This window comes from Oncorhynchus mykiss, chromosome 4 (genome assembly GCF_013265735.2).
Source record: "Oncorhynchus mykiss isolate Arlee chromosome 4, USDA_OmykA_1.1, whole genome shotgun sequence".
Classification (NCBI taxonomy): domain Eukaryota; kingdom Metazoa; phylum Chordata; class Actinopteri; order Salmoniformes; family Salmonidae; genus Oncorhynchus; species Oncorhynchus mykiss.
Genome location: NC_048568.1, coordinates 6,989,754 through 7,133,932, shown reverse-complemented (window position 1 = coordinate 7,133,932; position 144,179 = coordinate 6,989,754). Strand labels below are relative to the sequence as shown.

The following is a 144,179-nucleotide window of genomic DNA, read 5'->3' as shown; positions in this document are numbered from 1 at the left end:
TTTGTGCAGATGCATGTGGAAATTGCTCCCAAGGATGAGCCAGACTAGTGGAGGTCTACAATTTTTTTTCTGAGGTCTTTGCTGATTTCTTTTGATTTTCCCATGCTGTCAAGCAAAGAGGCACTGAGTTTGAAGGTAGGCCTTGAAATACATCCACAGGTACACTTCCAAATGACTCAAATGATGTCAATTAGCCTATGAGAAGCTTCTAAAGCCATGATGTCATTTTCTGGAATTTTCCAAGCTGTTTAAATGCACAGTCAACTTAGTGTATGTAACCTTCTGACCCACTAGAATTGTGAAACAGTGAATTATAAGTGAAATAATTTGTCTGTAAACTATTGTTGGAAAACATTACTTTTGTCATGCACAAAGTTGATGTCCTAACTGACTTGCCAAAATTATAGTTTCTTAATTAACAAGAAATTTCTGGAGTGGTTGAAAAACGAGTTTTAATGACTCCAACCATAGTGTATGTAATCTTCCGACTTCAACTGTATGTTAGTTACCAGGGAAACTGAGCCATATAAGCAACCTTTTTCTTTGTCTAGCACTGGGGTGAGTTCCTTCCTACCCATATAGTTGCATCCCAAATGGCACTATATTCCCTATATAGTGCAATGCTTTTGATCAGAGCCCTATTCTCCTTATTCTGGAACGTCACAGTGGTCACAGCGAGTTCATTGCAATTGTGTTTCTATTTCCGGCAACATTCGCGTGACGCTAGCACATGCAAAAGTGAAACTTTCCGTTGAGGACTCGATAGTTTTACACTGACAGAACCGCACAAAATCTTAAAATCTATCACCATAATAGACGTTATATATTCATTACGAGGCTGTCACAATAAGTGGATGAAGAGGAGGCAGTTTTTACAACAGCAATGTTTTGAACACCAACATCCACGTCGATCTGAATGTACCTGAGGAGCCCCATACAACCTGAAAAAAAAACCCAGAAAAATGGCTTGGCTACGATGCTCCACTCGTGAAGAAGCGTCGGGTGTTGCTCAGGCAGTAATCAGTGACAGGTAAGCCAAACGCTAGAGCAGTTTGCCTGCTCTCATTTTGTGTCTCCTTATTGCTCTTGTAGCTAAGCAGTCTCATAATAGTGCTATTTTATTTCCTTTACAACTCAATAATACAAGTCCCATTTTATAAATACTTAATTATTATGATTATTAAATATGATTAGGAGCGTCCATGTAGTACGGTGCTTTATTGCACTCTGTTGACTGCATACAGGCTTGTCTCTTGCTGCCTTTTCTACCCTGGCAGAACATCTTCTACCCATCTACAAGGGCAGCTTTCAGTTAGACCTGAAAGACCAACTCCGGATGACACTGATGAAGCTGAAGCTCAACTTGCTGCAGCAGTACCTAGCAGGAAGGTTCGGTGTTTCCCAGAGTATTGTCAGTCGAGTCATTAGTTATTGGATTGACATGATGGGAGAGAATCTGAGGGAGTACATTCCATGGCTGCCAAGGGAGACCATCCGTGCTACAATGCCATAATGTTTTAAGGACCCAGGAAAAACTACTCAGGAAAAACCTGCATTATCGACTGCTCAGAAACTGCTTTACAGAAGAACAAGAATCTGGATTCAAGGGGGGAGTCATTCAGCCATTACTACGCCCAGAACACTATCAAGTAGCTGGTGGTCATTGCACCTTGTGGTCGAGTGATGTTCAACTCCTCAGCATATGGAGGTAGATGTAGCGACAAATATATAACATTGGATTCTGGGTTCCTGGAGTACCTCTGTCCAGGTGATGAGCTCATGGCTGACCGGGGCTTCACAATCCGTGATCTGCTACATGAGAGGAAGGTCAAATTAACAATTCCAGCCTTCACAAAAAGAAGCACACAGATGTAAGAGGGGGTCACCACATGTACAAGACGGATAGCTAACGTGAGGGTTCATGTGGAACGCGTAATTCAAAGGCCCAATCAACCTCTCATCTAAAATGAACAAAATACTTAGAATCTGTGCTGCCCTGAGTAACCTGCGTGGTGATATCATTCATGGAGATGCTGAATGAACTGACCAGTCAAACGCAATTCACGGGGTTGATTTCACAATATGAATTAAAGTTGTGTAAAATATTACGTTAAATTAATTTCAATTTATTATATAACAACTAGACTAAATTATTTATTTCCATACCCATTAATATTAACAAAAAACAAAGCCATAAAAATAATTTACACAATACTGTGACTGTTGATGCATTGTCCGGCTTTTCAATTGAAAAACAATGTTAACATTAACTACAAACAGGAGAGACATCTGACTACATACGTCTATAGAGCTGCATATATTTGTCACTCGGTGACAATCTTCCTGCCTTCTGCTCTTCAACAATAAATGACAGCATGTGGGTAAAGTAGAATGCCTTCAACCTCAGGACAGCTTCTGCACAGAACTGTGCATCATAGGGAACAGGGATGACAAGTTGCTGGGATGGAGTCCAGATGAGCACCTTACTTTCTCTCAGTCCTGTGCAAAACATACCAATTTGCACCTGCATGTAGTATCCATGTGGTCCAGTGTTTTCCCATTGAAGACATCATCCAGAGATCAAAGCCCTTCCCCATGTCAGGACACTTGATCTCCAACAGCTCTTTGGAGTTCAGCACTCGGTCAGGGCTTGCTGAAAGCCATGGCTCTTCAACACTGACAACAGTGCCTCTGTGGTCCACAGAGACTCCACAGTCTTCCAGCCACTTGGAGGCCATCAGCTCATTATCTTTCCCGTAGTGTGTGGGTGCATTCCCTCGGAACCTGGGATACAGATGCTCCTGGAGAAACTTACCAGGGTTGGTGGATTATCTGACAGGGACCTTCTTGGCTGAGCTTGCAGTAACTTTAAGCTTCCTTGAGTCATGCCACAAGTGTGAGGCACTCTGACCTTTGGGGTCTGTTCCAAAGCAGTCGACTGGGTTGGGTCATGTTTCACAAATGAATTGTAAAAGGGCAGGCACTTCTGGCAGTTGTAATTGACATGCTCTCCATGTGGCTGTGAAAGAGTAGAGAATCTATATTAAGTTATTATATGGAGTTAGAAAGCATTGAACAGAAGAGACACACATCAGTTCAAATACATTAAAATAGTACAGCCACAAATAAATATTCCTTTCAGTCCAATTTTTACCTAGGATGCTACTGGCTGTGATATTACTGTTGGTTCAGCATTTACAGACTGATAGAGCAGACTCCCCACAGGCAGATTCAGGTGTCTCAGGCTCCTATTAAATTCCCCCTGTGAGTGGAATGCAGGAGTGGGTGGCAGGGGTGGACATTCATGACGCTTTTCTGCATTTGGTCAATGGCCTTATGGTGTGTGAAGTCAATGCTGTTTAACCGCTTTGGCTCAAGGTTCCTCCGAGTCCCAGCATTCCATTGTCGCTGCCCATCTGTGCAGGCTATACCAGTTAGCCCACTGGACACTGCATTCTGCACCTGTGATAGAAAGCTTGTAACAAAAAGAGATTCTGAGAAAATCCCATGATTAACAATTGTGTGACAGGACTATGTGATCAATTTAATCAAAACACATGCACGTTTCATCATAAACTTACCTTGATATTGTTCCCAATGAGATTATACCACTTATACTTACCATACATTAGGCATTACCCCCAACCACAGTGATATTTTACAAGCCTTACTCACGCAGAAAAACTATAACACTAAATAAATACATGTGATGCTGACATGTTTAAATACATTTTATACCCTACTCACCTGGCTCCATAAACCTACCTTGCTTCAGCAACATGAGATTTGACAGGATACTTAGATTCCCCACTATAATACCACAGTTCTGTTGATCCACAAATACAGTACATAACCAGTGAATCATGACATTCTCAAGTCAGCTTTCGTCCTACAAAGCGCTTGGTCTAACTGCTATGTTAAACATGACTATTTTATCATTCTGTGTCTAGATAGAGCAGTAATGTGCACTTTCATCTCTAAAAGGAATGAAGAAAATAGGCCATAAACATACAGTGGGCAAAAAAGTATTTAGTCAGCCACCAATTGTGCAAGTTCTCCCACTTAAAAAGATGAGAGGCCTGTAATTATCATAGGTACACTTTAAAACTATAACAGACAAAATGAGAAAACAAATCCAGAAAATCACATTGTAGGATTTTTAATGAATTTATTTGCAAATTATGGTGGAAAATAAGTATTTGGTCAATAACAAAAGTTTATCTCAATACTTTGTTATATACCCTTTGTTGGCTATGACAGAGGTCAAACGTTTTCTGTAAGTCTTCACAAGGTTTTCACACACTGTTGCTGGTATTTTGGCCCATTCCTCCATGCAGATCTCCTCTAGAGCAGTGATGTTTTGGGGCTGTTGCTGGGCAACACGGACTTTCAACTCCCTCCAAAGATTTTCTATAGGGTTAAGATCTGGAGACTGGCTAGGCCACTCCAGGACCTTGAAATGCTTCTTACGAAGCCACTCCTTCGTTGCCAGGGTGGTGTGTTTGGGATCATTGTCATGCTGAAAGACCCAGCCACGTTTCATCTTCAATGCCCTTGCTGATGGAAGGAGGTTTTCACTCAAAATCTCACGATACATGGCCCCATTCAGTCTTTCCTTTACACGGATCAGTCGTCCTGGTCCCTTTGCAGAAAAACAGCCCCAAAGCATGATGTTTCCACCCCCAAACTTCACAGTAGGTATGGTGTTCTTTGGATGCAACTCAGCATTCTTTGTCCTCCAAACACTTTTTACCAAAAAGTTATATTTTGGTTTCATCTGACCATATGACATTCTCCCAATCTTCTTCTGGCTCATCCAAATGCTCTCTAGCAAACTTCAGATGGGCCTGGACATGTACTGGCTTAAGCAGGGGGACACGTCTGGCACTGCAGGATTTGAGTCCCTGGCGGCGTAGTGTGTTAATGATGGTAGGCCTTGTTACTTTAGTCCCAGCTCTCTGCAGGTCATTCACTAGGTCCCCCCCGTGTGGTTCTGGGATTTTAGCTCACCGTTCTTGTGATCATTTTGACCCCACGGGGTGAGATCTTGCGTGGAGCCCCAGATCGAGGGAGATTATTAGTGGTCTTGTATGTCTACCATTTCCTAATAATTGCTCCCACAGTTGATTACTTCAAACCAAGCTGCTTACCTATTGCAGATTCAGTCTTCCCAGCCTGGTGCAGGTCTACAATTTTGTTTCTGGTGTCCTTTGACAGCTCTTTGGTCTTGGCCATAGTGGAGTTTGGAGTGTGACTGTTTGAGGTTGTGGACAGCTGTCTTTTATACTGATAACAAGTTCAAACAGGTGCCATTAATACAGGTAACGAGTGGAGGACAGAGGAGCCTCTTAAAGAAGATGTTACAGGTCTGTGAGAGCCAGAAATCTTGCTTGTTCGTAGGTGACCAAATACTTATTTCCACCATAATTTGCAAATAAATTCATAAAAAATCCTACAATGGGATTTTCTTGATTTTTTCCCCTCATCTTGTCTGTCATAGTTGAAGTGTACCTATGATGAAAATTACAGGCCTCTCTCATCTTTTTAAGTGGGAGAACTTGCACAATTGGTGGCTGACTAAATACTTTTTTTGCCCCACTGTAAATTACAAGAGCAAGTAATGCAGAGATTGATTAACATTAGCCTATGGATTATAGTAACTCTCACCACAACACATGTATGCTGCTTGCATGCTGTAATCGCTTATGTCAAGTCACGTTAGACATAGAAATGCAAGTGACTTTGCTTATCAACCCACCTTCCACAAAACTGAGGCGACATGGCTGCATGACTTTCCACGGCCAGAAATGCAAGTGCATCTAGCAGTCTCTACTGATCCGTTGTTTTATACAAGCAACCAAGCCGAGTAGTAAGAGCTGCTTGATTGGCTTCAAAAATCATTTCCCCTCCTCCTGGTGAAGAAGAACTTGGCCCACTTTACCACCGTGGTTGTACTGATAGGCCTCTGCACTCCTGCCATTTTTCAAGGTGGAACCATCCATTTCCAAAGAGTGCACGAAGTAATTAAAATGTCCCCATATGTAATTTCAGGCCATTTTATCATGTCATCCATCCATGTATTAATCATGGACGGATAGGGTATGTCCATGTACGGATGGGGTAAGTCCGACCTCCGAAGATCCATTCGTGTGTGTTCCCAAATGTGAGCTGTTTTGTTTATGTGTTAAGATGTGTTAATGATGCACGTTTTTGTATTATTAGCTAGCCACCGCTCGGAGGTCATTTGCTAGCGTTGCCGGAAGTTGTGAAATGGAAACAAAAACACAAATGTGTTCGTTTGGAACTGTGTCAAGTGGGCGGGGCTAAATAAGGCGAATAGTCAAAAGCAGTTCACTATATGGAATAGGTTGCTATCTGGGACAGCTTGTCACTGCTTTAGCCCTTCCCTCCCGTACGGACCCTGGTCAAAAGTAGTGCACTACATGGGGAATACGGTACTATTTGGGATGCATCCTGTCACTCCTACCTGTCACTCCAATGGGCCCTGGTCAAAAGTAGTGCACTAGGGGATAGTGTTCTATTTTCGGACACTTCCTTAGCCCTTCCCTCCCCTGTGACGGACTGAGGGCTGGTTTCCAGGGAACGGGTGGTCTGTTTGTCTCGGCTGGAACGGGACATGTGTATAGAGGTATGTGAGCAGGCTTTGTGTCATTGTGTCAGGCGAGAGGGGCCTTTGTGCTCTTAACCAGAGGGGAAGGTCCGACAGATTAAGCCTTTAGAAGTGCGACCGACCACCATGAGGGCAGGCCACAAAAGAGGGTGTGTGTTTCTCTCTCTTTGTGTGTGTGTGTGTGTGTGTGTGTGTGTGTGTGTGTGTGTGTGTGTGTGTGTGTGTGTGTGTGTGAGAAAGAGAGATTGAATATTTGAGTGTGGGTGTATTTCTGTGGGTCAGTGTGTATTTGTGAATGCATATGTGTGTGCGCTTGCGCGTTAGTGCGCTTGTTGCATGTGTGTGTTAGCAGTAGCTAGCCAGATTCTCATACAGGTCAGCAGGTCAACGGCTCTCACCCATCTGTCCCTCTGATGGCATTACTCCCACTCTCCCAGGTTGCCTGGTTGGTTGTTTGGTTGGTTGATTCTTCTCCTGTGAGTGAACTAATCTCACTCCAACACCCTGCCTGTATTCCAAAGGGCACCCCATTCCCTATGCAGTGCACTACATTTGACCTGGGCCCATAGTGATCTGGTCAAAAGTAGTGCAGTATATAAGGAACAGGGTGCCATTTGGGACGCAACCCTTTGTGATCCATAGCAGCATCCTTTGGTCTGCTCCTTTAAGCCACTGATCCCACCTACGCAACGAAACGCACAGAGCTGAGGGGAGCGGAGCAATCACAGACATACAGATGGACCGATTGGGGCAGAGGGAGGTGGAGAAAAAGAAGGATAGAAGCAGGTTGCATCGGAAGCGCCATATGTCCTTATTATCGTTCTGTGTAGCACCGTGAGCTACTCAAACAAAAGCATAATTTATACATGTATGGAACCCTAAGATCGACAAGTGTGTGTGTGTGTGTGTATGTATGTATAAACCTCTCTCTCTCTCTCGCTCACTCTCTCTGGTCTCCGTCTGTCATGACGGCCATCCTCCGTGTCTGTGTAAACAAACACACGAGCGGAGGCGAGCCAGACCTCACCGATGCGGGACTATTTGCTTTGGTTGCTCTCGAGAAAGTTTTCTTAGAGGTCCAGGGCTCCACGGAGAGCCCACAAAACCAATATTTATCCTCCTTCCTCCTAGTGACTCAGGCCCCTTTTCCTTCCCTCTTCTTCCCCAATAAGCACAATCCTTAAGGCTGGGAAGAGGAAGAAAGAGAGGGACGATGGAGAGATGGGACGGAGGTCTGTCTGTAGGGTTTTCCCTGAGCGCCAGGTTCTCATGGGAAGGGGATATGAGGTAAAACTCCTAGTAGGTGCTAATTGTGGTTTTCCATCTAGACTTAGCCCCATACCAGGGTGTTGACAGTGTTTTATGTTAATGCTCTAGTGTTATTGTTTCCATCAGGAGTGTGACACTAATGAAGAATGGTGCCAGAGGGAATGACGGACATTTTATGGGCTCCTGACCAATTGTGCTAGTTTGTATATTTTTTTTGTGCTGATCTTAACTTTTTAAGATTTTCTGCTCGCCTGAGTTAGAATACCTCATGAGCTGTAGATCATACCATGTGCAAAGTGTTTTCATCTGTATCTTTCGTAGTTGTTTATTTACCACAGCTAACGGAGGCTGGCACTAAGACCACTCTCAATGGGCTGTATATGGCCATTAGCAAACAAAAAAAAATGCTGATCCAGAAGCGGCGCTCGTAGTGGCCAGTGATTTTAAAGCATGAAAAATGAAATCCATTTGTGATTAAAATGTTCTCTTTCTGTATCAGATCGAATGTTTAGAATAATGCTGCTCTGTAATTATATCTCTTGGTTTGGTAACATGCAAGTAAATTATTGATTGTACATGGGAGAAAACCTTAATATTGCTGATATATAGCTAATATAATATTGCAATTTGGCAGTATGCCCAGAACATTGCTCTGGCAACCAAAAAGAGTATCTCAGTTTCAAGGTCTCAGCTTTGAGAGAAAAAGCCTTGTGATGTGTCAGTCAGTCACATGCAGGAACCAACGTTAATAATAAATAATGTAAATCATACTTAAATGACTTGTTTGTGTGGCAGGATATAAGGACTGAAAGAGAACGCACTTGTAAGAGTTTTCATCAAGCTTGAATTGAGTTTGTGAAACTCTCTGGCTGTGATAATAAAGATTGATTATTTTAAATTGAGTTTTAGTTATTAGTGGTGAATTTCCACGACACTTTTTACCTAACTTCCACCAGCATGACACTTGTGCTACTAGAGCAGTTGTTCCCAACCTTTTGGCTACTGTACCACCAACTGAATTTAGCTTTGCCCGGAGAACCCCTCATGTACATTTTAACAGTAGGCCTATGGTCTCAGGAGTCTTCCAAAGTACCCCTTGTGGATAGGCGAAGTACCCCCAGGAGTCCTAGTAGCCCTGGTTGGGAACCACTGAACTAGAGGGATAAAACTCCAGATCACATTTACTCCACACACAGAGATGCATACAAAGCTCTTCCCCACCCTCCATTAGGCAAATTTGACCATAACTCTATCCTCCTGATTCCTTACAAGCAAAAAGTATGATGACGCTTTCCGTAGCCAATGTGAGTAAGACCTTTAAAACAGGTTATAATTCTCAAGGCTGCCGGGCCAGATGGATTATCATAACACGTAGTCAGAGCATGCACTGACCAGCTGGCAAGTGTCGTTTTCAACAATCTCGCTGACCCAGTCTGTAATACCTACATGTTTCTAAGCAAATCAGCATTGTCCCTGTGCCTAAGAACGCCACGGTAACCTGTCTAAATGACTTCTGTCTTGTAGCAGTGGTGGTAGGCCTGTTCACCGACGATGATGAGACAGCCTATAGGGAGGAGGTTGGAGACTTGGCAGTGCAGAGACGGAACAATAACCTCTTCCTCAACGTGAGCAAGACAAAGGAGCTTATCTTGGACTACAGGAAACAGAGGGCTGAACACACTCCCATTCAAATCATCGAGGCTGTAGTGGAGCATGTCAAGAGCTTAAAGTTAATCGGTGTCCACATCACTAAGGACCTATCATGTCCCTAGCACACCAAAGCAGTCGTGAAGAGGGCACGACAACTCCTCTTCCCCCTCAGGAGGCATGGGCCCTCAGATCTTCAAAAGGTTATACAGTTGCACAATTGAGAGCATCTTAACTATCTGCATCACTGCTTAGCATGGCAACTACTTGGTTTCCGACCACAAGTCGCTACAGAGGGTAGTGTGTACGGCCCAGTACATCACTGGAGCCAAACTCTCTGCCATCCAGGACCTCTATACCAGGTGGTGTCAGAGGAAGTCCTTACAAATGTTGAAAGAGTCCAGCCACCCAAGTCATAGACTGTTCTCTCTGCTACAGCACGGTAACCGGTATAGTAGCTCCAAGTCTGGGTGTCACACCCTGATCTGTTTCACCTGTCCTCGTTATTGTCTCCACCCCCTCCAAGTGTCGCTTGTTTTCCCCAGTGTATTTATCCCTGTGTTTCCTGTCTCTCTGTGCCAGTTCGTCTTGTATGTTTCCAAGTCAACCAGCGGTTTTCCAGTTCTCCAGCTTTTTGCATTCTCCTTTTTCTAGTCCTCCCAGTTTTGACCCTTGCCAGTTTCTGGACTTTGTACCCACCTGCCTGACCATTCTGCCTGCCTTGACCACAAGCCTGTCTGCCACTCTGTACCTCCTGGACTCTGATATGGTTTTGACCTTTTTGCCTGTCCACAACCATTCTCTTGCCTACCCCTTTGGATTAATAAACATTGTAAGACTCCAACCATCTGCTTCATGTGTCGGCATCTGGGTCTCGCCTTGTGCCTTGATACTGGGACCAAAAGGCACCTGTAAAGCTTCTACCGCCAAGCCATAAGACTGCTGAACAGTTAATCAAATGGCCACCTGAACCATTTACATTGACCCATTTATTATTTATTTATTCGTCTTAATTGTTTTTGCACTGACTTTCTTGCACTGGCTGTATGCACACTCACTAGACTCTAACCACACACTCACACATACTACACTGACACCCCAACACACACACAAAACGGACACAAATGCATATTGACGCCACACACAAACACTAACAGTCACATACACTGTTCCTACTCTGTTTATTATATATCCTGATTGCCTAGTCACTTTTACTCCTACCCACATGTAAATACTGTATTACCTCAATTACCTCCATCACCTCGTACCTCTGCACATTGACTCACTACAATTTCTCCTTGTATATAGCCTCGTTATTGTTTGTGTTACTATTTCCTTTTATATGTAGCAAATATTTGTATTTCTTTTTAACTGTGCATTGTTGAGAATGGGCTCGTAAGTAAGCATTTCACTGTAAAGTCTACACCTATTGTATTCAGCGCGTGTGACCAATACAATTTGATTTGATATACTTGTGATGAGCAGAATCAACAACCTCTGCATCATTCAAGACTTGTGAGAAGGTGTCAAAGTTAACAGATAGCCATTGTTATGTTAATGAAAGCTCATAAGTACCCAGTGCCTTGCCTTGGCTCCAAGTCAGAGCAGGTCTGCCAGAGCCATGGCTCAGTGACATGGGTGGGCTCATAACAGGTCTGGGTTAAATACATTTTCAAGCACTTTCAAATACTTGAGCAGTGATTGGTTTAGGCTGGGAATCAATCCGTTTGTGCTTTGTCGACAATGCAGCTTTTAAAGGCAATGTTCCTGCATTCGCGGCGACTGCATTTGGAAATTACTTTTAAATGGCGCGATGTGGACAATGTGTGATCCTCCACTTAGTTTACGTGGTACAATGGAACCTCAAGCTGCACCTCTGTCACGCCTGTTTTCTATTTCTTTGTTGTTTTTGCCTAGTGTGGTTCCCAATCAGAAGCAGCTGTCTATCGTTGTCTCTGATTGGGGATCATTTATAAGTTGTGATTTTCCGTTTGGGTTTTGTGGGGAGTTATTTTCTGTTTTGTTGCCTGACAGAACTGTGCGCTCTTGTTTTTTCTACTTTGTTATTTTGTTGCGGTGTTCAGTTATTTAAAAATCATGAACGCCTACCACGCTGCACCTTGGTCTCCTTCAACCCGCGAGAGTCGTTACAACCTCAAATAGCCTACCTGAATGTTCCATTGTATGGGGCAAATTGAATCAATCATTGCTCAAGTATTCAAGGTGTTAGTAAAATATGTCATCCAATTGAAACTTTGAGTGTAGATCAGCAGTCAAATGTGAAATGTTTTATACATAGGACTCCAGATCATTTGTGCAACATGATTACAAAAATGATAACCTGGAATCCCACCTTTCTCTTCAAATCAAATACAAATATTTAATACAATCATGTTCATCACACTTTGTCACCCACAGGGGTAGACTAACAGTGAAATGCTTACTTTACAGGCCCTTCCCATTAACGCAGAGAGAAAGAAAATGGAGAAATAATAGAAAATGTACAACACAATAAATATAATAAAAAATACACAATGAGTAAATACAACTTGGCTATATAAACGGGGTAGCTGTACAGAGTTGATGTGCAGGGGTACGAGGTAATTGAGGTAGATGTGTACATATAACTAGGAATAAAGTGACTCGGAAACAGGATAGATAATAAACAGTAGCAGCATTGTATAAAGAACTAGGAATAAAGTGACTCGGAAACAGGATAGATAATAAACAGTAGCAGCATTGTACAAAGAACTAGGAATAAAGTGACTCGGAAACGGGATAGATAATAAACAGTAGCAGCAGTGTACATAGAACTGGGAATAAAGTGACTCGGAAACAGGATAGATAATAAACAGTAGCAGCAGTGTATGGGATGAGTCAAAAAAGTTAGTGCAAAAAGGGTCAATGCAGATAGTTAAATAGTTAACCAATAGCTAGCTACCTGGACTAATTATTTAGCAGTCTTATGGCTTGGGGGGTAGAAGCTGTTCAGGGGTCCTGTTGGCTCCAGACTTGGTGCATCAGTATTGCTTGCTGTGCGGTAGAAGAGAGAGAAGTCTATGACTTCCTTTTTCTTAACTTCCTATGACAGTATATCCCCCACTGTAGGACAGCTGTTCACCGTGGTGGGATCACGAGGTCTCTCTAGAGGGCACAAGAGGCCTGTTGGGTTTCACCACACTACGTCAATGAGGATTAGCCATTGATTTACACTACGATAATCAGTTGGTGTGTCTGTCCTTGCCATTCCTCACTTTGACCAATCAATTAATGGAATTCATTAGTGCCACACTTGGCAACAGAAGACGGAAATAATTGTATCTTATTGGACGAGTTGAGAGTGTACCTCCCCTTTTTCTTCTGTTTCGTGCCTACTGAACATTATCCAACTAATCCGGTGACCCACTGGGCTACGAAGGCCAACTGTTGCATTTAAAGTAGAAAAAAGCCCATGGTTGTCATATTTGACATCACTCAGAGTCCTGCGTTTTTGCTTCTTCTTAGAACCGCCCTTCTCTCTCCTGCGATTCTCCCTCAAAGCCTCCATGTTTAACTAATACGATTCAGCAGACATCCCTGTCCCTCCAATGCAGTCATTAGGGCCTAAACCACTGTCTGAATTTAAAGTGACTCTCTCTCGCTCTGCCCAGTCGTAAATATGCACATGATTGACTGAGAGGTCACAGAGGAAGATGGGAGCCTGGGTGGAGATATATTCACTTCCTGGAGCGAGGAGACGCAGCAGGGGGCCTCAGCAAATCGTGCGTTGGCGTTGGAACATTCTCCGACGCATGCTGCTACACCTCAGAGATGAACAATAAAGATGCAGAGAGGTGACCAGAGGGACAGGTGAGGGAAGGGGACAGGAAGTGTGTGTGTGTGTGTGCATGGCTACGTCTGTGTGCACACTGATGGAGTCATGTTCACCATGGAGATCTATTACCCTTTTCAAACTACTGTGCCGAGCTGTACTGTCCTTGGCTGGCCTGGTTACATAGCTGTCACATTTTCTGGAACAATACTGGAAAGGACGAGGCACAATGGTGTGGGAGGGGTATATGATGTGGACTGGTGAGTGGTCCATCCTAAATCCTGTCGCATGCTTCCCAGTCGAAACGTGGACTGTCAATTCACGCATATATTATGATGTTTTTTCTGTTTGCGCACACAACATTTTTTTTCTTGAGGCAAGTCGAAGTTCGGTAGTCAAAGTCTACGCCCATTCGTCTGCAAATGGTCAACAGTACTACTCATAGGAAGAGTGGGAACTACGGACAGGATTCTTCAATTAAAGATGGTACTTTGGCAGCTAGGAAAGTTTTTTTTAAACCTTCCGCTTTTGGCTGGATGTGTCTGTGTAGTGCTTACATTCAGAATCTGTGAGTAGAATTACTGTCTTGCCTCAATTAAAAGCAAAATTAGTTAATCGTTTAATAGTTTAATAGTTTCAGCAAGCAACTGTTTTCTTTAAGTTGTGCCGCACCATTTTCCTGACATTTCCCTCCACGTTGGCCAGCCCACTAGCAAATCGAGTTCTACCCAATGAGCATCAGCCCCTCGCATTTGAGTGACAGATAGCAAGAGGTCTGCCCAGCGGTATCCAATGAAGTTGACCAACGGCTCAGTGGACACAGCAGAGCGAGAGAGAAAGTAATAACGTGGTGAACGTATCTGCAGATATGTGACGTAGTACACAATTTTCGGGGGCCACTTTTGGCTAATGAGTGCTACTCTCAGAACTACTGGCTAAAAAGTATGCAAAAGTACTGGAGAATCTCTTCAAGTGTTTGTTGTCATTCAAGGAGAGTTTTAATGCAATTTTTTTCACTTGAGATATACTGCACCAAACATCGTAGATGGAAAATTGCGTGGCAAAAATGTTTACATAAGTACTCAGACTTAACTCAGTACCTTGTTGAAGCAACTTTGGCAGTGATTACAACCTTGAGTCTTCTTAGGTATGCTTGGCACACCTGTATTTGGGGAGTTTCTCCCATTCTTCTCTGCAGATCCTCTCAAGCTCTGCCAGGTTGGATTGGGAGTGTCGCTGCACAGCTGTTTTCAGGTCTCTCCAGAGATGTTCAAATCGGGTTCAATTCCGGGCTCTGGCTGGGCCACTCAAGGACAGTCAGAGACTTGTCCCGAAGCCACTCCTGGCACATCCCCGAACATCCCCTCGTTGTCTTGGCTGTGTGCTTAGGGTCGTTGTCCTGTTGGAAGTTGAACCTTCGCCCCAATCTGAGGTCCTGAGTGCTCTGGAGCAGGTTTTCATCAAGGATCTCTCTGTATTTTTCTCCGTTCATATTTTCCTCAATCTTGACTAGTCTCCCAGTCCCTGCTGCTGAAAAACATCCCCACAGCATGATGATGCCACCATCATGCTTCACCATAGGGGGGTGCCAGGTTTCTTCCGGACTTGACACAGCATGCAGGCTAAAATAGTTCAATCTTGGTTTCATTAGGCCAGATAATCTTGTTTCTCATGTTCTGAGTCCTTTAGGTGCCTTTTGGGAAACTCCAAGAGGCTGTCATGTGTCTTTTACTCAGGAGTGGTTTCCATCTAGCCACTCTACCATAAAGGCGTAATTGGTGTAGTGCTGCAAAGATGGTTGTCCTTCTGGAAGGTTTTCCCATGTCCACAGAGGAACGCTGCAGCTCTATCAGAGGGACCATCGGGTTCTTGGTCATCTCCCTGACCAAGGCCCTTCTCCCCCGATTGCTCAGTTTGGCAGCCAGCTCTAGGAAGATTCTTGGTGGTTCCAAATGTCTTGCATTTAAGAATAATGGAGGCCAGAAATGTTTTGGTACATTTCCCCATTGACACAATCCTGTATCGGAGCTTTATGGACAATTCCTCTGATTTCATGGCTTGATTTGATTTGATGTACTGTCACCTGTGGGACCTTTATACAGACAGGTGTGTGTTTTTCCAAATCATGTCCAATCAATTGAATTTACCACAGGTGGACTCCAAGTTGAAGAAACATCTCAACGATTATCAATGGAAACAGATTGCACCTGAGCTCGAATTCGAGTCTCATAGCAAAGGGTCTGAATACTTATGTAAATAAGGTATTTCTTTACACTCTGCAAAAAAATTAACATCCCTTTTTCAGGACCCTGTCTTTCAAAGATAATTCGTAAAAATCCAAATAACTTCATAGATCTTCATTGTAAAATGGCTTAACATGTTTGTTCATTGAACCATGAACAATTAATGAACATGCACCTGTGGAACGGTAGTTAAGACACTAACAGCTTACAGACGGTAGGCAATTAAGGTCACACTTATGAAAACTTAGGACACTAAAAAGGCCTTTATACTGACTCTGAAAAACTCCAAAATAACGTGCCTTAGGCATGCTGTAAACGTGCCTTAGGCATGCTGTGGCGGACTGCCATAGCATCGAATAGTCCCCACGATATGCAATTGTTCAGGGAAGTCAGGAACCAATACACGCAGTCAGTCAGGAAAGCAAAGGCTAGCTTTTTCAAGCAAAAATTTGCATCCCGTAGCTCTAACTCCCAAAAGTTTTGGGACACTGTAAAGTCCATGGAGAACAAGAGCACCTCCTCCCAGCTGCCCACTGCACTGAGGCTAGGTAACACGGTCACCACTGATAAATCCATGATAATCTAAAATTTCAATAAGCATTTCTCAACGGCTGGCCATGGCTTCCTCCTGGCTACTCCAACCCCGGCCAACAGCTCCGCCCGACCCCCCGCAGCTACTCGCCCAAGCCTTCCCAGCTTCTCCTTCACCCATATCCAGACAGCTGATGTTCTGAAAGAGCTGCAAAACCTGGACCAGTACAAATCAGCTGGGCTAAACAATCTGCACCCTCTCTTTCTAAAACAATCCGCCGCCATTGTTGCAACCCCTATTACCAACCTGTTTAACCTCTCTTTCATATTGTCCGAGATCCCTAAAGATTGGAAAGCTTCATCGGTCATCCCCCTCTTCAAAGGGGGTGACACCCTAGACCCAAACTGTTACAGACCTAGATCCATCCTGCACTGCCTATCTAAAGTCTTCGAAAGCCAAGTTAACTCTTGCGATGAGCAATCCCGGATCCGGGATCGTAATCATAGCCTCAAACGAATTAGCATAACGCAGCGGACATAAATACCCCTAGTAACTTTTCCTATTCATGAAAATCGCAAATGAAATGAAATAAATATATTCAAACACAAGCTTAGCCTTTTGTTAACAACACTGTCATCTCAGATTTTCAAAATATGCGTTACAACCAACGCTAGACAAGCATTTGTGTAAGTTTATCATGGCATAATGCTATGCTAGCTCTGCTGGCAGCAGGCAACAATCACGAAAATAAGAAAAGCAACCAAATTAAATCATTTACCTTTGAAGAACTTTGGATGCTTTCACTCAGGAGACTCCCAGTTAGATGGCAAATGTTCCTTTTTTCCAAAAATATTATTTTTGTAGGCGAAATAGCTCCCCTTTGTTCATCATGCTTGGCTGAGAAATCGACCGGAAAATGCTACCACTACAACGCTGAACTTTTTTCAAAATTAACTCCATAATATCGACAGAAACATGGCAAACGTTGTTTAGGATCCATCCTCAAGGTGTTTTTAACATATCTATTCGATAATATATCCGTTTCTCATAAGAAGCGATTGGAAAAATGGCTACCTCAGTATTTTACTCAAGATTTTCTGCGGGAGACACCATGTGACCACTTGCTATATATGGTCCCTTACGGCTATTCTTCAATGGAAATGCGTAAAAACACGTCACAATGCTGTAGACACATTGGGGAATACGTGGAAAACGTAAGCTCATTCGTAGCTCATTCACAGCCATATAAGGAGTCATTGGCATGAGGCGGTTTAAAAAAATGCGGCACTTCCGGGTTGGATTTTTATCTGGGTTTCGCCTGTAACATCAGTTCTGTGGCACTCACAGACAATATCTTTGCAGTTTTGGAAAGCTGTCAATTATATGCATAGTCGAGCATCTTTTCGTAACAAAATATCTTGTTTAACCTTTCTGATCTCCCCATCCCGGATCCGGGATCGTGAATACAGACTCAAGCTCATTACCATAACGCAACGTTAACTATTCATGAAAATCGCAAATGAAATTAAATAAATATGCCATCTCTCAAGCTTAGCCTTTTGTAAACAACACTGTCATCTCAGATTTTCAAAATATGCTTCTCAACCATAGGAAAACAATCATTTGTGTAAAAGTAGCTAGCTAGCGTAGCATTTAGCGTTAGCATTAGTGTTAGCATCCAGCACGCAACATTTCAACAAAAACATAAAAGCCTTCAAATAAAATCATTTACCTTTGAAGAACTTCTGATGTTTTCAATGAGGAGACTCAGTTAGATAGATGCTCAGTTCTTCCAAAAATATTCTTTGTGTATTAGAAATAGCTCCGTTTTGTACATCACATTTGGCTACCAAAAAAAAAACGAAAATTCAGTCCTCAAAACGTGAACTTTTTTCCAAATTAACTCCATAATATCGACTGAAAACATGGCAAACGTTGTTTAGAATCAATCCTCAAGGTGTTTTTCACATATCTCTTCGATGATATATCGTTCGTGGAAGTGTGCTTTCTCTCCTGAATCCCAGGAGAAAATGCCCGCACCTGAAGATTACGCTCAAATTTAGACAAAGGATACCGGGCGGACCCCTGGAAAATGTAGTCTCTTATGGCCAATCTTCCAATGATATGCCTACAAATACGTCACAATGCTGCCGACATCTTGGGGAAACGGCAGAAGGTCTAAGCTTATTCCTGTCGCATTCACAGCCATATAAGGAGACATTAGAAAACAGAGCTTCAGAAATTCTGCTCATTTCCTGTTTGACGTATCATCTTGGTTTCGCCTGTAGAATGAGTTCTGGGGCACTTACAGACAAAATCTTTGCAGATTCTGAAACTTCAGTGTTTTCTTTCCAAAACTGTCAAGAATATGCATAGTCGAGCATCTTTTCGTGACAAAATATCGCGCTTAAAACGGGAACGGTTTTTATCCAAAAATGAAATAGCGCCCCTAGAGATGTGGTTAAAACGGGAACGTTTTTCATCCAAAATGTTTAATAGCGCCCCCTAATGCATAGCTGGTTAATAAACAGATCACTGACCATTTCGAATCCCACCGTGTCTTCTCCACTGTGCAATCCGGCTTCCGAGCTGGTCACGGGGTGCACCTTAGCCACGCTTAAGGTACTAAACGATATCATAACCGGCATCGATAGAAGACAGTACTGTGCAGCCGTCTTCATCGACCTGGCCAAGGCTTTCGACTCTGTCAATCACCGTATTCTTATCGACAGACTCAATAGCCTTAGTTTTTCAAATGACTGCCTCGCCTGGTTCACCAACTACTTTGTAGACAGAGTTCAGTGTATCAAATCGGAGGGCATGTTGTCCGGACCTCTGGCAGTCTCTATGGGGGTACCACAGGGTTCAATTCTCGGGCCGACTCTTTTCTCTGTATATATCAATGATGTCGCTCTTGCTGCGGGCGATTCCCTGATCCACCTCTACGCAGACGACACCATTCTGTATACTTCTGGCCCTTCCTTGGACACTGTGCTAACCTCTTGAACCTATAGGGGCGCTGTGTCATTATTGGATAAAAAGACGTGCCCGTTTTAAGCGCAATATTTTGTCACGAAAAGATGCTCGACTATGCATGGAATTGACAGCCTTGGAAAGACACAACTCTGACGTCTCCAAAACGGCAAAGATATTATCTGTGCGTGCCCCAGAACTAATGCAACAGGCGAAACCAAGATGATGTTTCATACAGGAAATGCCCCGGATTCTGAAGGCGCTGTGTTCCAATGTTTCCTTATATGGCTGTGAATGCGCCAGGAATGAGGTGTCTGCAGCATTGTGACGTGTTTGTAGGCATATCATTGGAAGATTGACCATAAGAGACTACATTTACCTGTTGTCCCGCCCGGTGTCCTGTGTGCGTAATCAGTAAGTCCATGCGCGTTCCATTTCTTCAGAATTGAAAGTAAACTGCCACGATGGATTTTATCGTCGATAGATATGTGAAAAACACCTTGAGGATTGATTCTAAACATCGTTTGCCATGTTTCTGTCGATATTATGGAGTTAATTTGGAAAAAGTTTGCGTTTAATGACTTTTAAAATTTTTTTTTTTTTTACCCAAACGTGATGAACAAACGGGGTGATTAGTCGACACAAATAATATTTTTTGTAAAAACGGGAACATTTGCTATCTAACAGAGTCTCCTCATTGAAAACATCTGAAGTTCTTTAAAGGTAAATTATTTTATTTGAATGCTTTTATGTTTTTTTGTGGAAAATGTTGCATGCTGAATGCTAGGCTTAATGCAATGCTAGGCAATCAATACTCTTACACAAATGCTTGTTTAGCTATGGTTCAAAAGCATATTTTGAAAATCTGAGATGACAGTGTTGTTAACAAAAGAAATATCCAATAAATGTCGTTCCACTTCATGATTGTGTTCCACTTGTTGTTGATTCTTCACAAAAAAATACAGTTTTATATCTTTATGTTTGAAGCCTGAAATGTGGCAAAAGGTCGCAAAGTTCAAGGGGGCCGAATACTTTCGCAAGGCACTGTATCTCTCTCACATTTTACAATATAATAGGCCTATAAAATGATACACATTATGCTCTCCAGGATCATCACCAGGACCATGCTTTTGATTCAGCCCCAAATCTTTTGCAATACTACGATGGGGTAAAGAAACTAATTGTCAGGTGTGTTACATGCATGACATTATTTTTTAACCTATTTTGATATCCCTCTGTGGCATCTAAGTGTCTTCACTAAAGGTGCTGTGAATTTCGTACACTGGGTAGAGCACTGCAATATTTTCCAGCTCTTCATAGAGCCGTGGTTACGTGAAACTCCCAAAGTCATCCCATCGCTATAATAAATATATAGCAATTGCCATATGTGGTCTACTAGATGGTAATTTCAGCACCGTTTTGATAGGGACAGCACCATTAAGCTGCTTAGAGACAAGCATGGGAACTTGTCTTGATAAATCAATCAATGTCAGATCTCGGTATTGACATTTGGTTACAATTATGCTGGAAAATGTTGGTTCAGTTAAGTTGAGTGCTCATGATCATTAGTTTAGTAACTGAAAGCATTGCAGACATTCTCTACACACACACTAGGCCTATATTGCCTATACCTAATGAGCTTCCCTGATGTTTTCCTGAACTTTCCAATACTCTTGAAATTGTAGGCCACTTATTTTATTTGAAATGTTATCGTAACAGTAGGCCTACCTACGCAATGACCTCATATGGTGTTACTGTCCACAATCCATTCAAGTAATAATATGAACTGTTGATTATTTGGGCTTGGGAAGAGCACAATGCATGGAAGAAAACATAGCTGCAGAAATGGGTGCTGGAAGTGCTGTAGAATAAATTGCAATACAGTTGCCAAATGATAAAATGAAGTCAGTACAGAAATAAATGAAATCATTGAACATTCTACATCAGAGAGCATAATTTAGCAACAGAGGATCAGCAGCTTCGTTAAAAATAAAAAATGTTTTCTCACATCAGGAGCTCATATAGGCCTACAGTTGGGAAGCCTGCAATTGGGCAGCCTGCACGCAAATAACAAACAGCTTATTGTTGAGTTGTGGCAGTCAACGTGGCTGTCAATGAACAGCAGGCAGCAGCTAAAAGGCCTTCCACAATATTTCAAAATACAACAGCAGGAGAAAACTGTTTGGATGAGTGAGTGCCAGTGGAAAGTTGGTGGACTTGAATTTCCTCCTCATATTGGCCTATGATATTAGTTGCATTTAAGACTGGGCCTTTATTTTTTATAGATCTCAATACGTCAGTGTCAGAGAAGCCTGATGTTTGTGTGTTTGAATTAAATATTTATCAGACCCATAAATAAGATGATATGCACACAGTGCTATATTTTAAAGGTGAAGCCCCTGGTCTTCGGAGCTGAGCCCTGAATGTTATGAAAAGCTGGTGACGCCTCCAATGCTGTCCCTAATAATACTGCTATTCTGCTAGAAGTATTTTTATTTCAGGCGTTAATACTATTTGATCGCATTGAAGTTCTTAACCAAAACCATTTTAAGATTAGGATCTAGCGCCACCCAGTGTTTCATTATGCAATTTACACATTCTGTATTTTTTAAGACCACCAGTATTTCCCTACAGTTGTCAGTGTCTCACCATCACCACAAGATGTCTCTTCAGATTCATGCTGAAACAATTTTAACTAGGTGGTGTGGTCCTGTGTGTCTCAGTTGTGGCAAAGTTGTGGGTTCAATTCCTGTAAGGATTGCATACACAAAGGCAGATGCTTTGGACAAAAGTGTATTCTTATCATCATACATTATGACATATATATTTACTGAGAGGTCAGGGTCTAAAATTACGTCAGTTTATAGAGAGAGTCGTGGGTTTCCATGGCCGATCAGTCTCACACTAGCCTAAGATCGGAATGTGCAATGCCAAGCGTCGGCTGGAGAAGTATAATACTCACCACCATTGGACTCTGGAGCAATGGAATCCCATTCTCTGGAGTGATTAATCAGGCTTCACCATCTGGCAGTCCGATGAAACAATCTGGGTTTGGGGGATGCCAGGAGAACGCTGCCCCAAAGCTTAGTGCCAGCTGTAAAGTTTGGTGGAGGAGGGGGCTGTTTCTCATGGTTTGGGCTAGGTCCCTTTGTTCCAGTGAAGGGAAATCATAAAGCTACTGCATACAATGATATTCTAGACAATTCTGTACTTCCAACTTTGTGGCAACAGTTTGGGGAAGGCCCTTTCATGTTTCAGCATGACAATGACCCCGTGCACAAAGCGAGGTCCATACAGAAATGGTTTGTCGAGATCGGTGTGGAAGAACTTGACTGGCCTGCACTGAGCCCTGACCTCAACCCCATCAAACAACTTTGGGATGAACTGGAACACCAACGGCGAGCCAAGCCTAATCACTCAACAGTGTTCAACCTCACTAATGCTCTTGTGGCTGACAGAGGCAAGTCCCCCCAGCAATGGTACAACATCTATTGGAAATCCTTCCCAGAAGAGTGGAGGCTGTCATAGCAGCAAAAGGGGAAACAACTCCATATTATTGACCATGATTTTGGAATGATAATCTTTCCACCTCTCCCACACTAACTTTACAAAATTCAAACTTACAATGCTTTTCTTTCATTATTAGTTTTTTTTTTAATGCATGAGTACAATTCTTCATTGTTGGCCCTTTCTGCATAAGTTTGTCCACTTTGTCAATTAAGTAATCATTACAAATAATTGTCAATATCAAATGGTTTTGTAAAGCATAAGCCATCTGATTCGATGAAAGATGGAGTTGAAGTTGTCTTTCTGCCCATAATTTCATTTAAAGTACTCCAAAGTGTTTTTCAGTCATTCTTTATATCATTTAACTTGGCGTCATAATACAGTTTCTTCTTATTTTTTGTTGAGTTTAGTCACATCATTTCTCAGTTTGCAGTATGTTAAGCCAGTCAGATGTGAGTCAGACCTACTAGCCACTCCTTTTGCCCCATCTCTTTCAACCATACAGTTTTTCAATTATTCATCAATCCATGGAGCCTTAACAGTTGTAACATTCCGTTAGTGCATGTTTATCAATAATTCGATGAAGCAATTTCATAAATTCATCAAGTGCAGAGTCTGGATGATCCGTATTAATCACATCAGACAAACAAACATGTTTAAGATGATTCTTAACATCATCCACAAGAGTGTTTTGCAAGATCTCTTATACACTATTTTAGGCCCAGCTTTTGGAGATTTGGCTTTCCTGGATATAGCCACTATATTGTGATCACTGCATCAAATGGGTATGGATACAGCTTTAGAACAAAGTTCTACTATATTAGTAAAAATGTGACCAATACATGTGCATGATCTTGTTCCTGTAGTGTTTTTAAACAGCCTGGTATGTTGATTAATAACCTGAAACAGATTACAGGCACAGGCTACAGTGAGAAGCTTCCTCTTGAGCAGACAACTTAACGGAAACCAGTCAATTTTCAGGTCCAACAAAGTAGGTCCAGTCTGTTCACATCACATACACCATCAAGTGTTTCATACATATTATTTAGATACTGACTGTAAGCACTTGGTGGCCTGTGGCAACACATCAAAATATCAAAAAAGGCTTTAGGTGAACCTGCAACTACAAAACTTCAATAGCACTTGACATGAGATCTTCTCTAAGCATTACAGGGATATGCCTCTGAATATATATACACTGCTCAAAAAAATAAAGGGAACACTAAAATAACACATCCTACATCTGAATGAATGAAATATTTTTATTAAATACTTTTTTTCTTTACATAGTTGAATGTGCTGACAACAAAATCACACAAAAATTATCAATGGAAATCAAATTGATCAACCCATGGAGGTCTAGATATGGAGTCACACTCAAAATTAAAGTGGAAAACCACACTACAGGCTGATCCAAGTTTTATGTAATGTCCTTAAAACAAGTCAAAATGAGGCTCAGTAGTGTGTGTGGCCTCCACGTGCCTGTATGACCTCCCTACAACGCATGGGCATGCTCCTGATGAGTCTGTGGTGCAACGTGGCGTTGGTGGATGGAGCGAGACATGATGTCCCAGATGTGCTCAATTGGATTCAGGTCTGGGGAATGGGCAGGCCAGTCCATAGCATCAATGCCTTCCTCTTGCAGGAACTGCTGACACACTCCAGCCACATGAGGTCTAGCATTGTTTTGCATTAGGAGGAACCCAGGGCCAACCGCACCAGCACATGGTCTCACAAGGGGTCTGAGGATCTCATATCGGTACCTAATGGCAGTCAGGCTACCTCTGGCGAGCACATGGAGAAATGAAATGGAGAAATGCCACCCCACACCATGACTGACCCACCGCCAAACCGGTCATGCTGGAGGATGTTGCAGGCAGCAGAATGTTCTCCACGGCGTCTCCAGACTCTCACGTCTGTCACATGTGCTCGGTGTGAACCTGCTTTCATCTGTGAAGGGCACAGGGCGCCAGTGGCGAATTTGCCAATCTTGGTGTTCTCTGGCAAATGCCAAACGTCCTGCACGGTGTTGGGCTGTAAGCACAATCCCCACCTGTGGACGTCGGGCCCTCATACCACCCTCATGGAGTCTTTTTCTGACCGTTTGAGCAGACACATGCACATTTGTGGCCTGCTGGAGGTCATTTTGCAGGGCTCTGGCAGTGCTCCTCCTGCTCCTCCTTGCACAAAGGTGGAGGTAGCGGTCCTGCTGCTGGGTTGTTGCCCTCCTACGGCCTCCTCCACGTCTCCTGATGTACTGGCCTGTCTCCTGGTAGCGCTTCCATGCTCTGGACACCATGCTGACAGACACAGCAAACCTTCTTGCCACAGCTCGCATTGATGTGCCATCCTGGATGAGCTGCACTACCTGAGCCACTTGTGTGGGTTGTAGACTCCGTCTCATGCTACCACTAGAGTGAAAGCACCGCCAGCATTCAAAAGTGACCAAAACATCAGCCAGGAAGCATAGGAACTGAGAAGTGGTCTGTAGTCACCACCTGCAGAATCACTCTTTTATTGGGGGTGTGTTGCTAATTGCCTATAATTTCCACCTGTTGTCTATTCCATTTGCACAACAGCATGTGAAATGTATTGTCAATCAGTGTTGCTTCCTAAGTGGACAGTTTGATTTCACAGAAGTGTGATTGACTTGGAGTTACATTGTGTTGTTTATAGTTCCCTTTATTTTTTTGAGCAGTGTACATCTAGAGAGAAACACCTCCCATATAAGCGTTCTAGTATCTTCTATAGATGTCATATCCTTGTATTGCTATTGCTGAATCATCAAATGAATTATCTACGTGAGTCTCAGAAATGGCTAATATATGAATGTTATCAGATGTTAGCAAGTCATTGATATCCTTAACATTATTTTTAAGGGTACATATATTCAATTTGGGCTATTTTCAGCCCTTTCCTGGGTAGCTTATCAGAGATATACATAATATGGAAAAGCAAGAAAAAATAATATATATTCAGCAGTCCATTAATCAGTTGGTGTGTGTGCGTGTGCTGTGGGAGTTGAGGCTACGAACCCATAGGCTTGACTCTCTCATCCCTTCCAGGCTTTTGGAAGGGAGGGTGGACAATGAGCCTGTCATAGAGGATATAAGCAATGTCCCTACCCGCTCTGGAAGCTTCAGCTTCAGGATAGTCCTCGTTGAGGAAGATGAACATTCCTCTCAAGTTCTTGGCTCTGTCCACAACAGCTACCTTGTTCTTAAACCTCAGGAACTTGACACTATCGGTCTGGGTCTGTCACAAGGGCCGGTGGAGTTTTCCAGTCCTGTGGGCGTGCTCCATCTCAATCTTCAGTTTCTCAGAGATCATTTCCCTCACGCTGTCCCCAGACTCCGTCCAGGTCTCGTGGAGATTCTGCGAACAGGTTCACAGACATGTTGTTTAGCCTTGATTGTCCCTCGAGATAATCCGATTTCTCCATCAATGTTATCATGGATTTCCATACAAAACTGATGTCCTTTAGTGTTTAATCTCTCAGGTCATTAACAGCTGGATTTCATGATTGCGCCGGAGGGGATGGCTGCCATCTTATCGGCTCTTAACCAACCATGCTATTTTTTTGACGCATTGTTTGTAACTTGTTTTGTACATAATATTGCCCCTACCATCTCTTATGACCGGAAAAAGCTTCTGGACATCAGAACTGCGACTACTCACCTCAGATTAGACGAAGAGTTTTTCTTCAATGAGTCGGAGGGGACAAATATACTACAGACACCAGACCAGGCCCGATTACCGTCATTTGCTAGAGAAGGAAACAGAGATTTCACAGAAAAAGATCAGGGTGCCTTGTGAGGATCAGGCGACGATTGGCTAATCTGCCTTTGCGTTCCGTCCTGATAGCTAATGTTGAATCGCTGTCAAATAAATGGGACGAACTGAAAGCACGTATATCCTACCAATATCTTATGTTTCACCAAGTCGTGGCTGAACGATGGCATTGAGAACATACAGATGGTGGGTTATAGACTCCATTGGCAGGATAGCAGAAGCCTCTGGTAAGACACAGGACGGAGGCCTATGCATATATGTAAACGATATCTACCTTCGCCTGAGGTAGAGTATCTCATGATAAGCTGTAGTCCATACTATCTACCTGAAGAGTTTTCATCTGTATTTTTCATAGTTGTCTACATACCACCACAGACCGATGCTGGAACTAAAACTGCACTCAATGAGCTGTATACCACCATAAGCAAACAGGAAAACACTCATCCAGAGGCGGCGCTCCTAGTGGCCGGGAACTTTGACGCAGGGAAACTTAAATCACTTTTACCTCATTTCTATTAGCATGTTAAATGTGCAACCAACCCTAGCCCTCCATTTGGCAAATCTCACCATAATTTTATCCTCCTGATGCCTGCTTACATGCAAATATTAAAGCAGGAAGCAACAGTGACTCAGCCTTTAAAAATGTGGTCAGATGAAGCAGATGCTAAATTACAGGGCTGTTTTGCTAGCACAGACTGGAATATTTTCCAGGATTATTAATAAGTGCATCGAGGACGTTGTCCCCACAGGCTCTACGCACATACCCCAACCAAAAGCCATCGATTACAGGCAGGTAGAACTGTCACTTTCAAGGAGCGGGTCTCTAACCCGGAAGCTTATAAGAAATCCCACTATGCCGTCTGACGAACCATAAAAAACAGGCAAAGCTTCAATAAAGGACCAAGACGCTCGTCGGATGTGGCAGAGCTTGCAAACTACTACAGACTACAAAGGGAAGCACAGCCGAGAGATGCCAAGTGGCACAAGCCTACCAGACAAGCTAAATAACTGATAATACTCACTTCAAGGCAAGTAACACTGAAACATGCATGAGAGCATCAGCTGTCCCGGATGACTGTGATCACACTCTCCGCAGCCGATGTGAGTAAGACCTTGAAACGGGTCAACTTTCACAAGGCCACAGGGCCAGACGGATTACCGGGATGTGTACTCCAATCATGCGCTGACCAACTGGCAAGTGTCTTCACTGACATATTCAACCTCTACCTGTATATGTCTGTACTACCAAAATTTTCAAGCAGACCACCATAGTCCCTTTGCCAAGAATATGAATGTAGCCTGCCTAAATGACAACCGGCCCATAGCACTCACGTCTGCCATGAAATGCTTTGAAGGGCTGGTCAAGGCTCACATCAACACCATTATCCCAGAAACCCTAGGCCCCACTTTAATTTGCATACCGCACCAAAAATCCACCGATGATGCAATCTTTATTGCCCTCCACACTGCCCTTTCACACCTGGACAAAAGGAAGACCTACAGTATGTGAGAATGCTATTCATTGACTACAGCTCAGCGTTCAGCACCCTCAAAGCCCTCAAAGCATTGCTCACCACACTGCCCTTTCACACCTGGACAAAAGGAAGACCTACATTATGTGTGTCACACCCTGACCTTAGAGAGCCCATTTATTCTCTATTTTGGTTAGGTCAGGGTGTGACTAGGGTGGGCAAATCTATGTTTTCTATTTCTTTGTTGGCCGGGTATGGTTCCCAATCAGAGGAAGCTGTCTAGCGTTGTCTCTGACTGGGGATCATACTTAGGCAGCTTTTTCCCACCTATAGTTTATGGGATCTTGTTTTGGTACTGCGCTGTTTAGTTTGTATTTGTTGTTTTTTCGGTGTGTTTTGAATAAAGTAAGATGTAGGCCTACCACGCTGCACCTTGGTCCGATCGTCAAGCGTAACAGAAGATCCCACCACAACTGGACCAAGCAGCATGCCTGGGAGGAGATGGCATCCTGGTCTTTGGAGGAGGTCGAGGAGAGAATATCCTGGATTTGGGAGGAAGTCTTGGCAAGACACGACAGCCTGCTGGGGAAGCAGGCGGAAGCAGCGGAGGAAGCAACGACGACACCGGGGTTCGCGACCACGACGGAAGCCCGAGAGGCAGCCCCCCCAAAAAATGTATGGGGGGAGGACACGGGGTGGTTGGCGAACCTAGGGTTTGAACCAGAGCCAACTCCCTGTGCTCACTGTGAGGAGCGTGTGAAAGGTCAGGCACCATGTTTTGCGGGGATATGCACTGTGTCTCCAGTGCGCATCCACAGCCCGGTGCGTTCTGTGCCAGCTCCCCGCACTTGCCGTGCGAAAGTGGGCATCTGTCCAGGACGGGTGGTGCCAGCTTAGAACGCCTGGTCTCCAGTGCGCCTCCTCGGTCCAGGATATCCTGCGCCGGCTCTGTGCGCTGTATCTCCGGTGCACCTCCCCAGCCCAGTGCGTCCTGTGCCAGCTCCCCGCACTTGCCGTGCGAAGGTGGTCCTTTGTCTAGGACGCGTTGTGCCAGCTCTATGCTCCAGACCTCCAGTGCGCCTTCACGGCCCAGTATATCCTGCGCTGGCCATGTGTACTGTGTCTCCAGTGCGGCATTACAGCCCAGTTTGTCCTGTGCCAGCTCTCTGCACTCTGCACTTGCGAAGTGGGTCATTTGTCTAGGACACCCGGAGCCTCCAGTGATGATCCATGGCCCGGAGCCTCCAGTGATGATCCACGGTCCGGAGCCTCCCGCGACGATCCACAGTCCGGAGTCGCCGGCGACGATCTACGGTCTGGTTCCTCCGGCAACGATCCACGGTCCGGTTCCACAGAATCGGAGGGATCCACGAGCGGAGCGGGGTCTACGTCCTGAACCGGAGCCGCCACCGAGGCTACATGCCCACCCGGACCCTCCCCCATAGAGTCAGGTTTTGCGGCCTACGTCCGCACCTTTGGGTGGAGGGTACTGTCACGCCCTGATCTTAGAGAGCCCTTTTATTCTCTATTTTGGTTAGATCAGGGTGTGACTAGGGTGGGCAAATCTGTTTTATATTTCTTTGTTGGCTGGGTATGGTTCCCAATCAGAGGCAGTTGTCTAGCATTAGACAGATTTTTCCCACCTCTAGATTGTTGGATCTTGTTTTACTGCGCTGTTTAGCCCTACTAAACTTTAAGTTTAGTTTGTATTTGTTGTTTTTTCGGTGAGCATTGAATAAAGTAAGACGTACACCTACCACGCAGCACCTTGGTCCGATCCTTCCATCGACGAGCGTAACAATGTGAGAATGCTATTCATTGAGTACAGCTCAGCATTCAGCCCCCTCAAAGCTATCACTAAGCTAAGGACCCTGGGACTAAGCACCTTTCTCTGCAATTGGATCCTGGACTTCCAAATGGGCCACCCCCAGGTGGTAAGGGCAGGTAACAACACATCCACCACAATGATCCTCAACAGTTCCCCCCTGTACTCCCTGTTCACTCATGCCTGCACGGCCAGGCACGAATCCAACACCATCATTAAGTTTGCTGATGACACAACAGTGGTAGGCCTGATCACTGACAACAATGAGACAGCCTATAGGGAGGAGGTCAGGGACCTGACCACGTGGTGCAAGGACAACAACCTTGCCCTCAATGTGATCAAGACAAAGGAGATGATTGTGGACTACAGGAAAAGGAGGACCGAGCAGGCCCTCATTCTCATCGACAGGGCTGTAGTGGAGCAAGTTGAGATCTTCAAGTTCCTTGGCATCCACATCACCAACAAACTAACATGGTCCAAGCACACCAAGACAGTCATGAAGAGGGCACAACAAAACCTATTCCCCCCAGGAGACTGAAAAGATTTGGCATGGGTGCTCAGATCCTCAAAAGGTTTTACCTCTGCACCATCGAGAGCATCCTGACGGGTTGCATCACTGCCTGGTATGGCAACTGCTCGGCCTCCGACCGCAAGACATTACAGAGGGTAGTGCGTACTCCCAGTACACCCCCTGGTCCATGCTTCCTACCATCCAGGACCTCTATACCAGGCAGTTTCAGAGGAAGGCCCTAAAAATGGTCAAAGACTCCTGCCACCCGAGTCATAGACTTTCTGCTCCCGCACGGCAAGCGGTACTGTCCAAGAGGCTTCTAAACAGCTTCTACCCCCAAGCCATAAGACTCCTGAACAGCTAATAGAATGGCTATCGAGACTATTTGCATTGTGTCCCCCCCCCCCCTTCTATGCTGCTGCTACCATGTTATTATCTATGCATAGTCACTTTACTACATGTACATATTACCTCAATTACCTCGACACAGGTGTCCCCGCACATTGACTCTGTACCGGTAACCCCTCTATATAGTACCGCTATTGTCATTTATTGTCTATTGTCACTTTAATTATTTGTTATTCTTACTTGTTTTGTATTTTCTTAAAACGGCCTTGTTGGTTAAGGGCTTATAAGTAAGCATTTCACTGTAAGGTATACAGGGCATGTGACAATTAAAATTTGATATGAATGACTCACAGATTGCTGTCATCTTGATGTTCTCCTGTTTAAAGTAATCAAGCGGACCCTGGGAGAACTGCAAACTATTCTTCAGGTCCTGGACCTCTCTGGTCAGGTTGTCCATTATTTTGTAAGTTGACTCCACCAGTAATGGATACAACACTTGAAGCTATTGTCACGATCGTTGTAGTAATCACACTCGGACCAAGGCGCAGTGTACGTAGAGTTCCACATGTTTATTAAATGAAACTCACAAAACAATAAACAGCAAATGAAACGTGCAGCAAATGCAGTGCTCCCAGCCAACTACACAAAACCAAGATCCCACAAAACACAGTGGTGAAATGGCTGCCTAAATATGATCCCCAATCAGAGACAACGATAAACAGCTGCCTCTGATTGGGAACCATACCAGGCCAACATATAAATAAATGCACTAGATCCCCCACCCTAGTCACACCCCGACCTAACCAAAATAGAGAAAAAAAAGGCTCTCTATGATCAGGGCGTGACAGCTATTTTCTTGTTGATGTAACAACTGCTTGTTTAACTTTTCATTTCTCTAAAATATTATTCGCCTGTGATAGAGAGACACCACTGTCCTCAACGGTTACTTCTCGCAGTTCAGACAGGGCAGGTCAATTAATCAAATTTATTTATAAAGCCCTTTTTTTCCCAAGATGGCATAGCAGTGCATACGTGGTCTGTCATCCGCTTGTTTACTTTTTGTATTTTTTGTATATATTTAGATTTATTTTTCAATCTTTTTTCCATTTTTAAATTAAATATACCTTCTGGTAACCCGCCTAACTCAATGTGAAACAGATCCGCAATTTTCTTTACACCTTATAGCCAAAACCTCTATCAGGAGTTAGCCATCAGAAGCTAACCAGCTAATTAGCTACTTAGTCATTGTTAGCCACTGCTAGCGGCCTTTACCCTCTGCACAGGCACCAGACGTTTTTTAGTCTGGATAATACCTGCCATCCTTGGACTGTTTTTCTCCACTTAAACGCCGGATTCCTGCCGTAAACCCTGGACCATTACTCCTGATCATCACAGCTACCTGTGAGGTCAGAGCAGACGCTTCTACTAGCCCTGGCCTGCTAACTTTAAACGCCATGTCTCCCGCGTGCTAGTGTAGCACAACTACCCCGCGGCTTCCCTGTTCCATATATTGCTGTTCACTGGACCCTATGATCACTTGGCAACATAGCTGATGCCTGCTGGACTGTTCATTTATCACGGTACTCCACTTTGTTTACTTTTGTTTATTTGTCGGCCCTAGCCCCGAACTCAGGCCCTTTGTGTAGTTAACCGACCCTCTCTGCCAATTAATCGCCATTTTACCTGTTGTTGTTGTCTTAGCTGATTAGCTGTTGTCTTACCCATTGTTGTCTTAGCTAGCTCTCCCAATCAAAAACTGTGATTGCTTTATGCCTCGCTTTATATACAGTGCCTTGCGAAAGTATTCGGCCACCTTGAACTTTGCGACCTTTTGCCACATTTCAGGCTTCAAACATAAAGATATAAAACTGTATTTTTTTGTGAAGAATCAACAACAAGTGGGACACAATCATGAAGTGGAACGACATTTATTGGATATTTCAAACTTTTTTAACAAATCAAAAACTGAAAAATTGGGCGTGCAAAATTATTCAGCCCCCTCAAGTTAATACTTTGTAGCGCCACCTTTTGCTGCGATTACAGCTGTAAGTCGCTTGGGGTATGTCTCTATCAGTTTTGCACATCGAGAGACAGACATTTTTTCCCATTCCTCCTTGCAAAACAGCTCGAGCTCAGTGAGGTTGGATGGAGAGCATTTGTGAACAGCAGTTTTCAGTTCTTTCCACAGATTCTCGATTGGATTCAGGTCTGGACTTTGACTTGGCCATTCTAACACCTGTATATGTTTATTTTTGAACCATTCCATTTTAGATTTTGCTTTATGTTTTGGATCATTGTCTTGTTGGAAGACAAATCTCCGTCCCAGTCTCAGGTCTTTTGCAGACTCCATCAGGTTTTCTTCCAGAATGGTCCTGTATTTGGCTCCATCCATCTTCCCATCAATTTTAACCATCTTCCCGGTCCCTGCTGAAGAAAAGCAGGCCCAAACCATGATGCTGCCACCATGTTTGACAGTGGGGATGGTGTGTTCAGGGTGATGAGCTGTGTTGCTTTTACGCCAAACATAACGTTTTGCATTGTTGCCAAAAAGTTCAATTTTGGTTTCATCTGACCAGAGCACCTTCTTCCACATGTTTGGTGTGTCTCCCAGGTGGCTTGTGGCAAACTTTAAACAACACTTTTTATGGATATCTTTAAGAAATGGCTTTCTTCTTGCCACTCTTCCATAAAGGCCTGATTTGTGCAATATACGACTGATTGTTGTCCTATGGACAGAGTCTCCCATCTCAGCTGTAGATCTCTGCAGTTCATCCAGAGCGATCATGGGCCTCTTGGCTGCATCTCTGATCAGTCTTCTCCTTGTATGAGCTGAAAGTTTAGAGGGACGGCCAGGTCTTGGTAGATTTGCAGTGGTCTGATACTCCTTCCATTTCAATATTATCGCTTGCACAGTGCTCCTTGGGATATTTAAAGCTTGGGAAATCTTTTTGTATCCAAATCCGGCTTTAAACTTCTTCACAGCAGTATCTCGGACCTGCCTGGTGTGTTCCTTGTTCTTCATGATGCTCTCTGTGCTTTTGACGGACCTCTGAGACTATCACAGTGCAGGTTCATTTATACGGAGACTTGATTAGACACAGGTGGATTGTATTTATCATCATTAGTCATTTAGGTCAACATTGGATCATTCAGAGATCCTCACTGAATAATTTTGCACTCCCAATTTTTCAGTTTTTGATTTGTTAAAAAAGTTTGAAATATCCAATAAATATCGTTCCACTTCATGATTGTGTCCCACTTGTTGTTGATTCTTCACAAAAAAATACAGTTTTATATCTTTATGTTTGAAGCCTGAAATGTGTCAAAAGGTCGCAAAGTTCAAGGGGGCCGAATACTTTCGCAAGGCACTGTATGTGACTTGTTTCGGGAAACTAGCCATATGTCATGCATCACTACTTCAAAGGAGAGGCATTTGAAAATACTTTTTTTTTAAATGCATTTTTTGGAACATGCATGTGCCTTAAAAAACGCATATGCCACCTGTTAAAAACTTTTACATTTTTAAAATTACAAGCCTAGTTGGTATAACCACAAAAACAGACAGTAACCTTCCCGCTAGCCATGATTAGCTAAGATAATGGATGGGCTGGACATGCCGAGAGATGAGATCGGATTGGTCTGCCATGTAGCACGCGTCTGTCTATAACATGAGCTGCTTAGAATGTGTAAGTAATCCTTTCTATAGCAGTTTTTTTTCCACAAGTGTTGCTAAGGCTCTCCACTTTCTGGAAGATCGAGTTTTGAAATTAGTGGAATGCCCGGTGGAAGCAGAGTATAATAGCTAAGGAGATGGAGAAAATTCTGCCAGGACCGCATTTCAAATGCTGAGGGAGTCAAAAAGAGAACACAGAAGTTTGTTGTATAAAACACCTCAGGAATACATGTCAAAACATACGTGTCAAACTAAGGCCAACCATGGCATCCAAGACAGAGAGGGAGAAGAGTTCATCCATGTACACAACAATTGAAAAGTTTGGGGTCAGTTAAAAATGTCCTTGTTTCTGAAAGAAAAGCACTTTTTTTATCCATTAAAATAACATCAAATTGATCAGAAATACAATGCAGACATTGTTATAATGTTGTAAATGACTATTGTAGCTGGAAACGATTGATATGTAATATCTACATAGACGTTCAGAGGCCCATTATCAGCAACCATCACTCCTGTGTTCCAATGGCATGTTGTGTTAGCCTTTTAAAAGGATAAACTTGGATTAGCTAATTGATCATTAGAAAACCCTTTTGCAATTATGTCAGCACAGCTGAAAACTGTTGTACTAATTAAAGATGCAATAAAACTGGCCATCTTTAGAGTAGTTGAGTATCTGGAGCATCAGCATTTGTGGGTTCGATTACAGATTCAAAATGGCCAGAAACAAACAACTTTCTTATGAAACTCAGTCTATTCTTGTTCTGAGAAGTGAAGGCTTTTCCATGCGAGAAATTGCCAAGAAACTGAAGATCTCGTACATCGCTGTGTACTACTCCCTTCACAGAACAGCACAAACTAGCTCTATCCAGAATACAAAGAGGAGTGGGAGGCCCCGGTGCACAACTGAGCAAGAGGACAAGTACATTAGTGTCTAATTTGAGAAACAGACACGTCATAAATCCTCAACTGGCAGCTTCATTAAATAGTACCTGCAAAACAACAGTCTCAACGTCAACAGTGAAGAGTAGACTCCAGGATGCTGGATTCTAGGCAAAGTTCCTCTGTCCAGTGACTGTTATTTTTTCCATTTTAATCTTTTATTTTTATTGGTCAGTCTGTGATATTGGTTTTTCTTTGCAACTCTGCCTAGAAGGCCATTATCCCAGAGTCGCCTCTTCACTGACGTTGAGACTGGTGTTTTGCGGGTCAGCACAACAGTCAGCACAACAGTTTTCAGCAGTGCTAACATAATTGCAAATGGTTTTCTAATTATCAATTATCAAACTGATACACTTGGATTAGCTAATAATGCTGATAATGGGCCTCTGTATGTTACGTTCTGACCTTAGAGACATAAAAAAGGAACTATTTTGGTTTGGTCAGGGTGTGAGTTGGGGTGGGCATTCTGTTTTTCAGTCTGTTTTCTGTTTTGTGTATTGCACCTTGCAGAACTGTTTGTTGTTATGTTGTTTTTTTTGTTCAAGTATACATATTGATTAAAAGGTATAATGAATACTTACCAAGCTGGACCTTGGTCTTCTCCTTCTCCCGACAGACGTTAAAGAACTACCCACCACCAACGGACCAAGCAGTGTGGTAAAAAGGAGGAATGGACATGGGAGGACATTCAGGACGGGAAGGGAGCCTACACATGGGAGGAGATCCTGTCTGGAAGGGATCGCCTCCCATGGGAACAGGTGGAGGCAGCCAGGAGAGCGGAGGCAGCAGGAAAAGGGAGCCAGCGATATGAGGGAACGCGGCTGGCAAGGAAGCCCGAGGTAGCCCCCAAATGGCACACGGGGAGATTGGCGGAGTCAGGTAGGAGACCTGAGCCAACTCCCCGTGCTTACCGTGGCGAGAGGTTGACCGGAAGGCACCGTGTTATGCGGTGAAGGGCACGGTGTCCCAAATGAGCACGCATAGCCCGGTGCGCTACATCGCAGCTCCTCGAATTGGCCGGGCTAGAGTGGGCATCGAGCCAGGTGAAATGAAGCTGGCTCAGCGCATCTGGTCTCCAGTGCTTCTCCTCGGCCCGGTTTATATGGCACCAGCCCTATGCACGGTGTCCCCGGTTCGCCAGCACAGCCCAGTGTGGCCTGTTCCAACACTCCGCACTTGCCGGGCTACAGGGGGTATCCAGCCAGGACGGGTTGTACAGGCTCGTTGCTCGAGACCTCCGGTGCACCTCCACGGCCCAGTGCATCCGGTGCCTCGGCCAAGGAAGAGGCCACCTGTATGTCTCCCCAGCCTAGTGAGTCCGGTGCCTGCTCCTAGAACCAAGTCCCCCTCCTGTCCGGAGCCGCCAGAGCCGCCCGTCTCCCTCCCCTATAGGTTCAGGTTTTGCGGCCGGAGTCCGCACCACGTTCTGACCTTAGTTCCTTTTTTATGTCTCTATTTTGGTTTGGTCAGGGCTTGAGTTGGGGCCGGCATTCTGTTTTTCAGTCTGTTTTCTGTTTTGTGTATTGCACCTTGCAGAACTGTTCGTTTGAACGGTAGTGTATATGGGTAAGAGACTAGCAGTTTTATTGCAAGTTAAAGTGTACTGTTAGCTAGCTAACATTAGCTGGCTGGCTGGCTAGCTAATGTTATTGTGTTGGGCTAGCTAACACTGAACCTAGCTATTTGGTTAGTCTTTAGGTACCTGTATATTCTTGCAGGGTAGTAACGTTAGGAGTTGGGATTATGGTTCATTGTTTAGCTAGCTAGCTAGGTTCATGTCTAAACAAAATACTCCAAGTAACCATTTCACTGTTTACACCTTCTAACAAGCTAGAAACTAACAAAAAACATTGTTTAAGAAAGTAGCTTTTAGTTGCCTGGTTTGCTAGATTGACATATACTAATGTAATGAGCACGAGGGGAGGCAGAGAGCTGGTTTCAAGCGCAGGGCGCAGCGGGTGTTTATTGCAAAGGACCACAAGGGGAGGCAGGTAGCTGGGTCCAAGGGCAGGCAGAAGGTCATACACAGGGGGTCCAAAAGGGCAACAGTACAGGCAGAGAGAAGGCTAGTAACATAGTCTGGGAGATCAGGCAATAGGTAGATAACAGGAAATCCGTTATAAAGTACAGGCAGGGAAAAGGCAAAAGGCGTCATTAGTGAGGCAGGAAAAAACCATCACGGGAGGAGTAAATCACGGGAAATCCAGAGCTCCGAAAGACGTGTCACAAAACAAACAATACCTCACAGTGATGGGGTGCAATGAGCTGAACTAAATAGTGTGTGATAATGACATAGAGGTGTGTGAACAGGTAATTAGAATTCAGGTGATTGGGATCTGGAGAGTGAGCTGCGTTCAGGGGATCTGTGTGTTTGAGGGTGAGTGTTCATACTTCTTCATAACGACAACAACAAGTTTGATATCGGACGACAGTAGAATGTTCATGATGTCACTGCAACAATTGTATACAGACATGCTGATAGAAGTAGTTAAAACAGGCTTTAGTCTTAATCTTTGGTTCTACACTACCTTACTCACTATTTAGCACATGGCCTCACATGTGAATCCTTAAAGATATGGCTGGGGCTAAGGCTTAAGGTGTGAACAATGCTGAATGGGTGTAAACATAGGAGAGCTCTCCAGTAGGTGTCGCAAAACATTCAAGGTCCATTTTCTCATAAGTGAGGTATACAAGTTTATGAACTTTCAAAACAGAATGACTTCCCATTGTTCCTCAACTGCAGTGTATGATATAAAATGTTCTAGCTTAGTCTCTACTTTTATCCAATGTAAAAAAAAAAAACATTTTCAAACGCTGCTACATAAGACCAAATCGAGGCGGTCGGCCACATATGCCTAAATGTAATGCGTGTCTGTGCGCATGTGTCTGTATATGTCCATGTGTCTGTATATGTCCATGTGTCTGTATATGTCCATGTGTCTGTATATGTCCATGTGTCTGTATATGTCCATGTGTCTGTATATGTCCATGTGTCTGTATATGTCCATGTGTCTGTATATGTCCATGTGTCTGTATATGTCCATGTGTCTGTATATGTCCATGTGTCTGTATATGTCCATGTGTCTGTATATGTCCATGTGTCTGTATATGTCCATGTGTGCCTGCACGTGTGTATGCCTGAATGTGTGTGTGCCTGCACATTTGTGCTTTTGTGTGTGTATGCGCGCTTGTGCTCGTGTGTGTGTGTGCTCTCCCAAAATGTAGTTTACCGTGCCCATCTCTGAAAATAAGGTTCATGGTCAGCGGAATGTCCGCAGTCATAGTAAGAGAGGGCACTACTGATTTCCATGGAGACAGAGAGAGGGGGACAGAACATGAGGGGGGAGGGACGGGGTAGGGGAATGATAAATGAGTATACTGCATGTTGTCATTTGGACCTTGGCATCCAGTTCAAAGCGCAATTTAGTGTAAAATATGAGGCCGGCCACTTCAGATGACAAAGTTTAATGCTGATGAATGAATAGCACGGAGTATCGCAGGCTGTTATTGGAGAGTCAAGGTGGGGGGGGGTGGTTCATTAGTTTACACCTTCTCACACCTTCTCACTGCAGAGCAGAAGAGGAGCATTGCATAAGACTAGGCTTATTGTGGCTTTTGTCGGCGTCTTCACTGACTGGTGTGTAAGTATGGAAATAGTATGCTTTTTTGTTAGTCATTGCTTATTAACAGTGTCATTTGGGGACGGTGGTGTATGTGTACATGTACGGGTATATACTAACACATGTTCATCCTCTTACCGAGGCACATTGTGTAAAAGGGTGAAGGAAATGTACAGTGGAATAAATAAAAGTACTCAAACTACCAAATATATTTACTCTTTTAATTTGATTGATAAGTGTAAAGGACACCCACACTGTTTGCTTAGCAAGAACACCCCGATTGGGCTCATACAGTGCATCCGGAAAGTATTCAGACTCCAGGCCCCCTTTTTCACATTTTGTTACGTTACAGCCTTATTCTAAAATGGATTCAATTGTTTTTTTTCTCATCAATCTACACAAAAATACCCCATAATGACAAAGCAAAACAGGTTTTTAGAATTTTTTTCTAAAGAAAATGTAAAAAAATACTGAAATATCACATTTACAAAAGTGTTCAGAACCTTTACTCAGTACTTTGTTGAAGCACCTTTGGCAGCTATTACAGCATTGAGTCTTCTTGGGTATGATGCTACAAGCTTGGCACATCTGTATTTGGGGAGTTTCCCCCATTTTGGGGCGGCTGGTAGCCTAGTGGTTAGAGTGTTGGACTAGTAACCAAAAGGTTGCAAGATCGAATCCCTGAGCTGACAAGGTAAAAATCTGTCGTTATGCCCCTGAACAAGGCAGTTCCGTCATTGAAAATAGGAATTTGTTTTAAACTGTCTTGCCTAGTTAAATAAAGGTACCATTTTCTCTGCAGATCTTCTCAAGCTCGGCCAGGTTGGATGGGGAGCATCGCTGCACAGCTATTTCCAGGTCTCTCCAGAGATGTTCGATCGGGTTCAAGTCCAGGCTCTGGCTGGGCCACTCAAGGACATTCAGAGACTTGTCCAGAAGCCACTCCGGCATTCTTGGCTTTGTGCTTAGGGTCGTTGTCCTGTTGAAAGGTGAACCTTCGCCCCAGTTTGAGGTCCTGAGTGCTCTGGAGCAGGGTTTCATCCAGGATCTCTCTGTACTTTGCTCCGTTCATCTTTTCCTCGATACTGACTAGTCTCCCAGTCCCTGCTGCTGAAAAACTTCCCCACAGCATGATGCTGCAACCACCAGGCTTATAATGGGTGTTATACATCTCTGGGGCCAAGCTCCCTGCCATCCAGGACCTCTATAGCAGGCGGTATGAAAGGCCCTGAAAGTCGTTAAAGACTCAAACTACCAAAGTCATCTCTGCTTCCGCATGGCAAGCGGTAGTCTGGCACCAACAAGCTCCCGAACAGCTGCTATCCCCATGCCCCCCAAAAAACTGCTAAATGGCTAACTAAATAGCTGACAAAACGGCGACACAGACTGACTTGACCCTTGTAATTTCTTTAGATTTTTTGCACTGTCTCGATGCACACTCACAGGGCCCTACACACTCACGCACACTGACACTCCAACACACACACAAACCTACTATACAAACACACACCCACTCACATGCAGTCGTCACATACGCTGCTGCTACTCTGTTTATCATATATCCTGATGCCTAGTCACCTTACCCTTAAAGACATCTACCTGTATCACTACACTATCCCTGCACATTGCAAATATGGTGTTGGAACTAACTGACCCTGTACGTTTACTTTCTCGTGTTCTTATTTATTTATATTGTATGTTTTTGTTCTACCTTATGTTATTTTTAGTATTACATTGTTATTGATTACTGCATTGTTGGGTTTAGAGCTTGCAATAAAGGCATTTCACTTGTGCATGTGATATTAAAAACTTTAAATTTAAAACTGGCACACCATTTTCAATTAATCAACTAATCATCAAACCTTTGACTAATTGAATCAGGTGTGCCAGTTTAGGGTTAAAAAACAAAATGAAATATCTGGGCGGGCCAAGAAAAGGGTTGCGAAACCCTGTTATAGATAACTGTTCATCCTGTTGTCACATGCTCTAATGTCAACTGTTAATAACAACTGCTATTACACAGTCTGCATATTTTTCAAACGGCATACTTCGTAAAATCAAATAGCGAATAAATAGCGAATAAATATTACATTTCCTTTGTCATCCAAAGGGTCCCAGCTATAATATGTAGTGTCGTTTTGTTAGATAAAATCCTTTATATCCCAAAAAGTCTGCTAAGTTGCCGCCATCGATTTGAGTAATCCACTCGTTCAACATGCAGAGAAAGGAATCCAAAAGCTACCGCTAAACTTTGATAAAACAAGTCAAAATATTTCTATGTAATCCTCAGGTACCCTAAAATTATATTAAACTATAATATTTCATACGGAAACAAGTATGTTCAATAGGCAAACAAAATTATCCGGTGCGTGTCCTCTTCGTAGCTCGCGCACAGACTGATTTCCAACTCTGACTCCCAGTACCAAAACTCAAAATTCTTCCTTGTTTGGGAAGAAACAAGCCTGAAACCTTGAACAAAGACTGTTGACATCTAGTGGAAGCCATAGGAATTGCAGTCTGGGAGCTGGAATTCGATATGACCCATAGTTTTCCATTGCAAGAGCATGGGCTCTCAAAAAAAAAGATTCTGGTTGGTTATTCTTTGGATTTTCTCCTACCATATCAATTGTGTTATAGTCTCATACATTATTTTAAAACTTCTACAAATTTCAAAGTGTTTTCTATCCAATGGTACCAATTATATGCATTTCCTGGCTTCTGGGCCTGAGTAACAGGCAGTTTACTCTGCTGAAAGACTGCATTTAATCAGTGGACACACTTCATTTTTATTACAATACACCTGTCATAATTGTTTTCTTTACTAAAGTAGAGGTTTATTATTATTATTGTTGTTGCTAAAGGTTCTGCAAAGGTGTAAACATTCATTTTTTTTAGAGAGTGTCACGCCCTGACCTTAGTTATCTTTGTTTTCTTTATTATTTTGGTTAGGTCTGGGTGTGACGAGGGTGGTTTGTTTCATTTTTGTATTGTCTAGGGGTTTTTCTAAGTCTAGGTGTTTATATGTCTATGGTTGCCTAGATTGTGAACCAATCAGAGGCAGCTGTTTATCGTTGTCTCTGATTGGGGACCATATTTAGGTAGCCATATTCATTGGGTATTTTGTAGGTTCTTGGTCTATGTTTAGTTGCCTGTCTGCACTACGCATATTAGTTTCACAGTTCGTTTTGTTGTTTTGATAGTTTTTTCAGTGTTATTTCGTTAATTAAAGAAGAATGTACACTTACCACACTGCGCCTTGGTCTCCTCCATACAACGACCGTGACAAAGAGAGCCTAAGAAAGTAGCATACATGTGCAGAAAGTAGTTTTGAATGCATTTTATTGAAGGGAAACAATAACAGTCTTGAACTTTTTTGGCAACATAGTGATATACTGTTCAATGAGGAATTCAACTACAAAATACTAGTGTTCTCCCATTTTTTTAACCATTACCTCCACAAGGTGTATAAACAACAATAAATAAGAATAAAATAGGACAATAGATACAAAATAAAAACACGAAGAACATAAATCAATCAACTCTAATTAGCACATGTAGGACAATATGAAAGTGTGTGTGCATGGACTTTGCAGATGTATTTCTTCGACGTGCAGCACATAGTATTTGTTTTACAGTCTTCCTTTGGGGGGCAGAATTGGCATCTCCTCCTCTTGCCTGCCCCAGCTGCAGCCTCAGGTGGATCAGGACAAGAATCAGCTCTCTGAACAACTTTCACAAGCGCTGCAGAGGCTGCTGTACGGGGGAAGAGCAAACGTCTTTGAATGTGTGGGGTTACAAGTGCCTTTCCCAGCTGCTCCAGGAACACCCTTCTCTTGTTTCGCTTATCAGGAATCCATGTAGGGTTGATCTTGTACCATATCACAAAGGTATTGTATGAGGACATCAATGATCATCCTGCAGCTGTAAGTTCCAATCACCTTTTCCAGGTTGTCCACGCCTCCTTTGTTGTGGTTGTAGTCCAGGATGATGGCTGGCTTCCTGTCCTCACAATCACGGATCTCAGCCGTTTTGTGCAGTGTGCTCAGGAGGACCACATTCTTGTTCCTCTATGGGAGGTAAGAAACTAGAGTGGTGGTGGGGGTGTAGGCAAACTTTTGTTGCGAGGAGTGCAGGGGGAGCTCAGGCTTGTTCTTTCTAACTGTGCCAACCATGGTGATCTTCCTCTTCAGGAGCTGCTGGCTGAGTTCATAAGAGGTGAAGCAATTGACATTGTGCCCCCTCAGTCCATCTGTCACATCAAGCACAACCCACATCCCCTAGTTCTTCTTCGGGCCTCCACTGGCCGGCTTCTCTGTGTAGACTTGCATCTTCCAAGTGTAGCTGGATTGTGCGTCACAGGCCACCCATATCTTGATGCCATAATTTGAGATTACTGTCAGTAATTAGTATCAGTGTCACAGAAAGCAATCACATATATCAATGATATTACAGCAATACATTTTTATATCTGTAATGTAGCTCTGTTACTTCTAGCCCAGGGTTGTAGAGGTATGGCAGATACTCCACATACTTCTCCCAGACCTCTCTTATGGCCGCCAGGTTTGTCTCTCACATGTCTTGCGGGTCTTGACTCACGGTTATCAAATTGTAGCATTCTTGAGAAAGTGTGAAAGACTTTCAGTGGCATCTTCGCATGGAAAAATCACCTTTCCACTCTCTGCATCCCAGAGACTACATGTAGCCTCGCTAAGATTAGCAGCTCTATTTAGGCACGCAGGTCAATCTCATCCATCATTTTCCAGTTGTCTCCATATTTACGGAAACCCTCCAAATTTGTCATCTCCAGGATTATTTTTTTCAATGACTGGTGTGATGAATATGTAGAATGTTGAGGCAATGTCCTGGGCAACAGCATGTATTGTGGGCCCTGGGGTCATCCTTATGACATGTTAACCTGCCATCCTGCCCTGGTCGTCATATGGTGACAAGGACCATGTTATTTTGCTGTTCTTTGACAGAAATGTCTCTTTCAGCATGGGGGATTTCTTCTTCATCTGAAGATGATGCATCGTGCTCTGTGTTGTAATTATTCCCCATCTTCTTCTTCTTCAGATTCCTCCTCCTCTTCGAAACCATTGTTCTCTTGTATTTTGTCTGAAATGTTTATTTTGTTTATGAACTTGAGTCATGTATGGGGTCGTGGAGGGGAGTTGCTGCACATACAGTACACAACGTTTACATTTTTCAATTTCTCATGCACAAGAACGTTTTAATTTCTCAATTTATCATTGTGTGTGTGGTTTTTGTGATGTGTAAATTAATTTATAACTGTCGGGTCAGAAATTACCCTAAGATAATCTTTGTACCCTGGTAGTGTACAGCTTTCATAGAAATATGAAAAAAAGGCGATGTTTCACTTTTTCTAATGTTGGGGTCACGCTAGGAAAAGTAATCAAATTTCAAGTTGAAAAAAATATAATTTAGGGGTTCTCTGCTGTTAACCTTTCTAGTGCAGGGGAACCCCTCAACAACATTCCGCTGAAAAGGCAGCGAGCAAAATTCAAAAGTATTTTTTAGAAATATGTAACTTTCACACATTAACAAGTCCAATACAACAAATTAAAGATAAACATCTTGTTAATCTACCCACCGTGTCCGATTTAAAAAAATGCTTTACAGCGAAAGCACCACATATGATTATGTTAGGTCATAGCCAAGTTGAAAAAACACAGCCATTTTTCCAGCCAAAGATAGGAGTCACAAAAAGCAGAAATATAGATAAAATTATAATCACTAACCTTTGATGATCTTCATCAGATGAAACTCATAGGGCATCATGTTACACAATACATGTATGTTTTGTACGATAATGTGCATATTTATATCCAAAAATCTCAGTTTACATTGGCGCCTTACGTGCAGTAATGTTTTGATTCCAAAACATCCGGTGATTTTGCAGAAATACTCATAATAAACATTGATGAACATTGACTCCGCCATTTGAGTCAAAGTTATAAACAACACCATAAATATTCACTTACCTTTGATGATCTTCACCAGAAGGCACTCCCAGGAATCACAGGTCGACAATAAATGACTGATTTGTTCCAAAAAGTTCCATAAAGTCCAGCATTTATGTCCAAATAGCCACTTGTTGTTAGCGTGTTCAGCCCAGTAATCCATCTTCATGAGGCGCAGGCACTTCATCCAGAGAAAAACTCTAAAAGTTCTGTTACAGTCTTTTAGAAACATGTCAAACAATGTATGGAATCAATCTTTAGGATGTTAACATAAAATATCAATAATGTTCCAACCGGAGAATTCCTTTGTCTTCAGAAAAGCACTGGAACAAGAGGTAACTCTGTCAGGAGCGCTCGTCATGAGACCAAGGCTCTCTGCCAGACCACTGATTCAAAGAGGTCTCATGAGCCCCTCCTTTATAGTAGAATCCTCATTCAAGTTTCTAAAGATGGTTGACATCTAGTGGAAGCCGTAGGAAGTGCAACCTCATCCATATCTCAATGTGTATTCGGTAGGCCAAGCTTTGAAAAACTACAAACCTCAGATGTCCCACTTCCTGGTTGGATATTTCTCAGGTTTTCGCCTGCCATATGAGTTCTGTTATACTCACAGACATCATTCAAACAGTTCAAGAAACTTCAGCGTGTTTTCTATCCAATAATATTAATAATATTAATAATAATAATAATAATAATATGCATATATTAGCACCTGGGACAGAGTAGGAGGCAGTTCACTCTGGGCATGTTATTCATCCAAAAGTGAAAATGCTGCCCCCTATCCCAAAAAGGTTAAACATAGTGGCGGGTCATTTTCGACCATTAAGGCAACACAAGGGTTAGAGCCCATCATTTGAACTATTTTCTCCCATCAGACCCACATCATCTGGCTCTGACAATCTTCCCTCGGAGGATAGTCCATTCCCCAAACTATTTATAAAATTCCATATTGCGTTCCTCCTTTTGTTATTCAGTCAGTTAAATCTGTGCTCAATTGAAATAGCCGTGGGTTAGCTGGCAAGTTTAGACTTGTAACTACCTTACAAACAAAAATTGGTCGATAGACGTCCCCGGAACAACGTCACCGGAACGTCCCTAATTGTTGACACCCTATATAAATATAAGCAAAAAAGGCCGTATGAAATAAATAATACAAATACTGAGCTATAGTAAAGGCTCAATTATTTTTTTAAATATTTTTTACTAATACAATTGCTCAGAAAAAAAAAAAATTTTGCTTAACAAGTAATATATAAAAATTGTAAAAAATTAAGTACCTCATACCTACTGTAAAATATTTAGTGGTGGATCACTAGTGGTGGATCATTGTTGTTATGGGGCTGTTTTGCTTCCACTGTTCCTGGGGCCCTTGTTAAGGTCAACAACTTCATCAACTTTACCAAGTACTAGGACATTTTAGCCCAAACTTGATTGCCTCTGACAGGAGGCCGCAGGTGGATCTTCCAGCATAACAAACCCAAGCACTAGTAACATTCCATAACTTCTCCGAACTTGAACCCCATTGAAAACATGGTTCGAATTGAAGTGGGCAGTCCATAAGCGCAGACGAAGGATATAAAGTATCTGGAAAGATTCTGTATGGAGGAATGGTCTAAGATCCCTCCCAATATTTCCTCCAATTTCAAAACATTTCAGAAAAAGGTTCAGTGTTGTTATCCTCGCTTTCTCTGAGCAATTGTTACTATAATGTTTGAGCATACAATATAGCTGTATTATTGTACTATACATTTTCTAGTCTTTCTTGCTAATCTATATCAAGGGTTTGAATAATTATGGACCCCACTGTATATGATTACATTTGTGTATGTTTATTTATCCAGTAATTGTTATTGAACCTGTTCATGTGTGAGTTCCAAATATCCCTAACGGTCACCCCAGCAAGAGTTGTTTTAATCGTATGATGTCAGAATCTTTTCTAACAACAGTTTAAATTGAGGTGTGTTTGGCCTCCTAATTAATTCACATAGAAGTATCCCATTTCACGGTTGTGGACAATTTGTTTTTGAGGTTTTACTGAGCCGGACAAACTTCTCTCTTCAACGAGAGCCCAATCACTTCCCCAGTGTTACCGCAGACATTTGCACAGTCTTGCACAAACTGGCACATTGCAAATAAAGCTTTGACGTGTGCGTTCCTACCAAAGTAAGTGCCTTCTTTTCTGAATATCATTTTTGTAAGGACCGAAGCTGGAGATGAGAAGCAGGTACGGGGAGTTGAACATTTAATGAAGAACAGACAGGTACACAAAGTCGATGTTCAAACAACTGGACAGCTACATTTCCAACTTCATTTAGAATAAGTAAAATCCAAGAATGAGAAAGGTATATCTAGAGAGACCTAGGGCCTTACCAATTTGTTACAGTATATTTGCTGACCAGTAGTGGTGTATCTAAATGGGTTTCTTGGGTTTCTACATTTGAAAACAACGATGGCCCAACTTGGGCCATCATGGAGTTACAGTCAACTTCTCCGGGTCTCGCTCCTGTACACCCCACTGCCCATGAACCTTGGCACCCATGTTTTGAACCCCATTGTTAGTCTCAATTCCAAAATCAGTTTAGCCTTAAAACAAGGAAGCTGTTTCTCTCCATTGACATTTAATCTCTTTGCAGCGTTGCAGATTGACACGGCATTCCAGTTCTGGCATAGGAACGGTCTGCTGTTTTTTTGTGACCTTTTAGTTGATAACATATTCGTCTCAATCTCTGAGGGTTGACCGTAATATTCCCAATACCCAATTTTTTAGATACCGGCAAACTCGCAGCTCTGCCAGAAAAACATTTCCCTTAATGTCCACTCGAGCCCACTAAGTGTCCAGTCGAGAGGTGTTTAGATCTTAACCCTTATCTGAAGGGCACAATCTCCAGATTATATGACATAATACAGAACATTAATCCGCCTTCCTTTGAAAATACAAAATCTGCATGGGAGCAAGACATAGGTGGCGAGCTACCCGATGATATATGGCAACAAAGTTGAGCGTATCCACACATCATTTTGCATTAGGCATGGGCTAATTCAGTTGAAGGTTTTGCACTGTCTCCATTACTCAAATGGCAGATTAGCAAACATACCCAAATGTTGACCCCAAGAGTCCAGTGACTGTGGGACACTCTTTGAGTGGCCTCTGGGACCCCATTTTTGAGGCATTCACACATGTGTAATACAACCTCTAGACCAAAATGCTACCACACATCAGGTGAATGAGAAAGCATTTGCCTCGCTGCTAGCTTGCCGCCTTGTCCTCTTTCACTGGAAGTCTTGCAAAGCCGCCCTCCTTTATGCAGTGGGTTAAGGAGGTGATGTCATCTCTGCCTCTGGAGAAGGTTAGGTACACTGTGCTTGGGTCGCGACAAAAGATCAACTTAACCTGGTCCCCATTAACCTGTTGTGACTAGGGGGCAGTATTTTCATTTTTGGAAAAATAACGTTCCCAAAGTAAACGGGATATTTTGTCAGGACAAGATGCTAGAATATGCATATATTAGGAAGGAAAACACACTTAAGTTTCCAAAGCTGTAAAAATATTGTCTGTGAGTATAACAGAACTGATATTGCAGGCGAAAGCCTAAGAAAAATCCAATCCGGAACTGACTCATGTTTTGAATGCTCTGTGTTCCGATGCGTCCCTATTGAGCAGTGAATGGGCTATCAACCAGATTACTTTTTCTCCGTATTCCCCAAGGTGTCTACAGCATTGTGACGTAGTTTCATGCCTTTAAGCGGCTAAATTGCGCAAGTGGTCACCTGATGGCTCTGAGTGATTCTTGCGTAAAATACAGAGGAAGCCATTTTTCCTCTCGCTCCTACTGAAAAACAATTGTCCCAGTGGATATATTATCGAATAGATATTTGAAAAACACCTTGAGGATTGATTATAAACAACGTTTGCCATGTTTCTGTCGATATTATAGAGCTAATTTGGAATATTTTTAGAGTTGTCGTGACCGCAATTTCCGGTCGATTTCTCAGCCAAACGTGAAGAACAAACGGAGCTATTTTGTCTACAAAAATAATATTTTTGGAAAAAAAGGAACATTTGCTATCTAACTTGGAGTCTCCTGAGTGAAAGCATCCAAAGTTCTTCAAAGGTAAATGATTTAATTTGATTGCTTTTCTTATTTTCGTGAAAATGTTGCCTGCTGGTAGCAGAGCCTAGCATAGCATTATGCCATGATAAACTTACACAAATGCTTGTCTAGCGTTGGCTGTAAAGCATATTTTGAAAATCTGAGATGACAGTGTGATTAACAAAAGGCTAAGCTGTGTCTCAATATATTTCATTTGTGATTTTCATGAACAGGAAGATTTTCTAGGAGGATTTATGTCCGTTGCGTTATGCTAATTAGTGTCAGATGACAACGATCTCGTTCACGGGATGCGAGTTACAAGTTAAATCGCTCTCCCTCGAACGGTAGACCCAATTTTAAAAGCGTTTCCGCCCTTGAGAAGCAGAGAAGTAGAGGAAGATTTTATGCCAAACTATGTTTGTGTAACTGTTTGTTTAGTGGTCAAAACAATAGTTGTTTGGAAAGTAATGAATTGCCTTGCTGCTGGCATGATTTACAGACACTTGAAAGTGAGGCGATGGGTTACGAAAACTGCTATAGTTACAGAATGGTAGCCCTGATTTGAAATCTGCCTTTTTCTATGAAGAGCAGAGAAGCAGCGGAAGATTTTAGTTTGTCAAACTTTTTTCCTCAGTTCACAGAAAGTGGTCAAAACGACCGTTGTTTGGGAAAGTTCGAAAAACACTTGGTAATGCAGTTACAAAAACAGCTGTACCGTAAGTTCCGTATGGAATATTTTGATTCTGCACACAGCTATGAATAGCAGAGAAGTAGACGAATATCCCATTCACTAACTTGTTGCAGTATTGGTCAAAATAGACACTGCTTGCCAAAATGTTACAGAAACTGATGTTCGTGCTGTTACTTAAACTCCTGTAACTTTTGATGCAAATATCATTTTTGTCTCCAAACTCCAGATTTGAGTAGCAGAGAAGTAGACGAAGCTGGAAAACTTAACATTTCCTGTCTAAGTGGTTTCAAATTGGATTTATTAGCTGATGTGTCAAAAATTGCTTGATTTCACTTACAAAGAATGTCACTTGGAAGTGATGATGTCACAATGGGGCACTTGAGTTTCTTGAGAGATCCAATGAGAGTGGGAGGACATAGAGGACAAGAAAGTGAAAAACAGAAAAAGTCAAACAGATATCAAAAATTCTATACAAACAACTTGATCGAGACAATCATTTGTTGATATTGGAACGGCATTTCTAGCTTAAACGGTGCAGGAGGAGTGTCTCCTCATGATTTTGGCCCTGCAGCGTCTGCGAGTATCCTAGCCAACGGTTCCGTTTTGGAATATCAGTATTGATACAGAGAGCTGTTGGTGAAGAGCAGGTGAGGGATTTCTTAACCTCTCTGGGATGTGGGACGCTAGCCAGGGAAACTGCAGAGCGGCCAAATTCAAATAAATTACTATAAAAATCTAACTTTCATTAAATCACACATGTACGATACCAAATTAAAGCTCCACTTGTGAATCCAGCCAACATGTCAGATTTCAAAAAGGCTTTTCAGCGAAAGTAAACGATGTTATTATCTCAGGATAGCACCTCCGTAAACAAAGAGAGATAAGCATATTTCAACCCTGCAGGCGCGACACAAAACGCAGAAATAAAAATGATTAATGCCTTACCTTTGACAAGCTTCTTTTGTTGGCACTCCAATATGTCCCATAAACATCACAAATGGTCTTTTTGTTCGATTAATTCCGTCGATATATATCCAAAATGTCCATTTGTTTGGCGCACTGGTTCCAACTTGCGCAACGTGACTACAAAATATCTCAAGTTACCTGTAAACTTTGCCAAAACATTTCAAACTACTTTTGTAAAACAACTTTAGGTATTTAACGTAAAGAATCGATACAATTGAAGATGGGATGATCTGTGTTCAATACAGGAGGAAAACAAACTAGATTTCTGGTCACGCGCCTCTAACAGTACACTTCAAGTTACCCTCGTTCAAGATGGCTGTACTTCTTCATTACACAAAGGAAAAACCTCAACCAATTTCTAAAGACTGTTGACATCCAGTGGAAGAGAAAGGAACTGCAAGAAGGTCTCTTAGAAATCTGGATTCCCAATGAAATCCCATTGAAAAGTGTGACCTCAAAAATAAAATCTGAATGGTTTGTCATCGAGGTTGCGCCTGCTAAATAAGTTCTGTTATACTCAGACACGATTCAAACAGTTTTAGAAACTTCAGTGTTTTCTATCCAGATCTACTAATAATATGCATATCTTCTCTTCTGGGGATGAGTAGCAGGCAGTTGAATTTGGGCATGCATTTCATCCTGACGTGAAAATACTGCCCCCTGTCACCAAGAAGTTTAATACAATACATGGAGAACCTGTCTTTTACTTAGTGTAACTTGCATAGTTTGGTAAGCAGTCGTGTCTGTTCTAGTGGCCATTTGTGCTGATCAGTTTTATCCTATTGTTTCTATTACTGTTTTTCTTTCCTATATAGATGCCTTGATGGGTGGGTGGTTTGGAGGGAGGGGATGGATGGGAGAATGAGGGGTTGGGATTGTACTGTTATATCTGAAGCTATATAAGTATAAAAATCAAAAAAATGGATTTATGAGAAATACTAACATTCCACCCATGAGGCCAAAGACGGCGCTTTCTGTCATTGACTGCAGCATACGCTCAAACTGGTGTGATTAGAAAACTTCATTAGATAGTCCAGTTACAATTGATGCAAGTCAGCTTTTGAGCTGGCCACTGTTTGACAATTCTCATCTAAATCGGAAAATGTACGCTACATTAGTCCTAACGCTAACTGAGTAAAGAGTAAGCTAACACAAGCGGTCATATTTCGCCAACTCTCAGCTGATAAAAAAACCCCAAATTGAATTAGCTAATAGCAATTATGTTTCACAATTCACAGGTGAGCTCAGTGATTTAAATATTTGAGTTATACATCTAAAAGTTATCCCACGGTGGGTAGAGTTTGTGCGCATCACCATGTTTGTTTATCTGGGTCAACCAAAGATAACAGACAAATTGAGTTGAGTCTGTTTGTTGAAGGCGAAGTGTGTTCCCTTCAGTCACAACTGGAAGTTTACTCGAAATACAAGTGAACCATCCCTTCAACTCGTTTTGTTAGAACAATTTTGATTTGGCAGACATGTACGTGACCATAATGCATTGAGTGATGTCAACAAACATGGCGCCACACATTGCCGGCAAATACTTAGCTCATCAAGCAGTACAACCATCAAAAAAGTATTTTACACACATCGTGTGTCCATTACAATCTATGCAAGAATCAGAATGCATGATTTGTCACCAGTAGTTGAAAACGTGACTAAAACAGTCAATACAGAAATGATTAGCACACAAACCATTTTCTGATAGTGATTAAATTATACATGTGGCCTGTACCGGTGTTATGATACTGATCATTTGTCACCACAGAGGATTTGTTTCCGTTTTTACCTTTGTGGCTAGATGGAGGAGTTAAGCCTACAACATCCCCATCTAGTGCTCACGTCGGGGACAACAGTTGATAACAACTAGCAATGTAGTTAAACCTAACGCTAACCCTCATTCTCTTAACCTCCTGTGTGTATTCACCTAAAATTCTGCATTAGTTCTCCAAACCTGCCATGTTAATTATCCTAACCTGCTATGTAAACAAACCATCTGTGGAGACAAATCAGTATCACCATACTGGCAGCCAATTACATCACCCCTGACACTTATTTGGAGCCATTTAGTGTTGTTTATGCATGTAGCTAGTGGGCTAATCTGTAACATTAGTCTGTCAAAGGAGATGGAGAAACACCAACAGTGGGTGAAGTACGGGAGGACTGTGGTAGCAGGAAGGCCTCCAGACATTTCAGCCCACCTGGCCCTGCTGTTCTCTTTGATGAGTCCCAGTCTGGAGTGCAAAGCCCCTTGCCATTTCCTTCTGAGGCAGAGTGCATCAAGCTGTTTCTGACAGAGGAGCTGGTGGGAGACACAGTGGAGGAGACCAATCGCGATGCCTTGGAGCTACAGGAGATGAGAGCACCACAGGGAAGGTGGACCACCTGATGGGAGAGAAAGATCAAACCAAACTGTGCTTGACTATAATCACAAAATGGGGGCAGTGGATAAGGTGTACACGATGAACAGCTTTGTGGCATGCGCTTGGAAAACCACCGAGTGGCATAAGAAGATATTTTCTCCATCTGATCGACACTGCTGTCCTCAATGGTCACGTAGTTCACCGCCAGCTATCAAGGGAGATTATTACTAAACAAGGCTGTTTGTAATTGAACATACAAATCAAATAGAGTTCCATTATGCAATTATATCGACAATGTCTCACCCACCTCCTCTCCAAACAGTATATTTCTAACATACAAAAGCTGTCGAAATATGTACAGTTCCGGCTGTTGCTAAGTTAATGTTTAATACTGTATGTCAGTGTAGTTTCTGAAAGTACAGTATAAAGATGAATTATTCGTAATTAATATCAAATCAGGATAGCACTAAAATAATATTACAAGTAACAACTAAAGAGCTCCACAACAGCTCCATGAGGGGACAGGGCAGAGATATGCAGGCCAAATGAATACACAAGCAAATGCAACGGTCATAAAGCCAGGGCGGCTGGTCACGGCTAGAAGGGATGCAGATTTGGTCAAATTAACTTATTTGTGTTCCATTCTCAGTCAAATTATGTTTGACACGTGGGTGAGTGGAAGATATTCTGATATGAGTTTAAATGGAGTTTGACCAGTGAAAGCTGGAGGGAGGACACAGACAGACGACACATTATGCATTCATGCACACACGTGGACTCAATCTCTGTTACAGTGTCCTCGTACAGGTGTCCTCGTTGAGAAGTAGAGCAAAGTGTGCTAGAGAAAGAGGGGGAGAGCAACCGAGAGAAAAAAAAAAAGTAAGTCCCGGACCCAAGGACTGTATGCAAAGGTAAATTATGGAGGAGAGGGGGAAGGGGAGAGGAGAGCACTAGCCGCACCAGGCTCAACAGACCTCATTATGGCACACAGAACAGAGGGGACACAATGAAATTCAACTACTTTGTCTTCCAGTCTTCTCTCTTGTCACTCTAAGTTTACCAGCTACATCCACCATAATTTCTTATTTTGTAAGTAACGGTGCTTATCGTGTCTTTCTGTAGGTCCTATCTAGATTTTTTAACCATTTACATGTCAATGAAGTTAATCGCAAAGGTTTTATGATCACCATTCTCACCCATCTGTTCTAAAATGGACAGGCAATTGCTATGGCCCAACTGTCTAAGAACCACCCCATCTATACATTACTCAGCTAGATAAATCTAATTATTGCCCTGCACCTTCACCTTTTGATCTAAAAAACAAACAAACAAACCCGTTACAAATTGACTATCAAGCAGTAAAGCATGCTGGGCGGTTAGATGTGAACATGAGTCAAGTAGCTCTTCTGCCCATCAGAACAACAACCTTGGAAGAATTCTGCTTACCTGGGAATATTGGGCTGAAAATCTATTAGAGCATGAATGCTGACAGGTGAATGGGGCAAACACATTGGGCTTATAAAGTAAGGAGTGGTGTCCCACCCTAATCTGTTTCACCTGACCTTGTTCTTGTCTCCACCCCCCTCCAGGTGTTGCCAATCTTCCCCACTTATCCCCTGGGTATTTATACCTGTGTTTTCTGTCTATCTGTGCCAGTTCATCTTCTCTGCCAAGTCAACCAGTGTTGTTTTCTTAGTGCCTGGTTTGCACCTGTCTCTCCTTTTCGCACCCTCCTGGTTTTGACCCTTGCCTGTCCTGACTCTGAGCCCGCCTGCCTGACCACTCTGCCTGCCCCTGACATCGAGCCTGCCTGCGGCCCTGTACCGTTTTGGACTCTGACTATGAACGCTTGTCTATCCCTTGGGTTATAATAAATACCAGAGCTCAACCCATCTGCTGCCTGTGTCTGCATCTGGGTCTCGCCTTGTGTTGTGATAGGCGGTGGGAGAAATCTCAGGCTATTTACAATCTGACAGTGATATTACCCTTGCTAGCTCGTGTTCGTCGATGTTCCCGTTTGATGGCTGTTTCGTTTCCAGCCAAGAGCTGATTCTGGGAAAACGATCATGGGTTGTGTGTGATGGGACACTATCCTTTCCAGTTGTATGGAGCTGGTCCTTGGCTGGGTGTTGGGCTCTTTCAGTCACAGTTTGTGGAGCTGGGTTGTTGGCCTCTTTTGGTCCCAATCCAGGAAGATGATTCCACTGTCTAAGGCTGGGAGTTAGGACCTTGTCATTCCCAATCGGTGAAGCTGAGCCCTAGCTCTCTCTAGCCTGGTGCTTTCAGTGTCTTTATTCAATAGAAAGAGTAAGTCAACTCATTCTTGGAATATGTTTTTGAGTGCGCATGGAGGCATGTCTCTCTCTTTCTGACCTCTCCCTGGAGACAGTCGGCTATCTCCTACACACAAACCAGGTCTGAACTAAAAGGCCCTCTGTGGATTCCTCATTACAAACTGTCTACTGTATGTTGTCTGTACTATGGTTGTATCCCAAATGGTACCCTTAACCCTATTTAGTACACTACTTTTGGCCAGGGCTCATAGGGTTCTGGTCAAAAGTAGTGCAATAGGAAATGGGGTGCTTTTTGGGATGCATCCTTTAATTCCAGGTGGCCCTGTGTTCCTAGTCCATTTCCCTGGGAAGTGGTTGGCAGAGGTTGGGATGTCCCAGGTGTTGGATTATATAGCCAACTCCTATGGTCATTGTGAGACCGCACAAACAGATCTGGGACCAGGGTTTGAGCAGTGCTCATGGCTGGAGACTAGACTGGTCTGTAGTACAGAGGAGAATAGGCTATTAAACAGACATCCAGGGCAGGATGTTATTTATTTTGTGGTCAACCCAGCCATTGTAACGGTGTTCCTTTTTCTCAATTCCTCTGCAGGGTTTGGCATTTACTGTACTTGAATTGGGAGACTTTCGACAGCTTTGCCAAATGATTGGGTTTGTGTTCTAGACTGCATGCACAAGCACACACATAAAAGCAGACACGCACGCACACTGACTGGGGAAGTGTTTTCTCATTCTGTTCCAGGGTTTTTTTTCTGCACAGAAGTCTTTGGTCAGGGAGAATCTAAAATTCAAAACATGATGCATTCAGTAGTATTCATGGCATGGGGCTCCCAATGATTTTGTAAACATTTGAGTCACTCGGATAGCATAAGCCATTGCGACATGTATAGAATTGCAAGAATTTGGCTTTAAAATAGTTCAACTATGTCAACGAGGGCCTTGAACATTTTAGTTTGGTGACCGTACCATTGTCTGCAGCCATGGCCACAACCTTCATCTAAGCCCCATTTTGATCAAGACAAAAAATGTCTGCAGAAGTCATTATTCAAACCAGACACGGCTGGTTGCTCAACTTCAGTATCCCACCATTTAATCGCCCCGGCTCGCCACTGTCTCTCTCTATTGCTCTCTCTGTGTCTCTCACGAACACAACCAAACACCAAGATCTATTACCGCAAATCTCACTACAACTATGTATTAAATTGTTAGCCTGCCACACACAGAGAGCAAGAGAAGGCTCAGGGTATCAGCTGGCATTCGTCAGCGCTAACTCAAAATGACAATGCGCCGAGAGGTCCTAATTACTGTCTCGGGCAGCTTAAGACATATGTGCCATCGCTGTGAAGGCCATGTGTTCAAAGGTATTACTTTAACTGTTTTATACTCAAACCATAGTGTAGAAGAACCAATAACCCTTTATTTTACAGCCCGGTAGGAGATAGTAAATACCTATGTCAATACTTGGTAACAAAAGTTATTTAAATGGTAACTATTTCAATTAGTACTACTGGAAAGTACTAAAACATTCTAGTACTTACCAAGCTGTAAAATAAAGGGTTACCGTATTCTGTCAAAGTCAAATGGATTTGGTGTAAGCTAGGATGGTGTATAAGGACTACATTGTTTCCGAAGGGGGGAAATGGTCTTGGACACACAGTACTGCTCAACACATACAACATATACACATTCCATGTAAAACACAACTATCACTAAATAAACTGACTAGTGTTAACTTAAACAAAAGCCACATAGATAATTGTCACGTTTTATTAAAATAATGGACACTTACACACTGCGCATTGGTCCTCCTCTCTTTCTCCAGACGACAACCGTTACAATAATACATTGCACACCAGCCTTTACACATTCTGTCAGTGGTGTACTAACGCGAGATCAGAGGGATCTGGAATGGGTCAAGTCATTTAGGGGTTGTTGATTGATATCTTCGGAAGTGGTGTACCACCTGGGCGAGCCTGATGGGCCGGCTAAGGCATGGGCGCTGGTCAAGCTGGCTGAGGTGTGGGAGCCTGACGAACCGACCGAGGCGTGGGAGCCTGATGAATATGCTGAAGCAGGACGTGGGGTGGGCGCCGGCCATGCCAAAGAGGGTAAGAAGCTCAACGAGCAAGCTGAAGCACCCCCGGTTCCATCGGCAACAACACCTGGACCCGACGTCACTAACCCAAACCAAAATCTCAGTAGTGCTTCCATAAGTGGTATCAGCATTCTGTGAGGATCAACGCTGGAGTGGAGAAGCAGGTACAGGGAATGAACATTTAATAAACAACAGACATGAAACAGAACAGAAACAGCGTCGGGACAGCGCAAAAATAACAACATCAATGCTAACACAGGGAACAAACTGAGGAGCAGATGGATATAGAGGGGTAATCAACAAAGTAATTGAGTCCAGGTTAGTCCAATATTGCGCAGCAGCGCATGGTGACAGGTGCGCGTAATGAAGGGCAGCCTGTCGACATCAAGCGCCAGGGAGGGGGAGCGGGAGCAGGCGTGACACTTACTGAATGTCTTTCTGACTGTTTTACTGACTGTGCATTATGTGTATTTTTGAATGTTGTATCTATGATATTGTTTAGCCTATTTGTGTGTTGCACGTGCTACGACTGCTCCCTGACTGGTCATCATGTAAATAATAAATTGTTCTTAATTGACGAACATGCTGACGAACATGCTGAAGCAGGACGTGGAGAGGGCGCCGGCCGAGCCAAATGAGGCAAGAATATAAATAAGTATGAAAATATGTAAATAAAGGTGAAATAAAAAACATTTATCTGCTCAGTTATGTGTAAGGGAAAATATAAACTTGCGCATTTGAAAAGCTGTTGAATTTCCATCTTTAGCATTACCTCTAGCATGTGTACTAAACAGAATATTGTAGCAGTAGCACTAGAAGGGCCCATTCAGCATGTTGTGTGGCTACCGTGAACGAGCATGTTCTTTTTCAGGGTCTTCTCACCATTCACAGTGCATCAGTCTCCCGTTTCCATGGTTTTCGTGCCTCTCTCATCACTGTGTCTCCACCAGGTCATAGAGAGAGAGAGAGGGAGGGAGGGAGACAAAGAGATGGAGGAATTTGGGAGGGAGAGAGAAATATAGGGAGAGAGGGAAAAAGAAAGGGGAGGGGAGAGAGAGAGGAGGGCTTTCCATGCATGTTATCTTTCCCTTAAGAAAATAAAAATAGGAATTATTAGGGAGAGCGAGAGAGAGAGAGAGAGAGAGATAGAGAGAGAGAGAGAGAAGGGAGAAATAAAAGGGGGGAGAGAGAGAGAGGAAGGCTTTCCATGCATGTTATCTTCCCTTAGCGTACCATAGGCTAAAAACCCTCCAAAACACATTATGGAAACTGTTTTAAACCCACAGTTGTAATTGGCCCAGTCACAATAGAGCCACTCCAATATTACAGTATTAATAAGTGGATTTGTACAAACAGACCTCATTGAACCCCTCTTCTAAAGCTACAGCCATGCCTGGATTTATGTACAGTCATCAGAACTACAAAATCCTAAATACACTGGGTTTATCTAGGCCCTCAAACGATTAGAACTACACAACCCAAAAACATACACTTGATTTGTGTATGCCCTAAAGCATTTAAAACTAGAAAATCCTAGAAGACATACTGGACTAATGTAGGCCTAGAAGTACAAAATCCCAAGACACAGAGGCATGCAGACTTCACCCTACTAGAGACCACAGGGCTAAAACTCAAAGTCCATCCTCTGCTACACTCCATGTAATTCTACTCCATAAACACATAAAAACACATAAAGGGGGGGGGGGGTTTACCAGTAGCAGATTTACCATAATTTTCTCTCCATCAATCGATGTCTTCTTACCTCGGCTCAGTAGGCATTGCTTTCATGCTGGGTGCAAGGCTCGGCAGGCTTAGCGAAACCCAGCGTTTCTCCATAATTATGCTAGTAGAACAGATGGTGGGATGGTGAGTGCCTCGTTGTGTTTGATATTCTCACATTGCAGTCAGAGTATTTGTTTGTAGACCCACGCAACCCAAAGCACATTCCCAACCCAGTGTTGTATGAACATTGACACTGCTCCCCACGATCATGTGTCTTTGGCAAAAATATTTTGCTATCTACATGTTTATATATTCAGAATATGCTTGAATAGAGACCCATTGACTTTCCCAATGATCAAAAGTTAAGAAGAAATGTCTTGGTTGATGTAATTATATTTGCGTCTGATTAACCCACACTTGTTGCACCTTGGCTTCTGTTTCAAGGAAACACGCGCCTTCTCACACGTGCGCACACACTCTTTCTCTCTCTCACACACACACAGGCCAGTCATTCACTTCTTCACACTTGATACCACATACAATAACACTGTTCATCCCGTGGGTTGGGACTATGGTCGAGGGGTGGGGATTAGGGAAGGATCAAAAAAGTTATTTCATATATTCATCCATTCGGTGCTGAAGATTAGATCCCTCTCATCGCCACTCCACCCGTTCGTAGCAGGGCCTATTTGTTGTACTTACTTACTTACTTACTTACTCATGATCAAACCTGTCTGAATCTGTATCCACACTTGCAGGGCCCGGGAGCTGATAATGCGCACACTGTAAAATTCGACAAACCTTTACGTGTACACTCCAGTTGTTGGAGTACTCACATAGAAACGTGATACTTGAAATACACAGTAAACCATGAACGCTTAGAAATTATTGCGTTTTTATATCTACACAGATTGTAATCGGTTGTCAGGGATGTATCTCTATTTGCCGTTAGTGCTTAAGGATTTGGCTTTCTATTGCTGGAGTCGGTTGTGACATGGTTAATACACACGGAGCGAAGGCTTTGAAGTCTAAAGTGAAGTTATTTGCATATTGGTTAAATATTCGTGCCTCCGAGCACGTAATATCGATAGCTGTGTTATGGACCTGCTCCTCTCTGCCAATTTCAACTCTCACAATTAACTCAAGTCTTCCCCCTCTCAAGTTTGTACAATAAAATATACAATTATCAAGAAGTATGAATATACTGACTTCTGCGGAGGCCATATTACGTAAATGCTGCATTGCCAATGTAAACGTCTTATTGACCTTGTTACAGAGCCCCCCACCAAACCTGGTTCAGTGCGACGCTGTCCATGGTGCTGAAATTCGCAGAGGGACAGCGAGTGGAGCTGAAATGACTAGTCAAGGGGCCGCTAGCGTTTTTCTCCACTTCTCTTCAAACAACAATGCTCAACTGCTTGTGCTTTAAAAGTATCATGTTTATTATTCAATATCACAACTTTCATTTACTGATGAGAAAAAATAGACATAATACATGACGATCCAATTGATTTTGTCGCAAATTGGGACAATCTGTGAGTGAAATTAGGGTACTCATTGTAAAACGTAATGGTGTATGTGGAACTGTTACTCTCCAGCATATGAATAGGCTATAACAAAGTAATGCAATTATTTTTATGAATGGGTAAACTGTTGCAGAGCCGCAAAATCCACCAGTAATGTCTTGCAGTCGCATCATTACACTGTTTAAGATCTGGTGGAACAGTTTTGGTTTGTGTGGCTACTTGCAGAGCGATGTAAATAATTACACGTTACATAATTACAACGGGTGGGTGGATGAAAATCATGCTGTTGTAAAATAGCAGCTCCTTTGGGATGCAGATAGGGATCTGTGGCACACTGTTTTCTGCGGAACCTGTGACAATACCTCTCTTTCACACGCAAGCACGCACACACTCACATTCTCTCTCTCTCTCTCTCTCTCTCTCTCTCTCTCTCTCTCTCTCTCTCTCTCTTCTGTAGACTCTCTCTATCTGGCTCGCGCGCTCGAACTAACCTTGGCTCAACGTCAGAGGCTGTGCAGCAGTGCAGTATAATGGGAGCGTATGCAACCCAAAGTGCCTCATAGGCTGCTATCGCGATTCTGCTCTGCTTGGCGCTCTCTACTCCTCTACAGACATACCTCCCGTGTGGATATCCGACTCCTCGTGTCTCACCTGAGCCAGGCGCCAGCCCATGTATGAGCCCCTACCGGATTTGTACCGCCCGACATGGATGTCCCGCCGTCTCGTGAACCGGAGGATATTTTCTTGGCTTAGTCACGGCAAGTGACCATGCCGTGATCCTGCGACTGGGCTGCCGTCACCCTGCCGAACGACTGTAAACCGAATTCCGGGGGACTCAAACGCGTACGGGGGATCACCACTGTGCATTTTACAAACAACATGAAGATTACCTCCCTGCTGATAACTAGTCTCGTTTTCAGGTTCAACCTCAGGTTGCTGCTCCTGCTTCTGCTGCTGTTTCTTGGATACTCTCGCGGGATGCCACACGTTTTAAGATTTGGTAAGATACTTTGTTGTTTGTAGAGGATAAGTATTTGTGAACCTCTCATACACTGTAAAGGGGTTACCCTGAATTTGACAGTAATTTATATACAGTTCGGTGAATATGGTTTCAAGCACGTAAGCCTGTATTATACTGTTAAAAAAAAGGGGGGGGGGGAAGTAAATGCTACTGTTAACGGAATTAATCATATTTCATGGAGGCGATGGGTTTGTATTGCTCAGTATTTTACTGTAATTACAAGGGGTTTGTGCAAGCAGATTGGCTGCTAACTGTTTACACATTACAGCATTTTGATGAATATTTGGTGTTCTATATCACTTGCATTTCTAGAGGCCTTAACAAAGGCTTTCAAACTGGCAGCAACTACAGGGCAAAACAGACCAAAAGAACATCAAAAAACAACAATTTAAGTTTTAAGACTAGCTGCCACTCCAATCTGTAGCCTATCCATTTAAATTGATGGGGCTCTATAACCACATGAAAGTTAAATTGTAACAGCATTCCCCCTCAGGGGTGCAACACATGTGGCCTCTTACAAGGCACGTCTCAAAATATGCAATGAGACAGAAACAACAATTCCATTTACCCACTAGTTGTCAAAAGGTTTTTGGCACTCAAAAAGATACAGTATATGTTATTGTTTTCTGTGGGGTAGAATTACAGTACCATTCGAAATACAGACATTTTCCCACAATACACCATCATTTACAATATGATGCTCTAAAACGTTTCAGTTCTTTTTTACTTTTAGTGATAACTAAAATAACTGAATAAATGACTGCTTTCCATTACAGTGTAGGCTATCTATTCATAGCATTCAATGGTTCAGGGAATGGCCCTGTTTGCTCTTCATGTACAATACCGTTCAGAAGTTTGGGTCACTTAGAAATGTTCTTGTTTAAAAAAAATTAAAACAAATATTTGTCCTTTAAAATAACATAAACTGCAGATTTTTTATGGAATATTCTCACTCCTGTTCCAATGGCACGTTGTGTTAGCTAATCCAGGTTTATCATTATAAAAGGCTAATTGATTATTTGAAAACCCTTTTGCAAGTATGTTAGCACAGCTGAAAACTGTTGGTCTGATTAAAGAAGCAATACAACTGGCCATCTTTAGAGTAGTTGAGTATCTGGAGCATCAGCATTATCGGTTTGATTACAGGCTCAAAATGGCAAGAAATAATCAACTTTCTTCTGAAACTCATCAGTCTATTCTTGTTCTGAGAAATGCAGGCTATTCCACGTGAGAAATTGCCAAGAAACTGAAGATCTCGTACAACGCTGTGTACTACTCCCTCCACAGAACAGTGCAAACGGGCACTAACCAGAATATAAAGAGGAGTGGGAGGCCCCGGTGCATAACTGAGCAAGAGGACAAGTACATTAGAGTATTTAGTTTGAGAAACAGACTAGCCTTCAAGGCAGAGTTGCAAAGAAAAAGCCATATCTCTGACTGGCCAATAAAAATAAAAGATTAAGATGGGCAAAAGAACACAGACACTGGACAGAGGAACTCTGCCTAGAAGGCCAGCATCCCTGAGTTGCCTCTTCACTGTTGACGTTGAGACTGGTGTTTTGAGAGGTACTATTTAATGAAGATGCCAGTTGAGGACTTGTGAGGTGTCTGTTTCTCAAACTAGACACAAATGTACTTGTCCTCTTGCTCGGTTGTGCACAGGGGCCTCCCACTCTTCTCTATTCTGGTTAGAGCTGGTTTGTGATGTTCTGTGAAGGGAGTAGCACACAGCATTGTACGAGATCTTCAGTGTCTTGGCAATTTCTCACATGGAATAGCCTTCATTTCTCAGAACAAGAATAGACTGACGAGTTTCAGAAGAAAGTTATTTGTCTCTGGACATTTTGTATCTGTAATCAAACACACAAATGCTGATTCTCCAGATACTCAACTTATCTAAAGATGTCCCGTTTAATTGATTCTTTAATCAGAACAAACAGTTTTCAGCTGTGCAAACATAATTGCAAAATGGCTATCTAATGATCAGTTAGCCTTTTAAAATTCTAAACTTGGATTAGCTAACACAATGTGCCATTGGAACACGAGTGGTGGTTGCTGATAATGGGCCTCTGTGCGCCTATGTAGATATTCTATAAATAAATCTGCCAATTCCAGCTACAGTAGTCATTTACAACATTAACAATGTCTACACTGTATTTCTGATCAACTTTATGTTATTTTAATGGACATATTTTTTTCCTTCTCTTTCAAAAACAAGGACATTTCTAAGTGACCCCAAACTTTTGAACGGCAGTGTATGTTGGTTTGATCCTTTGGCAGTGGCACACTGTGTTGACCCTTTCTTCAAAGAGAAGGGATATGGTGATTTGGATACCTAAACATTAATTTGAAGGACAATGAGATACAGTGGGGCAAAAACAAATTTAGTCAGCCACCAATTGTGCAAGTTCTCCCGCCTAAAAAGATGAGAGAGGCCTGTAATTTTCATCATAGGTGCACTTTAACTATGACAGACAAAATGAGAAGAAAAAAAAATCCAGAAAATCACATTGTAGGATTTTTTATGAATTTATTTGCAAATTATGGTGGAAAATAAGTATTTGGTCAATAACAAAAGTTTATCTCAATACTTTGTTATATACCCTTTGTTGGCAATGACAGAGGTCAAATATTTTCTGTAAGTCTTCACAAGGTTTTCACACACTGTTGCTGGTATTTTGGCCCATTCCTCCATGCAGATCTCCTCTAGAGCAGTGATGTTTTGGGGCTGTTGCTGGGCAACACAGACTTTCAACTCTCTCCAAAGATTTTTCATGGGGTTGAGATCTGGAGACTGGCTAGGCCACTCCAGGACCTTGAAATGCTTCTTACGAAGCCAATCCTTCGTTGCCCGGAAGGTGTGTTTGGGATCATTGTAATGCTGAAAGACCCAGCCACGTTTCATCTTCAATACCCTTGCTGATGGAAGGAAGTTTTCGCTCAAAATCTCACAATACATGGCCCCATTCATTCTTTCCTTTACACTGATCAGTCGTCCTGGTCCTTTGCATAAAATCATCCCCAAAGCATGATGTTTCCACCCCCATGCTTCACAGTAGGTATGGTGTTCTTTCGATGCAACTCAGCATTCTTTGTCCTCCAAACACGACGACGAGTTGAGCTTTTTCCAAAAGGTTATATTTTGGTTTGATCTGACCAAATGACATTCTCCCAATCTTCTTCTGGATCATCCAAATGCTCTCTAGCAAACTTCAGACGGGCCTGGACATGTACTGGCTTAAGCAGGGAGACATGTCTGGCACTGCAGGATTTAAGTCCCTGGCGGCGTAGTGTGTTACTGATGGTAGGCTTTGTTACTTTGGTCCCAGCTCTATGTAGGTCATTCACTAGGTCCCTCCGTGTGGTTCTGGGATTTTTGCTCACCGTTCTTGTGATAATTTTGACCCCACGGGGTGAGATCTTGCATAGAGCCCCAAATCAAGGGAGATTATCAGTGGTCTTGTATGTCTTCCATTTCCTAATAATTGCTCCCACAGTTGATTTCTTCAAACCAAGCTGCTTACCTATTGCAGATTCGATCTTCTCAGCCTGGTGCAGGTCTACAATTTTGTTTCTGGTGTCCTTTGACAGCTCTTTGGTCTTGGCCATAGTAGAGTTTGGAGTGTGACTGTTTGAGGTTGTGGACAAGTGTCTTTTATACTGATAACAAGTTAAAACAGGTGCCATTAATACAGGTAACGACTGGAGGACAGAGGAGCCTCTTAAAGAAGAAGTTACAGGTCTGTGAGAGCCAGAAATCTTGCTTGTTTGTCGATGACAGAACACTTATTTTCCACCATAATTTGCAAATAAATTCATTAAAAATCCTACAATGGGATTTTCTGGATTTTTTTTCTCATTTTGTCTGTCATAGTTGAAGTGTACCTATGATAAAAATTACAGGCCTCTCTCATCTTTTTAAGTGGGAGAACTTGCAGAATTGGTGGCTGACTAAATACTTTTTTTTTTTTTTTTGTACATTACAGATTGACATGGACATTTTAATCACGTGCTTTTACTCCAAATTATGAAATTGCAGGCTTTTGCATGACCTCGCAGTCAAGCAAACAAGCATATTCCCTGAATGGTCTGTATAAGTGCCCTTACACTGAGAAACAGAGAGTGTTGGTGGAATAACATGAGTTGAATGGTTCGATTCCCTTATTTTGATAACTCAGTCATAGGCCTATGTAAACCTGTTTAGTCCAGATACTCCATATCTATATGAAACAGCTTGAGGTAGAGCACCAAATCAAATCAAACATTATATGGCTACTATTGTAGGATGTTGGTTAGGCTTATAGTACCAGGGATGTATGAGATTCCGTCACTCGACAGGGTAAGGTTTAATTTAGAGAAAGGAAGCTTAATCCTATTATTGGTCATAATTGTCTTTCATACAATTCAATTAAAATAAAGGCTAAATGAACACAGCAACTAGCCGACCAAAAGCTCCAGAGCCATTGTTTATAGTAGCTATCCATTGCTTTGGGGTTCCCCTTAAGGTCAGGCACCACAGGCTGAAATGACATTTTTGTATCTACCTATCAATTTTGAGATTTGTTGGTATTTTGGACCAGTATCTGTCAGAAGTTTGGACACACCTACTCTTTCAAGAGTTTTTCTTTATTTGTACTATTTTCTACATTGTGGAATAATAGTGAAGACATCAAAACTATGAAATAACACATATGGAATCATGTAGTGTACACACTATACCCAAGCGTACACATGGATTTTGTACTGTATGTATGTGGCAGCAGCAGCTAATGGGGATCCATAATAAATACAAATACAACATTTCGTAACCAAAAAAAGTGTTAAACAAATAAAAATAGGGACTATACAACTGAATGCCTACAACTCAAATGTGTCTTACACATTTAATCCAAATATATTTTATTGTAACGTGTGCTCATTATGGCGCACACTTGTCACCAACTTTACACGCACCTGCCCGTCATCAGACTCAACCGGACTCCATCACTGCCCTGATTACCTTCCCTATGTCACTCCCTTTGGTTCCTTCCCCAGGCGTTATTGTTTCTGTTTCATGTCAGTGCGTTGTCCGTGTTTCTTATTTTGTATTATTTCCGTTTATTTATTAAAGCACTCACTCCCTGAACTTGCTTCCCGACTCTCAGCGCACGTTGTTGCAGAATGATGCCTCAACTAAGGGAAGCTTCATGGAGTGTATTTTTTTTTTGTTTCGGTGGGAATGACATACGTTTTATGTTCTGTTTATTTATTAAAACACTCACTCCCTGAACTTGCTTCCTGACTCTCAGAGCATGTCGTTACGTCGCACTTGTTGGCTGTTTTTCCTTCACTCTGTGGTCCAACTCATCCCAAACCATCATAATTGGGTAAAGTCAGCTGATTGTGTAGGCCAGGTCATCTGATGCAACACTCAATCACTCTAATTGGAGGTGTGTTGGGTCATTGTCCTGTTGAAAAACAAATGATAATCCCACTAAACCCAAACCAGATGGGATGGCGTATCCCTGCAGAATGCTGTGGTAGCTATGCTGGTTAAATTAAGTGTTCCTTGATTTCTAAATAAATCAGACAGTGTCACCTGCAAAGCACCCCTACACCATCACACCTCCTCCTCCATGCTTCATGGTGGGAACCACACATGAGGAGATCGTCGGTTCACTTACTATGTCTCACAAAGACATGGCAGTTGGAAGCATAAATCTCAAATTTGGACTCAACAGACCAAAGGACAGATTTCCACTGGTCTAATATCCATTGCTCATGTTTCTTGGCCCAAGCAAGTCTCTTCTTATTATTGGTGTCCTTCATTTGTGGTTTCTTTGCAGAAATACGACCATGAAGGCCTGATTCTCGCAGTCTCTGAACAGTTGACGTTGAGATGTGTATGTTACTTGAACTAAGTGAAGCATTTACAGTTGTCTCCAATATAAAATATATTTAGACTTGTTTCACACTTTTTTGCTTTATACAATATTCCATATGTGTTATTTCAAAGTTTTAATGTCTTCACTATTATTCTACAATATACAATGTAAAAGAAATGGTACAAATAAAAAACCCTTGAATGAGTAGGTGTGTCCAAGCTTTTGACTGGTACTGCGTATATGCAGCTTAAAAAAAGATTTTCAAAAACTCAAATATTTTATTATGTTTATCATACTACTTGAATACATTTTTTGTATGAATTTTAACTACTTTAAATGGAGATACATCTACCATTTGAAAGCTTACTACATTGAATTACACATAATGTAAAAAAGCCAATGTCATAGAGAATGTTTCAAACTGGACTATATTTAGTAAGTTACTTTGAAGAGATGGTGATTGGGTCTTAATAGTCATTTGGCATTTAGTAGTCTTCCAACTTCCATTTCCCAAAAGTCAGACTCTTCCCACACGCCAACTCTCTTTTCCCAGCTTCAGAAGCATCTGCATTCACCAAATTGTGTTTTTTCTTAGATATATTCTACGGACTGGCCCAGGGGGAATTGTTGATGTATAGTAGAAAATGTTATCCTAGATAACATTTTCTTGAAAAAATGTCTAATATGCATATTTTAATCAAATATTTTGGATTATATTAATGTCTACATTCAATTGATAAAAGTGTATTGTGATATAAATGGCATAAAGATTGTTGCTTGACTTGCAGTAAACTTCTGTTTAGAAGTACATATTAGGCCTGTTACATATTAGGTACATATTAGCCACCCCCCCCCCCCAACATTTCCTCCGCCCTAAATGTAAACATTGCCCGGGAGTCGGGGCTCAATCAATCCCTCACGGGGCACTCGTTTTTGATCCATTGATTAAAAAGGTTGCCTACCATCATCTGATAACATATATAGGCCTAAATAGCTAGTGCCTTGTCAGTCAGTGTTTGCATGGTTGCGAGACTGCCTTCGAGTGATGCTGTTCCTCAAAGCGTATTTCATTTTATGTTGACAACACACGCTGACAATCTTAATCTCACCTGAGGCTCCTGTTTAAAAATCAGCCCGGGTCTGCATGAGCCGCCAATATGGCACAGGGATGTGCTATTGTTACTGCTGCAGCTTTCTCCTATATGTCCTCACACACTCACTGATTTCGGGTCTCACACACTGTCTGACAGGGAGGCTGGCTCTGCAGGCAAGCGCGCATGGTTGCCTGCATCAATAGCATACACAGGAGATAGATCTCCGCCTACGCGGGTGATTCATGGCCATATCTTGAGACTTCAGGGCTCAACAGCGTGCTCGTTGGTACAGACAAAACATTTTCCCTATGGACTGGGTCAGAGTGCAAATGCGCCACAAGGCATAATGTGCCACTGGAACGACTAGATAAAGTGATCTACAAGTGGGAATGCTCAGATCAGCACCATGGACAGCGACTTGCCACAGCCGCGAGTGGGCCCTGTTAATATTTCAACCGCTCTTTCATAATTTTGAGGCAACGTTGAAAAAGTTAGACTATGTGAAACCGTTTGTCATTTCCCTGGAGACTATTTATATTTCTGGCTTTTTAAGGCCATATTTATCACTGTCGGTTTATCTTACTTATCCCCTCTTTTGTTGCCAATACTGTGTTAGAGTGCAATATCAATGTCTGGTTGTGGAGGATATCTCTGTTTCACAAAGAATCTTGAGGAGCTGGGATCAAAAACAGAGCTGATATGAGATGGTGTTTTCTCCGCTGTTTTAATAGATATGGAGAGAGAGAGAGAAATCTAATGAGGAAACCAGAAGCAATAATACAATTTCCTCACCTCAACTCCATTACTATAGCTGCTTGTTCAGCATTTCCTGCTTGGCTAGTCCTCCTGGTGGAGTCTGTGTACGGAGAGGTCAGTTCTCCTGTGAAGCTGTGTCCCACTACTGCCCCACACCTACACCTACACCTACACCTACACACACACACCTACACCTACACCTACACACACACACACACACACACACACACACACACACACACACACACACACACACACACACACACACACACACACACACACACACATATTTGATTTCTACATGGTTCATGTATACGTGTGTCTCATGCTGGTAATTCTGTATGTTGCTCTGGATAAAAGCATGTTTTATGAATCCCTAATGTGCCAAATAAACTGAATATTTGTCAACCTTGGCCGTTTTTTGTGTTGCTTTCGATAAAGGCATATGCCAAATTCAGCAACTAAATTACCATATTAATTGTGCTCCCTCATTACATAAAAAGGTAGTTTGCTTGAATGACAGGTTAGTTATGACAGGTTAGTTATATGTAGTTTAGTTATACTGCCTTGATTCCGTTTTATGTAGCCAAATTTGAAATTCTGGTAAATGGTATATCATACACTGCTTTTGAGGAACAATGGGAAAGTAATTCTGCTTTGAAAGTTGATAAACTTACCTCACTTTTGGGAAAATGGGCTGTGAACGTTTTGTTGCTTACAGTGGTTCTTCCTTTAAAAGTTACATCAAACTGCAACCCCCCTTTGCTGGCTGCCGCAGAATTCTATAGCACGTTATTTAATTGTCAGCCATTGTTACCATTAATGCTAGTTAGTGCTAGTTTGAGAAGCATTTGATAGCTTTCAATGTTGGCTGTACTGGAGAATTTAAAATCTTTTTTTTAAAGAACATAATATATGGGATGTTAATGTGAGTGTAGCGAAATGCTTGTGCTTCTAGTTCTGACAGTGCAGTAATATCTAACAAGTAATCTAACAGTTCCCCAACAAGTATCTAATACACACAAATTTAAGTATATGGATGAGTGATGGCCAAGCGGCATGGGCAAGGTGGAGTAGATGGTATAACATAAAGTATATACAGTGCCTTGCGAAAGTATTCGGCCCCCTTGAACTTTGCGACCTTTTGCCACATTTCAGGCTTCAAACATAAAGATATAAAACTCTCCATTCAACCTCACTGAGCTCGAGCTGTTTTGCAAGGAGGAATGGGAAAAAATGTCAGTCTCTCGATGTGCAAAACTGATAGAGACATACCCCAAGCGACTTACAGCTGTAATCGCAGCAAAAGGTGGCGCTACAAAGTATTAACTTAAGGGGGCTGAATAATTTTGCACGCCCAATTTTTCAGTTTTTGATTTGTTAAAAAAGTTTGAAATATCCAATAAATGTCGTTCCACTTCATGATTGTGTCCCACTTGTTGTTGATTCTTCACAAAAAAATACAGTTTTATATCTTTATGTTTGAAGCCTGAAATGTGGCAAAAGGTCGCAAAGTTCAAGGGGGCCGAATACTTTCGCAAGGCACTGTACATGTGATATGAGTAATGTAATATAAGTGAACAATATTAAAGTGGCCTTATTTAAAGTGCCATTTTTTAAAGTGACCAATGATCTGGTCTCAATGTAGGCAGCAGCCTTTCCGAGTTAGTGATTGCTGTTTAGCAGTCTGATGGCCTTGAGATAGAAGTTGTTTTTCAGTCTCTTGGTCCCAGCTTTGATGCAGGTAGTGACCTTGCCTTCTGGATGATAGCGTTGTGAACAGTCAGTGGCTACAGTGGTTATTGTCCTTGATGATCTTTTTGGCTTTCCTGTGACATTGGGTGCTGTAGGTGACATGGAGGGCAGGTATTTTCCCCTGGTGATGCGTTGTGTAGACCGCACAACCCTCTGGAGAGCCTTGCGGTTGAGGGTGGTGCAGTTGCCATACCAGGCTGTGATACAGCCCGACAGGATGTATCTGTAAAGTTTTGTCAGGGTTATGGGCGCTGATGCAACTTCTTCACCTCAGTCTGTGTGGGTGGACCATTTCAGTTTGTCTGTGATGTGTACCCCCAGGAACTTTAAACATTCCACCTTCTCCGCTGCTGTCCCTTCGATGTGGATAGGGGGGTGCTCCCTCTGCTGTTTCCTGAAGTCCACGATCATCTCCTTTGTTTTGTTGAAGTTGAGTGAAAGGTTGTTTTCCTGACACCACACTCCCAGTTCCCTCACCTCCTCCCTGTAGACTGTCTCGGCGTTGTTGGTGAACGGTGTTGTGGGTGAACTGTTGTGTCTTCTGCAAACTTGATGATTGAGTTGGAGACGTCCACGGCCACACAGTCGTGGGTGAACATGGAGTAGAGGAGAGGGCTGAGCACACACCCTTGTGGGGCCCCAGTGTTGAGGGTCAGTAAAGTGGAGATGTTGTTTCCCACCTTCACCACCTGGGGGCGGTCCGTCAGAAACGCCAGGACCCAGTTGCACAGGGCGGGGTCGAGACCCAGGTCCTCCAGCATGATGATGAGCTTGGGAACTATGGTGTTGAATTCTGAGCTGTAATCAATGGACAGCATTCTTACGTAGGTATTATTTGTGTCCAGATGGAATAGGGTAGTGTGCAGAGTGATGGCGAGTGCGTCATCTGTGGACCTGTTGGTGTGGTATGCAAACTGAAGTGGGTCTAGGGTGGCCGGTAAGGTGGCGGTGATATGATCCGTGACTAGCCTCTCAAAGCACTTCATGATGACAGAAGTAAGTGCTACAGGGTAGTAGTCATTTAGTTCTGTTATCTTTAACTTAATGGGTACAAGAACAGTGGTAGCCATCTTGAAGTATGTGGGGACAACAGACTGGGATAGGGAGCGATTGAATATGTCCGTAAACACCAGCCAGTTGGTCTGTGCATGCTCTGAGGACTCGGCTAGGGATGCCGTCCGGGCCAGCAGCCTTGCAAGCGTTAACAAGTTTAAATGTTTTACTCACGTCAGCCACAGAGAAGGAGAGGGAGGGGGTATGCAGCCTTTGTTAGCGAGCCACGACGGTGGCACTGTATTATTCTCAAAGAGAGCAAAGTAGGTGTTAAGTTTGTCTGGAAGCGTGACGTCGGTGTCCATGACGTGGCTGTTTTTGTTTTTGTAGTCTGTGATTTCCTGTAGGCCCTGCCACATACGTCTCGTGTCTGAGCTGTTGAATTTCGACTCCACCTTGTCCCTGTACTGGCATTTTGCTTGTTTGATTGCCTTTCATAGGGAATAACTACACGGTTTAAATTCAGCCATGTATCCAAATGTCTTGCCATGGTTAAATGCTGTGGATCGCGCTTTCAGTTTTGCGCAAATGCCACCATTCATCCACGGTTTGTGGTTAGGGTAGGTTTTAATGTCACAGTGGGTACAACATCTCCAGTGCACTTCTTAATAAACACACTCACCGAGTTAGAGTATAGGTCAATGTTGATCTCTGAGTCTAACCAGAACATATTCCAGTCCGAGTGATCAAAACAATCTTGAAGCGTGGCTTCCAATTGGTCAGACCAGAATTGAATGGTTCTCGTCACTGGTACATCCTGTTTGAGTTTCTGCCTATAAGACGGAACAAGCAAGATGGCGTCGTGGTTGGATTTGCTGAAGGGAGGGCAGGGGAGGACTTTGTATGCATCGCGGAAGTTAGAGTAGCAGTGATCGAGAGTATTAGCCCTGCGAGTCGTGCAATCAATATGCTGATAGAATTTAGGGAGCCTTGTTCTCAAATTTGCTTTGTTAACTTTTTTGGGATAGGGGGCAGTATTCGTTAGTTTGGATGACTGAGGTGCCCAAAGTAAACTGCCTGTTGCTCAGGCCCAGAAGCTAGGATATGCATTTAATTGGTAGATTTGGATGGAAATCACTCTGGAGTTTCCAAAACTGTTACAATAATGTCTGTGAGTATAACAGAACTGATATGCAGGCAAAAACCTGAGGAAAATCCATCCAGGAGTGGGACATTTTTGATGTGTGTAGTTTTCAATTGAATGCCTATACAGTATGTATTGGGTTAGGACCCAGATTTCAGTTCCTATGACTTCCACTAGATGTCAACAGTCTTTAGACAGGCTTCAGGCTTGTATTCTGAAAAATGAGGAAGAATGAGACCATTTTCTAAGTGGACTGTAGAATGAACCAGAGCTACATATTTTTCCAATTGGCCTGGTTTACCACACGGATTTTGCCAATTGGCCTGGTTTACCCTGCTGATCCGTCCGCTGATGTAACTGCACGAGGGGGCCACAACAGACTTCCCTCCGTCGCGTCATCCTTCTAAGGCCTTTCTGTTAGCCTGCTAGCCCCTTGCCGCTAGCTGCCTGAAGTCACGCACTGGACTTGTATGATCACCCGGCTATGCATGCCTTTCCCTAACGTCACCATGCCGTGTCGATTGCTGTTCTGGTTTGTAACTATTGTTTTATTTCACTGTAGAGCCTCTAGCACTGCTCAACACGCCTCGGCTAACAATTTAGTTTCACCTCCCACACACGCAGTGACATCACCTGGTTTAAATGCTATTTCTAGAAAAAATATCTCTTTCATTATCACTATATGCACAGGTTTACCTCCACTGTATTCACATCCTACTATACCTTTGTCTGTACATTATGCCTTGGATATATTCTACCATTCCCAGAAATCTGCTCATTTTATTCTCTGTTCTGAACGTACTAGGCGTCCAGTTCTGTTAGCCTTTAGCCGTAACCTTATCCTACTCCTCCTATCACCTGTTCCTCTGGTGATATAGAGGTTAATCCAGAACCTGCAGTGTCTACCTCCACTCCCATCCCCCAGGCTCTCCCATTTGTTGACTTCTTCTCTCTCATTTGTTAACATTAGGAGCCTCCTCCCTAAGTTTGTTTTATTCACTGCCCTAGCACACTCCACCAATCTGGATGTCCTAGCCGTGTCTGAATCCTGGTTTAGGAAGACCACCAAAAACCTTGACATTTCCATTCCTAACTATAACATTTTCCGACAAGATAGAACTGCCAAAGGGGGCGGTGTTGCAATTTACTGCAAATATAACCTGCATAGTTCTGACTTACTATCCAGGTCTGTACCCAAACAATTTGAGCTTCTACTTCTAAAAAAATGTACCTTTTCAGAACCAAGTCTCTCACCGTTGCCGCTTGCTATAGACCACCCTCTGCCCCCAGCTGTGCCCTCGACACCATATGTGATTTGATTGCCACCATCTATCTTCTGAGCTCGTGCTGCTAGGTGACCTAAACTGGGACATGCTTAACACCCCGGCCATCCTACAATCTAAGCTTGATGCCCTCAATCTCACACAATTTATCAATGAACCTACCAGATATAACCCCAAATCCGTAAACACGGGCACCCTCATAGATATCATCCTAACTAACTCACACTCCAAATACACCTCTGCTGTTTTCAACAAACATCTCAGCGATCACTGCCTCATTGACTGCATCCATAATGGGCCGGTCAAACGACCTCCACTCATCACTGTCAAACGCTCCCTAAAACACTTCTGCGAGCAGGCCTTTCTAAATCGAACTGGCCGGGGTATCCTGGAATGACATTGACCTCATCCTGACAGTAGAGGATGCCTGGTTATTCTTTAAAAGTGCCTTCCTCACCATCTTAAATAGGCATGGTTCACTCCAGACCTGTCTGCCGTTGACCAGCACAAAAACATCCTGTGGCGTTCTGCATTAGCATCAAATAACCCCCGTGATATGCAACTTTTCAGGGAAGTTAAACAGAAATGTGCATCCTGCAGTACAAACTCAAAAAAGTTCTGGGACACTGTAAAGTCCATGGAGAATAAGAGCACCTCATCCCAGCTACTAACTGCTCTGAGGCTAGGAAACACTGTTACAACCGACAAATCCACTACAATTGAGAATTTCAATAAGCATTTCTCTACGGCTGGCCATGCTTTCCACCTGGCTACCCCTACCGCGGTCAACTGCCCGGCACCCTCCACAGCAACCCGCCCAAGCCCCCACCATTTCTCCTTCACCCATATCCAGATAAATTATGTTCTGAAAGAGCTGCAAAATCTGGACCCCTACAAATCAGCCGGGCTAGACAATCTGGACCCTCTCTTTCTAAAATTATCTGCCGAAATTGTTGCAACCCCTATTACTAGCCTGTTCAACCCCTATTACTAGCCTGTTCAACCTCTCTTTTGTATCGTCAGAGATACCAAAGATTGGAAAGCTGCCACGGTTATCCCCCTCTTCAAAGGGGGAGACACTCTAGATCCAAACTGCTACAGACCTATATCTATCCTACCCTGCATCTCTAAGGTCTTCGAAGGCCAAGTTAACAAACAGATTACTGACCATTTTGAATCACATCGTACCTTCTCCGCTATGCAATCTGGTTTCGGAGCTGGTCATGGGTGCACCTCAGCCACGCTCAAGGTCCTTAACGATATCATATCCGCCATCGATAAGAGACATTACTGTGCAGCTGTATTCATCGACCTGGTCAAGGCTTACTGTGCAGCTGTATTCATCGACCTGGCCAAGGCTTTCGAATCTGTCAATCACCACATTCTTATTGGCAGACTCAACAGCCTTGGTTTCTCAAATGATTGCCTCGCCTGGTTCACCAACTACTTCTCTGATAGAGCTCAGTGTGTCAAATCGGAGAGCCTGTTGTCCGGATCTCTGGTAGTCTGTATGGGGGTGCCACAGGGTTCAATTCTCGGGCCGACTCTCTTCTCTGTATACATCAATGATGTCGCTCTTGCTGCTGGTGATTCTCTAATCCACCTCTACGCAGACGACACCATTCTGTATACTTCTGGCCCTTCTTTGGACACTGTGTTAACTAACCTCCAGACGAGCTTCAACGCCATACAACTCTCCTTCTGTGGCCTCCAACTGCTCTTAAACGCAAATAAAACTAAATGCATGCTATTCAACCGATCATTGCCCACACCTGCCCGCCCATCCAGCATCACTACTCTGGACGGCTCTGATTTAGAATACGTGGATAAGTACAAATACCTAGGTGTCTGGCTACACTGTAAACTCTCCTTCCAGACTCACATTAAGCATCTCCAATCAAAAATTAAATCTAGAATCGGCTTTCTATTTCGCAAAACAAAGCTTCCTTCACTCATGCTGCCAAACATACCCTCGTAAAACTGACCATCCTTCAGCGATGTCATCTATAAATGTAATCTATAAAATCCTTCAGCGATGTCATCTATAAAATAGCCTCCAACACTCTATTCAGCAAACTGGATGTAGTCTATCACAGTGCCATCCGTTTTGTCACCAAACCCCCATATACTACCCACCACTGCGACCTGTACGCTCTCGTTGGCTGGTCCTCGCTTCATACTCATCGCCAAACCCACTGGCTACAGGTTATCTACAAGTCTCTGATAGGTAAAGCCCCGACCTATCTCAGCTCGCTGGTCACCATAGCAGCACCCACTCATAGCACACGCTCCAGCAGGTATATCTCACTGGTCACCCCCAAAGCCAATTCCTCTTTTGGTCGCCTTTCCTTCCAGTTCTCTGCTGCCACTGGCAGGAACGAACTGCAAAAATCACTGAAGCTGGAGATTCCCATCTCCCTCACTAGCTTTAAGAACCAGCTGTCAGAGCAGATCACAGATCACTGCACCTGTTCATAGCCCATCTGTATACAGCCCATCTATCTACCTCATCCCCATACTGTATTTCTTTATTTTGCTCCTTTTGCACCACAGTATCTCTACTTGCACATCCATCTTTTGCACATCTACCATTCCAGTGTTTAATTGCTATATTGTAATTACTTTGCCACCATGGCCTATTTATTGCCTTAACTCCCTTATTGGACCTAATTTGCACTCTGTATATAGACTTTGTTTTCTTTTTTTCTTTTTTTTCTAATGTATTATTGACTGTATGTTTTGTTCATTCCATGTGTAACTCTGTGTTGTTGTATGTGTCAAACTGCTATGCTTTATCTTGGCCATGTCGCAGTTGCAAATGAGAACTTGTTCTCAACTAGCTTACCTGGTTAAATAAAGGTGAAATAAAAAAAGAATAAAAAAATAACTGTTGAGAATTCTCTTGGTTGGTAAAATGTCTGGCATTTGATTGTAAGGAATTCAGGGTCGGGTGAGCGGAAGGATTTGAAGTTCTGTATGTTGTTATGATTACACCATGAGTCTTTAATCGTAAAGCATATACTCCCGCCCTTCCTCTTCCCAGAGATGTGTTTATCTCTGTTGGCGCGATGTATCGAGAAGCCCAGTGGCTGAACTGATTCCAACAACATATCCCGAGAGAGCCATGTTTCTGTGAAACAGGAAATGTTACAATCTCTGACAACTCCCTGGAAGGCAACCATTGCTCGAATTTCGTCTACCTTGTTGTCAAGAGACTGGACATTGCGAGTAGGAGCGAGACGGGACGGATGGGACGTTAAACGGGTGCCCTGACTCTCTGAGGTCATTATAGATCCCATGGCACTTATTGTAAGAGTAGGGGTGTTAACCCCGGTGTCCTGGCTAAATTCCTAATCTGGCCCTCAAACCATCACGGTCACCTAATAATCCCCAGTTTACAATTGGCTCTTTGCTCTTATATCCATTAGTTCCTTCCGGCTTTATGTAATAAAAATGAAGATTTTCTGGGATTTCCTGAAATAATACATAAAAACGAAATACTGCATAGTTTCCTAAGAACGCGAAGTGAGGCGACCATCTAAGTCAGCGCCATTTTCTTCTGGGCCAAGGTTATGCCGACCTCTTCCACTTTCTCTGGGAAGATACACCAGGGAAAACTCGAAAGGCGAGAGCCCAGAGGCAGAGCAGGGGAGGGTGTTGCGGGTGTATTCAACCCACACGAGTTGCTGGCTCGAGGTGGTGGGGAGGTTGGAGACAAGGCAGTGAAGAGTCGTCTCCAGGTCTTGACAGGTCTTGATTAAACCCGGAGGACAGGCTGGCCGACGACTCAATGAGCATCCAGAATGCCTTCCAGAACCGGGTCAAGAACTGAGGACCCCGATCGAAGACCATGTCTACCGTGAGTCCATGGATCCGGAAGAAGTGCTGCACCATGAGCTGGACTGTCTCTTTGGCAGAGGGTTGCTTGGGGCGAGGAATGATGTGGGCAGCTTTGGAAAACCAGTCCACTACTGTCAGGATGGCAGTGTTGCAATCAAACAGGGGAAGACCCGTGATGAAGTCCAGGGATATGTGAGACCAGGGACGGTGAGGGACCAGGGACGGTGAGGGACGGCAGTGGTTGAAAGAGACCAGCCGAAGCTTCCCAAGGTGTCTTGTTCTGCGCACAGACCGTGAAGGCTTCAACAAATGTGGAGACGTCTGGAACCATGGTAGGCCACCAAAAGTGTTGCTGCACCAAGGCCAGGGAGCTCGGGTGGCAGGCAAGCCTGGACGAGTGAGTCCACACCAGGACAGAGGAGTGGAGAGCGTCAGGCACAAACATCCGGTTATGGGAATGCTGCATCTCCAACACATGCTTTCCTATTCCCCAGCTGAGTGCCGTCGCCAGACACCCAGACGCCAGCCGTCGCCAGACACAAAGTGGGAAGGATCGTCTCGGGGCCCAAGGGTGTAGGAAGCGAAGTACAGAGGAAGTGAAGTGGAACGGGCCTTACTGAAAACCTACCCGAGGTCCTGGTAGGCCATGGGTAGCCGTCTTCTCCATGATATCAACGAGGCCCCGGTAGTCGATGCATGTGCCGGCAGGGGAGGCAGATTGACGTAGGTCTCCATAGCCTTGCTCTCCGGATCCGACAGAGAGGACAGTCGTACCCGGAGCAGTGTGGTCCATGAGAGAAGGTTGATCCCGCAGTCATAGGGATCTTCCTCCGTTGTGGAGGAAGTGAAGTGGCCCAGGCCTTACTGAAAACCTCCTGGAGGCCCCGGTACTCCGCGGGAATGGCAGAGAGGTCCGGGGCAACTTCCGAGCTCACAGGAAGATGTCCCAGGGCAGGCTGCGCTGACTTCAGACAATGGTCGTGGCAGAAGGAGCTCCAGGCCATTATGGCACCAGCAGTCCAGTCTATGAGGGGATTGTGTCGCTGGAGACAAGAGACTCCCAATACCACAGAAACCTGAGGGGACATAATCAGCATGAATTTGATTGCCTTGCTCGGGTTCCCTGACACTTGTAGGTTGATGGGAGCAGTATTGTGAGTGACCCGGTCTGTAGATCGCCCGTCCAGTGCTTTAACGTCCATGGGAATGGAGAGGGGCTGAGTGGGGATGCCCAGCTCGGACGCCAGTGTAGCGTCCAAAAAACTCTCATCGGCCCCAGAGTCAATGAGTACCCGGAGAGATTTCGAATGATTCCTCCACAGCAGCATTATGGCATGTAATGGGAGAAGAAAAGTTCTCTGTATGGCCCACCAGAGTACTCGCCCCTTCTTGATGAGACTGGGATTTTAATGGGCAGGTATCTAAGAAATGTCCTGTAGCTCTAGAATATAGACAGCTCTGGGTGTGGAGTCGGCGTAAGAAACCCAGACGGAGTCACTCTAGCCCTGCCCAGGTGCATGGATTACGAAGGAGGCGAGTCGGCAGCCCTCTGTGATTTCCGAGAGAACTCGGTGATGTCGGGTTCACCCAGACTCGTAGACTCCTTGTGTCTTCCAATGGTGACTCTTTGCAGGGAGACAGCATTGTGGAGCTGGTCTGAGTCTGCTGGGTCAGTCATGCCCAGTGTGTACTATCACAACTCAGGATAAGACCCAGATGCAGACAGCTAGAGTCACAGATGTTTTTGACCCAACAGGGGGCAGGCAAAAGACAGGTCAAAGGCAGGCAGAGGTCTTTCAAAACTCGGTCCTACAGAATGTGGAGAGCAACACTTATGCAGTTTTACAGGCAAAATTTTTTTTAAAGCCACATTAGACAGGATTACCTACACATACTGACCAGCTCATATAGACAGAAGCGTGATATATGGCAGACCAATCAAAACTCATCTCTCGGCATGTCCAGCCCACTCATTATGATGGCTAACGGGAAGGTTGCTGACTTTTTCTGTGGCTTAACCAACTAGGCTCGTAATTTATCCATTTTATTAGTATTTACAGACAAGTTTGTTATGAAGGCAAATGAAAGGTCACATGTTCGAGAAGGCATTTCTGCCAAAAAAAACAAACACATTTTGATAAAAAAAATTATAGTTTACATTCAAACGGCTCTCCTGTGAAGTAGTGACCCGCGAAAGACGCCCAGTTTCCTGAAATTCATCACATATTGTCCAGAAATGATGGTTGTTCAAATGGCATTGAAGCTAATTGAGCATCAAACAGCACTAGGTATATGGCTACTTTAGTACCTATTGTATATGAGATGTTGTGTGAAGTGCTTTTAGTCATATTATCCTGCAATTGGTTGTGCACACCCACACACGTGCACACACACACAAATGCACACATGCACGCACACAGTGTAGCTGTAGCATGTTAGGTAATACAAACTAAGCACAGATACATTGCATATGGATGATCTAAATTGAGGCATCATCCGTAGGCCTACATATTTATGATCCTTTTTCCAAAGCTGTTTGGAATATCTCTGTTTGTCTTCTCCATACTAAGTGTTTTGTCATGCTTTCAATGCATGACTCACAGTTCAATTCCAGTTCTCTCTCTCTATTTCCTCACTCTCTCTCAGTTTTACAGGCAGACACGTTTTCTATTAATCTCATCTCTCAACACAGAGCATCTATGGGAGAACGTGATCGCGATGACATTGAGCGAGTGCAGTAATTTCTATAACCAGGGATACCAGGCTTCTGTAGAGCTCGAGAGTGGTACTTGTATACTATTATCTGTACCATAATTTCCCTTAAGTGCCCAAAGCACATCCCCAGGATCTCAACAATGGCTGGAAGCAATGTTTACGCTGTGAAACCTCATGTCGTTTCAAGGCTCTGCTTTGTTGATAAGAACCCTTGTTTGTTTACTCTATTTTTATTTCAGCTAGGCCTACATATGACAGTCTTTCTGGAGTACTTTTGGCTGACGCATCATTCGAGTTTCATTTGAGTCATTTAATTGAGAGCTGTTCTGGTCTTTTAGGGGGAAAAGGGGCCTTTCTTTTGAGAGTTGAGTTATCCAGAGCTGCTTTCACAATGCCAGGTTTAGGCTAAATAAAGGTATTTTAATATTTTGGTCATATTGAACACATTTTCCTTTCCCTCTGTTCAGTTTCACTTTGGGAAATTACAGCGTGTGAAAGGCAAGGGTGAAAGGGGTGGAGAAATGAATTCAGGGAGGGAGTTGATAGTTCATTGACTTTATTTGCATTTGCGCCGCCAGTCTGAGTTATCAGCTGCTCGTTGGAGTTTAGTTTGGAAATGCAGGCATTATACATATTAATTACCCTGTGTCACGGCTCACTTCCAGCACCTTCACAGCAAAATACACTGAGTGCACAAAACATTAAGAACAACTGCTCTTTTCATGACCTAGACTGACCAGGTGAACCCAGGTGAAAGCTACAATCTCTAATTGATGTCACTTGTTAAATCCACTTAATAGTGTAGATGAAGTGGTGCCATTCAGAGGGTGAATAGGCAAGATAACAGATTCAAGTGCCTTTCAACGGGTTATGGTAGTAGGTGCCAGGCGCACCGGTATGTGTCAAGAACTGAACCGCTGCTGTGCTTTTTAAGCTCAACTCTTTCCCGTATGTATCAAGAATGGTCCACCACCCAAAGGCCTTCCAGCCAACTTGACACAACTGTGGGAAATATTGGAGTGAACATGGGCCAGCATCCCTGTGGAACGCATTCAACAGTTACAGAGTCCATGCCCTGACAAATTGAAGCTGTTCTGAAGGGAAAAAGGGGGGTGTGCAACTGAATATGTTCTTAATGTTTTGTACACTCAGTGTACATTTAAATAGGCACGAAGCTGCTTAAAATAGCCTATTAATGTGTCATTCCGCACTATCTGTGCTTGCAGCTCACTCGCTTTTAGAAATCATTTCCGCGGGTTAAAAATACCCCAGATGAGGCTTTCAAAAACAAAGAGGGGGATCTGCATTGCATTAAAATAAGGTGCCATGCGTGAGGCTTTTAAAGCTAACGAAACGAGAACGATCGAGATGGATTCCTGTATATGTGTTTATGGGCCTTTAAGGGCTCTGTGTGTGTGAGTATGTGTGTGTTTTGTGTTAGATATAATGATTCATTGAAGGTCGGCACACTCCCCCTACTACCATTTTGAAATGGGAAATATATGTAAACTGAAGTGCATGTTTTGGTGATTAGGGTTTTGTTTGAATGTGAATTAGGTAGAGTTGCATTGCTAAAAGATTAAGATTAAGTAACTTCTGGTTAGCTGATAAGTCAGATAAATGTACATGGACGTGTTCATTAGGGCAAGGACATCCAATGCAAAAATCTGCCATACACACATAATCACCAGACATACACCCTGACCCTACACATCCTCCTAAGACACAGGCAGTAGTGCTAGCTGACACATAACACTGGCAGTACAGTACAACGTTACTCAAGACCCAATCACCATCTCTTCAAATACAAACATAAAAACACCACCGGAGATACAGCTCACCACTATAACTGTGCCTCTGTTCTAGCCATTTTGTTTCCCTCCCTGTTGTGCTGTCTGTCTCAGCATCTTCTCTTCTGCCACAATCATTCAAAATAATACACTTACCTTCCTTGAAAATCCATCTATACCGCCAAAGATGACAATGTTGTATCTTGAAAAAAAGCATTGGAATTAAAAGTGAAAGGTTTAACCTATTAACCTGCTTCTGTAACGAACCTCATCCTCCTATTCTGAGGAGGAGTAGCGAGAAGGATCGGAGGACCAAAACACAGCGTGGTAAGTGTCCATAATGTTTATTTTAAAACATAAAATGAACACATACGAAATACAAAACAATACACGTGAAATGAACGAAACAGTCCCGTGTGGCGACAAACACTTACACCGAAGACAAACACCCACAAACCAAAAGTGAAATCCAGGCTACCTAAGTATGATTCTCAATCAGGGACAACAATTAACGGCTGCCTCTGATTGAGAACCATACTAGGCCGAACTCAAAAACCAACATAGAAAAACAAACACAGACTGCCCACCCCAACTCACGCCCTGACCATACTAAAACAAAGACAAAAACAAAGGAACTAAGGTCAGAACGTGACAGTACTCCCCCCCAAAGGTGCGGACTCCGGCCGCAAAACCTGAACCTATAGGGGAGGGTCTGGGTGGGGGTCTGTCCGCGGTGGCGGCTATGGCGCGGGACGTGGACCCCACTTCACCATCGTTTTTTTTGTGCCTCTTAGCCCGCCTCTGTGGCCTCTTTCGAGCGGCGACCCTCGTCGCCAACCTCGGACTGGGGACCCTCGCCACGGGTCCCGAATGGACGGGAGATTCCGGCAGCGCCGGACAGGCGGGAGACTCCGGCAGCTCCAGAGTGAAGGGCGATTCCGGCATCACCGGCATGATAGGCAGCTCTGGCAGCTCCTGGCTGACTGACGTCTCTGGCAGATCCTGGCTGACTGACGGCTCTGGCAGCTCCTGGCTGACAGACGGCTCAGGACAGACTGGCGGCTCTGGCAGCTCAGTACAGACGGGAGACTCTGGCAGCTCAGGACAGACGGGAGACTCTGGCAGCTCAGGACAGACGGGAGACTCTGGCAGCTCAGGACAGACGGGAGACTCTGGCAGCTCAGGACAGACGGGAGACTCTGGCAGCTCAGGACAGACGGGAGACTCTGGCAGCTCAGGACAGACGGGAGACTCTGGCAGCTCAGGACAGACGGGAGACTCTGGCAGCTCAGGACAAACGGGAGACTCTGGCAGCTCAGGACAGACGGGAGACTCTGGCAGCTCAGGACAGACGGGAGACTCTGGCAGCGCTGGAGAGGAGGAAGGCTCTGACAGCACTGGACAGGCGGGAGTACCTGTAGGGAGAAGACGGAGAGACAGCCTGGTGCGGGGGGCTGCCACCGGAGAGCTGGTAGGTGGAGGTGGCACGGATAGACCGGACAGTGAAGGCGCACAGGAGGTCTCGAGCACCGAGCCTGCCCAACCTTACCTGGTTGAATGCTCCCGTAGCCAGGCCAGTGCGGCGAGGTGGAATAGCCCGCACTGGGCTGTGCTGGCAAACCGGAGACACCATGCGTAAGGCTGGTGCCATGTACACCGGCCCGAGGAGACACACTGGAGACCAGATGCGCTGAGCCGGCTTCATGGCACCTGGCTCGATGCCCACTCTAGCCCGGCCAATACGAGGAGCTGGGATGTTCCGCACCGGGCTATGCACACGCACCGGGGACACCGTGCACCTCACGGCATCACACGATGCCTGCCTGGTCTCTCTCTCTCCGGTAAGCACGGGAAGTTGGCGCAGGTCTCCTACCTGCCTTCGCCATTATTGTGTCCCCCCAATAATTTTTTGGGGCTGCCTCTCGAGCTTCCTTCCGCCCCGCCGTGCTGACTCTATTCCCTCCTCACACTGCTCCAGAGAATCCCAGGCGGGCTCCGGCACTCTCCCTGGGTCGACCGACCACCTGTCTATCTCCTCCCAAGTTGTGTCTAAGTCCAGATCTCGCTCCCATGTCCAGGAGTCCTGCGATCGCTGCTGCTGCTGCTGCCCGTTGCCATGCTGCTTGGTCCTTTTGTGGTGGGTGTTTCTGTAACGAACCTCGTCCGCCTCTTCTGAGGAGGAGAAGCGAGAAGGATCGGAGGACCAAAACGCAGCGTGGTAAGTGTCCATAATGTTTATTTTAAAACATAAACTGAACACTACGAAATACAAAACAATAAACGTGAAATGAACAAAACAGTCCCGTGTGGCGACAAACACTGACACGGAAGACAAACACCCACAAACCAAAAGTGAAATCCAGACTGCCTAAGTATGACTCTCAATCAGGGACAACAATTGTCAGCTGCCTCTGATTGAGAACCATACTAGGCCGAACTCAAAAACCAACATAGAAAAACAAACATAGACTGCCCACCCCAACTCACACCCTGACCATACTAAAACAAAGACAAAAACAAAGGAACTAAGATCAGAACGTGACAGCTTCATTAGTTATGTATTACCAGTTGATGAAGAACTTCTCCAATTTCATACATTGTTGAAAATTTGCCTATGAATAAGTAAGAATAAAAAAAGTTAAAATAACTTCTTAGATTTGATGGAGACATTACTCATTTTAGTACCTTATCAATTTATGATTTGTATCAATGTGGTCGAGAGACAGGGGAGCAGGAACAGAGTATTTTTGCTGAGCAATGCAACGAAGCTGGATCATTCTGGAAATGATACCTGCCTCTATCTACACGCTGCAAAGACTCCCGAACTCTTTGCCTTTGTACATGATGGCCTATTGCGTGGAGACTTCCTCTGACCATTCTAAAGCCTGCATGGGGCATCCTTGCCTTAATGGCCCTGACTTTCTGGTCTAACTCTTCATCTGACATATCAGAATAGCATTCCCTGACAGATATTTGTGTTCTTTCATCCTTCTAAGCTAACCGTTACACTCATGAAATATGTATTGACTATGAAACAAATAGGACACGGCCTGCTTATGAGTTGCTATGATAGAAAGTTAGATTAATTCAACTGAAAATGGCGAGAACAGGCATTCATAGGAAAATGTTTTTGGTTAGTTTGGGAATAATAATTGCACGATTTATCGTTATACGGTATTTATGTACAGTGCCTTGCGAAAGTATTCGGCCCCCTTGAACTTTGCGAACTTTTGCCACATTTCAGGCTTCAAACATAAAGATATAAAACTGTATTTTTTTGTGAAGAATCAACAAAAAGTGGGACACAATCATGAAGTGGAACGACATTTATTGGATATTTCAAACTTTTTTAACAAATCAAAAACTGAAAAATTGGGCGTGCAAAATTATTCAGCCCCTTTACTTTCAGTGCAGCAAACTCTCTCCAGAAGTTCAGTGAGGATCTCTGAATGATCCAATGTTGACCTAAATGACTAATGATGATAAATACAATCCACCTGTGTGTAATAAAGTCTCCGTATAAATGCACCTGCACTGTGATAGTCTCAGAGGTCCGTCAAAAGCGCGGAAGGAGCACTGTGCAAGCGATAATATTGGAATGGAAGGAGTATCAGACCACTGCAAATCTACCAAGACCTGGCCGTCCCTCTAAACTTTCAGCTCATACAAGGAGAAGACTGATCAGAGATGCAGCCAAGAGGCCCATGATCACTCTGGATGAACTGCAGAGATCTACAGCTGAGGTGGGAGACTCTGTCCATAGGACAACAATCAGTCGTATATTGCACAAATCTGGCCTTTATGGAAGAGTGGCAAGAAGAAAGCCATTTCTTAAAGATATCCATAAAAAGTGTCGTTTAAAGTTTGCCACAACGTTTTGCCACCTGGGAGACACACCAAACATGTGAAGAAGGTGCTCTGGTCAGATTAAACCAAAATTGAACTTTTTGGCAACAATGCAAAACGTTATGTTTGGCGTAAAAGCAACACAGCTCATCACCCTGAACACACCATCCCCACTGTCAAACATGGTGGTGGCAGCATCATGGTTTGGGCCTGCTTTTCTTCAGCAGGGACAGGGAAGATGGTTAAAATTGATGGGAAGATGGATGGAGCCAAATACAGGACCATTCTGGAAGAAAACCTGATGGAGTCTGCAAAAGACCTGAGACTGGGACGGAGATTTGTCTTCCAACAAGACAATGAACCAAAACATAAAGCAAAATCTACAATGGAATGGTTCAAAAATAAACATATCCAGGTGTTAGAATGGCCAAGTCAAAGTCCAGACCTGAATCCAATCGAGAATCTGTGGAAAGAACTGAAAACTGCTGTTCACAAATGCTCTCCATCCAACCTCACTGAGCTCGAGCTGTTTTGCAAGGAGGAATGGGAAAAAATGTCAGTCTCTCGATGTGCAAAACTGATAGAGACATACCCCAAGCAACTTACAGCTGTAATCGCAGCAAAAGGTGGCGCTACAAAGTATTAATTTAAGGGGGCTGAATAATTTTGCACGCCCAATTTTTCAGTTTTTGATTTGTTAAAAAAGTTTGAAATATCCAATAAATGTCGTTCCACTTCATGATTGTGTCCCACTTGTTGTTGATTCTTCACAAAAAAATACAGTTTTATATCTTTATGTTTGAAGCCTGAAATGTGGCAAAAGGTCGCAAAGTTCAAGGGGGCCGAATACTTTCGCAAGGCACTGTATCTATGTAATATAGTAGAATGTTATGAACCAACACTGAATCGTAGAAGCTAACTACAAACTATGTAAATGTTGGACGGAAGAACGCCCAGTGCTGCTTACCTGAGATGCCATCAGGAAAGGCTGTATTGGTTGTAGCCAAACTGACACTCAACAAATGGCCAAAATGGAGGGTGGTTGATAGCGAGTTTTGTTTTGTTTTCAAATACATTTTTTGTTCCCAAAATATTCTTGGGAAATAAAATGATTAATGTTTTGCGCTCCATTAAAACATATTTGATTGCAGTTTTTTTTTTTTTTACTTTGGAGCCTCATTTTTGCTTTCAGAACAATTATTTTTAATTGAAAATAAAAACGTTTTGCTCTCGACAAAAAGACAAGTTGGAGAGGGGGGCTAATAGCTGACCAATAGCCTACTCAACCATTACTAAAGAATAGTGTAATAGCTGAGCTAGGTGTGAAAACCACTCGTCCTATCACAGACCAGATTTGCCCTAACGACCAAGAGGGAGTTAGAGTACTGATTATGCTTTTGCTTCCCAATGCACTACTGTGTCTCTACTGTCAATGAATGGTCAATATAAACCAAATAATAAACTGAGAGACTGGATTGAAGGAAGAGGAGAGGGTGTGATGATTTACATTAAAGAACATATCCGATGTAAACAAATGGAGTGGTCATGTGATAATGAACTAGAATGTATTGGCCTGAACGTTACACTGTCTCCCCAAATGTCTTTTACCCTTATTGGAATGTATAGGCCACCTTCCACCAAAAGTGTGTTTTTTGATCAGTTTAATAACATGCTTAGGGATTGTGATTTTGGGAAAGAGTTCATCTTAATGGGAGATTTTAATATTAATTATGAAGACAAGTCTTGTAGGAAAACCCTCAAACGGATCACTAATACCATTGACCTTACACAGCTAGTTAAAGGGCCAACCAGGGTGACTTGTTGCTCTAATACACAGATTGATTTGGTGTTCAGTAATAAACCAGAGAGTGACTAAATCATTCAATATGGTTACTGGGCTATCTGATCATAATCTGACACTTATAGCCAGAAAGCTGTCTAAGAGCAGGTTTAACCTCTCTATTGCTAGAAAGCCGGATCAACTAAGAATACCTAAGAGTGAACTAAACTATTTTGAAAACGCAATTAAGGGAATTAACTGGAATGATCTCTTGTCCTATACAGACGTGGAAGCTGATAGTCAGGTTTTTCTATCCATAATCCAGACTACAATAAATGGTTTCCTAAAGAAAATCAAATCCAAATCTGGCCAAAAGAGCACTCTTCCAGGGCCAAATGGAGAAATCTGGAAATTGATGAAAGAACAAGATTATGCTCTAAAAATAGCCCTAAAATCCAAATTAGAGCATGACAGACGTAGGTTTACCATATTGAGAAACAAGGTGATGAAAGAAATCAGACAGGCCAAGGCATACTTTTTTATTAAGATAATTGGTTCAGCAAAGGAAAATTCTAAATTGATCTGGGAGAATCTAAAAAAGTTAACAGGGAAAGACCATAGTAACACTGCAAAAAGAAATCATGGTGAATAACAATCTAACACAGGATGCAGTCGAAATAGCAATAGACTTCAATTCCTACTTTATTGACTCTGTCAGGGTACTGACACAGAACACGTCCACTGGTTTCTTGGGCTCAGTGCTAGTGAATGACGCTCAACCTGTCTTCATCATAAGGGAGGTTTCTGAGTCAAAGGTGAACAAGGTGATTAGAACTCTAAAGCCAAAGATGTGTTTGGGCTGGACTACCTTTCTTAAAAACTACAAAGAGTCGCTCATGGGCCCCATTACTAAGGTCACCAACACATCTATTGGTCTGGGGGTGTTTCCAAGGGTATGGAAGTCGGCCATAATAACGGCCATCTTTAAATCGGGCGACCCTGCTGACGTGAGTGAGTAACTACAGGCCTATTAGTATTCTACCTGTGGTGTCAAAGGTTGTTGAAAAGTGTGTAGCAGAACAACTGATTGCCGACCTCAACAACAACCTTTTCACATTACACTCCATGCAGTTTGGCTTCAGGGCGAAACACTCCACAGAAAAGGCCAACTGCTTTCTTCTGGAAAATGTGAAGTGCAAGATGGACAAAGGGGGCGTTGTTGGGGCTGTGTTTCTGGACCTAAGGAAGGCTTTTGATACAGTTATCCTTGAGATTCTCATCACAAAATTGTCCAAGTTCAACTTTTCCCCCGATGCCTTGAGATGGATGAAAACATACCTTAAAGGCAGAACTCAGTGTGTCAGAGTGAGCAATTAGCTGTCGCCCACCGTTAGCTATGATGTGGGCGTGCCCCAAGGGTCAATACTGGGGCCCCTCCTGTTCAGCCTGTGCATTAATGATCTGCCTTCTGTCTGTACTGGGTCTGAAGTTCAAATGTATGCAGATGATACAGTGATATATGTGCATGCAAAGAGCAAACAACAAGCTGCACAAGAACTCACTACTGTAATGGTCCAGGTTACAAAGTGACTTAGTGACTCAATGTGAAAAAAACTGTTTGCATGTTCTTCACAAAGAGGGCAACTGATGCTACTGAGCCAGATGTCTATGTGTCAGGGGAGAAGCTCCAGGTGCTATCTGATTTTAAGTACCTTGGCATCATACTTGAGTCCAACCTCTCTTTTAAAAAACATGTGAAAAAGGTAATTCAAATAACCAAATTCAACCAAGCTATTTTCCGATTTATACGGAATTGTTTGACTACAGAGGTAGCAAAACTGTACTTCAAATCTATGATACTCCCCCACTTAACATACTGCTTGACTAGTTGGGCCCAAGCTTGCTGTACAACATTAAAACCTAGCCCATAGCTATTGGGCTATTGGAAGTCCAATAGCCATCATCACTGTTACATCCTCAGAAAGCAAGAGCTCCTGAGTTGGGAAAATCTTGTGCAATACACCGACGCATGTCTTGTATTCAACATCCTAAATGGCCTGGCTCCCCATCCACTCAGTATTTTTGTTAAACAGAAAACCCAAACATATGGCAGCAGATCCACACGGTCTGCCATGAGAGGTGACTGTATAGTTCCCTTAAGGAAAACCACCTTTAGTAAATCCGCTTTCTCTGTGAGAGCTTCCCATGTATGGAATACACTGCCATCAGACACACATAACTGCAACACATATCACACTTTCACAAAATGCATAAAGACATGGCTAAAGGTCAATCAGATTTGTGAACATAATCCCTAGCTGTGTATGCTGCTTTCCATGTTGTCTGTTGTCAGTAGGTTGTGAGGTGTGGAAACACTTTGTTGCTTTTATGAATGTAGTCTTTTTGTCCAATGTTGCTCTGTCTGCACGCTATTTCTTGCTTGTCCTATGTTTCTTGGTCTGTATGCTATGTCTTGCTTGTCCTATGTTGCTCTGTCTGTATGCTATGTCTTGCTTGTCCGCATGCTATGTCTTGCTTGTCCTATGTTGCTCTGTCTGCATGCTATATCTTGCTTGTCCTATGTTTCTCTGTCTGCATGCTATTTCTTGCTTGTCCTACGGTGCTCTGTCTGCATGCTATGTCTTGCTTGTCCTATGTTGCTCTGTCCGTATGCTACATCTTGCTTGTCCTATGTTGCTCTGTCTGCATGCTATGTCTTGCTTGTCCTATGTTGCTCTGTCTGCCTGCTATATCTTGCTTGTCCTATGTTGCTCTGTCTGTATGCTATGTCTTGCTTGTCCTATGGTGCTCTGTCTGCGTGCTACGTCTTGCTTGTCCTATGTTGCTCTGTCTGTATGCTACGTCTTGCTTGTCCTATGTTGCTCTGTCTGCATGCTATGTCTTGCTTGTCCTATGTTGCTCTGTGTGTGCTCACTGCTCAATGATTGTCTATATTGTAATTGTTTTTAATAACCTGCCCAGGGACTGGGGTTGAAAATTAGCCAGCTGGCTAAAACCGGCACTTTTACTGAAACGTTGATTAATGTGCACTGTCCCTGTAAAATAAACTCAAACTCAATTGTGCACGACTTCAAATGAAGCAAGCAGGGAGCAGGTTTCGAACCCTCAACCTTCTTGCCCGAAGTCTTCTTGCCAGAAAGCATTTTTCTCTTGAGTATATGGGGGGAGAGGAGAGTGTCTTGCTCATTACAACAGCAGGCCCCAGCGAGGGCACAGGAACTGGGGAGACACTTTTATTATTCTCATATTTATCATGAGGATAATACAGTTTGACCAAAATCATGGTTTTATCGGACCCAAAAATAGGATGTTTTAAAGGAAGGTGACAATGTAAAATCTGCTCTTTCTAGGTTTACAGGCAACCTTTGCATTTTTATGATCAGAACGCATTTTTCTCTTGAGTATATGGGGGAGAGGAGAGTGTCTTGCGCATTACAAATCAAATCAAATGTTATTTGTAACATGCGCCGAACAGCTGTAGACTTTAGCGTGAAATTATTAATTACAAGCCCTTGGCAAACATGGATGTTCAAGAAATAGCAAATATTTACTAAATAAATTCAGAAAAACATTTAATAAAAAGTAACACAATAAAATAAAAAGGATATAATTATGGTCAGATTTGCCAAACGGAGGGTGAGGGAGAGCTTTGTTTGCGTCTGTGTGTGTGGAGTAAAGGTTGTTTAGAGTTTTTTCCCTCTGGTTGAACATGTGACATGCTGGTGGAAATTAGCTACAACAGATTTAAGTTTGCCTGCATTAAAGTCCCCGGCCACTAGGAGTGCTGCTTCTGGATGAGCATTTTTCTTGTTTGCTCATGGCCTTATACAGCTCGTTGATTGCGGTCTTAGTGCCAGCATCAGTTTGTGGTCGTAAATAGACAACTTAAAAAATATATAGATTAAACTCTCTTTTGGTTGATAGTGTGGTCTACAGCTTATCATGAGGTACTTTGCATCTTGCGAGAAATACTCGAGACTTCCTTTTATTAGACATCACGCACCAGCTGTTATTGACAAATAGACACACCCCCACTCCGTCTTACCAGACGTAGCTGTTCTGTTGTGCCGATGCATGGAAGACCCAGCCAACTGTATATTATCCATGTCGTTGTTCAGCCACAGTGAAACTTAAGATATTAACATTTTTAATGTCCCGTTGGTAGGTAGTCTCGAATGGAGATTATCCAGTATATTCTCCAGTGATTGCACTTTGACCAATAGAACAGATGGAAGAGGCAGGTTGTGTGTCGGCGTGCAACCGCAGGGTGAATGTGATGCTTGTAGTGCAGTAGTGCCTAGGTAGAGGTTAGTTGCATGTCCGCTTACCATGTGATTGATTCTATACTTCGTTTGATATATTTCTACGGACTCTAACGGAACTTTTGACTTTTCGTCTGCTCTTAGTGAACGCGCGTCATGAATTTTGTTTTGTGAACTGAACGCGCTAACAAAAGGAGGTATTTGAACATAAATGATGGACATTATCGAACAAAACAAACATTTATTGTAGAACTGGGATTCCTGGGAGTGCATTCTGATGAAGATCATCAAAGGTAAGTGAATATTTATAATGTTATTTCTGACTTCTATTTACTGCACAATATGGCGGATATCTGTTTGGCTGTTTTGGTCTCTGAGCGCCATACTCAGATTATTGCATGGTTTGCTTTTTCCGTAAAGCTTTTTTGAAATCTGACACAGCGGTTGCATTAAGGAGAAGTGCATCTAAATGTCCATGTTTAACACTTGTATTTTCATCAACATTTTCTGTAAATTGATTGGCTCTCTGCAAAATCAACGGATGTTTTTGGAACTACTGAACATAACGCACCAATGTATACTGAGATTTTTTTTATAGAAATATGAACTTTATCGAACAAAACATACATGTATTGTGTAACATGAAGTCCAAGGAGTGTCATCTGATGAAGATCATGAAAGGTTAGTGATTAATTCTATCTCTATTTCAGATTTTTGTGACTCCTCTCTTTGGCTGGAAAAATGGCTGTGTTCTTCTGTGACTTGGCTCTGACCTAACATAATCGTTTGTGGTGCTTTTGCCGTAAAGCATATTTGAAATCGGACACTGTGGTGGGATTAACAAGAAGTGTATCTTTAAAATTGTGTGAAATTATTGTATGTTTGAGGAATTTTAATTATGAGATTTCTGTTGTTTGAATTTGGCGCCCTGCACTTTCACTGGCTGTTGTCATATCGATCCCGTTAGCGGGATATCAGCCATGAGAAGTGAAATTGATTTTTATTTCGATTTTATGTAATGGGCATACACAAAATAGTCAAAATTGGTGAAGTGAAAGAAAAAAAAAACTGTTTCAAAAAAATCCAAAACAAAAAAGTGGTGCGTGCATATGTATTCACCCCCTTTGCTATGAAGCCCCTAAATAAGATCTGGTGCAACCAATTACCTTCAGAAGTCACATTATTAGTTAAATAAAGTCCACCTGTGTGCTAAATAAGTGTCACATGATCTGTCACATGATCTCAGTATATATACACCTGTTCTGAAAGGCCCCAGAGTCTGCAAGACCACTAAGCAAGGAGCACCACCAAGCAAGCGGTACCATGAAGACCAAGGAGCTCTCCAAACAGGTCAGGGACAAAGTTGTGAAGAAGTACAGATCAGGGTTGGGTTATAAAAACATATATGAAACTTTGAACATCCCACAGAGCACCATTAAATCCATTATTAAAAAATGGAAAGAATATGGCACCACAACAAACCAGCCAAGAGTGGCCCGCCCACCAAAACTCACAGACCAGGCAAGGAGGGTAATAATCAGAGAGGCAGCAAAGTCACCAAAGATAACCCTGAAGGAGCTACAAAGCTCCACAGCAGAGATTGGAGTATCTGTCCAAAGGACCACTTTAAGCCGTACACTCTATAGAGCTAGACTTTACAGAAGAGTGGCCAGATGAAAAGCATTGCTTAAAGAAAAAATAATTAAACACATTTGGTGTTCGCCAAAAGGCATGTGGCAGACTCCCCAAAGAAGCTCTGGTCAGATGAGAGTAAAATTGAGCTTTTTCGCCATCAAGAAAAAAGTAATGTCTCGAGCAAACCAAACACCTCGCATCACCCCGAGAACACCATCCCCACAGGGAAACATGGTGTTGGCAGCATCACACTGTGGGGATGTTTTTCATCGGCAGGAACTGGAAAACTGGTCAGAATTGAAGGAATGATTAATGGTACAGGGAAATTCTTGAGGGAAACCTGTTTCAGTCTTCCAGAGATTTGAGACTGGGACAGAAGTTCACCTTCCAGCAGGACAATGACCCTAAGCATACTGCTAAAGCAACATTTGAGTGGTTTAAATCAGAGAAGATAGCCTGTCATCTTATTTGATAATGACACTAATTGGAGGTTGGCTATGATGTTGTTTGTTGCTTTGTTATTATTATTATTATTATTATTATTATTATTATTATTATTATTATTGTGTGTGTGTGTATGTGTGTGTGTGTGTGTGTGTGTGTGTGTGTGTGTGTGTGTGTGTATATACAGTGCCTTGCGAAAGTATTCGGCCCCCTTGAACTTTGCGACCTTTTGCCACATTTCAGGCTTCAAACATAAAGATATAAAACTGTATTTTTTTGTGAAGAATCAACAACAAGTGGGACACAATCATGAAGTGGAACGACATTTATTGGATATTTCAAACTTTTTTAACAAATCAAAAACTGAAAAATTGGGTGTGCAAAATTATTCAGCCCCTTTACTTTCAGTGCAGCAAACTCTCTCCAGAAGTTCAGTGAGGATCTCTGAATGATCCAATGTTGACCTAAATGACTAATGATGATAAATACAATCCACCTGTGTGTAATAAAGTCTCCGTATAAATGCACCTGCACTGTGATAGTCTCAGAGGTCCGTCAAAAGCGCGGAAGGAGCACTGTGCAAGCGATAATATTGGAATGGAAGGAGTATCAGACCACTGCAAATCTACCAAGACCTGGCCGTCCCTCTAAACTTTCAGCTCATACAAGGAGAAGACTGATCAGAGATGCAGCCAAGAGGCCCATGATCACTCTGGATGAACTGCAGAGATCTACAGCTGAGGTGGGAGACTCTGTCCATAGGACAACAATCAGTCGTATATTGCACAAATCTGGCCTTTATGGAAGAGTGGCAAGAAGAAAGACATTTCTTAAAGATATCCATAAAAAGTGTCGTTTAAAGTTTGCCACAAGCCACCTGGGAGACACACCAAACATGTGGAAGAAGGTGCTCTGGTCAGATGAAACCAAAATGGAACTTTTTGGCAACAATGCAAAACGTTATGTTTGGCGTAAAAGCAACACAGCTGAACACACCATCCCCACTGTCAAACATGGTGGTGGCAGCATCATGGTTTGGGCCTGCTTTTCTTCAGCAGGGACAGGGAAGATGGTTAAAATTGATGGGAAGATGGATGGAGCCAAATACAGGACCATTCTGGAAGAAAACCTGATGGAGTCTGCAAAAGACCTGAGACTGGGATGGAGATTTTGTCTTCCAACAAGACAATGATCCAAAACATAAAGCAAAATCTACAATGGAATGGTTCAAAAATAAACATATCCAGGTGTTAGAATGGCCAAGTCAAAGTCCAGACCTGAATCCAATCGAGAATCTGTGGAAAGAACTGAAAACTGCTGTTCACAAATGCTCTCCATCCAACCTCACTGAGCTCGAGCTGTTTTGCAAGGAGGAATGGGAAAAAATTTCAGTCTCTCGATGTGCAAAACTGATAGAGACATACCCCAAGGGACTTACAGCTGTAATCGCAGCAAAAGGTGGCGCTACAAAGTATTAACTTAAGAGGGCTGAATAATTTTGCACGCCCAATTTTTCCGTTTTTGATTTGTTAAAAAAGTTTGAAATATCCAATAAATGTCGGTCCACTTCATGATTGTGTCCCACTTGTTGTTGATTCTTCACATAAAGAATACAGTTTTATATCTTTATGTTTGAAGCCTGAAATGTGGCAACAGGTCGCAAAGTTCAAGGGGGCCGAATACTTTCGCAATGCACTGTATATAGCACCCAGAGAGCAAGTGCGTGAGACAGAAGTCAGTCAATAAAGCATGTCCTCTCCTACTGCCTGGTTACAGAGGCCCCATGTTGGCTGTGTCCCAAATGGCACCCTATTCCCTATAGGGAACCCATAAGGCTTCGGTAAAAAGTAATGTACTGTGTAAGGCACTAGTCAAACTCATTCCACGCAGGGCTGAGTGTCAGCTGTTTTTTTCTCTTCCCTTGTACTTGATCAATGAATTAAGGTCATTAATTCGCAAGGAACTCCCCTCACCTGGTTGAATAGGGTCCCATTTGTGACGCAGGCACTTGATCCCTCCTTAAACCAGGGTTAGAATGGTGACTTACCCCCAGGATTAGTGGTCTAAATTAGCAAGGGAAGAGAGAGTGAAAGGCAGAACATTCACTTTCATTGACAGTGCTAATGGTGTACTGTACATTATGAATGTTATCTTTGTGTCCCAAAGCCACAGGAAAACATGTATTCACAAAATGTGTCCTTTCACTGAAATCTATCAACAAGCAGTGTAATTGTCCACAATCCTTGAAATACATGCTAAATTTCATTGGGTGACTGGTCTTGGAATAATCATTTTTCTTTCTCTTCTCTTTCATGTTCAGCTTCTGCACTACCACTTCATATATTTAGCCTGTTCTTGAAATTAGTATTATGTGTCTCTTTGTCATGGGGACAGATTCTGAAAGGAAGGGGCAAGGAGCACGCTAGAAAAAAATCGACCACTGAAAAAATAGAAGACTTCTAGAGTTATGTTGGATCATGGCATAGCCACACTAGTCTTATATGTCTCTAGGTTGGAAAGTGTGTTATTTAGCTAATGTAACAATGAATACATAGGCACGCAAGGATTGGATATCTTTATTCTGTTTGTTGTTTGGCAAGCCACTCTAGTATTAAATATTTCTATGATGGGGAGTGTGTCACTTGGCTAATAGTCACTTAAATGTTGTATATCTCTCTGGTTGGGTTTTAGTTTGGCTAATGTAACAGAGAATGCCTTTCCACTCTAGTATTTTACCGTAAAACTTCAATTAATAGTACAGGCATTTAATTGATTAAATCCCTGAACACAACACGCGCTTATTAGAGACGGGCTTCTATTTCAGGCAGGTGTCTGTTTCCTTAATGCACACCTTTTGCTCAATTGCATAGATAATTGTTTAATTCCAGCATTCACTACCAGTGTTTTAATAATTTTCTTCTTTTCCTGCACTAATGTGTTATAATTTGAACACTGTGTCATGTTTCTTTTGTCTTAGTATGCCTCTTTAAATAAATAAAAACTTTCCTTGACGGAATAATTATTCTCCCCAGACTGCATTTTTGGCAATTCTCACTTTCACCAGTGCAGGGTGATCCGCCAATTTCTAAGGGTCTGTAGAAGTTGTTGGCTGTTTTTGAGCTTGCTAGTTAGCTAGCAGTTCTCAGCTAGTAGCCAATGGTTAACAGTTTCTTACTTGCAATAAAAAATGATGATTGCCATAATTTCTTCGAGTCATTACTGAAATATTTAATGTAACAAATCAAACATTAAACCTGGTAAACAGTTTATGGTAATTCATGCTAACCTCGTAAACCTTACAAATTAGCCTGTCCTCTCATACAGTATCAGTCAAATGTTTGGACACATCTACTCATTCAAAGGTTTTTTTTTATTTTTACTATTTTCTACATTGTAGAATAATAGGGAAGACCTCAAAATTATAAGATAACACATATGGAATCATGTAGTAGCCAAAAAAGTATTTAAAATGTTTTAGATCATTCAAAGTAGCCACCCTTTGCTTTCTTGACAGCTTTGCACACTCTTGGAATTCTCTCAACCAGCTTCACCTGGAATGCTTTTCAACCAGTCTTGAAGGAGTTCCATTTTATTTATGTTGAGCACTTTTTGGCAGATTTTCCTACACTCTGCGGTCCAACTCATCCCAAACCATCTCAATTGGGTTGAGTTTGTGTAATTGTGGAGGCCAGGTCATCTGATGCAGCACTCCATCACTTTCCTTCTTGGTCAAATAGCCATTGCACAGCCTGGAGGTGTGTTGGGTCATTGTCCTATTGAAAAACAAATGATAGTCCCACAAAGCTCAAACTAGATGGGATGGCATATCTCTGCAGACAGTGTCACCAGAAAAGCACCCCACACCATCACACCTCCTCCTCCATGCTTCACGGTGGGAACCACACATGAGGAGATCATCCGTTCCCTACTCTATGACTCACAAAGACAAGGTAGTTGTAACCAAAAATCTCAAATTTGGACTCATCAGACCACAGGACAGATTTCCACTGGTCTAATGTCCATTGCTTGTGTTTCTTGGCCTAAGCAAGTCTCTTCTTATTATTGGCTTATTGAAGGCCTGATTGACAAAGTCTCCTCTGAACAATTGATGTTGAGATGTGTCTGTTACTTGAACACTGTGAAGCATTTATTTGGGCTGGAATTTCTGATGCTGGTAACTCTACTGAATTTATCCTCTGTAGCAGAGGTAACTCTGGGTCTTCCTTTCCTTTGATGGTCCTCATGAGAGCAAGTTTCATTGTGCGACTGCACTTAAAGAAACTTTCAAGGTTGTTCGAATTATCTGGATTGACTGAAATTCATGTCTTAAATTAATGATGGAATGTCGTTTCTCTTTGCTTATTTGAGCTGTTCTTGCCATAATATGGACTTGGTACTTTACCAAATAGGGCTATATTCTGTATACCACCAATTACCTTGACAAAACACAACTGATTGGCTCAAACGCATTAACCTTTTAAGGATAGGGGGCAGCATTTCCACTTTTGGATAAATAGCGTGCACAATTTCAACTTCCTGCTACTCATGCCAGGAATATATTATATGCATATGATTAGTAGGTGTGGATAGAAAACACTTTGTTTCTAAAACTGGTTCAATCATGTCTGTGACTATAACAGAACTTATGTAGCAGGCAAACTCCCGAGGAAAAACTCTTCAGAATTATTATTATTTTGCCTCTCACCGTTCCCTCAGTTGTCTTTGCCAAGGGATATTTGATAGCGACAATTTTACAGTTCCTACGACTTCCACAGGATGTCACCAGTCTTTGGAATTGGGTTGGAGTTAATCATTGGTGCAACGAAGAAGAGGCACATCCTGGAACAACGTTACACTGTTAAAAGTTACACAAGAGGGAAAAAGGGGCATGTTTTCTTTACTTGCTCTATTGAATACAAATTGCCCCGTCTACAATTTGATCGATTATTAACGTTTAAAAATACCTAAAGTTGTATTACAAAAGTAGTTTGAAATATTTTGGCAAAGTTTATAGGCAACTTTTGCAATGTTTTGTAGTGACGTTGTGTTTTGGCAAGCTGTTTTTTTCCGGATCAAACCTGCTTTATAAATCGACATTTTGGGTATACATGGAAGGAATTAATCGAAAAAAAGGACCAATTGTGATGTTTATGGAACATATTGGAGTGCCAACAAAGAAGCTCATCAAAGGTAATGCATGTTTTATATTTTATTTCAGCGTTTTGTGTAGCGCCTGCTACGCTAGTTATTTTGTTTACAACTGGTTCAGGTGGGTGCATGCTATCAGATAATAGCTTCTCATGCTTTCGCCGAAAATAATTAAAAAAATCTGACATGTTGGCTGGATTCACAATGAGTGTAGCTTTAATTGAGTATCCTGCATGTGTGATTTAATGAAAGTTTGAGTTTTATAGCGTTTTATTTGAATTTGGCGCTCTGCATTTCCCGAGGCTATTGGCCACTTGAGACGCTAGCGTCTCCCCTATCCATCAGAGGTTTTAACTAATAGTACTGTGTTTCTGTAAAGGGATGGTTTCCACTCTGCTTCCTGCAGTTAGTCTGGGTGTTTGGTCAAGGAAAATGGGTTTTGCTAGAGATAGCTTGAACTGACAAAGACTTTGTGATTAAAACCTAAAGCTGGCATTCACAGGCAAGATGTGGTCTGTGTGACCCGAGATAGAGATAGCCTGGAAGAGTTTAGAACAATCCCTCATTGTCTCATCTTCCTGGCATCTAACATCCCGTGCAGATAACCAGGAGATGGACCACGGTGGCTTATGGGAGGGGTGGAACCAGCCCGGACTAAACATTTTTAGGTCCTATATAAGATCTCTGTTTTTTCATTATCAGTTAAGCTCTCGGCAACACACATTTCCGAGCGTGGGGTCAACGGTTTCATTATTGCAATAATTAATCAATATTAATTAAAGATGATTGTTTGAAGAAATGACAGTCTCGCTCACTTTTTTAGAATATTCCACTACATGAGGTAGTCACCTGGAATGCATTTCAATTAATAGGTGTGCCTTGTTAAAAGTTAATTTGTGGAATTTCTTTCCTTCTTAAGTATATAATTGTTAACTATTAATATCAAACATATCAGGTAAATCCATAATTTTTCTATCACACTCATGAAGCTGGTTGAGAGAATGCAAAGAGCGTGCAAAGCGGTCATCAAGGCAAAGGGTGGCTACTTTGAAGAATCTAAAATCTAAAATGTATTTTGATTTGTTTAATGCTTTTTTGGTTACTACATGATTCCATATGTGTTATTTCATAGTTTCGATGTCTCCACTATTGTTCTACAATGTAGAAAATAGTTCAAATAAAGAAAAACCCTTGAGTAAGTGTGTCCAAATGTTTGACTGGCACTAATACCCTATTGCAGATGCCTGTCTGAATTGCTTACAGTATCGACACACACACACACACACACGCACGCACGCACACACACACACACACACAGAGAGAGAGAGAGAGATGCATGAACACACAAGCACGCCTACACATGCGAACAAGCACACACACACACACATTCGGACATTATTGAGTTTCAGAGTACAGTTAGTTGTTGTGTACAACAGTGTTCTGATGTGAGAGGGGTGAACCAGGGCCAAAAGCTGAAATGTTCTTCCCCTGGAAAGAAGGGAGACAGAGGAGAGGAGAGCGGGAGAGGTTTATGCAGGTGTTCTCTCAGGGCTATTAGGCCATCCATTTCTCCCCTTTAATTGACTGCCTTTTGTCTGCCTCCACTGACCTCTCTTCCCATTTGTTCTCTCTCTTTGCTCTTTTCCTTTCCAGCTCTCTCTCTCTCACACAAACACACTCTTTCTGTTTGTCTCCTACTCTTTGTCTTGCTTTTATTCTGACTCTCCCTCACTCTTAGCCATTTCTGTCTCTTTCTCACTCTCTTGCTCTTTTCCTCTCTCTCCTTGTTCTCTCTCTTTTCTTTCACTCTCTCTTTCTCATTTTCTCTCTCCCACACACGCTCAATCCCCCCCCCCCCTTCTCTCCTTCTGGTCAGTGGTGTCTGCATGCTTCTGTACAGGCTAGGCACCCAGCTCCTTTCCTCATGTTAGCAAACTGCCATCATTGTCTAATGTCTAATGCTCTGTATGGAAACGGACTGTGAATGCCAGGGAGAGGAACCTTCATCAGTTCCTCTATAACCCTGAGGATTTAGGGAAAGGTTGTCTTATTCTCTCCCTTTTTCTTTCGTTCCTCCTCTCTCTCTCTTATTCTCCTTCTCTAACCAGGTTTCCATCAAACCTTTTTCTGCAAGTAACGTTCATGTCAGATAAAAACAATTAAGGGTTGATAGAAACAGAACTTTTCATATGTTGACAAAATAAAAATAAGCTAGACAAGGTGCAATCTTTTTCTCTCTGTAAAATAAATGATGCAAGAAATATCTGTGGAAACACTTTTAATTTTATATAACTTGGAGTGTGTTCTTCACACAGTGCCTCATCGGGAAAGCATGCAGTTTATTAGGCTATAGATGAAATAACATCAAATAAACTTCACAGGATGGTGAAAGTGCAAGGTGACGAGCTTGATGCTCCATTCCAATAAATATTGATGGTCTTATTCAGGGGACATGATCATCAATGCTTGGCTGCCATTTGACAAATAAAAATTATCTCGTTTTTTTGTCCATAATAATCTCATAATGTAAGCTATACCCGCACTGTATCTACGAGCTTTTGGCTAGAGGGCATAGGCCAATAACAGAGTGGGCACACTTGCTATATAATGCAACATTTTTGGTGAAAAAAACATCAGTTGAGTTGAAAATGCAATGGAAACCCATTTAACTTGTTTTTTATTAATCGGTAATATTTTTATGTGCACTATGCCATCATGCACAGCCTTTTATATGCAACAAGTCAATTTGATGGAAACACTTTTAAGAATATTTACATGAAAATCTGTCACCCATTTGATGGAAATCTAGCTAGTGTCTGTCTGTCTGTCTGTCTGTCTGTCTGTCTGTCTGTCTGTCTGTGTACCCCTCTCGTCTTTGTCTATCTGTCCTCCTTATTCTCTCTCAGCTCAGCTTCTCTTTGTCCCCTCTCCCCCTCCACTCACAAATGAGATTGTTCTCTTTTCTTTGTCCTGTTGGACTGAATCTTAATTTGAGATGAACATGGTTATGAACATAGTTTGAGATGAACAACATTTTGCTAGCAAACCTGCAATCTTTGGAAAATAAAATTGATGACCTACGCGAAAGAATAAACTACCAATGGGATATTCAAAACTGTATAATCTTATGCTTCACGGAGTCATGGATGAACGACGACATTATCAGCATACAGCTGGCTGGTAATACGCTGTATCGGCAGGATAGAACAGCGGCGTCTGGTAAGACAATGGACGGTGGACTATGTATTTTTGTAAATAACAGCTGGTGCACAATATCTAAAGGCGTTTCGAGGTTTTACTCGACTGAGGTAGAGTATCTAACGATAAGCTGCAGACCACACTATCTACTTAGAGGTTTCATCTGTACTTTTCGTAGCTGTCTACATACCAACACAGACTGATGCTGGCAGTAAAACCGCAATCAACGAGCTGTTTTCCACCATACAGGAAAACAGGAAAACACTCACCCAGAAGGGCGCTCCTAGCGGCCGTGGACTTTAATGCAGGGAAACTTAAATCGGTCTTACCAAATTTCTATCAGAGGGAAAACACTGGACCACCTTTACTCCACACACAGAGATGCATACAAGCTCTCTCTTGCCCTCCATTTGGCAAATCTGACCATAATTCTATCCTCCTGATTCCTGCTAACAAGCAAAGATTAAAGCAGGAAGCACCAGCGACTCAATCAAAAAAAAAGTGGTCAGATGAAATAGATGCAAAGCTACAGGACTGTTTTGCTAGCACAGATTGGAATATGCTCCGGGATTCCTCCGATGGCATTGAGGAGCACACCACATCAGTCATTGGCTTAATCAATAAGTGCATCGATGATGTCGTCCCCACAGTGACCGTACCTAAATACCCCAACCAGAGACCATGGATTACAGGCAACATCCACACGGAGCTAAATGCTAAAGCTGCCACTCTCAAGGAGTGGGACTCTAACCTGGAAGCTTATAAGAAATCCCGCTATGCCCTCCGACGGACCATCAAACAGGCAAGCGTCAATACAGGACTACACCGGCTCTGACGCCCCTTGGATGTGGCATGGCTTGCAAACCATTACAGACTACAAAGGGAAGCAAAGCCGAGAGCTGCCCAGTGACACGAGCCTACCAGATGAGTTAAACTACTTCTATGCTCGCTTCGAGGTAAATAACACTAAAACATGCATGAGAGCACCAGCTGTTCCGGAAGACTGCTTGATCATGCTCTCCGCAGCCGATGTGAGTAAGACCTTTAAACAGGTCAACATTCACAAGGCCGCAGGGCCAGACGGATTACCAGGATGGGTACTGTGAGCATGCCCTGACCAACTGGCAAGTCTTCACTGACATTTTCAACCTCTCCCTGTCCGAGTCTGTAATACCAACACGTTTTAAGCAGACCAGCATTGTCCCTGTGCCCAAGAACACTATGGTAACATCCCTAAATGACTACCAACCCATAGCACCCACGTCTGTAGCCATGAAGTTCTTTGAAAAGCTGGTCATGGCTCACATAAGCACTATTATCCCAGAATCCCTAGAACCACTCCAATTTGTATTACTCCCTAACAGATCCACAGATGATGCAATCTCTATTTCACTCCACACTTCTCTTTCCCACCTGGACAAAAGGAACACTGTATGTGAGAATGCTATTAATTGATTACAGCTCAGCATTCAACACCATAGTGCCCTCAAAGATCATCACTAAGCTAAGGACCCTGGGACTTAACACCTCCCTCTACAACTGGATCCTGGACTTCCTGACGGGCCGTCCCAGGTGGTAAGAGTAGGTAACAACACATCTGCCACGCTGATCCTCAACACAGGGGCCCCTCAGGTGTGCGTGCTCAGTCCCCTCCTGTACTCCCTTTTCACTCATGACTGCATGGCCAGGCACGACTCCAGCACCATTATTAAGTTTGCCGATGACACAACAGTGGTATTCCTGATCACCGACAACGATGAGACAGCCAATAGGGAGGAGGTCAGAGACCTAGCTGTGTGGTGCCAGGATAACAACCTCTCCATCAACGTGATCAAAACAAAGGAGATGATTGTGGACTACAGGAAAAAGAGGACCGAGCACTCCCCCATTCTCATCGACGGGGCTGTAGTGGAACAGGTTGAGAGGACCCACATCACCAACAAACTAACACCAACAAACAAGCACACCAAGACAGTCATGAAGAGGGCACGACAAAACCTAATCCCCCCCAGGACACTGAGAATATTTGGCATGGGTCCTCAGATCCTCAAAAGTTTCTACAGATGCACCATCAAGAACATCCTGACTGATTGCATCACTGCCTAGCATTGCAACTGATCAGCCTCCGACGGCAAGGCACTACAGAGGGTAGTGCGTATGGCCCAGTACATCACTGGGGTAAAGCTTCCTGCCAACCAGAACCTCCTTACCAGGTGGTGTCAAAGGAATCTCCTAAAAATTGTCAAAGACTCCAGCCACCGTAGTCATAGACTGCCAAGTCTAGGTCCAAGAGGCTTCTAAACAGCTTCTACCCCCACGCCATAAGACTCCTGAACATCTAATCAAATGGCTACCCAGACGATTTACATTCCCCACTTTTACACCGCTGCTACTCTCTGTTGTTATCCTCTATGCATAGTCACTTTAATAACTCTACCTACATGTGCATATTACCTCAATTACCTTGACTAACCGCTGCCCCCGCACATTGACTCTGTACCCCCTGTATATAGTCTCACTATTGTTATTTTACTGCTGCTTTTTAATTACTTGTTACTTTTATTTCTTATTCTTATTCTTATTGTTTTTTAACTGCATTGTTGGTTAGGCACTCGTAGGTAAGCATTTCACTGTACGTTCTACTCCTGTTGTTTTCGGCGTATGTGACTAATACAATTTGATTTGATATACTTTAAAGACATGTTTCATGAATACATGAAAGTTTAAATGATCTCAAGTTAGGATTAAGTCCACATTAACCATTTTTAATTCCTTCTAAGTGTCAACTAAAAGTGTGAAAATGCCCCCCTGGAATTGATTATCTGCAATTAACTATTGGATCATAGATCCTAATCGCCATTAAAATCCAACATTTTGGACTGTAAAACAAGAGCCCTCAGATTTTAGTCATCCCGATCACCATTACTGTTCACCTTATCTGATAATTATCACTCTAGTCAAGATGGAGAATACACTACAGTAATCTCTACCACTCTTTCCTTGCTGCTGGCCGTTGATTCATCCGGAGCCCAGCAGTGAACATTAAACGAGCTTCCTCCCGAGTTAATGGTTGACCTTTGGCTCCGACTCTGCGATGAGAGCAAAAGTCTACTTTTACAGTCACTTTATGTAATCTTAACAATGGACCAGAGTATGATAATGACCCATTTTGATAAGAGTCTGAACGAGAGAGCGATGGAGAGAGGGGGGGGGGGGTGAAAGGAATGAGTCCGAGGGAGGGAGATAGCGATACATTCCCCTGCCACACACACTGGCCTAATTTGTGATGGATAGTGTAGTTTTCTTCCTGACAGGGTGAAATATTCTGACACACTGTAAGATTGCGAAGAACGAGCTTTGTGACACAGCACTATTTAAATGGAGTTAGCCACTAGGGAGGGTTAACCATTTCTCCATTAGTCTTTCCTTTGGTCCGTCTACAAAAAGAGTCTTGGAATAAGGGTGATGATCTTGGACCAGGTACTCCCTGTACATATAATTTTAATCATTACAATCTAAAAGGCAAAAACTTTTAGCACACTCTACCTTGCATAGTGCCACTCCACTTTTGACAGGAATTGGCAGGACTATTTCACTGGAAGACAGCAAACCATTTAACTATATTAACACACTTCTCTTATGGCACTGTACATTTTCAAGCCACTCGTAAGGCACTCGTAAGTAAGCATTTCACTGTACGTTCTACTCCTGTTGTATTCGGCGCATGACCAACATTTTGTGGAGTGACTTCATATGCATCTTAAACATGATCAGCAGGTTCTAATGAGCAGTTAACACGAGCCTACCAGATGACATAAATCACTTCTATGCAAGCAACACACATGCATGAGAACACTCTCCGTAGCCGACTGAAGTAAGACCTTCAAACAGGTCAACATTTTTTTTTAACTAGGCAAGTCAGTTAAAGAACAAATTCTTATTTTCAATGACGACCTAGGAACAGTGGATTAACTGCCTTGTTCAGGGGCAGAATGACAGATTTTTACCTTGTCAGCTTGGGGATTCGATCTTGCAACCTTCGGGTTACTAGTCCAATGCTCTAACCACTAGGCTACCTGCCGTCCATAACATTCACAAGGTCGCAGGGCCAGACGGATTACCAGGACGTGTACTCAAAGCATGTGCTGACCAACTGGCAAGTATCTTCATTGATATTTTCAACCTGTTCCTGACCGAGTCTGTAATACCAACATGTTTCAACCAGACCACCGTAGTCCCTGTGCCCAAGAACACCAAGCTAACCTGCCTAAATGACTACCGACCCATAGCACTCACATCCATAGCCATGAAGTGCTTTGAAAGGCTGATCATGGCTCACATCAACACCCATCCCAGAAACCGTAGACCCACTCCAATTTGCATACCGCACCAAAAAATCCACCGATGATACAATCTCTATTGCCCTCCACACTGCCCTTTCCCACCTGGATAAAACAAACACCTACAGGAGAAGGCTATTCATTGACTTTGCAGAGACTTGGAGCTGTAGCTGAGTGACTGGGTGTACCTGTGCCACCAGCCTACCAACCCTAGCGACAGGGTTTCTCGGCTGTTGCCATGGCGCTCGACACACGGCTGTCTCACATCTGTACCACTTACCCATTAGTCTCTGAGACAGACCATCCCTCCATGCCACTCGTAACGGCCCTCCTTCAGCGAATGAACTTCGTAGACTCCCAAATGGGTGATATCTCCTCGCCATGGTCGCAGAAACAGAGGGAATTGCCATGCCAACCTCTCTGAACCCCATCTCTCCCATCCTCACAACACAAGCTTATCCTTGAGTGGATCCAGCTAATTGTATTCTCTTTCATACGAGGATAATTAACCATTCGCTTACATTGCAGCTATTCAGTCTATGTAAGACCTTAACCTAACACATATTAAGGGGACAAAAATGAATCTGTTGCATTGGTTCTTTTCATTAAAGAGAATTTGTGGTTTTGAAACAGAAGTCCATTTTTATATTCAATCTTTTCTGCTTCAATTAGTATTTCACACCAGTTCTGTCTGTGCTGTTTGAATCATACACCATTCTTTGAAACATGAACATACATAATTCTAGGAACTGCCTGGATTTAGAAATGGTGCTCTATCAAATTCCTTTCATGGAAGTAGATTCCTTAAATGAATTGAATCCACAACCAAAATAATCATCATGGTAATTCATTCATGCATCCTTAGTCTTTGTAGCATGCGAGGGAGTAGAAAGAACCCTTTTTACATGGAACGCAAAAGGGTTCTACCTGGAAACAAAAAGGTTTCTCCCCATAGATTATCTTATGAGGACAGCCGAATAAGCCTCTTAGGTTCCACATAACACCTTTTTTTCTAAGAATTGTACTTGTTTCCCCCTCGATGGGGGGGGATCGAACTATTTACTAGTTAACAACAAATCACATATGTCATATAAAATATATTCCCGTCCACCCAGTATTGTAATCAAAACTTACCAGAAAGCATGTAGTCCTTGGCTCAGACCATGTAGTAGTGCGGGCTCAATAGTATCTCATTAGTGTAGCAGATCTTGAGAATCATCTGCACATGTGAGGGAAGAATGCACTGTGCATGCAGAGGGTTGCAATTCCATAGAATTGGGGATAGTTTAACCAAAATATTTTTAAAAGGTTTACCGTTATATGCTAATTGTTTTGAGGTATTTAAGCAAAATTCCCCAAATTCCAGGGCTTAACTTCCCATGGAAATTTTTCGGAACAATTACGGAAATTTACCCGAAAGTTTCCGACCCTTTGCAACCGTAATTATAACGCCCTCTCCAAGTCTCTGTTAAAGAGACTGTATCAATTGCTTTTCCCCTCTCTGCATAGCTTTTTCCCTGGCATGAACTATAGTACAGTGCAGGAAGCACTCATTTTGGGACTCATTGAGCAGGTCAACTCAATTTGAAGGGGCATAGCTTGGTGTTGTAACTCCATGCAGGACTCTGTTCTCGTTAGTTACTGTAGCTTTCTGAGATCACCTCTCTCAGTGATGCAATAGCTTGCAGTCTGATGTGTCGGTTAAAACCAGTTATGCATTTGGGGGCGCTATAAAGATTTTGGGATGAAAAACGTTCCCGTTTTAAACAAGATATTTTGTCACGAAAAGATGCTCGACTATGCATATAATTGACAGCTTTGGAAAGAAACCACTCTGACGTTTCCAAAACTGCAAAGATATTGTCTGTGAGTGCCACAGAACTGATGTTACAGGCAAAACCCAGATAAAAATCCAACCAGGAAGTGACGCATTTTTTTAAACCGCCTCATGCCAATGACCTCTTATATGGCTGTGAATGAGCTACGAATGAGTTTACGTTTTCCACGTATTCCCCAAGGTGTCTACAGCATTGTGACGTCTTTTTACGCATTTCCATTGAAGAATAGCCGTAAGGGACCATATATAGCAAGTGGTCACATGGTGTCTCCCGCAGAAAATCTTGCGTAAAATACTGAGGTAGCCATTTTTCCATCGCTTCTTATGAGAAACCAATTGCCTCGACGGATATATTATCGAATATATATGTTAAAAACACCTTGAGGATGGATCCTAAACAACGTTTGCCGTGTTTCTGTCGATATTATGGAGTTAATTTGGAAAAAAGTTCGGCGTTGTATGGGTAGCATTTTCCGGTCGATTTCTCAGCCAAGCATGATGAACAAACGGGAGCTATTTCGCCTACAAAAATAATATTTTTGGAAAAAAGGAACATTTGCTATCTAACTGGGAGTCTCCTGAGTGAAAGCATCCGAAGTTCTTCAAAGGTAAATGATTTAATTTGGTTGCTTTTCTTATTTTCGTGAAAATTTTGCCTGCTGCCAGCAGAGCCTAGCATAGCATTATGCCATGATAAACTTACACAAATGCTTGTCTAGCGTTGGCTGTAACGCTAGACGATTTTCATGAATAGGAAAAGTTTCTAGGGGTATTTACGTCCGCTGTGTTATGCTAATTAGTTTGAGGCTATGATTACGCTCCCAGATCCGGGATAGCTCGTCGCAAGAGGTTTTAAGCATTTGTAAATGAGGCATGACTATTGTGATGTTCAATCCACAGAAGAATTGTGCATGGTGATGACAATTATCGATGAAGCCTTTAGCTGGTAGAGCCCGTTTTTTCTTCTCTCCATCATTGCTTTTGCTCCTGACACTGCTAGGAGGTCTTCTCGTTGTTCCCTCTCTTCCTCTATATGTCCTCCTCACTCCTTCCCTTCCCATCTTCCTATGCTCTCTTCCTTTGGTCTGTCACACTTTCTCTCCGTCTCTCTCTCTCCTTTCTCCCTTTGCAGAGGGTCTGGGACAGCGGGCTTTGGTCCTCTTTCATTTGCTCTCTCCCTCACTCCCTCTCTCATTCTTCCTCTCACTCCCTCTCTCTCTCTCCTCTGCTATAATTGAATCAATAAACCAGCTTTAATGCTCAGTGAAACTCTTTCAGCTTGGATCACGTCAAACTCTCAGCTCGCCGAGGAAACAAAGCTATGGGGAAGAAACTTTGGACTCCTGAACTCCTGGAATGATTTGATTTGATTTGATTTGATTTGATGCATCTGAAAATGTTTATTTGAGTTTCATTCATCCTCCCCATTTAGTCATTCAATTTGAAGTCTCGAGTAAAGCTTTTGGGGGGTGCAGAACAGATCTAGTCAGATGTAGTCAAAGTCCATTCTCAGTGGTATGCTATTTCTTTGTTGAATGGTGGACTTTGAATTTTGAGGGGAGTTTACATAAAAGTTTTTTGTTGATGGTACTGTCATCTAATACATGTATGTTATTGGGATTATTAGGAGGTTTGTGGATTATTTATTGAGGTATTTGGATGTTAAACTACTACTACATAATAACCTTACCTGTAATTGATTTTAGAGTCCTTTCAATACTATACATTAGTTGCTGTCAATTCGGTTCATGATTCTGAACAGCATGAAAGCGAAGCATCTGGACAACATTTTCCAATCATGGAGATGGTAAATAATTAAAAAGTTCAAAGGGGCTTAGTTCACTACTGAGAGAGAGAGGGAGAGACCTCCAATCGCCATGGTAACTGCACTTCACTGAGAGGTTTGGACGGTGTGGGTGGAAGGATCCTTGGGCTTTGTGGTAGTGCTAACCGTTAACGTCCACGGTCTACAAACTGAACCTCCCTGATAAGGTGTCTGAACTAGAAGGGAGAGAGGGAGTCATGACCCCTTAACTCACCTCCCGTCCCCTCTGATCGTTGTTAATTACACAGACCAGTAAGTGAATGCAAATGCAGCTCTTCTCAGTTGACAGTCCAAAACACCATAATAAAGCTAGCTCTCTCTCCACTGCTCATATCAATTAACGCATGTCGATTATGACACCGTTGTTTAATAGGAAAGGACATGAAGGGAGCTGAGAAAAGAATCGTTACAATGTCCTGGGAAAGAATATGCACAGTTATAATAGCCTCCGCAATATCCATCATCTGCCCACACTTCAATGTCACCTATGTTGTGTTGGAGGAGAATCCATTGTAATTATGGGAGGAGGGAATTGAGATTTAACCTTGTTGTTCTTTCGCCTGTTCTTTTATCCTTCAGGAGGAATATTTGAATCCATCGAAAGCGGCCCGTCGGGAGCAGAAGAACTCGCCTTTAAATTTGCCTTGAACACAATCAACAGGAACCGCACCCTGCTGCCCAACACCACACTCACATATGACATCCAGAGAATAAACATCTTTGACAGCTTTGAGGCCTCCAGAAAAGGTGATTGGCTGAGGAGGAAAGGAAGCAGACCTGGGGTGTGTTCATTAGTGCACACCGTAGCAAAATGTTTTGCATCGGGAAACTATTATCAAAGAAAACAAGCCTTTCTTATTGGACATGTTCAAGTTAGTCCCTCCCCTGTTATAGCCGTTTGCTTCTGTTTGGTTGCTAGTGAATACACCCTTGGCTTAAAATAAATTCTGAGCGGTTGTTTGAGCCTGCCTGGAGTGTCAGATGCGCGGGGTTTGAATTTTTGGGACAATTCCATAACTAAAGTGCACACAGAATCCAGGACTGAGAGAGAGAGAGAGAGAGAGAAGGTGTTACGGTGCGTGAATGAGGACCCAAAAGCGAATTAACTTAAACAGAGCTTCTTTAATTACCAAACATAGGTAGGCTCAGACGGACCGGCAGATTCCGACAGGACAAGACAAGGTTACAGCAAACATGACGACAGTCTGGTTCAGGCATGAAACACAACAAACAAGAATCCGACAAGGACAGGAACAAAAACAGAGAGAGATATAGGGGACTAATCAGAGGGAAAAGGGGAACAGGTGGGAGAAGGGGTGACGAGGTAGTCAAGAGGAGACAAGGAACAGCTGGGGGAAAGCGGGGGAGAAAAGGTAACCTAACAACGACCAGCAGAGGGAGACAGGGTGAAGGGAAAGGACAGAGACAAGACACAACATGACAGTACATGACAGTACCCCCCCACTCACCGAGCGCCTCCTGGCGCACTCGAGGAGGAAACCTGGCGGCAACGGAGGAAATCCTCGATCAGCGCACGGTCCAGCACGTCCCGAGAGGGAACCCAACTCCTCTCCTCAGGACCGTACCCCTCCCAATCTACGAGGTACTGGTGACCACGGCCCCGAGGACGCATGTCCAAAATTCTACGGACCCTGTAGATGGGTGCGCCCTCGACAAGGATGGGGGGGGGGGGGGGGAAGACGAGCGGGGGCGCGAAGGACGGGCTTGATGCAGGAGACATGGAAGACCGGGTGGACGCGACGAAGGTATCGCGGAAGAAGAAGTCGAACTGCGACAGGATTAATGACCCGAGAAATACGGAACGGACCAATGAACCGCGGGGTCAACTTGCGAGAAGCCGTCTTAAGGGGAAGGTTCTGAGTGGAGAGCCAAACTCTCTGACCGCGACAATATCTAGGACTCTTAGTTCTACGCTTATTAGCAGCCCTCACAGTCTGCGTCCTATAACGGCAAAGTGCAGACCTGACCCTCTTCCAGGTGCGCTCGCAACGTTGGACAAAAGCCTGAGCGGAGGGGACGCTGGACTCGGCGAACTGAGATGAGAACAGCGGAGGCTGGTACCCGAGGCTACTCTGAAAAGGAGATAGCCCGGTCGCAGACGAAGGAAGCGAGTTGTGGGCGTATTCTGCCCAGGGGAGCTGTTCTGACCAAGACGCAGGGTTGCGAAAAGAAAGACTGCGTAAGATGCGACCAATAGTCTGATTGGCCCGTTCTGCTTGACCGTTAGACTGGGGGTGAAAGCCGGAAGAGAGACTGACGGAAGCCCCAATCAAACGGCAAAACTCCCTCCAAAATTGAGACGTGAATTGCGGACCTCTGTCCGAAACGACGTCTGACGGAAGGCCATGAATTCTGAAAACATTCTCGATGATGATTTGTGCCGTCTCTTTAGCAGAAGGAAGCTTAGCAAGGGGAATGAAATGAGCCGCCTTAGAGAACCTATCGACAACCGTAAGAATAACAGTCTTCCCCGCTGACGAAGGCAGTCCGGTGACAAAATCTAAGGCGATGTGAGACCACGGTCAAGAGGGAATAGGAAGCGGCCTGAGACGGCCGGCAGGAGGAGAGTTACCGGACTTAGTCTGCGCGCAGACCGAACAAGCAGCCACGAAACGACGCGTGTCATGCTCCCAGGTGGGCCACCAAAAACGCTGGCGAATGGAAGCAAGCGTACCCCGAACGCCAGGGTGGCCGGCTAACTTGGCAGAGTGAGCCCACTGAAGAACGGCCAGACGAGTAGGAACGGGAACGAAAAGAAGGTTCCTAGGACAAGCGCGCGGCGACGGAGTGTGAGTGAGCGCTTGTTTTACCTGCCTCTCAATTCCCCAGACAGTCAACCCGACAACACGCCCCTCAGGGAGAATCCCCTCGGGGTCAGTGGAGGCTACTGAAGAACTGAAGAGACGAGACAAAGCATCAGGCTTGGTGTTCTTAGAGCCCGGACGATAAGAAATCACGAACTCGAAACGAGCGAAAAACAGCGCCCAACGCGCCTGACGCGCATTAAGTCGTTTGGCAGAACGGATGTACTCAAGGTTCCTATGGTCAGTCCAAACGACAAAAGGAACGGTCGCCCCCTCCAACCACTGTCGCCATTCGCCTAGGGCTAACCGGATGGCGAGCAGTTCGCGGTTACCCACATCATAGTTACGTTCCGACGGCGACAGGCGATGAGAAAAATACGCGCATGGGTGGACCTTGTCGTCAGAGAGGGAGCGCTGAGAAAGAATGGCTCCCACGCCCACCTCTGACGCGTCAACCTCGACAACGAACTGTCTAGAGACGTCAGGTGTAACAAGGATAGGAGCGGATGTAAAACGATTCTTGAGGAGATCAAAAGCTCCCTGGGCGGAAACGGACCACTTAAAGCACGTCTTGACAGAAGTAAGGGCTGTGAGAGGAGCTGCCACCTGACCGAAATTACGGATGAAACGACGATAGAAGTTCGCGAAGCCGAGAAAGCGCTGCAGCTCGACGCGTGACTTAGGGACGGGCCAATCAATGACAGCTTGGACCTTAGCGGGATCCATCTTAATGCCGTCAGCGGAAATAACAGAACCGAGAAATGTGACGGAGGAGGCATGAAAAGTGCACTTCTCAGCCTTCACAAAAAGACAATTCTCTAAAAGGCGCTGGAGGACACGTCGAACGTGCTGAACATGAATCTGGAGTGACGGTGAAAAAATCAGGATATCGTCAAGGTAAACGAAAACAAAGATGTTCAGCATGTCTCTCAGGACATCATTGACTAATGCCTGAAAGACAGCTGGAGCGTTAGCGAGGCCGAAAGGAAGGACCCGGTATTCAAAGTGCCCTAACGGAGTGTTAAACGCCGTCTTCCACTCGTCCCCCTCCCTGATGCGCACGAGATGGTAAGCGTTACGAAGGTCCAACTTAGTGAAAAACCTGGCTCCCTGCAGGATCTCGAAGGCTGAAGACATAAGAGGAAGCGGATAACGATTCTTCACTGTTATGTCATTCAGCCCTCGATAATCTATGCAGGGGCGCAGAGACCCGTCCTTCTTCTTGACAAAAAAAAAACCCCGCTCCGGCGGGAGAGGAGGAGGGGACTATGGTACCGGCGTCAAGAGCTACAGACAAATAATCTTCGAGAGCCTTACGTTCGGGAGCCGACAGAGAGTATAGTCTACCCCGGGGGGGGGGTGGTTCCCGGAAGGAGATCAATACTACAATCATACGACCGGTGTGGAGGAAGAGAGGTGGCCCTGGACCGACTGAACACCGTGCGCAGATCGTGATATTCCTCCGGCACCCCTGTCAAATCACCAGGCTCCTCCTGTGAAGAAGAGACAGAGGAAACAGGAGGGATAGCAGACATTAAACATTTCACATGACAAGAGACGTTCCAGGAGAGGATAGAATTACTAGACCAATTAATGGAAGGATTATGACAAACTAGCCAGGGATGGCCCAAAACAACAGGTGTAAAAGGTGAACGAAAAATTAAAAAAGAAATGGTTTCACTATGATTACCAGAAACAGTGAGGGTTAAAGGTAGCGTCTCACGCTGAATCCTGGGGAGAGGACTACCATCCAGGGCGAACAAGGCCGTGGGCTCCTTTAACTGTCTGAGAGGAATGTCATGTTCCCGAGCCCAGGTCTCGTCCATAAAACAGCCCTCCGCCCCAGAGTCTATTAAGGCACTGCAGGAAGCTGACGAACCGGTCCAGCGTAGATGGACCGACAAGGTAGTGCAGGATCTTGAAGGAGAGACAGGAGTAGTAGCGCTCACCAGTAGCCCTCCGCTTACTGACGAGCTCTGGCCTTTTACTGGACATGAAGTGACAAAATGACCAGCGGAACCGCAATAGAGACAGAGGCGGTTGGTGATTCTCCGTTCCCTCTCCTTAGTCGAGATGCGGATACCTCCCAGCTGCATGGGCTCAGCACCCGAGCCGGCAGAGGAAGATGGTAGTGATGCGGAGAGGGGAGCGACGGAGAGCGCGAGCTCCTTTCCACGAGCTCGGTGACGAAGATCAACCCGTCGCTCAATGCGAATAGCGAGTTCAATCAAGGAATCCACGCTGGAAGGAACCTCCCGGGAGAGAATCTCATCCTTTACCTCTGCGCGGAGACCCTCCAGAAGACGAGCGAGCAAGGCCGGCTCGTTCCAGCCACTGGAGACAGCAAGAGTGCGAAACTCAATAGAGTAGTCTGTTATGGATCGATTGCCTTGACATAGGGAAGACAGGGCCCTGGAAGCCTCCTCCCCAAAAACAGATCGATCAAAAACCCGTATCATCTCCTCCTTAAAGTCCTGATACTGGTTAGTACACTCAGCCCTTGCCTCCCAGATTGCCGTGCCCCACTCACGAGCCCGTCCAATAAGGAGAGATATGACGTAGGCGACACGAGCAGTGCTCCTGGAGTAAGTGTTGGGCTGGAGAGAAAACACAATATCACACTGGGTGAGGAACGAGCGGCATTCAGTGGGCTCCCCAGAGTAACACGGCGGGTTATTGATTCTGGGCTCCGGAGATTCGAAAGCCCTGGAAGTGGCCGGTGGATCGAGGCGGAGATGGTGAACCTGTTCTGTGAGGTTGGAGACTTGGGTGGCCAGGGTCTCAACGGCATGTCGAGCAGCAGACACTTCCTGCTCGTGTCTGCCTAGCATCGCTCCCTGGATCCCGACGGCTGAGTGGAGAGGATCCGAAGTCGCTGGGTCCATTCTTGGTCGGATTCTTCTGTTACGGTGCGTGAATGAGGACCCAAAAGCGAATTAACTTAAACAGAGCTTCTTTAATTACCAAACATAGGTAGGCTCAGACGGACCGGCAGATTCCGACAGGACAAGACAAGGTTACAGCAAACATGACGACAGTCTGGTTCAGGCATGAAACACAACAAACAAGAATCCGACAAGGACAGGAACAAAAACAGAGAGAGATATAGGGGACTAATCAGAGGGAAAAGGGGAACAGGTGGGAGAAGGGGTGACGAGGTAGTCAAGAGGAGACAAGGAACAGCTGGGGGAAAGCGGGGGAGAAAAGGTAACCTAACAACGACCAGCAGAGGGAGACAGGGTGAAGGGAAAGGACAGAGACAAGACACAACATGACAGTACATGACAGAAGGAGAGAAAGAGAGATAGAGGGGGGGGGGGGGGGGGGGGGATTGAATGTGTGTGTGTGTGGGGGGGGGACACAAATGCCCGCACAGGAACAGAGATCTAATGAGCACACGAGGGGACAGCTTTTGTACAGGCCATAGTGTCTCTAACTGTCTTAATCTCCTAAGTTCTCCATTGGTACAAAATATATAGAGTACTGTACACACTACAATTACTTAGGTTTAAAAATAAGCTCAACTGGACATCTTAATGAGGCAGTGAAGGAGCTGAGAGAGAAAGCACGCAGGGCATTCTACCTATTAAAATTTGGCTAAAACTAATTGAATATTTAATTGAACCAATTGCACTTTATGGCAGCGAGGTGTGGGGTCCACTTGCAAAACAAGATTTCATCATATGGGACAAACACCCAATTGAAACCGTGCATGCAGAGTTCTGTAAGATTCTCCTACATGTCCAGAGGAAAACTACAAACAATGCATGTAGGGCAGAATTAGGCCAATATCCACTAATAATAAAAACTCAAAAAAGAGCAATTAAGTTTTGGAAACATCTCAAATACAGTGACCCCCTCTCATATCATTACCAAGCCCTGCAATGCCAAGAGCTGAACAAAGAAAAGAGTCCCCTCATCCAGCTGGTCCTGGGGCTGAGTTCACAAACCTGTTCTACTAATGCACTGAAGCCTCAGGACCAGAACATCCAATCAATCAGGATAAACCAAATTACAACACAGTCAAAACAAAACTATATTGCTTATTGGGAAACACAAATACAAGCACAAAGCAAAATGCAGTGCTATCTGGCCCTAAATCGACAGTACACCGTGGCTAAGACCTCTCTGATGAGGATAGGCTACCCGTCCTGTTGGGGGAGGACGCAGAGAGCTGTGGGCACTACATTGCTGCCTGCCATAAGTTGAGGGACAGTGTCTGACAGACCAATCAACCTGCACATGTACTCTACTGTATGCTTATTGTTATTGTTGAATGTATGGTTATGTATGTATGGTTATTTTGACACTTGGTTATTGTTGTTACTGTTGTCCCGTTGACAATTTTGATTCTCATTTTTATTTATTTTTTATATTGTAAATATCCAAAATAAGCTTTGGCAATATGGACATTGTTACGTCATGCCAATAAAGCAAATTGAATTAGAGAGAGAGAGAGAGAGAGAGAAAGAGAGAGAGAGAGAAAGAGAGAGAGAGAGAGAGAGAGAGAGAGAGAGAGAGAGAGAGAGAGAGTTTGAATGTGTGTGTGGAGGGGGAGAGAGAGAGAGAGAGGGGGTTGAATGTGTGGAGGGGAGAGAGAGAGTTTCTTTTTCAGTTTTTTCAACAGAACATTGTAGGACAAATGGCAGACAAATGCTGAATTGTGAGTACAATTGATTGTATTAAAATACAATAAACAACAGATATAGGCAAAAAATATGTTGATTGTCAACTGTTCAGCATGCAAACCATGGCTGGGATGGTGCTGTAACGGAACCGCGGATCTGTTATAGATCTGTTACAGTTTAGTCTGGTGTGGTCGGAGCATATGGCGGTAGGGATCAAAGTTGTGATTGGAAGACTTAACATGAATTATGATAGATTGAGTAAGGCTCCCTTGTTTATTAATGAATGATTATTCATCTACCATGAAAAAAGGTCATGAATAATTGCATGAGGGTGGTCTAAATGATACAGGTTGTGATAGTAGCACAGCTAAATCTGTTATTAGAATTGTTCATTCTGAGTATCTCTGGGAGTAGTTATTTATGTTTGTTTATTTGTTTGTGGGAGATTGTGACAAAAAATAAGGGTGACTGTTTTTTTGCAGGTGTGAAATGTGGGAATAGACATTTATTGAGAATGACTCTGTTTAGCTGTTGAGAAATATTTTGCTGATGCTACCTACAAACTGATTGCATCTGATGTGCTCAATGAAGTTATATACAAGAAATATGGTTATAGTACTTGATTAGAAATGTTGTAATAAATAAGTGACAAATGGCAACAAAAAAAGTGTCAAGTCCAGGCTGAGAACTTTTATATTATAGTAAGCTTTATAGTCTAGTTAGGTAAATCAAGATGCTATGTACTTACTCCTTGTCACGTTCTGACCATAGTTCTGTTATTTTATTATTTGTTTTAGTATGGTCAGGGCGCGAGTTGGGGCGGCAGTCTATGTTTGTTTTTCTATGTTGGTTTTTGTGTTCGGCCTGGTATGGTTCTCAATCAGAGGCATGTGTCGTTAGTTGTCTCTGATTGAGAATCATACTTAGGTAGCCTGGGTTTCACTTTTGGTTTGTGGGTGTTTGGGCCACACGGTACTGTTTCGGTTTTGTGAATTCACGTTATTGGTTTGATTCAGTGGTTTCTTTAATTAAAATCATCATGAACACTTACCACGCCGCGCTTTGGTCCGATCCTTACTAGAAATCTGTTACACTCCTACCAGCAGTAATGGGGAAGCTGCTCTGAAAATATAGTTTACAAAGTTACCGACTACCGTGCACTGGAACAAGTTAAGCTACACTAAAACTACCCTTAAGAATTGAACCAAGCTACTGCAAAATATAGTTAAATTACTAGTTGAACTAGTTGAACATGGATACTGCCTACTAGTATCCATGTGGTTTGATGCAAAGTGGGACCGATACTCCTCTTGATTCAATGCCATCCATCTTGATCTAATGAGGGATAGACTAGGGTCTTTCTTTCTTATTCCCATGGTGCATTGCGTCGACAGTAGAGCTGAGAGGAGCCGAAGGCTTCCACCTAAACATAAATCTAACAAAAACCTCTCTCTGCCTCCTACCCCCCCCCCCCCCCCCCCCCCCCCCCCCCCCCCCCCCCCCCCAGCCTGTGACCAGCTGTCCTTGGGGGTGGCAGCCATCTTTGGCCCCTCCCACAGCTCATCGGCTAACGCAGTCCAGTCCATTTGTAATGCCCTGGGGGTGCCCCACATCCAGACCAAGTGGAAGCACCAGGTGTCGGACAACAGGGACTCGTACTACGTCAGCCTCTACCCGGACTTCCAGTCCCTCAGCCGGGCCATCCTGGAACTGGTCCACTTCTTCAAATGGAGGACGGTCACTGTGGTCTATGACGACAGCACAGGTACAGATATCTTGGATGATTGATGATGATGATGATCAAAAGGTGAAAGACAAAAAAAGATTTGAGTATTAGTTCAAACTGCTACTCAAACACAAACTATTTTATCGGGGTGGTAGGTGGCCGAAAGGTTAGTAGCTTGAATGTTGCCAGTTTGAGTCTTGGGCTGGGCAATAAAAGCAGGAGATTAATTGTCATGCACTTGAGCAAGGCACTTATACCCTGCATAAATCCAGGGGTTCTGCGGCTTAAATGTGCTCCTCCCAAAAATTAGTTAGGTACAGAAGAGTAGAACTGTTCGATACTTTCCCCTGAGAGTTTAGCATTGAGTGTCTGGCCATGAAATCTTTAGCCCCCTCAAAGTCCTCCAGGTGTACTCCATGTCAAAACTGGAGCCCTCTACATGAGTGAGCAGCCCTGAAAAAACACATTGCCCAGAATCACCCTCTCCTCGAGTCTCCTCAGATTAATGCCATGCAGAATGAATGTGAAAGCTGACAGCATCCATGAATAAAAGACCGACTCGTCCTTTGAGGGTCCTCGTCCACTCCTTTATCCGTCTGCCAGATTGCCTGCTGTGACTTTGCGAAGTGGCTCATGATTTGCATTTTTACAAGCACAATAATATTTTACACCGTTGAGTACTGTTATATTTTAACAAGGCCTACTGCATCCAAAGTGCGCGTGCTCATCGACTTGAGAAAGAAGATAACATATCGCAATGTCTGTGATCTGCAATCCCTTGAAAGGACAAGGTTGTCCACTTAATCGAACGGAATTACTTGTTGAACATACTTTGTTACGAATACATGGGTTGCATGGTGAGTCTATTGCCGAATACGTCCCATTGCGGTGGTTTCTTCAGTTGAAGTTTGGTATTTTTGGCACACTTTACAACTCTTTTTAAAACGTTGGTGTCTTACCCTGAATCACACATCGACCCCTAGCTCATACTGTCCTTTCAGAGGGCAATATGAAGCTACTACACCTATCCAATCTGGTTCTATCTACTCAAGTGCATAGGGGCTAGAGGTTGATTAGGGATTCAGTCTTACCTTTCACCATCAACTGGTAGATCTAGTATGACCAAGAGGATAGATTAACCATCAGGATTCATTCTTTGGTGTTCCTAGAAATGTATGGTTCGTGATAGGGTGACCATGTTTTTGTCACATCCATTTCACTTTGCAGAGAGCCGGCACTGTAGCATGGTGACAGTGTATTAACCTTTGGCTAAGGTCATGGTGAATGGTCCAACTCACCATCCACTGCAATGAGTCATCTGATTTGCAATTGTTCCACTTGTCCTTAATGGCACAATATTCTCAATGTAGTGGACTGCTTTCAGACTAAGGCCCATAGGGCTCTGGTCAAAAGTAGTCAACTCTAAAGGGAATAAGGTGCAATTTGGGATATATCCATTTATCCTCAACCTCATCTCCATAACACTGTCCACTAGCTTGCATTGATTCCCCTAAAAAGGTCTCTTGGGAAGGTGTTAGACAGTATTTAAAGGTAAGGTTACTCGAAACCAGGTAAACCTGATGATAGTTTCCTCCTCGGGGGAGCGTTTATTAGGTTAACACACCACTTATCAGTGACTGGGTGATGTAAACCACACACACACACACATGCATGCACACACATCGTCTGTAATCACACAGCTTCATGCTCCAGGACGTTTATCCCTATCTGACGTCTGGCGAAAAGATCTATCAGAGGGGATAAAATTAAATATTTACACACAGCCCTCTGAGGATCGGGGAGGGAATGTCAAAACGCATTATTCAGAGCCCCACAAACATCGGCCCTGGCAGTGGTCCCCCAAATGCTGAGCTCCCCCCGGAACCATTTTCCGCTTAACGCCTCCCAAGTGTCTGTATGGAGCAAAACAGAGAAGGGAGAGAGACCCTGGAGTAGGGAGTTTGGAAATACCTACCTTACTCACAAAAAAAACTGTAGTATTTACTTCTAACATGAAAGAACACATTCCTAATTCTTATTTCACAGCAATCCCTATTGAAACTCCAGAGGGAGAATCAGCCCCCACTCACAGTAAGACCTTTAAATTGCCCACACAGCACTTCATCCCAACAAAAATGGTCTGAGCAGTCCAAAAGTGCATCTTCAAAACCCCTTTCTTCTCTCTCCCAGACTCCCTCCCAATCCCATCAATTTTTAGACCCATGACAAGTAATAATTTCTACCATCAATCCAGCCCTATTTCATTCCAAGGCTCAGAAGTCCTCGGTGGAGAGGAGAAACTCATTGTAATCCCATCAGTGTCTCTCTGAGAGGTTTCTAGCTGAGTGCGGGTGGGAGAATGAAAGGTGCAGACTGTTGCTCAGTATGAGGCGGTGGTAAGGTTACATGGGGCCTATCTAGTGGGGAGTAGTAAGGCAAACAGAAACTCAAATCCGAACAGAACCTTGGGAGAGAGAAAGTGAGAATGGATTGACTGCTGCTTTCCAACACTAACATATTTAAGTCATTCCACGCTAGAATAGAGTAGTGTTTGAATTAGCATTTTAAGGTGCTTCTTGGATGAAGCTGGACTCTGCTGATATATTGACTCTGTATATATTTAAGTCATAAAACGCTAGAATAGAGTAGTGTTTGAATTAGCATTTTTAATGTGCCTCATCAATGAAGCTGGACTCTGCTGATATAGTGACTATATATTTTAGTCATTCCACGCTAGAATAGATTAGTGTTTGAATTAACATTTTTAAGGTGTTTCTACGATGAAGCTGGACTCTGCTGATATAGTGACTCTGTATATATTTAAGTCATTCCATGCTAGAATAGAGGAGTAGTGTTTGAATTAGCATTTTTAAGGTGCTTTTGAAATCCACAATTGAAGCTAACTAGAAGCTAACAAGGAGCTAACAAGGAGCTAACCTGGACATATCAAGGAGATAACAAGAAACTAACAAGTTTACTGGCTAACGGTAGTATTGGTCATCAGCTATCCTTTAGCTCGAAAAGCTATCGCCAGGTTTTGTACAACTGCTACTCAGACCAGAATATACCGGACCTATTTTTCTCTCCACATCCCCGGATTTCAACCAAAAGCTCGGAACATTTACACCTGGATCTCGCAGCTAGCTAGTTGCTATCCGTGTGACCATTGGTTGACGTCGGTCCCGGAGCAAACTTCAATTATTCCGGAGCTAGCCAGCTGAAGAGTTCCATCAACCACTTCTGGGCTACAATCATCTATCCGGACCTGTTTTACTGCCGATGCGGAGCTCCACCGGGCCTTTACGACTGTACTACCGACGTTATCTGCACGTGGGAGTTACCCAACTGGCTCCTTCGTCGTGACGTTACCTGAACGGCCATCTGTGGCCCGCTAATCGTTAGCTGTCTTATCGGCTTCTATCTGAACATTTTCTGACATTTTTTCTTTTTCTTGGGTCACTATAACTATATCCATTTTACCAATTGGCTTGATCCCCTCTACCACACGGAAACGCACTAATCTACTAATGGAAACGCACAAAGTGGCTAAAAACAGAACACTGTCCTATGCTAGCTTGCTACCGATGGCTCGGCTAGCTGTCTGAATCGCCGCTACCCCAACCAACCTCACTACTAACTGGACCCTTATGATCACTCGACTAAGCATGCCTCTCCTTAATGTCAATATGCCTTGTCCATTGCTGGTCTGGTTAGTGTTTATTGGCTTATTTCACTGTAGAGCCTCTAGCCCTGCTCATTATACCTTATCCAACCTTTCAGTTCCAACACCCACACATGCAATAACTTTGTCTGTACATTACACCTTGAAGCTATTTTATCGCCCCCAGAAACGTTGCTTTTCTCTCTGTTCCGGACGTTCTAAACGTCCAATTCTCATAGCTTTTAGTCGTCCCCTTATCATACTCCTCCTCTGTTCCTCTGGTGATAGAGGTGAATCCAGACCCTGCAGTGCCTAGCTCCACTCCTATTCCCGAGGCGCTCTCTTTTGATGACTTTTGTTACCGTAATAGCCTTGGTTTCATGCATGTTAACATTAGAAGCCGCCTCCCTAAGCTTGTTTCATTCACTGCTTTAGCACACTCTGCCAACCCGGATGTTCTAGCCGTGTGTGAATCCTGGATTAGGAAGACCACCAAAAATTCTGAAATCTCCATTCCGAACTACAACATTTTCAGACAAGATAGAACTGCCAAAGGGGGCAGTGTTGCAATTTACTGCAGAGAGAGCCTGCAGAGTTCTGTCCTACTATCCAGGTCTATACCCAAACAATTTGAAATAATACTTTTAAAAATTCACCTCTCTAAAAACAAGTCTCTCACTGTTGCCACCTGCTATAGACCACCCTCCGCCCCCAGCTGTGCTCTGGACACCATATGTGAACTGATTGCCCCCCATCTATCTTCAGAGCTCTTGCTGCTAGGCGACCTAAACTGGAACATTCTTAACACCCCAGCCATCCTACAATCTAAGCTTGATGCCCTCAATCGCACACAAATTATCAAGGCACCCTCATAGATATCATCCTAACCAACTTGCCCTCTAAATACACCTCTGCTGTTTTCTACCAAGATCTCAGCGATCACTGCCTCATTAACTGCATCCGTAATGGGTCAGCGGTCAAACGACCTCCACTCATCACTGTCAAACGCTCCTTGAAACACTTCAGCGAGCAGGCCTTTCTAATCGACCTGGCCGGGGTATCCTGGAAGGACATTGATCTTATCCCGTCAGTAGAGGATGCCTGGTTATTTTTTTTAAATGCCTTCCTCACCATCTTAAATAAGCATGCCCCTTTCAAGAAATGTAGAACCAGGAACAGATATAGCCCTTGGTTCTCTCCAGACCTGACTGCCCTTACACAAAAACACAAAAACATCCTATGGCGTTCTGCATTAGCATCGAACAGCCCCCGTGATATGCAACTTTTCAGGGAAGCTAGTAACCAATACACACAGTCAGTTAGAAAAGCCAAGGCTAGCTTTTTCAAGCAGAAATTTGCTCCCTGCAACACAGACTTAAAGTTCTGGGACACTGTAAAGTCCATGGAGAATAAGAACACTTCCTCCCAGCTGCCCACTGCACTGAGGATAGGAAAGACTGTCACCACCGATAAATCCACTATAATTGAGAATTTCAATAATCATTTTTCTATGGCTGGCCATGCTTTCCACCTGGTTGCCCCTATCCCGGTCAACAGCACTGCACCCCCCCACAGCAACTCCCCCAAGCCTTCCCCATTTCTCCTTCTCCCAAATCCAGTCAGCTGATGTTCTGAAAGGGCGTCAAAATCTGGACCCCTACAAATCAGCCGTGCTAGACAATCTGGACCCTTTCTTTCTAAAATTATCTGCTGAAATTGTTGCAACCCCTATTACTAGCCTGTTCAACTTGTCTTTTGTGTCTGAGATTCCCAAAGATTGGAAAGCAGCTGCGGACATCCCCCTCTTCAAATGGGGGGAAACACTTGACCCAAATTGTTACAGACCTATATCTATCGTACCCTGCCTTTCTAAGGTCTTCGAAAGCCATGTCAACAAACAGATTACCGACCATTTCGAATCCCACCATACCTCTGCAATGCAATCTGGTTTCAGAGCTGATCATGGGTGCACCTCAGCCACGCTCAAGGTCCTAAACGATATCTTAAACGCCATCGATAGGAAACAAAACTGTGCAGCCGTATTCATTGACCTGGCCAAGGCTTTAGACTCTGTCAATCACCACATCCTCATCGGCAGACTCGATAGCCTTGGTTTCCCTAATGATTGCCTCCCCTGGTTCACCAACTATTCCTCTGATAGAGCTCAGTGTGTCAAATCGGAGGGCCTGTTGTCCGGGTCTCTGGCAGTTTCTATGGGGTTGTCACAGGGTTCAATTCTTGGATCGACTCTCTTCTCTGTATACATCAATGATGTCGCTCTTGCTGCTGGTGAGTCTCTGATCGACCTCTACGCAGACGACACCATTTTGTATTCATCTGGCCCTTCTTTGGACTCTGTGTTAACAATCCTCCAGACAAGCTTCAATGCCATACAACTCTCCTTCTGTAGCCTCCAATTGCTCTTAAATACAAGTAAAACTAAATGCATGCTCTTCAACCGATCGCTGCCTGCACCTGCCCGCCCGTCCAACATCACTACTCTGGACGGTTCTGACTTAGAATATGTGGACAACTACAAATACCTTGGTGTCTGGTTAGACTGTAAACTCTCCTTCCAGACTCACATCAAACATCTCCAATCCAAAGTTAAATCTAGAATTGGCTTCCTATTTCACAACAAAGCCTCCTTCACTCATGCTGCAAAACATACCCTTGTAAAACTGACCATCCTACCGATCCTTGACTTCGGTGACGTCATTTACAAAATAGCCTCCAATACCTTACTCAATAAATTGGATGCAGTCTATCACAGTGCCGTCCGTTTTGTCACCAAAGCCCCATATACTACCCACCACTGCGACCTGTACTCTCGTTGGCTGGCCCTCGCTTCATACTCATCGCCAAACCCACTGGCTCCAGGTCATCTACAAGACCCAGCTAGGTAAAGTCCCCCCTTATCTCACCTTGCTGGTCACCATAGCAGCACCCACCTTTAGCACCCACTCCAGCAGGTATATCCCTCTGGTCACACCCCAAAACCAATTCTTACTTTGGCTGCCTCTCCTTCCAGTTCTCTGCTGCCAATGACTGGAACGAACTGCAAAAATCTCTGAAACTGGAAACACTTATCCCCCTCACTAGCTTTAAGCACCAGCTGTCAGAGCATTCACAGATTACTGCACCTGTACATAGCCCATCTATAATTTAGCCCAAACAATTACCTCTCCCCCTACTGTATTTATTTATTTATTTATTTTGCTATTTCTACTGCAAATCTACCAGTCCAGTGTTTATTTCAATTTGTATTTTACTTGCTATATTGTATTTACTTCGACCCCATGGCCTTTTTTGCCTTTACCTCCCTTATCTCACCCCATTTGCTCACATTGTATATAGACTTATTTTTCTACTGTATTATTGACTGTATGTTTTTACTCCATGGGTGTTGTTGTACCTTTCGAATTGCTTTGCTTTATCTTGACCTGGTCGCAATTGTGAATTAGAACTTGTTCTCAACTTGCCTACCTGGTTAAATAAAGGTGAAATAAAAAAATAAAACATTGACTCTGTATACAGTGGCTTGAGAAAGTATTCGGCCCCCTTGAACTTTGCGACCTTTTGCCACATTTCAGGCATCAAACATAAAGATATACAACTGTATTTTTTTGTGAAGAATCAACAACAAGTGGGACACAATCATGAAGTGGAACGACATTTATTGGATATTTCAAACTTTTTAACAAATCAAAAACTGAAAAATTGGTGGTGCAAAATTATTCAGCCCCTTTACTTTCAGTGCAGCAAACTCTCTCCAGAAGTTCAGTGAGGATCTCTGAATGATCCAATGTTGACCTAAATGACTAATGATGATAAATACAATCCACCTGTGTGTTATCAAGTCTCCGTATAAATGCACCTGCACTGTGATAGTCTCAGAGGTCCGTTAAAAGCGCAGAGAGCATCATGAAGAACAAGGAACACACCAGGCAGGTCCGAGATACTGTTGTGAAGAAGTTTAAAGCCGGATTTGGATACAAAAAGATTTCCCAAGCTTTAAACATCCCAAGGAGCACTGTGCAAGCGATAATATTGAAATGGAAGGAGTATCAGACCACTGCAAATCTACCAAGACCTGGCCGTCCCTCTAAACTTTCAGCTCATACAAGGAGAAGACTGATCAGAGATGCAGCCAAGAGGCACATGATCACTCTGGATGAACTGCAGAGATCTACAGCTGAGGTGGGAGACTGTCCATAGGACAACAATCAGTCGTATATTGCACAAATCTGGCCTTTATGGAAGAGTGGCAAGAAGAAAGGCTTTTCTTAAAGATATCCATAAAAAGTGTCGTTTAAAGTTTGCCACAAGCCACCTGGGAGACACACCAAACATGTGGAAGAAGGTGCTCTGGTCAGATGAAACCAAAATTGAACTTTTTGGCAACAATGCAAAACGTTATGTTTGGCGTAAAAGCAACACAGCTGAACACACCATCCCCACTGTCAAACATGGTGGTGACAGCATCATGGTTTGGGCCTGCTTTTCTTCAGCAGGGACAGGGAAGATGGTTAAAATTGATGGGAAGATGGATGGAGCCAAATACAGGACCATTCTGGAAGAAAACCTGATGGAGTCTGCAAAAGACCTGAGACTGGGACGGAGATTTGTCTTCCAACAAGACAATGATCCAAAACATAAAGCAAAATCTACAATGGAATGGTTCAAAAATAAACATATCCAGGTGTTAGAATGGCCAAGTCAAAGTCCAGACCTGAATCCAATCGAGAATCTGTGGAAAGAACTGAAAACTGCTGTTCACAAATGCTCTCCATCCAACCTCACTGAGCTCGAGCTGTTTTGCAAGGAGGATTGGGAAAAAATGTCAGTCTCTCGATGTGCAAAACTGATAGATACATACTCCAAAGATACAGTTTTATATCTTTATGTTTGAAGCCTGAAATGTGTCAAAATGTCGCAAAGTTCAAAGGGGCTGAATACTTTCGCAAAGCACTGTATATTTAAGTCATTCCACGCTAGAATAGAGTAGTGTTCGAATTAGCATTTTAAGGTGCTTCTTGGATGAAGCTGGACTGCTGATATAAAGTGCTTTTTGGTGTATGAGAAGAGTATGTGTTGAGTTGGTACAGAGCTCTGTTGACAGTTCTTCAGTACTGTATGGGTGCTATTCTGAAGTCTTCCATTGACACCATTGAATGATTTGCCCCCGATCAGAAGATTCAGAATACTGCCCTATGTGTATGTTTGCCAAGTGTGAGTGGGATAATCAAATAAACTATGGAAGGGAGCCATATATTTGGGCTGTTTTATTTAAAATATTTGTATCTGAACTGTTTGCCTTACCAATGACACTTATAAGTATGACATTGAAATTAATATGTTTCAAATAAGATGTAAATTTCTTGTCTCCAGGTCTTATTCGGTTGCAAGAGCTGATCAAGGCACCCTCCCGATACAACATCCGTTTGAAGATCCGACAGTTGCCGGCGGATACCAAGGATGCTAAGCCACTTCTGAAAGAGATGAAGAAAGCAAAGGAGTTCCACGTGATCTTTGACTGCGGCCACGAAATGGCAGCCTGGATCCTAAAACAGGTCAGTGTCTGTGTTAGGTCTTTCTCAGAACCATTTTGAAATCCAGAGACGGGTTGGACTTTCTCAGATTTCTTGGACTTGGAGATGTATTTACAGTGGGGGCAAAAAATTATTTAGTCAGCCACCAATTGTGCAAGTTCTCCAACTTAAGAATATGAGAGGCCTGTAATTTTCATCATAGGTACACTTCAACTATGACAGACAAAATTAGAAAAAACAATCCAGAAAATCACATTGTAGGATTTTTTAATTAATTTATTTGCAAATTATGGTGGAAAATAAGTATTTGGTCAATAACAAACAAGCAAGATTTCTGGCTCTCACAGACCTGTAAATTCTTCTTTTAAGAGGCTCCTGTGTCCTCCACTCGTTACCTGTATGAATGGCACCTGTTTGAACTTGTTATCAGTATAAAAGACACCTGTCCACAACCTCAAACAGTCAGACTCCAAACTCCACTATGGCCAAGACCAAAGAGCTGTCAAAGGACACCAGAAACAAAATTGTAGACCTGCACCAAGCTGGGAAGACCGAATCTGCAATAGGTAAGCAGCTTGGTTTGAAGAAATCAACTGTGGGAGCAATTATTAGGAAATGGAAGACATACAAGACCACTGATAATCTCCATTGATCTGGGGCTCCACGCAAGATCTCACCCCGTCGGGTCAAAATGATCACAAGAACGGTGAGCAAAAATCCCAGAACCACACGGGGGGACCTAGTGAATGACCTGCAGAGAGCTGGGACCAAAGTAACAAAGCCTACCATCAGTAACACACTACGCCGCCAGGGACTCAAATCCTGCAGTGCCAGACATGTCCCCCTGCTTAAGCCAGTACATGTCCAGGCCCATCTGTAGTTTGCTAGAGAGCATTTGGATGATCCAGAAGAAGATTGGGAGAAGGTCATATGGTCAGATGAAACCAAAATATAACTTTTTGGTAAAAACTCAACTCGTCGTGTTTGGAGGACAAAGAATGCTAAGTTGCATCCAAAGAACACCATACCTACTGTGAAGCATGGGGGTGGAAACATCATGCTTTGGGACTGTTTTTCTGCAAGGGGACCAGGACGACTGATCCGCGTAAAGGAAAGACTGAATGGGGCCATGTATCGTGAGATTTTGAGTGAAAACCTCCTTCCATCAGCAAGGGCATTGAAGATGAAACGTGGCTGGGTCTTTCAGCATGACAATGATCCCAAACACACCGCCCGGGCAAGGAGTGGCTTCGTGAGAAGCATTTCAAGGTCCTGGAGTGGCCTAGCCAGTCTCCAGATCTCAACCCCATAGAAAATCTTTGGAGGGAGTTGAAAGTCCGTGTTGCCCAGCAACAGCCCCAAAACATCACTGCTCTAGAGGAGATCTGCATGGAGTAATGGGCCAAAATACCAGCAACAGTGTGTGAAAACCTTGTGAAGACTTACAGAAAACGTTTGACCTCTGTCATTGCCAACAAAGGGTATATAACAAAGTATTGAGAAACTTTTGTTATTGACCAAATATGTATTTTCCACCAGAATTTGCAAATAAATTAATTAAAAATCCTACAATGTGATTTTTCAGGATTTTTTTTCTCTCATTTTGTCTGTCATAGTTGAAGTGTACCTATGATGAAAATTACTGGCCTCATCTTTTTAAGTGGGAGAACTTGCACAATAAATACTTTTTTTTGCCCCACTGTATATGAATTAGCTCCAGAATGATCCCTCCTTGAATACCTCATACAGGTCCAGTACCTACAGTTTGATAATTAATTTCCTGTTCATCTGAATCAGACTCATTTGGATATCTAATTTTCCTCGTTTATCTCCTTTTAGAATATTAGTTCCATTACTGTGTTTCCATAATGAAGGCTCTATGCCAAATTACAGTTTAAATTAGCAACTCTGCCTCTGCTCACAGGCATATTTGAGACATTATGATTAATCTCTGCTACATTGTTAATGAGAAGTGCTCATATCCGTTACCAAAACACACATTTTCAGGCAGAGTAATTTACATTGTATTGTGTTGAGTGTTCAGTTTGTTAATTATATACAGCATTCCTACCAACATTGTGTAAGGTAAGTTGTCCCCCACAAAAATGATTTACTCTGCACTTACACATGCTGTATATTTGTTTAGGCACTTTGACCATAGTCAGTATTCTGGTTTTCCCACAGGCTCTAGCCATGGGAATGATGACGGAGTACTACCACTACATCTTCACCACGTTGGTATGTTCACCGACACCTTATTAAAATGAGTTTTCTTACTGATAACTACTGTGTCCATATTAGGACAGCATCCATGGACGTTGCAGATGCTGTCCTAATATGGACACCGTAGAGGTCACATCATCTCCTTTATATTGACACCTAATTACTTGGTCCTGGTGGCAGTGCACCTGCAATGTGCTATTGAAGTCAAAAACATTTAGACAAAACCCTTTAAAGACCAAGGGTTGAAAAGGATAATAGCTGTCAAAGTATCAGTCTAAACTCTTTTTTTTCAATAGTATTTTGTTGACTCTTTAAACAGCTTCTCTACCCACCCCCAATTTGTTGTCCATAAACCTCTAAAACTTTTAATCAGGGAAAACTAAAGCCACTTGATATGTTTGTCTATTCTGACTCATGGCGGAGATTGAAGTTCTCCAAAGTTCCTTTGATCCACCAGAGTCCTGCTGTTCACACTGGATGAAAAGCGTGTCTTACCTGGATGGAGAGAGAGAACGAGAGACTGAGAGCTCAGATAATAGCTCAGACAGTATGAGGCTATTATCGTTTCGGTTCAGTATGGCCCAGACAACAACTGGGCCTGTTGTCCTATTTGGATCATTATGGTTAATGATTTGGTTAGGACAAGGGTAGAGAGAGGCTGAATTTAAATCTGTTATGGGCAAACTGTAAATAGAGCTGAGATTATAGGGCTGTTTCAGAGGCATGCTGTTACTTGTTAGTCTGGGCTCCTGCCTGTTCCAAGAACATAGGCCAGTTTGGCAAGAAAGTGGCAGTAGTGCTTGCCAATGCTGCAATACAACTGCTATCCAGAGTGTTGCCCTTACAGGAGTGCTGCAAACATTGTCTATTATGCTCCCTCGCACGTGCATGTGTACACGCACATGCACACACACACAGTACACTTATACAACCTATAGACATCTACCTGGTCATAAGCCAGACATGTGGCTCGTTTGATGACTGCAATGTCCTTTCCGTACCAACATGATAGATGGCAACGCACCAAGGCCCTGCCTGGTAACCTTGAAAATGTCAGCTTGATCAAGGCCACTGCCTCTGAAACAAAATGAAATGCCTCCTGAAAATACTTCCTAATGTGTACTGCCTCTCGCTGCTAATATTAGAGACTCTTAAAACATTCGCATGGAGAGAAACACCAGGAATAGGTGGCTTTTCCATAGAATCCTATTTAACATTTTGTGACAAAGTAGCCCCCCGATTTACGCAAATGACAACACACGTCACTCAATTCAGTACTTCATAGCTCCATGTATCAAACAGTTTTTTCAGTTATTTTAAAAACCAAGAACATCTGGAGAGTCCCCTGCTGATCATAGACTCATACCCTAAATAAAACGTGACAATAGCAAAGCGTATAAGCCATAGAATGGCAAAAGCCTTAACAGATGTGATACATGTCAATGAAACAGGCTTTGTTAAAAATAGACGCAAACAAATACAAGAACATGTTTCAGGTGAATACAATACGCAAAAAAAACAAGATCTAGATTCATCAATAACGGCTGTTGATGCAGAAACGGCTTTAGATCATCTTGAATGGCTTTTTCTATTCAAAACTTTGGAAGAGTTCATCTTTCCAGCTGAAATAATAATAAATGTAATACAAATATTGTATAACTGTCCTAAAGCAAAAATATACATGAATAATACTGTACATTATCTGACAAAATTGCTGTAGAAAGGGCCATAAGATAGGATGTCCCTTCTCCCCCCTATTGTTCACACTGGCAATTGAACCGTTTGAAGAAATAATTAGTCAGGACCCAAATGTAACATGTATCGGGTTTCGGTAAACATGAATATAAACTCAACTTATTTGCAGACGATCTCTTGATATACCTGACCAATTTTGAAAACTCAATGCCCACTTTGCTCAAAATATTTTCAGAATACTCAAATCTCAGGACAAACAATTTACGTGAAATGTTTTTAATCATAATGGCAATATGAAAAAGAAAAAGATTAACTCACGATCTACAGATAACCTTTAAGGGAACACAAAAAATATGAAAACAACAAATATATAATAATTTTAGTCCATTACTCAACAATACGAAAGCAGATCTAATTAAATGGAATAATCTTTCGATGAATATTACAGGTAGAATAAACCTCTTTAGAATGGCATAGCTCCCAACGTTTTTGTATTTATTTTTGGTAATACCAATTTCCCCCTGAAGACCCAGCTATCACAGTGGATCTGGGCCGGTTCTGGCTGAGAGTCGGAACTCGGCTAAGAGTCAGACTTGGCCGGATTCATGTAGCCCGAGTCTGGGCCGCCTTCAGAGGTATTACTTATGGCTAGGATGTAGGGATTGAGCTCGGGCCGATTCCGGTGTGAGTTATCTGGCCCAAATGTATTACTTGGGGCTCGGGCCAATTGGGGCTACTCTCTGGCAGATGATTACACGGGCTGCTTTATATAAATAACATTTAATTATTTATTTTATCCATATTTTGTCATTGTGTCTGTGATCAAAAAATACAATTAACATTTAAATAAAATTCTTTAAGAGTTTTGTGTAGTATTTTTGTATTTTGATACTGCATCGTAGTGCAAATTGCGTCGTTACAGATGCTGGTTCGAGATCCGTGCCGGCCACACCCGGGAGACCCGTGAGGCGACGTACAATTGGCCCAGCGTTGTCTGAGTTAGGGGAGGGTTTGGCCGGCCGGGAAATCCTTGTCCCATAGCACTGTAGCGACTCCTGTGGCGGGCCAGGTACATGCACTCTGACACGGTCACCAGGAGTACGGTGTTTCCTCTGACACAAAATGTTTTTTTGTGGATGGGTATGATTTGTATGCATAAAATGTACAATAGTTGTATACAAAATTACCCGATATAGTAATTTTAAATATATTTATTTAAATTTACATCGGGCCGCTTATGGGGTGATTCTGGAAAGATGCCGGCAAAGTTGGCTGACTTCCGGTAGACGGAAACGGCCGATGTGATTCATTTTGTTTCCGGGCCGAGTACGACACACGATTCTGGGCCGATTCAATCAGTTCCAGCCCCCCGAAAGAGGGCCGCTTTTGGGCCGATTCCTCATTGCTACCTTCTTCAAAAATGTATACTCAGTCATAAGACTTCATTCGGTCTCCCGAGTGGTGCAGCTGTCTAAAACAGTGCATCTCAAATCTAGGCTGTATCACATCTGGTGGCGCACAATTGGCCCAGCGTCGTCTGGGTTTGGCCGTCATAGTTAAGAACAAAGTCTTATTTTATAGACTTGCTTAGTTTAAGAAATAAACAAATATATATATATATATATATATATATATATATATATATATATATATATATATATGGGCAAATAAAATTCATGTAATAAAAAGGAAAGTTTTACATTTTCCTAAGTCTGTTTCAAATATTTTTTATTGAACACACACACGAATGGTGTATAAGACAGGTATACAATTCTTATCTAAACATAAAAGAGCATACAGGAACAACAAGACCCAAAGTTCTTGGTACAAAACAAATAATACAAAACACGACATACAAAACAAGGACATGTAGAAAGAAAGAGGGTAGATGTCACCCCCCCCCACCCCCACCCCCACTGTGCAGATGGCAGGGCCAGCACATGCTGCCCAAAGGTAGATTAAAATATTACAATTGAGAGTGTGTTGATAAGTACAAATTCACAGCGCCGACTCGTCCAAGTAAGAGAGGAAAGGCTGCCAGATTTGATCAAATACCTTGAATTGTATGAGACGATGTCTGGAATTAATGGAGCATGTGTGGATATACTCCAAGCTCTCTTCCCAGTCTGCCACTGATATGTCAGTCCCTAGTTCTTCCTCCCATTTTGCCTTAATGGCATCTGTAGAAGGTGTGCTAACAGATTGAAACGCATCACAGACGCGATATCAGTTTGTCTGAGGCGGGGCATATTTTTATGCATCCATCAAACATGGAAGGTTTCCCAAATGTTGGGAGGTGTTTTCTAACGTAGTCTCTAATTTGTAGGTATCTGAAAAAATTACTTCTGGGAAGATTATAAGTTTCCCTCAGCAACTCAAAGGAAGCAAAGGTCCCTTCTATGTATAAATCCACTATGGTACTTATCCCCAACTGTCCCCATCGCTCAAAGGTGTTATCAAGGTTAGAGGGGGCAAAGGAGGGATTCCTGGCGACAGGGAGCATGAATGACATTGGTCTAAGCTCAAAGTGGACTTTAATTTGCTTCCAGATTCGGACTGTGCTATGTATAATAGGATTGTTACAATAAAGTGACATCTCCAGATTGACAGGCGACAGAATCACAGCGCCAATAGAGAAGGGTTGACACTCCTCACGCTCCATACTAAGCCAGCTGCATGACGGAAGTGCGTCATCGAGCAGAAACGTAACAGCGCGGAGGTTAGCGGCCCAGTAATAAAATATCAAATTTGGGAGAGACAATCCTCCTTCCATCTTGGATTTACATAGGTGTTTTTTACCTATCCTGTGTGTTTTATAATCCCAGATGAAAGGATTGATAATTGAGCCCAGTTGTTTCTGAAAGGATTTAGGTATGAATACTGGGATGTTCTGATATAGGTAGAGCAGTTGTGGGAGGAAGACTCCCATTAATTCTTCGGAGCAGAGAAATTGGGAGAGTTCTCCAAAATACACTGCTCAAAAAAATAAAGGTATCACTAAAATAACACATCCTAGATCTGAATGAATGAAATATTCTTATTAAATACTTTTTTCTTTACATAGTTGAATGTGCTGACAACAAAATCACACAAATTATCAATGGAAATCAAATTTATCAACCCATGGAGGTCTGGATTTGGAGTCACACTCAAATTAAAGTGGAAAACCACACTACAGGCAGATCCAACTTTGATGTAATGTCCTTACAACAAGTAAAAATGAGGCTCAGTAGTGTGTGTGGCCTCCACGTGCCTGTATGACCTCCCTACAACGCCTGGGCATGCTCCTGATGAGGTGGCGGATGGTCTCCTGAGGGATCTCCTCCCAGACCTGGACTAAAGCATCCGCCAACTCCTGGACAGTCTGTGGTGCAACGTTGGCGTTGGTGGATGGAGCGAGACATGATGTCCCAGATGTGCTCAATTGGATTCAGGTCTGAGGAACAGGCGGGCCAGTCCATAGCATCAATGCCTTCCTCTTGTATGAACTGCTGACACACTCCAGCCACATGAGGTCTAGCATTGTCTAGCATTAGGAGGAACCCAGGGCCAACCGCACCAGCATATGGTCTCACAAGGGGTCAGAGGATCTCATCTCGGTACCTAATGGCAGTCAGGCTACCTCTGGGATTAGAGATAGGGGTGTGAGCCCGCGGATGTGGGCAGATGAGATGTAGCCTTTGTGTGCGACTGTAAGTTGTTGTTCGTCTGTATAAGTTCCTATTTGGAGTGTAATAAAAATATTATATATACAGTACCAGTCAAAAGTTTGGACACACCTACTCATTGCAGGGTCCTACATGGTAGAATAATAGTGAAGACATCAAAACACATGGAATCATGGAGTAACCAAAAACTGTTTAACAAATCAAAATATATTTTACATTTGAGATTCTTCAAAGTAGCTACCCTTTGCCTTGATTACAGCTTTGGACACTCTTGGCATTCTCTCAACCATGGTAGTCACCTGGAATGCATTTCAATTAACAGGTGTGCCTTGTTAAAAGTTCATTTGTGGAATTTCTTTCCTTAATGCCTTTCAGCCAATCAGTTGTTGTCACAAGGCAGGGGTGGTATACAGAAAATAGCCCTATTTGGTAAAAGACCAAGTCAATATTATGGAACAGCTCAAATAAGCAAGGAGAAATGACACTCCATCATTACTTTAAGACATGAAGGACAATCAATCTGGAAATGTCAAAAGTTTGAAGTTTCTTCAAAGCAAATCAAAGGAAACTTTTTGTCACATGCGCCGTATACAACCTTACCTTGAAATGCTTACTTACAAGCCCTTAACCAACTGCAGTTCAAGAGAGGGTTAAGAAAATATTTACCAAAGAAACTGAAGTAAAAAGGGGTACCAAGTCAGTGTGCGGGGGTACAGGTAAGTCCTAGGTAGGGGTGAAGTGACTATGCATAGATAATAAACAGTGAGTAGCAACAGTGTACAAAACAAATAGAGGGGGGGTCAATGTAAATAGTCCAATGACCATTTGATTAATTGTTCAGCAGTCTTATGGCTTGGGGGTAGAAACTGTTAAGGAGCCTTTTGGTCCAAGACTTGACGCTCCGGTACCACTTGCCGTGCAGTAGCAAAGAAAACAATCTGACTTGGGTGACTGGAGTCTCTGAAAATGTTTTTGGCTTTCCTCTGACACCGCCTAGTATATAGGTCCTGGATGGCAGGAAGCTTGGCCCCAGTGATGTACCTCTGTAGCACCTTACGGTTAGATGCTGAGGAGTTGCCACCTCGGGCGATGATGCAACCTGTCAGGATGGTGTAGCTGTAGAACCTTTTGAGGATCTGGGGACACATGCCAAATCTTTTTAGTCTCCTGAGGGGGAAAAAGTGTTAATGGCTACTGACGTGAGTGCTATGGGGCAGTGATCATTTAGGCAGGTTACCTTCGCTTCCTTGGGCACAGGGGCTATAGTGGTATGCTTGAAACATTTAGGTATTACAGACTCGGTCAGGGAGAGGTTGAAAAGTGAAGACACTTGCCAGTTTCTCAATGCATGCTTTGAGAACACGTCCTGGTCGTCTGTCTGGCCCCGTGGCTTTATGAATGTTGACCTGTTTAAAGGTCTTGCGTTATCACACAGTCGTCCAGAACAACTGGTGCTCTCATGCATGCTTCAGTGTTGCTTGCCTCGAAGTGTGCATAAAAGGCATTTAGCTCATCTGGTAGGCTCACATCACTGGGCAACTCGCGTCTGGGTTTCCATTTTTAGTATGTAATAGTTTTCAAGCCCTGCCACATCCCACGATGTCAGAGCCAGTGTAGTAGGATTCAATCTTAATCCTGCATTGACGCTTTGCTTGTTTGATGGTTTGTCTGAGAGCGTAGCGGGATTTCAAATAAGCGTCCGGATTAGGGTCCCGCTCCTTGAAAGCGGCAGCTCTAGCCTTTAGCTCGATGATGATTTTGCCTTTAATCCATGGCTTCTGGTTTGAATATGTACACCACTGTTCAAAGTATGGTGCCACATAGAAACATCCTTCTTTTTGAAAGAAAATCCCATTTTTTGTCCATTTAAATAACATAAAATTGATCAGTACTACAATTGTTAATGTTGTAAATGACTATTGTAGCTGGAAACCGATGATTTTTAATGGAGTATCTACATAGGTGTACAGAGGCCCATTATCAACCCCCATCACTCCTGTGTTCCAATGGCACATCGTGTTAGCTAATCCAAGTTTATCATTTTTAACGGCTAATTGATGTTAGAAAACCCTTTTGCAATTAATGATTGAAGAAGCAATAAAACTGTCCTTTAAACTAGTTGAGTATCTGGAGCATTAGCATTTGTGTGTTTGACTACAGGCTCAAAATGGCTAGAAACAAATAACTTTCTTCTGAAACTCGTCAGTCCATTCTTGTTCTGAGAAATTAAGGCTATTCCATGCGATAAATTGACAAGAAACTGAAGATCTCATACAACGCTGTGTACTACTCACTTTACAAACTGGCTCTAACCAGAATAGAAAGAGGAGTGGGAGTCCCTAGTGCACAAATGAGCAAGAGGACAGGTACATTAGTGTCTAGTTTGAGAAACAGATGCCACACAAGTACTCAATTGGCAGCTTAATTAAATAGAACACCAGTCTCAACGTCAACAGTGAAGAGGCGACTCCGGGATGCTGGATGAAGGATGAGTTTGCAAAGAAAAAGCCATATCTCACACTGGCCAATAAAAATAAAAGATTTACATGGGCAAAAGAACATGGACACTGGACAGAGGAACTTTGCCTAGAAGTCCAGCATCCCGGAGTCGCTCCTTCAGTGTTGACGTTGTAACTTGCAGGTACTATTTAATGAAGCTGCCAGTTGAGGACCTCTGATTTTTGGTTCCAACCGCCATGTCTTTGTGAGACACAGAGTAGGTGAACGGATGATCTCCACATGTGTGGTTCCCATCAGGGAGCATGGAGGAGGAGGTGTGATGGTGTGGGGGTGCTTGCTGATGACACTTTCTGTGATTTATTTAGAATTCAAGGCACACTTAACCAGCATAGCTACCACAGCATTCTGCAGCGACACGACATCCCATCTGGCTTGAGCTTAGTGGGACTATCGTTTGTTTTTCAACAGGACAATGACCCAAAACACATCTCTAGGCTGTGTAAGGTCTATTTGACCAAGAAGGAGAGTGATGGAGTGCTGCATCAGATGACCTGGCCTCCACGATCACCCGACCTCAACCCAATTGAGATGGGATGAGTTGGACCGCAGAGTGAAGGAAAAGCAGCCCAGAAGTGCTCAGTATATGTGGGAACTCCTTCAAGACTTTTGTATTGCATTCCTCATGAAGCTGGTTGAGAGAATGCCAAGAGTGTGCAAAGTTGTAATCAAGGCAAAGGGTGGCTCTGCCCCACCTGCTCTGAATGACGGGTCCCCACTGCATGAGAACCAGTTTCATCATAGCGCTTGATGTTTTTTTGCGACTGAACTTGAAGAAACTTTAACATTTCTTGAAATCTTCCGCATTGACTGATATGCATGTTTTAATGTAATGGTGGATTTTTATTTATGTTTTGCTTATTTGAGCTGTTCTTGCCATAATATGGACTTGGTCTTTTACCAAATAGGGCTATTTCTTTATACCACCCCTACCTTGTCTCAACACAACTGATTGGCTCAAACGCATTAGGAAAGAAATTCCACAAATTAACTTTTAACAAGGCACACCTGTTAATTGAAATGCATTCCAGGTGACTACCTCGTGAAGCTGGTTGAGAGAATGCCAAGAGTGTGCAAAGCTGTCATCAAGGCAAAGGGTAGAATCTCAAAATAAAATATATTTTGACTTATTCTATAATATAAAAAATAGTTCAAATAAAAATCCTGAAATGAGTTGGTGTGTCCAAACTGTTGACTTGTCCTTTATATAAAAATAATAATTAAGTATCAAGCATGAATCGGGCTATTATTTTATTTTAGGATCTTTTCGCTTTGGATATGGAGCCGTATCGGTACAGCGGAGTCAACCTGACGGGTTTCCGGATCCTAAACACTGAAAACTCTCAGGTGTCATCGATCATTGAGAAGTGGTCCATGGAACGCCTTCAAGCCCCACCCAAAGCGGACTCAGGCCTCCTGGACGGATTCATGACGGTACGGTTCAAACTGCTCATGGCTCTGTTATGCTGTGCATGCACAAACATGTTTATTGCGGTACTTAATCAACTTATATTGCTACATTTCTGGGATTTTTCTAGTACACACACTTTGTAAAGCCATTGTGTATGGAATGGTCAGTTTATATGAAATGTGAAATATGACAATGTAAGGAGAGAGTTACTTTTATGGGTGACAGGGCAGGATAGCCAGGGCTTTAGTCCAGGTGAGAGGCTCTCTGGGAGGGCACCAAGGTTGGGAAGTAATCCCGTCTGGAGCTTTGGGGCTGAAGCTCCTGGGTCTAAATGCGCTCTAATGAGACGATGTGGCTGGTAATGGACGTTTATCTGCACTCCTTCACTCGCCTCCTCTATCCGCTGGGAACCCTGCCAAAATATGACAATCTGTCAGTGTAAGGAGAGAGAGAGAGAGCAAATTGGACGGTAATGATGGGCTCTACTTTTTTTTCCGGGGTGCCATCCAAAAAAAGCCAGCAACGGTGAGGTAATTTGAAAGTGGAAAAAAATAAGTGGAGCCCATTCAAGGTTTTTCTCTGTATTTATTTGTCTGAAACAGCCAATTACTTAATTTCACTAGCATGATATGAAGTCCCTGGGGAGATGTGTGCCTGTGTTTTTCTGTTTGGTATCTCTTTCCTCTGTCTGGGTATAGGATGGCAGTAGATCCATGGTGAATCTTTAGAGATCCAGAAGCAGAAAGCAATAACACAGTGTCAGAAACTGAAATGTATGCTTGTGAACTGGAATTTTAGTCTTACCCTTATCTTGCTTACTTATGGTTGTGCAATGTGATATCATGTCATACTGTAGTTCTCTGTTGTCATGGAAGCTGCAACCCCTAAACTAGAGCACATGCATGTCAAACACTGTGTGCTTATTCAAAGCAAAGACACTGTAGGCTCTACAAGTATCCTTTCAATCTTATCCAAAGTACATTTAACTGCATTCATTCGGGTCATTCATGCGGGAATCTGCTCTGATGTCTTGCCAGAGAAAGACCCATAGGCACATAAGGAAGCATACCACCCCTAAAGAAATTCCCCTAGGCGTATACCCAAGATAAAACAACACACTGTTATTCATGCATGCAAGGATTAAAGTTGCCACACCTAGTTAGAGTAGTTCCTATCCTAGAGCAAAAAGTATTGTTTTGGTTCATTCTCGAAGGCTGACGCAGGCTGCTAATACATATTCAGCAATTGAGGGTGGGGACATTGTGGTAATTTCCACATGTAGCAGAGAAATAACAAAAAATAGGGCACTATTAGCCCATACAAATGCATTGAATAACAGATTCACTACATGGAGAAACAAAAATCTAAACAAAGTTTGTTCTGAAGTGTCTCTTATATCTGAGAGAGATAAGAAAGATCTGGATTCTTTGTTTTATTTTTATTTTTTAAATGTATTTAACCCCTTATTTTTGACTCTAAACAGTCTCCATATATATTTCCATACATTATTTCAACTGTTACCGGGGGACCTTCAGACAAGTCTTGTGAGTTCCATGGTTGTCCTAGAGCAAAACAACGAACATGTTCGAGAGAGTCTCACCTTTCCACTGAGGGATCATATTAGTGTGTAGCCCAAACTGCTACAGACAGAAGTTGACAGATCGGCTGTACCGACTTCAGACGAGTCCCAAGACGTTTATGGGGGTCGTCGAGCCAAACCGTTCGGACACTACATACAGTGGGGGAAAAAAATATTTAGTCAGCCACCAATTGTGCAAGTTCTCCCACTTAAAAAGATGAGAGGCCTGTAATTTTCATCATAGGTACACTTCAACTATGACAGACAAAATGAGAGAAAAAAAGACAGAATCACATTGTAGGATTTTTAATGAAATTATTTACAAATTATGGTGGAAAATAAGTATTTGGTCAATAACAACAGTTTATCTCAATACGTTGTTATATACCCTTTTGTTGGCAATGACAGAGGTCAAACGTTTTCTGTAAGTCTACACTGTTGCTGGTATTTTGGCCCATTCCTCCATGCAGATCTCCTCTAGAGCAGTGATGTTTTGGGGCTGTTGCTGGGCAACACGGACTTTCAACTCCCTCCAAAGATTTTCTATAGGGTTAAGATCTGGAGACTGGCTAGGCCACTCCAGGACCTTGAAATGCTTCTTACGAAGCCACTCCTTCGTTGCCTGGGCGGTGTGTTTGGGATCATTGTCATGCTGAAAGACCCAGCCACGTTTCATCTTCAATGCCCTTGCTGATGGAAGGAGGTTTTCACTCAAAATCTCACGATACATGGCCCCATTCATTCTTTCCTTTACGCGGATCAGTCGTCCTGGTCCCTTTGCAGAAAAACAGCCCCAAAGCATGATGTTTCCACCCCCATGCTTCATGGGTGTTCTTTGGATACAACTCGGCATTCTTTGTCCTCCAAACACGACGAGTTGAGTTTTTACCAAAAAGTTTTATTTTCGTTTCATCTGACCATATGACATTCTCCCAATCTTCTTCTGGATCATCCAAATGCTCTCTAGCAAACTACAGATGGGCCTGGACATGTACTGGCTTAAGCAGGGGGACACGTCTGGCACTGCAAGATTTGAGTCCCTGGCGGCGTAGTGTGTTACTGATGGTAGGCTTTGTTACTTTGGTCCCAGCTCTCTGCAGGTCATTCACTAGGTCCCCACGTGTGGTTCTGGGATTTTTGTTCACTGTTCTTGTGATCATTTTGAGCCCACGGGGTGAGATTTTGCGTGGAGCCCCAGATCGAGGGAGATTATCAGTGGTCTTGTTTGTTTTCCATTTCCTAATAATTGCTCCCACAGTTGATTTCTTCAAACCAAGCTGCTTACCTATTGCAGATTCAGTCTTCCCAGCCTGGTGCAGGTCTACAATTTTGTTTCTGGTGTCCTTTGACAGCTCTTTGGTCTTGGCCATAGTGGAGTTTGGAGTGTGACTGTTTGAGGTTGTGGACAGGTGTCTTTTATACTGATAACAAGTTTAAACAGGTGCCATTAATACCGGTAACGAGTGGAGGACAGAGGAGCCTCTTAAAGAAGTTGTTACAGGTCTGTGAGAGCCAGAAATCTTGCTTGTTTGTAGGTGACCAAATACTTATTTTCCACCATAATTTGCAAATAAATTCATT

The 144,179-nt window shown here is 43.2% G+C and overlaps 1 protein-coding gene and 1 long non-coding RNA gene across 2 annotated transcripts; both read left to right on the top strand.

Annotated features, from left to right (window-relative positions):
- Positions 1 to 639: 639 nt before the first annotated feature.
- LOC110520964 lies at positions 640 to 8,802 on the top strand. The gene is made up of 3 exons (XR_002473065.2): positions 640 to 1,030; positions 7,804 to 7,918; positions 8,027 to 8,802. It is a non-coding gene; the product is annotated as an uncharacterized LOC110520964 (long non-coding RNA).
- A 72,188-nt stretch (positions 8,803 to 80,990) lies between these two features.
- On the top strand, positions 80,991 to 141,747 carry LOC118964404 (glutamate receptor ionotropic, kainate 2-like). Its single transcript, XM_036975453.1, has 7 exons — positions 80,991 to 81,057; positions 111,693 to 111,860; positions 120,074 to 120,331; positions 129,345 to 129,526; positions 131,690 to 131,743; positions 140,869 to 141,042; positions 141,718 to 141,747. The coding sequence occupies exons 1-7, from the start codon at positions 80,991 to 80,993 to the stop codon at positions 141,745 to 141,747; spliced, it is 933 nt and encodes a 310-aa protein (XP_036831348.1).
- Positions 141,748 to 144,179: the final 2,432 nt, after the last annotated feature.

Bases quoted from the DNA above. Each gene is read 5' to 3' on its own strand.
- LOC118964404 (XM_036975453.1), top strand. From the start codon at position 80,991: ATGACATTGAGCGAGTGCAGTAATTTCTATAACCAGGGATACCAGGCT. The intron at 81,058-111,692 runs GTACTTGTATAC...TTTATCCTTCAG, and splicing joins TTCTGTAGAGCTCGAGAGTG to GAGGAATATTTGAATCCATC. The intron at 141,043-141,717 runs GTACGGTTCAAA...GTCTGGGTATAG, and splicing joins TCCTGGACGGATTCATGACG to GATGGCAGTAGATCCATGGT.